Raw genomic sequence first — 120,461 nt, forward strand, 5'->3', positions numbered from 1 at the left:
CAAACTCACAGGGATTCACCTGCCTCTGCCTCCTGAGAGCTGGGATTAAAGGCGTGCGCCACCAACGCCCGGCTTGTTCTATTTTTTGTAATATTAGAAACGTTGATTTTTCAGAGTTGGGGCTTACTAATGTGTGGAAATTATAGCCTTTTATTCTAATTCTGTCACTCCTTTATGGTTTCTGGAAGGCTTCCATAGAAAAACACTTTCCTGTTCTCCAAGGTGGATAGCCAGAGGTCCAGAGTAAATTTGAACTTTGAGCAGCATGTGACAAGAGCATATGGCTTGCCTCTGCTTTCCACAGACTGTTGACTGATAAAGCTTATGGAATGTTTTTGTGGAGTCATGCATACCATTGCTGGGGTTCCTGGCTTTGGAATGATTTCTAGATATAATCATGGTGGGTTTCTGCTTCTTAGGATTTCCTGGCAATCTCTACTAAAGTAGCAGCAGGGACCTGGGGACAAATTTCTAGGTACATTCCTTTCCTAGGGCTATTGTAACCAAGTCACACACTGGGCAATTTCAAAAAGCAGGAATTTCTTTTCCCATAGCTCTGGAGGCTAGAATTTTGCAGTCTATGTTTGAGAAGGGCGGCATGTACTCTAAAGACACTTGAAAGAATATGTTCCATGTCTCTCTCTTAGCTTCTGGGTGGTTACCAAAAATTGTTGGTGTCCTTTTGCTTGTGACTGCATTGTTCTAATTTCTACTTCTATTTCTCATTAATCCCTGGGTGTCTATCCTCCCCTTCCTATAAAGCTACCAGTCATAATGGAGTGAGGTCTGGCCCACCCTACAGTATTATCCCCTCATCTTAATTGATGATATCTCTAAGATTTGATTGCCAAATAAAGCCACACCCTCATGAGCCAGTGAATGGGACCTAAATGCATATTTTTCATCAGCATATATTAAATATATAATTGGTTTTAATTATGACATTTTACACATGTATATAATGTATTTTATCATATTTACACTACTCCTCCATTATCCAGTCTTTTCTCTGTTCGGTACCCATAGTCAATACATCTTTTCTTAAGGGGAGGGATACAATTCCAACTCTAGGGAACACAAGGAATCAAGACCCTAGTAGTGCTTTCGGCCGCTGGAGAGCTTAGTAGGTTGGTAGAGGAAGTTTGAGGGGAAAGGGATTTTATTTGCTGTAATAGGGCTGGTTTCTTCAAAGAATCTCCTCCACTGTTACTGAAAATTACTCTCTTTGTAATTTTGAAGGGATTCAAAAATCAAATCTCAAAGCTGGCTTCATGGTCTGTGTGCTCATCCAGAATCCTGTAATCGGAAACAGTGCTTACTTGATTTCAATTTTGAAATGGGGGTATTGCTATGTAGCCTGAGTAAGACTTGAACTCATGGTCCTCCTGTCTACCTAAATGCTGGGGATACAGGTGTGAACGACTGTACCTGACGATTGTAATGTTCTACTGTTTCTACCATGAATTTTTTTTCAGATTTTCTGAACAAGAGGTTAAATGTGTTTTCATTTTACATTGCAAAATGTAAACCACAAATTACATAGCAGATCCTGGGTAGGGAAGGACATCAGGCCAGGGAGATACACTTGGGGGAAGGCAAAAATCAAGCTGGTTGACCCGCAGCTGACTTTATCCATTTCTACTTCCTGCCTGGGAAGCCAGACTGAATTTCACAGCGACATAACGTAAAGCTGAGTCACAAACAGATCCAGGCTCTTAAACCTGCTCATCAAGCTGAGCAAGTGTGAAAGTGGCTTGTGATTACACTTCGCTTAATGACTGCTGTAGGGCCTGGCACCTCTTAAATGGTAAACAAACCCTTATTGATTACGGGGGGAAGTGAGGAAAACACTACGCAGATGGCTCTTTGAGTCAATATTGTAGTATAAATGTTATCAAGAATTACATGCATTTGTAAGTCTCTCAAACTTTGCAGATTGAAATATTGATCATCACTGTGGCTGTTGCTGTGAGTACTGTGAAATGTGTAGCAGTGTCCCTGGACTTCTACTAGAGGCCAATAGTACCTCCACCAAAGCTGTGACAAGTAAGCCTGTCTTCAGACATAACCTTAAGGGACCCAGTCCCCCTTCTCCTTTGAGCTGAACTGCCTTATAATGACCATTGTTGTCTATTGCTTCAGAATCCCACAGGTTCACAGACTACTCCGTTCATATTGTAAAGGAAACTAATTTGTAACGCTACTGTTATGGATTGAAAAAGCAAAATGTTTGCTTCTTTCTGTGTGGGAGAATTCCCCTTCTTGTATCTGCAGGCAGAAACCTCCGAGCTGTGCTGCTTGGCTCAGAATGCAGAGGTCTGCAGTTTTTCCAGATACTCAGGGGACAAGTTCCGTAATCCTAAACAGAAAGGAATCCATCGAGGAGGAAACCTCTTGTACAAGGCCGGCTCAAGGCAGCTTCATCTTTCTAAAATTATGGATTGTCTGAAATAAATTTTAAGTCAGTCTGCTAGCATTTTGTTAGCGAACCCATGGGCTGAAAAGGAGAAGAAATAAAAATACAGTACTGGAAGGGGAGAGCTGGAGAGAAATGAAGTTGGCTCCCCACCCGCCTCCCCACATCCCTGATGTTTTGACACAGGGCCTTTCTCTATAGCTCAGGTTGGTTTCATAGTTCTCAGTTCTCTTGCCTCAGTTTCTTATATGCTGGCTTTACACATGTGTGCCACCACACTGAGCCCCAGGTTTTCTTAAATTTTGCAGAGAAGTTGGTGTAAATTTTTGTTTTGTTTTGTTTCGTTTTTGTTTTTTTTTCAAGACAGGCTTTCTCTGTGGCTTTGGAGGCTGTCCTGGAGCTAGCTCTTGTAGACCAGGCTGGCCTCGAACTCACAGATATCCGCCTGCCTCTGCCTCTCGAGTGCTGCGATTACAGGTGTGCGCCACCAACGCCGGGCTGGTGTAAATTTTGTAATCGGTCTTTTAGTAACCCAGCTACACACCTACTTTGTGCGATGTAATCTTACTTGGGAAAAACACTCACTCCCCCAGCACCAAATCTAAACTAGGACTTCTCTGATGACTATTTAGACATTTGTAAAGCACGTCTGTTTTTATGGAAAGCCACTAAATAAGCAAAAAGGAACAACTTCATCCCATCTACTTTCCAACTCTTGAGTCTGGGGAGAGGGTTCCTCAAGAATCTTTCCTTTTCCCCTTCCTTCTGACCCCAGAAGTTAAGACTAGAATGAACAAAAGTAACTTTTAATGTACTTCTCAGAGTAGGCTTGGGGGTCTGTATCATTTAAATATATGATAAGCACTCATGATTAATTATTTAAATCTAGAATTTTTTTGTTTTTTTGAGACAGGGTTTCTCTGTGAAAAAGTCCTGACAACTCGTTTTGTAAACCAGGCTGGCCTTGAACTCATAGAGATCTGCCTGCCTCTGCTTCCCAAGTGCTGGGATTAAAGGCATGTGCCACCACTGCCCGATTAAATCTAGCATTTAAAGAATGTCAAGCAACACCACCAATCCAGCACCATTTCCCTTGTTGTGTTAGCACCATGTGTAGAATTACCTGACTTGTTACTTCCTAGAACACTGCCTTGTTTATAAAAGGTAGGAAAGACTTGTCTAGCAATGCTCTATTTCTTTTTCTTACTTTAGATGTGATGATTGCAGCCTTCACGGATGTTGCTTTTCTAGCAGCACCTCAAGTATTGCATGTGCATTGATCCAATTTTGTACCTTCCCTTTTGAAAATAAAGTTTATTCTTTGGAAAAAAAAGTTGAGAGAGAAGGCAGAATCTAACTGAGTAAAAGAAAAAATTCCAATTTCTGTCCATGTTTGATTTACTGGGTAACAACCATTTTCAAGATAACATTTCTTGCAAGTTATAGTCCACTGGGCTTCAGCAACTTCGGAAAGGCAACTTCCCAGAGGGCTTTTGGGTAGGAGAACAAAAGGATTTGTATGTCCTTTACCCAGAGCCAGGATGGATTTTCTTCTGGGCTGTTTTTCCATGTGAAATCTTGGTGGAGGGTGGATCACTACAATGGTCATACTTTTTTGTTGGCATGGCTGTTGGTTTTAATGTAGAGGAAATAAAGAATGCATAATTGTGCATTCAGTTAAGACTAAAGACTCCTTTATGCACAGTATTGTCTATGTTTGTGTGTGTGTGATTTTTAGTTCAACATGGAAAGTCCCACTTAACTTCAAGAAAGGCAGGCCTTATTTTCCCTACACCTCCCTAATTTTGTGGCAAAGCTGCAAAATTAAGAGTTTCTGCACCTCTCTAACAGCTCTTTTCCTTTCTAATTCCATTCATAGGATTTTAGGACTAATCAGCAGATGTCTAGCACAAATGTTGTAAAACTAAAGGACTAATTAATAACATAGGGATCTTGGTGATTTCAATGCTGGCTTCCTCCTCTATAGCTCTGCTTCTTTTAGAAGACAAATATAACACTCTTCCTTCACTTATTTAAGGCAGTGGTCTATAGATGGCACTGGATGAGTTTGTGAATGAAACTTTATCAGGAAGAATTTCTAATTAGTCTTTCTTGGAATGCCACATCACCCTCCCTTTTCTATTAATTTATAGATTAAAAATGAAGAATACCTATAGACACTGTTATGAGGACAATGACTTATGTGCATATTTACTAAATGTTTAGACAAGGGCAAACTCTATAAGACTATCTTACATCAGGGTCCCTTCAAGCAGTGGTCAAGATAGGTTATCATGTGAGTGATGGATCGAAGGCAGATTTAAACAGATATGGTAGGCAAAATAGGGGAAAGGAGGCCATGACAACACTGTGGTTTTGAAGATGACTAGCCCAAGCCCCTGGGAAGCTTGTGGGTGTGTATGGTACTGGAGTTGGTTCCACCAAGGTAGGGTGGATTGGCTGTTATTCTACGTAATCGGGGAGAGGCATAAAACATCTCAAATTTGCCTGTAGAGCTCAGTTTCTTAAAATATATGTGGAGTCATGAAAAACTGGTAAGAATAAAAGATGTCTCAATGTGCAATGACAAAAAAATAATTCAAAGTCAAACAGATACCAGCTGGATGTGGTGGGCATATGCCTGTAACCCTAGCACATGAGAGGATTAAGTTAAGAGGAACAAGAGTTGAAGGCCAACCTTTGCTACATAGTAAGATCCTGACCAGCTTGGGCTATATGACTCCCTGTCTCAAAACAAAAAATCAAATACACAATGAAACTGAGGTATTCCTGCCAGCGATTGCCCTGGCTACATCATGTGACTTCACAGCAGCCTTGGTTCTCAACATATAGCATGCATACTCTGTATTTTGTCACACCACGTTACAGCAACAGATACTGACAGAAACGCTTGGAATCAAATTCAAGATTATTGAATGCTATGACTTGCAATGTTTTTACTGTACACACAATTTTTTTGCTCTTATAGAAATGTCATGGTTGGGACTGGAGAGATAGCTCAGTGGTTAAGAGCTCTGGCTGTTCTTCCAGAGGTCCTGAGTTCAATTCCTAGCAACCACATGGTGGGTCACATCCATCTGTAATGATATCTAGTGCCCTCTTCTGACATGCAGACAGAACACTGGATATGTAATAAATAAATCTTTTTTAAAAAGTCATGGTTTCGTTATGGAAAATAAAGACTTAATGTTTTCTTTTTAAAATTTATTATTTTTTTCAATTTTATGTACATTGGTGTTTTGCCAAGGGTGTCAGGTCCCCTGGAACTGGAATTACAGACAGTTGTTATGTGGGTGCTGGGAATTGAACCCAGGTCCTCTGGAAGAGCAGTCAGTGCTCTTAACCACTGGGCCATCTCTCAAGCTGACTTAATATTTTCTTATCATTATTTCTCAACATAGAAGTGTATACAGTTAGTATCTCCTTGGTTTTTGAATTGCTCTGCAGTGTTTGAGTTTCAAAAATTTCTATTCGTGTTGATGAATTGATACCATGGGGGAACAGGAGAAGGAGACCTAAAGAGAGAGATATTAGGACATAGGTATTTTAATGAGGTAAAAGGGAAAATGGAAGAGGGATTTAACTGGGAGAGGGGAAGAGGGTAATACAGAGGGAGATAGAGGAAGGAGAGATAAAGAGCACTAAGGATGTTTGAAAAAGCCATAAGGAAATGTTATTTTATAAAGTTAGTTAAAACACATGTATAGTATATGTGTGCAAATATATGTATAGTGTGATATTATGCCACATGGGGTGATAATGCTCTCCCCAGAAGCTATAGGTTATCTAATAAGTAACCAAGTGTGCCAGGCAAGGGAAATTTGCAGTTGAGTTGTTGGACAAAGAGGTCTAAGAGACCCCCTAGAACAATATAGGCTATTGCCATTGCCCTTGGTTGCCTCCCAGAACTTGAAAGTACGGTCCTATTACTGAAGACCAGGTACATTTGAAGCACAGGACTTGGAAGAATCAAGTTGGATCTGACCTGAAAGCCTTCTCAGTGATGAGTAGCTCTCAGTGGAAGGAAGCTTCTGTACAAGCTGCCAAGGGAGAAAGTAGTCCATAGTCCTACCTAGGTGTAGATGCAAGCCTTCAAACCACAACAAGAATCTACTTGAAAAAAGATATCCTCAATGGTGAAATAGTGACACTTATATCTTGGGGGTAACCCAAGGCCTTCTCATACCAAGAATTCGTGTCTGGTATTAGAAACCTAGCTAACTGCCCATGGCTGAGGAGGCCACATACCTTATTAGAGAAATTATGACTATCATTTTCCTAAATCGATGCAGCTTCTGACTGTATTCTAAACAATTTTCTTTATACTCACACGTAAGTGTAGCTCTCATAATTCATCAAAAAAGAGTCTTTTTGCAGCAGACAGAGACTACTAGAGAGATCCACAACTGGTCAAATGCAGATAATAAGTGAGCATGGGGTGTCCAGCCCCACTTGGTAAACCTACAACAAAAACTCTACCCCTAAAGCTCACAGAACGCTATAGTAGAGGAGACAGAAATCTCGTAAAAAGTCAGTGGATCAGGACACCTGATATGAAATAGTGTCTTCTAGATATGACAGGTATGCTGCACCTGTGAAATCTCAACAATACTGTTGCCTAAACAAGGCCTGCATAATGACAGCAGTTGACATTCCAGTGGAGACAGGGGACATTTCACAAAACCCTACCCCCAGATGAAGAGCTACAGGTAGTCATTGTCTTCTAATAGACAGATTAGTTTTTCCAGGGACAAGACCCATGAGAGGTTATCCAATCCCACGTAGTCCTAAAAAACTTGTACATACACCCAACACTATATGGACTCTCTGTGTGTGTGTGTGTGTGTGTGTGTGTGTGTGTGTGTGTTTGTGTGTAAAACAATAACAAGATAGAAGAGGTCAGGAATCCAAGAGTGAGTGGAGGGGAAGAGAGGAGTTAGAAAGGGAAGGGTGTAGAAATGATATAAATACAATATATTCATTTATGAAGTTATAAAAAATAACATTTTTGTTGTTTTTGCAAGACAAGATTTCTCTGTGTAATAGCCCTAGCTGTCCTAGAACTCACTCTGTAGACCAGGTTGGACTCGAACTCATAGAGATCTGCCTGGCTCTGCTTCCAAAGTGCTAGGATCAAAGGCATGAACCACCACCACCCAACTCAACATTTTTTAATTAAAAAAAATCATTGAGTGAATTTTGGCTTGGAATTAGGACAGATGTTCCAACAATTTCTAAAATGACTATAAATATACTTCTACCACTTTGCAGTCTTCTGACATTCACAATTATAAATTAAAATACTAACCAACTTTAAAAAGCATTTGAAATGCTCTATGTCCTACAGCATCAAATATTTAGCCAAGGCTTAATTATTTTTATAAAATAAACAAAGCACACCACCCACCTGATTACTGTACAAATTTGCTTTGATTGTTGATAAATTTGTAAAATTGTATGTCTGTCAAAGTATTGTCTTGTGGTTCATTAGCAGTCAATGTTTGGTTTGTTTACCTATTTTATATGTTTACACCCTGGGTTATATAGAAATTACCCATATGAAGAGGTATCACAAGTAGAAAATGTTTAAGAAGCTCTGCTCGTGAGAAGGAACCTACCTCAGCATGACATTCTTCAGAGCTCCTTGTGTTTGTAGCATGTGCTAAACAATCAACAAGGATTTGGTGACTGCAGTTTATGGACCAAATGGCAAGATCTCAAAACTCAGTAATAAAAAGGGCCCATGTGTCAGTTTCCCCATCAAATGTAACTCCCCTTTTAGTTCCATTAAAGCTCCCCTGAGGCTTTAAGTTGAGGGTGTCATCCAGGCTTCCTTAGTAGACAATTCACTATTGTATTATAATTTTCTGTTTAGTAGTTTGATCCCTAAGAAGTTAGGTTGGAGCACAGACCCTAGGCTGTGCAATGCATCATACCCCCTCCCCGCCCCCGCAGCATGTGCCCGTGTGTAATCAGTAGGGCAGTCAGAGAATCTCTTACCACAGGAAGGCCTTTTTGAGCTCCTAATTGGATGCAGCCTAATTCCTCACTTTACTCTTAACTGCTCTGTTCTTCATTCCTTCACCGGGCCTTCTCAGGCTTTTTTACTTTTATCCAGGCTGATTTGACTCCCGTATTCATTTGTATCCAGATTTGTTGGATTCTGAAACAACAATGTGCCTGGGAGGGTGGGAATGAAGCTTGTCAGAACAGTCAGACATGTTGGGTGATAAGCTGCCTGCAAAATGGTCACGAAGAAAGAGGAAAAAAGACCGCGGTAGCCCACTGGTGATGAATGGTAGCAACCAGAAGCAAAAATGTCAGGGTGGGGGCATCCAACATACAGGACATTCTATAACACATGAGACATGACAAAGTAGATGTCTCCGTGTCTCTAAAGAGTCCCTTTCCACAACTCAAATCTTTGGATCGCAGGTCTCTTACATAAAATGTTGTAATATTTGTCAACAAAAGTACATGTTCCTCACTTCTAGGTTACTTACAACGTCAAAAGCTATGCAGACAGTTGTTTTTTTTTTTCATTTTTAGGGATAATTGCAAGAATTCTGTATGTGCTCAGTACAAATGTAACCACTGTAGGCCTGACTACACAGTGCACGTCAGCCACAAAGGGAAATTTTTTTTTGTCTGCTTGGTTGGTCAAATCCACGAATTGGGGCTAGTTGGTGTGTGGGGAAGCCTGAATTTGCTTTTATGGCCCTTCTCCCCTTTCCTTGGACACTCAATAAACATTCGCAGGCCACTAAAATGATAAAACCAGTGAAATTTCCAACACCATTTTCTGGTAGAGATGCATAAAAAACTTGAAGAGCAAATAAATGTTGGTGTTTTGATGGGAAACTCTGTATCTTCACATTCTTTTTAGACCAATTCTTTCTTTTATATAATAATCCCCTTTTACGAGAAAATCAGAAGTTAATTAAAAAACACCAAAGGAATAAAAACTACTGTGAGCATTTGTGAGTTGGGGCACAAGGGAGCACGTTTTCCTCAAGCGACTTCAACTGCGCAGCGTATTTCAACAGATTCTTAAGACTTTTAGTCGTAAATGCTTTTACGTTATTCTGCTTTAAAAATGTGACATTTCCCTGCATTTCTTGCTCTATGGGACTAGTGGATTATGGCCCTGGATCTATCTACAGTTGGGGAATTTAGAGAAATCCAGATTTCACTTTGGGGTCTCTTTCTCCGCTGAGAGATGTGAGCAGAACCGATTAGGTTTCAATGTGTCCGGGCTTCTTAGCCAGTACTAGCTTTCTAGGGTTTCCGCTCAAACTGTGGGATCATAGAGCTGGGTAAAGAGCCCAGAGAGGGTTCTCGAACCCAGTATAAGGACCCCAGGTAGATCTGAAGATCTCCTTGCTGGGCGGTGAGTTTGCCAACAACCTAGATGTCCTCTTATAGTTGTGTCCCCTCCTTCAACCAAGGAGACTGTGGGTGTTCCTCTTCCAGCTCCCGCGGCTTTGCCTACTTTGAGAAGTCAACAGACCAAAGGCTCAGCCTCCACCCCCAGGTGCGCAGAGGGGAGGACCCCAGGCGTCTAGGGTCTGAGGGCGGGTGAAGTGCGGTGACTGCCCTCTCCAGGAGTCAGTCCTGAGCAGGCTGCGTCCGAGTGCAGCACGGTCCTCCAGGCCCTCCTTTCTCTCAGAGGTGGCCCGGGGGTGGATTGACGTGGCGGCGCCCGTCCAGGCCCGGGTGCGGATTCCCGAGGCCGGGGGAGGTGGTGTGAAGAGGGAGGGGAAGAAGGAGGAGCGCCTGGAACCCAAGAAGGCAGGCAGAGGAGGAGCCGCCTGAGGGGACCCGGGGCGGGCCGAGTTGCTGAAGACAGAGGTGGAGCTCCAGAGGGAAATGGAGGAGGAGCTGCTAAGGAAAGGGGGAGAAGGGAGGGGCGGGGGAGGGGGAAGCCTAGGCCTGGGGCAGAGGAGGAGCCTGGGAGAGAGGTTGAAAGAAGAGCAGCGAGAAGGGGCGGGGCGAGGCTGGCAGGGGCGGGGCGTGGGAACACCCCGCCCTCCAGACCCGGCTGCGAGGAGCGAAGATGGCCGGACCGGCCGCTGGAGTGGAGGAGCCGCCGATGTCGGTAGCCGCGGCTCGGGTTTTGGGACTGTGACTCCGCGCGTGGCAGCGACCTGGGCCCTCGTAGCGGAGCGGGCAGCGCAGCTAGCGGCTCACGAAGCCTGTCGGGCGCCGGTGCGCGGGCGCCCAGCGGAGGATGCGCCGGGTGCGGCGGGCGGCTCCCCGCAGCCGCCCCCGCGCCCCGGGCGCCCGGCCTTAGTGCTGGCGGAGGAGGCGGCGCACGCCGGGCGGCCGGGCGGCGGCGGGGCCCGAGCCGTCATGCCTTGGTTGAGCGGCGGCCGGCGGCGACGGCGAGGACAGTCGCGGGAGGCCCAGCGAGAGCCACCGCCTCCTGCTCAGTCCCAGCGGGAGCCGCCACCGCCGGCGCCCCCCGTCGCAGTCCCCGCACCCTCGGTGTCCTCGGTGCCGCCGCAGCCGCGGGCCCGGGAGAGCGCCGAGCTGCCGCTGCCCGCAGGCTGGGAGGAGGCGCGCGACTACGACGGCCGCGTCTTCTACATCGACCATAACACGCGCCAGACGTCGTGGATTGATCCCCGCGACCGGTAAGTGGGCCAGTGCGGGCCGCGGAACTGGGCGAGGGTGCCACCACAGAGGATGTGCTGGCGGTATGGCCAGCCCAGCGTGAAACAGACAGCAACGCTCAGGATGCCCCTGTCTCTGGGTCCCCTGGGTCAGGATCGGTGCTGAGATGGGGACCTGAGTGCCTCCATTCCCAGGTTTGGAGCTTGTCTGTACCCCTCAGTCCTGGCTATGGTTGTAGCAATTCCAACTTTTGGGCCCAGAGACAGGATAGAGCACCGGAGTCCCCTGGGTCTTGGAAAAGCTCCTGCATCCCTGGTGTTGAGATAGGATTTGAGCTTCTCCAGCCGCATATTCCTCCTCTCAGTAAGTACTCTGGCTGAGGATGGAGGTGACCGCTCTGGACTCTCCAGAACGAGAAGTTTCTGTCTCCTCCCGGCCCCTTGTTGCGGAGTGGACACTGAATCGATTCCCTCACGTCTCCTGCTGTCCAGGGCCTGTGAGCTGGGCCCCTGGAATTTCCTCTCTGGAGTCTGATGGATGGCCCTCTTTTCCTTTTTCTGCGGTGTGGCCTCAGCCATCCATACCTCGAGCCTTTGGCGGCCCACCACCCCGGTTTTGGCAGAACAGGGATTCTCAGCTCCTGGCAGATGCGAGATGCGCTGTCACCTTGGATCACAAATGTGTGTGCCAGTTTTGAGAATGAAGGAATGAGTTCCCTGCCTGGAGGGCTAAGCCTGGTTTTCATCCAAAGCCTGGTGCCAGACGGGCATTAAAAGTATTCCTAACCCTTCTGGAGTTAGGAGAGGCTGTTCCTAAACTTTTTGGTGCTCTAGTGCCTTTACAGTCAAGTGAGTTAAAACTCTGTTTGAAATAGCCTTGTGTATTGTGGCCAGAATGGGATATGATTAGTCCCATATGCTTTTGGAATAAGTGAAAAACAAGAGTTGAATTTAAGTTTCCTTTTTGTGCATGGTATGCACAGGGCACAAAGTTGTCCAGTTCATGTAAATAACTCTGATCAAGTAAAAACAGATTCTTCTAAAAGCACTACCAGATTTCACTTAATTAATGTCATGTAATGAAGTTTCTCCTTATTCCATTGGGTCAGCTTCTTTGGAGGTGTGTGTGTGTGTGTGTGTGTGTGTGTGTGTGTGTGTGTGTGTGTGTGTAAGTAAATGGGAATTCTGTTGAAATCAAGTATTTCCACTGGTTATCTGATATCTTGTCCTCTCTGGAGTAAGTTCTCTCCACCCTGGCCTGAATGCCAAAAAGGAAATACTGTACGCTTCCTAGTGATTTCAAGACTTGAAAAGGCCAGTGTGGTGACATTGTGCCTGCTTCCTCCCACCTACACAGGAAAGGCAGCCTGCATGGCACTGTCGTTTGAAAATAAACTTTTGAGGAGGGAAACTGCTAGCTTTTTTTGAAGATTTCTATGGGTTTAGATAGGACAAAACAAATCTAAACAATCGTGGTTCCCGAACATTCACTTTAACCTTTGCAGACCTCTGGACACAGAAATCTAGTCTCGGTTTTGTGGGTTCAAAAATGCTTATTTTGAAAAGTAGATGACATAGAAATTTAATTAAATGTGAGAGCCACATCTGTCTGATCAAACCTTGGATGATTCTGGAATTGGGGAACTGCTTGAAATGTGATTCTCTTTTGTGCTGTATTTCTGTTAAAATCCTTAACAACTGGAAAACGAACCAATTAAAATAGCGTTTAAAACAGGGCATGGTAGTACATGCCTGTAATCTTTTGGGAGGCTGAGGCAGGAGGATCAAGAGTTCGAGGCAAATCTGGGCTGCATAGCAAGACCTGGTCTCAGAAAAAGGTGTTTTGCTTAGAAAAGGCTAAGCCCTACTTTATAAGGATAATATAACAATTGTGACTATTTTGCAAAAGTGTAAACATTTTATTTTAATGGTATAGCCAGCAACATAGGAGTGTAGGTCCTACAGGAATTATCTTCTAGGATCTTCATCTCTGTAGGTTTCTTTCCACAACCCTTTTTTATTCCTGAATAACATTTTTACCCCTTTCAAACATTACTTAGGTTACAGGTTTTTAAAAGGCCCCTTTCTAAGTGCTAAGTGTTGATTGAATGAACAATAGTGGATATTTTACATTTTTTGTAAAGTAAAAACATGTGTGTACTTTTCTGAGACATTGTTTTTATAGTGAGTGAAAATTCAACTGGGGACAGCTTGAACTTCAGCTCCCATAATACCTTGCACGAAATATGTATGGAATGTTCAGCCAGCCACAAACATTTCAGTGGAGCCTGCTGAAGGGTGTGCTAGTCATTCCTCTTTGAAAACACAAGGTAGCCAATTTTTATAGGTGACTAGGAATCCTTTAAGGTTGTAATTAACTTTTATTATATGAACAAGACTGCATATCAGGACACCATGTTTTCTCCATGTACATCTGACAGGTTATGAATCTTGTTTCATGAAGAGGACTAGAAAATGGTGTTCAAAAGATTTTCACCTTATAGCTTCCAAACAGAAATGACAGGAGAGGCAAGGGAAAAACAAGCTTTTTAAAGAAGATAAAATTATGGAGGAATAAATGAATGTGGTAGGTTATGTGAAAATTGTTGTTGACTTTGAACATTATTTCATATGTAATTATTAAAGTTCTTAATAGCTTGAAGTATACTGTTGTGAACTGCGGGACAGAGGATGTAAACAAAATCTCTTCTAGAATGTTTAATTATATTCAGTGTTATGCTTGATAACATTAGATATTTCTAGTTCAGCATATTGGTGAATTATTGGACCTCTAATTTTTTAAAGTAATGAAGAGCGTGCAGTTGTAAGGAAACATCTTTACAGATGTGGCTAAACATGACCATGTAAAAGTGTCTCTATCAATACAACATTTTAGTTCAACTGTGAATCGCCCTTGGATCTAAATTCACTCTTTTCATAGATTGGTACTATTAATATGATTTCCATTAGTCAGCTTAATGTATCCATAAATGTTGTTGTGAAATTATTTTGCTATTTCTATGACTTGATATTCACTTGAATAAGTCATATGTGATTTACATATATTCTGCATATATTGTCTTAGTGCACACTAACCACCTTATAGATAGTTCGTTCTTCCTTCCTTCTTTTCTGTTTTCTTTCCTGTTTTTGAGACAGGATTTCTCTGTGTAGCCCTGGCTGTCCTGTAATTCACTATGTAGACCAGGCTGGCCTTACACTCAGAGATCTGCCTGCCTCGCCTTTGCTTCCAGAGTGCTGGGGTCAAAGGGGTGTGCCACTACTGTCTGACTAGAAAGTTATTTCTTACAGAAAATAATTATAAATTATACTTGGAAAATATAATACGACATTTTTACCTGAAAAGAAAAAACAATTTAGTGCCTTTAACAGTTGTATGTGTATGTGCTTCCTGCGTAGTTCTCTTGAATTACACTGTTCAAGGATCCAGTTGTTGAAACTGAACGTTCTGTTTCTTGTAGCCTAGTGGTAGTTGTACAGTACTGGAAATGAAGAACGGTGGGCAAAAATCACATTTGAGAGCCATAAGATAGCTTAGTGATGACCTCAGCTACCTCCCCAGGACTCATGTGGTAGAAGGAGAGCGCTGACTCCCCAAAGTTCTTCTCTGACCTCCATCCACATGCACACTTTGGCACATTCCCCTCTTCAAATTAAAAATAAAGCACTGTGGAATCATATTTGAGATCAGAGCTGAGTGTAAATAATGGTTGACTGCTACGATTATGTCATGGGATGGGAGTTGAGGGCCATTTGTTCACTAGATGGGGTTTGACCTGGTGCCACATGTAAGAATTCTGTGGTATATTAAAAGTCCCTTGAGCAGGCTGCTGTTGCTGCTGCTATTTCTTCTTTCTTTCTTTCTTTCTTTCTTTCTTTCTTCCTTCCTTCCTTCCTTTCTTCCTTTGCACAGGAAAGGGACAAACAAAATTTATTATATCCCGAAGACATGGGAGTATTTGACTCCAAGCTTTTGTCTTAAGGAGAAAACAGTCTTGGCTCTGGTATTTGCTAAGTTGGAGCCTTCTATAACAGAGCCAGATAACACTGCTACCTTCTTGGAACCACTATTCAGTATTAATTAATAAGAGCTTGACTATATTTATCTCACAGAGTCTATTTCTGGGTTATGTGAACTGTCTAAGTTGAGCTTTCCGATAAACAACTTAATGATTTTTCCATTTTTCTTCTTTAAGATTATAGATAGTGTTTGTGTGAACACAGGGGAGTTTCTGGCTTTAAAAGTCATCAGGGGTCAGCCCCTGGAAAGAATCTTCCTTTTGTATCCATTTAGATGTCAACTACCACTTTTCAGTCTAATATCTTTCTTTTTCTTCCCTTCTCTTTTTTTGTTCCTCCAAGAAAAGTAAATGGAAAAGTCATTGATTTCCAAAAATAGCTCTCGGATGTTTAGAAGTCTCCAAGTTTCCCTCTCTTTCCTTTCACTCTGATTTGGGAAGTGGAAATAATGTGTATCACAGTCTCTGTTAGGTTCATTTCAGGAAACTCTGGGTCAAGTGACATGACAGGGTCACCTGGTAAGCCTGAGATAGGCCTTTTGGCTTCTTGCCTAGGGCCTGTTCAATCTGGTAGAATAAAAGTTAAGTTCTATAGGAATTAGTTGTCTCCATCTAAATATAATAAAACAAAGGCATATTTATGAAGATTCTTGACCTTTCATGCTGGGATTGTATGTGAAGACAAGGATTTTTGGGGATGGGGTGGGGGTAGGTAACATTTAAAACAAGCAAAAGTGATAAAGGTAGTGGGACATGCCATGATTAATTCAGTTACTTAGGTGAAAATAACTTCCAATAAAAGGATGGAGAAGTCTCTTTTTTTAAACTTACACTATTATTTATCTTGTATATTTTCTTGAGAATTTCATACATGTATATAATAAGTTCTGACCAGATATATCCTGGTTCCTTTCCTTCTAATTCCCTGCCTATTTACCTCACCACTTTTCCTTTCCAATTTCATCTGTTCTCACTTTTTAAAAACTCACAGAGTCTATTTAGTGCTGCCTGTATTTGCATGGGTATAGGATCATCCCAGGTTATGGGGAATCTTTTGGGAATTTTTTTTTTGGTTTTTATGAGACAGGGTTTCTCTGTTTTGGAGGCTGTCGGTCCAGCCTGGCCTCGAACTCACAGAGATCCGCCTGCCTCTGCCTCCCGAGTGCTGGGATTAAAGGCATGCGCCACCAACGCCCGGCTCTTTTGGGAATTTTTAATCCCTGAAGAAAACATATTTTTTCTGCAGCAGTCAGTTTCCAACTGGGTGGAACTTCATGAAGCCCTCACTTATCCATGCCAAGATTTTAGCTGTCTTGATCTTGTGCAGGTCTTAAACAGGCAATCACAGCTGCTGTGAGTTCAAGTGTGCAATGACCCTGTGGCCCTGTCATGTCTAGCAGTCTCTTATTCTCTGTATGCTAACCTGTTGTGAGTCTCTGTACTAATTGCCATCTACTGAAAAATCAAGTGTCTCTGAAGTGTGAGAGATCTCTTAATCTATAGGTATACAGATAAGAGCTTAGGGAACAGTATAATGCTATGTCAATTTAGCAGAATAATAAATAGTATTACGTTTTCTCCTAGGGCATATGATCTGGTAAGTCACAGGTTTTTGGTCCAGTTTACAGTACCAGGCATGAGTTCTATCTTTTGGAATGGGCTTTAAATCCAAATAGAAGTTCATTGGTTACTCCCATAATACACCAATGGGCATACTTTGCAGGGTTTACATTTGAAACCAGGAAACTAGTAAGGGGTCATAGAGATTTCAAGGGAAGGGGATTGAACATAGTTGGTGTGAAGGAGGAAGGGAAAAAATAGAACAGAAATGATTAAATGGAGTGGGGGGAATGGCAGTGGGTAGTGCAGGGTAGAGGAGGGAGTATGAGGAGTGATAACAACATGAAAGACTTTTGGAAGCCTACTACTGTAGAAATTTCCTAAAACATATATATATATATATATATATATATATATATATAGAGAGAGAGAGAGAGAGAGAGAGTTTAAATGGAGTTACAATGGCGGTTTCAGTGTGCATAGACTCTCCTACACACTGTAGGATATCAAACAAATAGTCTAGTACCAGGTATGGGTCACCTGTTTTTCAACTGTTGGCCAGTGGGTTTTCATGTCTCCTCTGAAAACAAACAACATTGCAGTCTGATACCATTGTACTTGGTTACCTCAAGAACTTCATGATAAGAAGTTATTGATGCCGGGCGGTGGTGGTACATGCCTTTTATCCCATTACTCCTGAGGCAGAGTCAGGCGGATCTCTCTGAGTTCGAGGCCAGCCTGGTATACAAAGCTACACAGAGAAACCCTGTCTTGAAAATACAACAACAAAAGATGTTATTGATGAAGATGCTTTCCAGAACCATATTAATGATTTATTTGAGTCATAGGACCTGGAGAAATCAAACTGGTACCGAAGGAAAAAAGTATTTAACAGTCTTGCCCTACTAGGAGAGCTCTCTTGAACATGGACTGGCTTTTATCCTTGTCTATCAATATCTTGGGTAAAGATATTAAAGTGCTTAAAGAAATGAGTAAGATAAAGAGGCCCATGAGAAAAATTCTGGAGATGAGGAAGTGCTGAGTGTATTCCAAACAAGTGAAAGAATGAGTTGATATGACTGGGCCACAAGTTGTATCTGAAGGGCTGAAGACTTGGGCCAGACTATTCCTAGCTGAGATTGCCACAGTCTTGGGGCTAGAAAAGCTAGGAACATCTTGTTCAAACTCCTCTCTTCACACTTGAGAGCCCAGCTAAGTGGTGTGTTCTGCCCATAGTTAGAAGACCATGGGCTCTCCCGACCCTTGACCTATTGCTTTTTCTAACATTCACCTCAGCCATCCAGTCCACACCCATTTTAAGTATCCTACCTCTGTTCATTCAGTTGTTCATTTGTTAAACAGGCTATGTTTCACAGCCTCTCTCTCTCTTCAGCGTTTTTTCCAAAGTTTGGGACTCTGGCAAGTGATATCAGAAAGAGTCCTACCTGTCAGGCTAATACTTTCCTTGCTGCACTATTGTTTTTTTTTGTTTTGTTTTGTTTTTTCAGTATCCCATCATGCAGTAAGGCTTCTCTCCATTGGAATTCCATGCCTTTTCGCCCACTGCTTGAGACAGATCTCAGGGTCTTGTCAGTATCAGGCAAGTGCCCTATCATTGAGTCAAACTCCAGCCCCTGACTCTGGATATGGTAGACATATATCTTGTGTCATGTGCCAAGCATTTGCATGTATACTTTCATCAGAAGCCAATCATGGCTGCCTGAAGAATAGATGGACACATGATGAAGATGAGGTTCGTGGGAGGTTAACTCAGAGACCTCTTTCTCACAGCCAATGGGGGACCATGTACTTGACCCTTCCCTGAGCAGGCTAAATTTTATGCCTTTTGTGCTCTTCTGGACCCACTGGTTATTTTATCTTGCATTCATTGTTATTTGATATTTATTCTTCTCTGCAGTATCATGACCCCTTAAAGACTGATTTATTAATGTCTTATTCCTTGTTAATAAGTTACCCTTCATGACAAGATAGATTTTGCATATACGATTAAGTTAAGGATTCTGTGATAGGGAGATGATCCTGCCTTATCTGGGTGGGTCCAATATTACAATGGGGCTTACTGGAGGGATCAGGAAGATGAGCATGAGACAGAGGTGAGATATGACAGTGGAGGCAGAGGTTGAAGTCACATGGCCATGAACCAAGGAATGCAGACAGCCTTTAGAAACTGGAAAAGGCATATAGAAAGATGTTTTCCGGGAGCCTGAAGAAAGGGCTTCAGCCCTGTAGACACCTTGACTAAACTGTGAGATATATTATACTTGCGTTAGTTGAAACACCTTGGTTTCGGGCAGTTTGTCTCAGCATCAGTAGACTACCAGACTCTCACATATTGTGTCCTAGGGAGAAGGGAGGCACCAGGTCAGCTTGCTGTCTTTAGTAACAGCCTCCCATTTGTCACATGCCAATAAAGTAGGTGCTATGCATTTTCCACCACTTTCTTGCAGTTCTGCTCTAGGATCCACCTTTCTTGTATGGAGTCTTATGTTAAGACTTATATCATAGGTACTATATCCTGTCCTCTGCTGAGCTGATCAAGGAGTGGTGGGCAGATTGAATATCTGACAGCAATAGATACTATTAGAGGTTTTCTCAGGCGATTATTGGCCTGCACTAGAGAGATATGGGGTACTAGGGCTAGAAAGGGCAACGTTTATGTTGGAGAATTTGGGAGGAAAACAAAAGTTACAAAGGATTTTGATAATGCCTTAAGGTATGTCCAGTGAAATGATCCGGGATCTCAAACTTCTTGCTACTGCCAGAACTGAGGCACTCTGACCCAATATGAAGGACTTCTTTTAGCTTCTATTGGAAACGTTCACTCTTACCATTTGGTGTATTTAATAATTTAGATAGAAGTGAGAAGCCTGTTAGGTCATTCAAATGACTGTATAGCTCACAGTAGAGTCCTCAAAAGTAGCCAGACCATGAAAGTATTACTAGACCAGGGTTTCTCCTCTGTGGCACTCTTGGTATTTGGGGAAAGATAGTTGTTTGTTGGGAGGTGGTAGCAAAGGATGGTCAGCATTATTCCTGGCCACTATTCACTAGATATAGATGCTGGTAATGATCCTTTCCCAAATTCAAGTTAACATAATCAGAAATATTTCCAGACATTATCACATGCCTTTTGTGGGCAGGCAATATCCCTTGGTTACAGTGCTTTGGTGACTGTATTTTGATTCAAGCAGATTGGTAGCTCCTGTGGTACTATAGTTAAGCAGGTAAGACCATTGAGGACTGATTTCTATATTTCCATGAAGAGCAGAAATTGCCCATAAGCATCTGAGAAGCCTTGAACCAGCACATGAAACTTTGGGAAAATATATTAGTCTGCATATTGCTCCATTCTGAGTGTAATCTCAACTGATGGGTATTTATGGTATATACATATATACAGTGGCATAAAAGAAAATGAATGTATTCACACTACATTGGAGCTACCTGGAGCTGCAATAGTTCCCTGTGTTGCATGTGTGAGGGCATGTACACCTGTGTGTGATATTGGCTGCCTAAGATGCTCTGAGTCATGGAGTACCCGACTTCAGTGCACAGAAAAGCAGTGAGAGGCTCACTTCTGCTTTTGTTCAGGTCTGGAAATGCAGAGCAAGCATACACATTTCGAAAGCCTGCTTATGGGTCTGCGGGATCCCCAGTGTTGTTCATCTGAAAAAATGCTCTAGTCTTTAAATGGAAGGGGCTCAGGGAATGAGTGGGAAGAAGATGAGAGGAATTTTAACACAAAGAACGAGGAGTGCAGCCAGGCTATTGTACCACCCCCGGGTGGCTAGTTGTGCAGTGTTGGTGGGTGGGCTACTGTGTAGTTCCTGAGTACCAACCTCATTCCTATCAGGTGAGAGAACTCCTACCTGGAGCTTGGTCATGTAACATGGGTATTTCTACCTTTTAAAACTGTCTCAGAGTATGGAGTTGACTCAATCTCCCTTTTAATTAGTATGTCTATTGCTTAGTTTTAAATATTTGAGATTTAATTCTCATACTATAAGATAATCAATTTGAAAGGGATATGTATATTCATGAGGCTATCAACTGTCACCACTATCCTTGTACTCCCCCCCCAAAAAGAAAACACATGTTCATTAGCAGCTACTCTCTATCTTCCCCAAAGCCGGTCAGTGTATCATAGATGTCTTATGGGGTAGCTCATGGATAATTCTTTGGAATATTCCTGTGTGTCTTTTTCAAAATGAAAAGTTAGGAAAAGGAAGTTGGAGATTGAAGGAACTAAGCAAAAATCTAGTTTTCTAAAAAAAATCTCCTTTCTTTTAACTCATCCATATTTTGTTTTGATTTGTCTATACAATACCTAACACATAAATGTCCTCCATAAATATTGAATGTAATCATGCATATAGGGACAAGGTTCACTGATGTATAACCATCATTTTACATTTCTGTATTTCATTGAGCTTTTCTCATATGTTCTAACGTACTCGAGGAAATCCTCCTTACAAAGACGTCATTGCCTCTATTTTGTTGGAATGTTAGTCTCTCCTTATCTTGACTGAGGATGAGATCCATCTGTAATCCTTGATAAAATTCTAGTTGCTCTTAGATACTAGGTCTCAAACAGGGAGGCTCTCAACCTCCTCAGTACATCTAAAAGTATTTGGAGACATTTTGATTGCTACAACAGGGGGATGACAAGGAGGTGGAAGCCAAGGAGGGTGCATCTTCATGGCATTCCTGTTGGAGCCATAGTCTGTCACTAAGTACATACACTGACACTTATTTCCCTTATTTCTAACCATTTTGGTTGCCTGTGATACTTATTTTTTTTTTTTGGTTTTACGAGACAGGGTTTCTCTGTTTTGGAGGCTGTCTGTCCAGCCTGGCCTCGAACTCACAGAGATCCGCCTGCCTCTGCCTCCCGAGTGCTGGGATTAAAGGCGTGCGCCACCAACGCCCGGCGCCCGTGATACTTATGATGAAGTACTTTAATTGTTATGCTCCTGCGTGCATTCATTCATTCATTCCTTCCTCCCTCTCTCTCTTTCTTTCTTTGTCTTTCTTTTGTTCTCTCTCCCTTCCACCCCTCTCTATTTCTGTTTCTTTATTTTTCTCTTTTGCTTCATGTTTGCCTTAGAAAGGAGATGCTATTCCTAAATGTAAGGTATAAAATAATGTCTTTTGTTTTATTTATTTGTTTAATACACTTCTATTTGGGAATGTTTTAGAGTTATTGAAGAGTTGTAAAATAGCTCCCCCCATTGTTAAATTCTAATCTTATCATAGTAGCTTTACTGAAATTTGGATTTTGCTAGTATTTCTTTTTTAAATTAAAAAAAATTATTGAGCTATACATTTTCCCCACTTCCCTCCTCCCCTCTCCCTTTCCACACTCTCCCTATACCCCACGTTCCCAATTTACTCAGGAGTTCTTGTCTTTTTCCTTCACCAGTATTTCTACCAATGTTTCTTTTTCTATGCCAATAACGTTTTTAGAAGTTTCATGGATTTTGGAGTCATGGAGCTTGGGAAATCAGATGTGAGGGGCAGTGACTCTGTTCAGATAAAGGTGGCAGCATATGAAAGCTTGCATATACTTTTAAGAAAATCACATATATCTGCAAGCCAAAATGTAGCTCCTAAAATAATGGAGACTTGGTTTGAAATTGGCAGATTGACCTAGAAATTCCTGCCACCTGCTCCATTGCTGAATGAGTGTATGCTCCTGTACTTAACCATCATCAGCCTAGCAATATCTCAAAAGATTCGTTCCTCAGTGAGTCACAGAAAACTTTCCATGCTATTCCAATACAGCTTGAAATAGTGGGGTATGGTTCCAGGTACAGGGTAGTTTTCACATAAAAGGGAAATTATTGGGCAAACGTCAGAAACATGATGCTTAGTGAAACAGTGAAGCGAAGGCAACAGATTGTATGATCTGATTGCTACTGTGTACAGAAAATATAAATTTGTAGAGGTGGCAAATGGATTAGTGATGTCTGGGTCTAGAAGTGAGAAGACATGTATTGGCAAAAGGCAAGAGATATCTTAATTGGATAATGTCCTAAAATTGAAATATGTGTTGTACAACTCACTAGGAAAAGTTTATTGTAGGATGGCCATAGCTAATAGTGTTTTTATAAACAATTTTAAGGGTAAATCACTTTAAAATTTAGACAGCTACCTTGACTTTGTAGTTGGAGAGATCAAACTATGTAGATTAGACTTGGCAACCTCTTACCATGCAAAAGGATTTGGGGGCTTCTCAAAATGTCCATACAATTGTCAGGGCAAGGTGCCAAGAAGCCACATGTTGCTATTGCTTAGGAACTTTGTCAACTGTAAGAGGAGAACAATACTATGCAATAGCCTGGTAATCATTACTGAGACAACTAACTTTTTCACTCAGAGCCATTGATCTTCTAGGATGACTCACTCATATTTCTGTTTGTTTTAGGAAAGTTGAAGTGGATATATGACAGGATAGGGAGAAAAGAAGACTTGTGAATAGAGGGCCAATTTGATATTTGGACCTTTAAATACCAGCATTCTTTTTTAATGCTTTGGGGATGAACCTCTGAACATTGTATTACATGCTTTTTTGGTATTTTTTAAATTAGCATTTGAACCAGTGGCCAGAAGCAGGGTGAACACTAACGTTACATTATATCACTAACTATGTGGACTGATTGCAGACATTGGACAACTTCGACATAACTTCCAGCTCTGCTATTTGCTGTGGGCTTTCTGATACTGCTTTTACTTCTGTAAAATGTAGTAGAAATATTTGCTTTCTAGGTGCTTTTGAGGATTCAGTAGGATAGTATAGACACTGCTGTTGAACAGGTACTACTTTTTATTGCTTTTCATTTGTTTGTGTGGGAGTGTGGGCTTGTTCTCATGTACATGTAAGTGCACAGGTGTGTATATGTGTATGGAAAGTCGGAGAACAATCTCCAGGTGCCATTCCTCAGATACCAGGTACCACCCATCACCCACCCCCCCACACACACACACAGAGTGATAGAGATTTTCACTGGTCTGATGCTCACCAAGTGGGCTAGACTGACTGAATTGTAAGCCCCAGGAATCTGTCTGAATACATGTGTAAGCCACTGTATCTGGCTTTTTAATGTGAATTCTAGGAATTAAAGTCAGGTTTTCTTGCTTGCAAAGTAAGCCTTTCACCAGCTGAGCTATCATTCCAGCCATTTTTTGTTCTGTAGACCAGGCTGGCCTTGAACTCACAGAGATACGTCTGCCTCTTCCCCCTCCCCAGTGCTGGGATTAAAGGCGTGTGCCACTAATGCCCGGCTCCAGCCATGTTTTGTGTGTTTTTTTAATTTTATTTAAATTAGAAAGAAGCTTGCTTGACATGTCAATCCCAGCCCTCTCCCCCTCCCCTTCTTCCCCACCCCTAAACTCCTTACCCCCTATCCCATTCCCTCTCAGCTCCCCAGGGAGGGTAAGGCCCTCCATGGGGAATCTTCAAAGTCTGTCATATCATCAGGAGCAGGCCTAGGCCCTCCCCCATGTGCCCAGACTGAGACAGTATCCCTTCATGTGGAAAGGGCTCCCAAGGTCCATTTGTATGCCAGGAATAAATACTGATCTACTATCCAAGGGCCCATAGATTGCCAAGGTCTCCTCACTGACACCCACGTTCAGGGAGTCTGGATGCTGCCTCACAGTCACCAGTCTGGAGTCCATGAGCTCCCCCTTGCTCAGGTCAGCTGCCTCTGTGAGTTTCATCAGCCAGTTTTGACTCCTTTGCTTATCACTTCTCCCTCTCTGCCACTGGTTTCCAGGAGTTCAGTTTAGTTTTTAGCTGTGGGTGTCGGTCTCTGCTTTCATCAGCCACTGAATGAAGGTTCTAGGATGGCATATAAGGTAATCATCAACCTTATTATCGGGGGAGGGCATTTAAGGTAGCCTCTCCACTATTGGCTACTTTGCCAGTTGCTGTTATTTTTTTAGATCTCTGAAAGTCTCCCTATTGCCAGGTCACTTATCAAACCTATAGTGGTTCCCTGACTCAACCTTCCTTCTCCCCTGTGTCCTCCTCTCCCCTCCTCTTCTTCCCCTCTTTTTCTCCCAGTTCCTCTCCCCTCACCCCATATTCCCAATCCCGTTAGGAGATCCTGTCCCATTGTCCTTCTCTGGGGTACCTTGCATATCTCTCTTATGGTCCTCCCTGTTTCCCAGACTCTCTGGCGGTGGGTTTGTAGGCTGGCAATCCCCTGCTTCATGTCTAAAATCCATATATGAGAGCGCACATGCCATGTTTCTCTTTTTGTGACTGGGTTACCTCACTCAGGATGGTTTCTTCTAGTGCCATCCATTTACCTGTGAATTTCAAGATTCCGTTGTTTTATTCTGCTGAGTAATACTCCATTGTGTAAATGTACCACATTTTCTCTATCCACTCTAGAGTTGAGGGATATCTAGGTTGCTTCCAGGTTCTGCCTATTACAAATAATGCTGCTAAGAACATAGTTGAACAGATGTCTTTATTGTATGAATGGGCATCTTTTGGGTATATGCTTAAGAGTGGAATTGCTGGATCTTGTGGTAGACTGAATTCCATTTTCCTTAGGAATCTCCATACTGATCTCCAAAGTGGGACTCCACCAACAGTGAAGGAGTGTTCTCCCTTCTCCACATCCTCTCTAGCATGAATTGTCATTGGTGCTTTTAATTTTTAGCCATTCCATTCCAGCCATTTTTAAGAATAGGATTTGCTACAAGGTCAAGATCTTTGGCCATATCTACTTCTATCACAAATAATGTCAGTACCTTAGGTATATGCTTAGTTGTACATGCAGTAGACCTTACTTTGGAGGTGAAATAAGTTTTCTAAGTCTTTGCCGTTGGAAGGAAACTGTCAAGAGCATAGACAGAGGAGTTAGAGGTAGCTTGTCCATATCCATCTGGTGCTTATTGTTCTTGGTAAGAGAAGGGAAAGGTAAGTTAAACGGTGTTAGAGAGAAGCAGTGGAAAGCAAGGAAGAGTTAACTTCATTGTAAGCTTAGGTATTCTCCCAGCAGTATGTGCCCAAAGCTGTAAAGTATCTTCACCCTTAGGTTCACAAATTCCATTAAAAGTGGTGGTAAGAGAAGGGAAAGGTAAGTTAAATGGTGTTAGAGAGAAGCAGTGGAAAGCAAGGAAGAGTTAACTTCATTGTAAGCTTAGGTATTCTCCCAGCAGCATGTGCCCAAAGCTGTAAAGTATCTTCACCCTTAGGTTCACAAATTCCACTAAAAGTGGTGGTTCTCAGCCAGGGATAATTTGTGCCTTCCAGGGGACATTTGGTAATGGCTGAAGACATTTTTGGCTGTCACAACATGGTGGTGGGTGGGGGTAGTGTGGGCTAAGGTCATGTAGTGGATTGGAAGCCAGTAACATTGCTCAGCATCCTACCAAGCCTAAGATGGCCTCTCATAACAAAGAATGAGCTATCTCTGGTATTTACAAAGTTGAGACCAAGTGGTCCTCTCTTGTTCATATAGGGCTTACATTGTAGTGATAAAAGAACAATAGTGAATATGTCAGTAGCTTCTAAGGTGAAAATTCTGCTTGAGGGAGGTTGATGGGGAGTGTGATACATATAGGTAGCCATTTTTGTGGAGAATACGTGAAGAAGCCTGTCCACATTCACATAGTGATATTTCACTAATCCCTGCAGAAGATCAGAAGGGATCCTGTCATATGGGTAAAGAGTCTTTTAGGGAGAAAAGAACCATAGAGGCTGAAGTGATGCACAATGAACCAGCTTAAAGGTGATATTTGTAGTGAAACATCTATTAACAGGGACTCTGGATTTGATTCTAAATAGGCTAGTAAGTTATTCTACTTGAAAGAGTTAACATTTACCTTGGGGTGCCCTCACGGTTGTAGGAGACTAGGGCAGTGTAGTAGATGAGGCATAAGAACTAGTTAGGAGATAGTGGTTTTCCTTACAGTCAGTCAGTGATGGCTGAGGGCAAAGAGGAAGTGGGATTCTCTCAGACAAAGAAGTATATGGTTTCTTAAGGCTCTGGATTCTGTGCTTTGGTCATGTGTATAATTCACCCTTTCTGAGACCCTCTCTTAAATTGGACAATAACATATCCTACAAAAAAAAAGATAAATCATTCTGTGATTGACCTGGTCCAGGTTAACCTAAGATTTTCATCTTGTTAATCTCAGTATTAGAAGCCAAGACACCAGAAACCAACCTTCCCTCCTCCCCTGCCCATATCATAAACCTCCAAAATGTCACCATGTACATGGCATATTGACAAAAATGTCAAGGATTACCAAGAATAGCTTCTTGCATTCATATGCAGTTACAAGAGAAGGACAGAGTAGCTTTCGAGTTTCAAGTGCCACTGCAGTGGCCTCAACCAACAATTCTTGTTTGAACAACCTCCAGTGCTAAAACCTTGGGGTTTTAGAAATACATTATACCTTGAATTGTAAAATATGAACACATGTACTTCTTATGCTTCCAGAGTTGTCAACAGAATTATTTCTGTTGTTCCATTTATCACCCAGCTCCCTTTTAAAATATAGATGGCTATAATGTTTTACATAAACTGGTGACTGCTTTTTTTCCTTAGTCATTGTCAGTGTCTCAGTTCACAAGCTCGTGCCAGCTCAGTCAATATTTGATGGAATACAAAGTCTGCATTTTCTTCAGAAGTACTCATTTTCTCTTGTCTCTTAGAGATACATAGTGCTTTCTTCTCATCTGTTTAGGAATGGTTACTGGCAACTGTCGCTATTTGCAGGGGACCTCACCAGTGAAAATAACAACTTAGGGCTTCATTTGAGGGACCAGCATCCCTTTCTGTTTCATTTTTGGAGTTCTGAAACCATGTAGATGAATCCCAACTAGGTGATGGAAAGCAGGAGTTAAGCTTTTTTTTGTCTTCTACCTTCATGTCCCATGAGACCAATTTGGAGAAGTATCCTTGGCAAGTCTGGAGCTTGGATCTTCAGGTCTTTTGTCAATGGTGAGATCTTCACTGATCACTTTACAGAGGCAATGAATGTGCCTCTCTGCATTTTATGTCTTTTCTATGGTCTTTTTAGGGCTCACTGCTGTTGGGTTGCTCTTCCCTTCCACTGAGAGTTAATGAAGGGACCTCATCATAATCCAAACTACTGAAATAAATAGGAATCAGGAAATTTTCCATGAAGCAAACCTATGACATAATGGCACCTCAAGTGTGAGTTACTGAAATTGGTTTTGTTGAAGTTGTTTGCTAGCAATGTTTACAAAAGTTTGTAAGAGAGAGAGAGAGAGAAAGATAGATACAGATAATAGAGAGAATGAATGTGTGTGTGTGTGTGTGTGTATGTGTGTTTTCTCTCCAAAATGGTGGATCCACATTAAATTCTTCTACTAATTAATGGGGATTTTTTTTATGTAACTGGTGCTCCTAAGTTCTTTATTCCTCTCACACCTCTTGTTTTAAAATTATAGACGAAATAGAACAGAAGTACAACATTTGATTCTGTGGCATGCTGTCATCATCTGCAAAGTTCATGCTTAAAAAGTCTCCAGTAACTTTACAAAAACAATTTAAAAATCTAACTGTCGCTAGAGAGATGGCTCAGAGGTAAAGAGCACTGGCTATTGTTCCAGAGGTTCTGAGTTTAGTTCCCAGCAACCACATGGTAGCTCACAATTATCTGTAATGAGATGTGGTACCTTCTTCTGGCATATAGGCATATGTGTAGGCAGGACACTGTATAAATAATTTAAAAAAATGTGTAAAAAATAGCCAGGCGGTAGTGGCGCATGCCTTTAATTCCAGCACTTGGGAGACAGAGGCAGGCAGATCTCTGTGAGTTTCAGGCCAGCCTGGTCTACAGAGCAAGTTCCAGGACAGCTTCCAAAACAATACAGAGAAACCCTGTCTGAAAAAACCAAAAACCAAAAACCAAACAAACAAACAAATAAAAAGCCCATCTACCTGTCCTTAACTTCATGTGGCCTGTGGAATGGACATACCTGGTATTAGACCACAATGCTTTCAGTAATTAGGTCTTATATTTACTGAAATGATGGTCCAAAGGGGCCAATTCTTCAGAAGTAAGGAAAAGAAGATGCTAGAGAAAGTTGTCATTTGTAGCCTGATCAATAAAAGGACAAATGAATAAATCTAGTGATCCTTCGTAGTTACTACTCCAGTGAATTTTTAAATTAAATGGTATCAAATTCATGGATCTCTGATTTAACACCCAATTTTTGAAATACCTGCAGGAACTATCTACAGTGAAGACAATTGCAACATCATAGACTTGAAGCCTATTTTTATGGTGGGCCTTGCTCCACATATTCCCTGCAGGATTCACAAACCCAAATTGCTGGCCCACCAGCAGTCCTGTGGCCCTTCCTATCCAGTGACCTATCTAACCACTGAAGTTTGGTGCAGCTCCTAGTTATATCTATATTTTCCCCCCTGTGGAGGTGGTCCATTACTGTTTTCCCTTGTTTAGCACTTATAACAAGCAAGCTGATTCTTGACAAGGGTTCTCTAGTTAATTTGTTTTACTGTCAGGTTATATGACCATCCGGCATCCTTACTACTACTTTTAAATCCTAGATGCAAGTACAATTAACCTGGGGAGCTTTATAATAATTATATATTTGTACTTAAACACACACACACACACATACACACGTGCACATACAGCCCAATTCCAGAAGTTTCTGATCAGTAGGTCCTAGGACACCCATGATATTCATTACCCCCTCCCACACATAAAAATATCCAGGCTAAAAATTAAAATAAAATTTAAACAAAATTAATCTCTAACATTTGAATCTGTATAATTCAGTAACATCCAGTACATGTACGGTGTTGTGCAACTATCACCTTTATCTTGTTCCAAGACATTTTCATCAGCCTTAAAGAAAACCCTGTACCTATTAAGTGGTCACTCATCATTCCTCCTCACCTCCAGCCCTAAGCAACTACTAATCTACTTCATGTATTTCTGAATTGATCGATTCTGCATTTCTCATGTGAATAGAACAGAGTATGAGTTCTTTTACTTTAGTATTTTTACTTAGCATAGTGATTTCAAGATTCATCTGTGTTATAGCCTGTGTCAGTACATCATTTGCTTTTATAGTTGAGTAATATTCCATTATGTGGATAGGTCATGTTTTATTTATTCATTTATCTATTGATAGACACTGGGGGTATTTACATGTTCTGAATACTGCTGTCATAAATATGTATATGTAAGTGTTCGGATAGGGAAGACTTAACCTTAGAAACTATAAATGTTGGCACATGTAAAGGACAGGGGAACAGTTATAAATACCATTGTGTTATTTCTTTGGAGCAGAGTGGGAAGTAAGGATCAGGATACAGGTTTGATGTTCTGCTGACCACAAAAATATTTATATTTATGTTGAACAGCTAGTTTCCTGCTCCCAGTTTCTTTCATGCTCTGTCTGAGTCCCTCCCACAGGGTGAGTGTGGTGAGTATGTTGGGCAGTAGGGATTTGTTATTTGTTTGTTCCCCGGTAGAGCTGAATTCCTTGAGGTTAACTCCTGGCACTGAAGATCTCAAATAGCTTTTCTTCCGTGAATGTTTAAGCAAATGCATAGCACTTTGCAGTCTTCATGGAGTTTTTGCTAGGGTGTGGTCCTTTAGTGCTCTCATCCTTAGCCAAGGTGACATGCCTGAGGCTTATGAGCATCATTTATCCCAAACTTCCTGCACGCCTCACCTGGCAAATGCTCTTGGTACGTGCTATCTGACTGCCCACGCTGTTCCCCAGGAAGGCTTTCCCATCTGTATGCTCAGCTTGCAGGGGTCATTGCACATTAAGGTACCCACCTGGGTTGGCTCACAACCATTTGGTCAGATGTAATGTGTTACAGAGTGGTAGGGCCTGTAGTAAGAGTGAATGGATGATCCTAGTCACCATGAACCTTTTTTTTTTCTTTAGGGAGTATTATCCATGTGTACCAGCTGCTCATTTTTTTTCGAGACAGAGTTTCTCTGTATTGTTTTTTGGAGGTTGTCCTGGAACTCGCTCTGTAGACCAGACTGGCCTCGAACTCACAGAGATCCGCCTGCCTCTGCCTCCTGAGTGCTGGGATTAAAGGCGTGCGCCACCAGCATCGGGCTCAGCTGCTCATTTTTACGGATTTATTTATTACAGATTTTGAAATGAACTATTCTGATTTTAATGGCTAACAGCCCACTGTAGCAATGGCAGATTATCCCCAGGGCCAACCCAGAAAATCAAACAGAGCAAGTCTATAGGTGGAAGTGGCATGGGCACCTCTGGAGTCATATGATTCCAGCTTTCACCATCTAGCCACATGTGCTCATTGGCAGAGAGAAAGGAGAACTCAGAAAGAATTCATCTGAAGCCCACTTGATCCCAGGGATTCCAAGAAAGGGAGGCCATGTTGGATTCTGGATGAACTTTTCAAACAATTGGTTTCTTTTATTTTCCTATGCATACCACCACCACCACGACCAGTTACAGCTAAATTTGGGGGTCTTTTTCCAACCCCCACCCCCAGAAACAAAAGAACCAAAATGTGATCAGATATCAAGTAATTTCTCCCTAACAATCTCATAAAAGCACTCCTACGTTATTACAGTGTCTTGTTAAACATCCTTTAAAAGTTGTTGCACTGGGGATGTAGAGTACTTGCCTAGCATGCCACTACAGCATAAAACCAGGTGTGGTAATCCCAGTACTAGGGGAATGGACACAAGAAGATCAGAAATTAAAGGACATCATCAACTTAATAATGTATTTGAGACCAGCCTGGGCTACTTGAGACTATCTCCAAAAAAAGACATGAAAAGAAAAGAAAATCTCAGGTAGGTTTCATAAAGATCTGAATTATGTTTTGATTATTCTATGTTCATAGCAAACCCCACATGGAGATGGAGTTATTTTTCAATGAACAACATCTATCTATCTATCTATCTATCTATCTATCTATCTATCTATCTATCTACCTACCTACCTACCTACCTACCTACCTACCTACCTACCTACCTATCTATCTATGTTTCTCTGCTTAGCAGTTCTGTCAGTCCTGGAACTAACTCACTCTGTAGACCATGGTGGCTTGAGCTCACAGAGATCTACCTGCCTCTGTCTCCCAAGTGCTGGGATTAAAGCTACGTGCCACTACTGCCTAGCTATATATTTTAAAATTTATACACATTTTAGCTATTTTTATAGATGGGACCATTGGCATTTGGGGCCATAACATTTTCTTTGATGAGGAACATTCTATGCATTGGGGTTTGTTTAGCAGCCTTTGTTGTCTCCATTCTTAAGATACCAAGAACCCTGCCCAATCTGTTCTTATGGTAACTGAAAATGTGTCTCCAGACATTGTCAAGTGTCCCTTGAGAAGAATAGTGGTCTCTGATTGAAATCACTTAACTACTGTGTTAATAAAGTGAAAGGTACCAATCAGCGTCTTTTAATTTTAGACCTTGACTCACTGCCTCTGTTTACCCCCTATGTTGCCCAGTCTTCTGAAGATTCAGGGTCTTCTATTGCCCTTCGCTACCATTGCAGAATGCCTCTGGATTAGGGCCTCCAACAGCAGGTGTTTCTTTTCTCATACTCTTGGAAGCCAGCATGCCTAGATCATATTCTGGCACAGTTCTGGTTTGGACTCTTTTTATTTCTTTGCAGACAGTCACCTTCTTACTGTGCCCTAACAAAACAAAGAGAACAAATTCTAATTTCTTTTCATCTTCTTATGAGACACTATCTCACTATGCAGCCCAGGCTGGCTTTGAGTTCGACATCTTATTGGGATTGCCTGCAGTCTGGTCATAATCTTATAGGGGCATCTGCCTACAATATTAGGTCCTGTGTCCTTATGAAAATATTTAATTTTTAATCACCTTTTCAGAGGTTCTATTTCCAAATACTGTCATTTTACAGATTATGGCTTTAATATGAACTTTTTGTGGTGCATAATTTAGTTCATAGTATTATACAATTGGCCCTCAAAAAATTCATGTCCTTCTTACATAAAACTACTTTTTTTCCGTTTTAGCAGCCCCTAAAGTCTGAATTCATTCCAGCATCAACTCGAACATCTGATGCCCAAAGTTTCTTCTAAATAGCATCTAAATCAGATTTGGCTGAGATTCCTGTGTGATTCATTCTGAGGCAAAATTCCTTTCCAACTCTGAACCTGTAGAACCAGACAAACTATATGCTTCCTCAATACACTTGTGGAACAGGCATCTGGTAGAGAAAGAAGCAGGAAAGGAAGGAGGTGGCAGGTTCCAGGCAAGTCTCAAACCTGGCAAGGCTAATTCCATAAAAATCTTTTAGATGTCTTTGGCTTGATGCCCTATTTTTGCATTACCCACATGCCTCTACAAAGACCTTGACTCTGAAACCCACTGGGAAACAGGCTAGTCCCTGGGCCTGTGGTAGGAGGGGCTGGCAACTTTGGTAGTTTCTGAGTTACCTTCAGGGTAATTCTTTGCTCTTCTCAAAGATAAATTTGTGTTCATTTTAGAGCATCTCTACAGTTTCATCATTTAGGTTCCAAGAAGCCGGACAGCATTTATTTTGTCCTGATTTCTGTATCCCATGGAGTTCAAACTGGCAGTATTCACTAACTTGATACCATATCTATTCATGACTGCTGCTAAGATGGCTGATTGATTAACATTGTGGGGAAATGTCTGTAGGCACTGCTTGTCCAGCACAACTTAGGCATTCCTTTCATATCCTTTCTATTTCCACACATTTCCTTTGCCCCATTCTATCCATCTTTAGGTCCATCAATCAGTCCACCCATCAGTTTTGCTTCTGTCCTTACAGTCCTCCATCCATCTGGGCATAGAACTCTCTGGAGTCCACACTAGGTCCTGGGAGATAAAACTGTTTCATGATAGTGGGGATGTCTGAAGACTCAGAGCAGAGCACGACTGCCTGGGCAGATGGTAGGGCAGCCTCTCCTAGGAAAAGGTAATATGGGTGCATACAAGAATAGGATATTTTGAGATTGAGTCATCTTTGGAATTAGAGCACTGGGCTATTGTTTGGAAGATACAGAAAGAAAAGGCCTCCCTCCATGTATTCTCATTCTCTGTGCTGGAAATACTAGGTCATCTCTCAAAGCCAGAGAAGCATGAACCTTTGACCTTCTTTGCTTTCTGGATCTCAAGATAACTGCTTAGTTCTTTCATGTTCCCTCTCCCCCCATGAGGCAGACCTTGAGCACACAAGGTTTGTGCCAACAAAGGAACTCAGCATGTAGTTCTGATAAGCATTGTTCCAGTGATACAGGTGGCCAGCCAGTTGAGCTCATTAGCAGGTTCAGTTTACCTGACAGTTCCCTTTGATGATAATGCTGAGCTCTTTTTGGACAAGCTCCAGAACTGTACCCCTGAGGGAAATAGCTTGAATCCTATGTGCACAGTCAGGCTTGGTTGGCTATGGCATGATACCTGCATGCCATGGTGAAGTCTTGCTAAGTAGCCTGGAATTCTGTACATATTTCACTGTAGCTTCTAGAAAGGTTCAGCATGGATGCTTATGGCCTTCCAGATCCCATAGGTTCCAGAAGTTCTGCCAGAGTGCCTGGGGTATAGGGTAATGTGTACTGGCTTGGTTCCACACTGCTACTGAAGTAGTTGGTGTGGTAGAGAGTATTTACTACATTCTTTCCAGTGTAGCATTTCAGTTTCTCTGCAGCTCTAAAGAGTTTGCTATCAGACCGCCTCATAGAGCTGTTCATAGGCCTGGCCTCCAGATGTTTTGAGTCAAATGTTGTTGCCCATTGTCCTGCTCTGAGGATTTAAAAGAGAACACCCCTCCCCCAAAACAAAATACAATTCATATGACTTGATTTTGAACAAAATGACAATCCCTGCATCAGGGGATTACTTGGGAGAATGGAGTCCTTTATTCTAGAGGATGTCTAATTCTAGCCTAGTAACTCCAAGGCTGCTCCATTTATTCATTGTTTTGCACACCTGTGTGTTGGGCCTCTGCTGTGGGTAATGTGAAACAGGTACCAGCAACAATATTCCTGCCTCTTGGGAGAATAGAACACAGAAAAACTCACCTTGCATATCTTTCTGGAACACTTGGAAGGAAAGTCACCAGGGTGGGTGGAATGATGAGAAATGTTCACAGAGGAAGCATAAGTGTCCCCTCCCATTAATTTTGCCACAGAATACATTGGAGATGTTATTCACCCCCTCCTGTGTCAGAGACCTAGTAATTAACTTCACAGTGTCATCAAACACCCTAGCCCCATCATAACTACTCCCGTTCCATATCTAACTCAGGCCTTCAGATTTTCTGTCATCCTTCCGAGATGGCTGTCTCCTGCCCACACCTCACCTCTCTCTGCTGAGGATACATCCTGGTTTCCAGTACCCAGTGTCTTCATGCCTCCTGCAGAGCTCAGCTTGTATTCTCTATCAGGGCATTCCAGACTCTGTTCAGCAGCTTCACTTCTAGAGTAGATCCCCAGTCTACGATGGAACTGGCTTGTCAAGGCTCAAGTGTTCTCTTCCTCTGCACTTTGGAGGCTTTGGAGGCGTTGCCTTGGTACCTGCCTAGGTTGAAACCAGCTCTTCCACCTAGAGCTGAGGCTTGTTTACCCCTATGGCTTTGCCCTAGGCAGTGAGCTTTGAGAATAGGCTTCTTGAAATTAGAGTTCCAAGACTATCAGCATCGTAAGTATCCTGAGTAGGCACATTTTCCTAGGAAAATTAATGCTTATCTCTAATTCTCAAAGAGATCCAGGTCCTAAAAAGAACCACCATCTCTGAGAGCTTATTGTGCTCTACATCCATTCTTGACGTGCAGTTCTTATGTCATAAAAATTTGACATTCCCCACTCCATGCCTTTAAAAGTTCATAGATGCAGCTGGTGACACAGGCAAAGATGCATTTATTTATTTATTTTTGTTTTTTGAGACAGGGTTTCTCTTTAGCAGCCCCGGCTGTCCTGGAACTCACTCTGTAAACCAGCTGGCCTTGATCTCATGGAGATAAATCTGCCTCCATCTCCCAAGTGCTGGGATTAAATGTGTATGCCACCACTGCCCAGCTCAAAGATGCATTTATAAACAGTGATATTCTCATGCCTAAAACAAACAAGCTAAGTGACTGCTGACTATGTGCTTATGAAAGGAAAGGTAATCAGTGCAGAAAAGGGTAAGTGATAAAATCCCTTTAACTTTTCCTCCTAGAAGTCTGATGCAGAATCCAGCCAACACAAATGGGTGAGCTCCTTACAGTGTTTGAAAAGTCTGTAAGAAATCCTAGTGCCCAAGGGACTGTGACACTGCTGCCTTGGGATGTCTGGGGATAGCCAAGAACCATCCTGGGTCGCCTCCCCTGTGATGCCATTTCTAAAGAATGTTATTGTTCAGCCTCTTCCCTCTCCTTTGGCCACTGTGGTTTTCCTTTTCCATTTCGGCTGAATTCACTTCTTCCGTTGATTGTTACTATTTGTTTCTTTTTTCCCTAAATCCTTCCTTAAAACCACCCCTTTTAAATTTTAAACACTTCTTCCTGTCTCTTATCTTCAGGAGTAAATTAAGGGACAAATTATTATAATATTGTATTATATTTTTAAGAGACTGGATCAAAATCCATTGTAGCATTTTGGAAGTAAAAAAAAAATAAAAGAAGCTGGTCGTTTACTTGCCTCATGCTTTCACCAAAGTAATCATAATTATAAATTCTCTCATTATATAAGGAACTTCTCAAGAGAATAATGATGATAAAACAGTCATTGAAAAACAGAGTGTGGGGGCGCATTCTGATTATTCTAAAGTGGTCTTGGAACCCTTCAATTTTGCTTAAAATGTGGCTTGTTCAGCATGCAGTTTTTGATTGGTCTGGTCTATATCTCTTCTTAGTTTTGTGTCCCTGAGCTCAGTTTCTACACAGGTGAAATGGGTATGGAATGCAGGGTTTCTGTGGGCCAGACAAAGCTCTACTACCTCTCAGAATTGGTGTGATAATGAAAGAAAAGTTCTCTTGTTGGCTGAGCACAGTGCTGGCCTCAGCAGTCTGGCTGTAGAGATGACTGCAAACCTGGCAGGGTCATAGCTGTAGGTGATTCCATATGTTGAGTGCTTTAGAATTTATATGATTGGGAACATCTATGAATATATCAGGGGGTTCTGAATCTATTGACTCAGTCAACTTTGGATTCAACACATTTTGACAAATTACATCTGGAGTAAGCATATACAGATCTCCTTCCTTTATGCCTAGTAAACCATACAGGACAACAACTACTTACATAGTATTTACATTGTATTAGATATTATAAGCCACCTAGAGATGATTTAAAGTAGATAGGGAGGTGTGGGTAGGTTGTATATAAATACCACATGTACCATTTTGTTGAGAGGGGCTTGCATACACATTGATTTTGGTACCCACAGGGATCTTGAAACAAATTCTCCATGGATACCAAGAATGATTGTATAAATACATCCTTGAAGCATGGCTTTCCAACTATTGTTTTTACTAAGAGGACTATTTTACATAACTTACACAAATAAATTACAAGTGTACAACATACTATGCACCATAGAACCCTTATGAAATGTTATATGCTCCAATATTTTTAAGAATTTACTCTGAGCCGGGCGTTGGTGGCGCACGCCTTTAATCCCAGCACTCGGGAGGCAGGTGGATCTCTGTGAGTTCAAGGCCAGCCTGATCTACAGAGCGAGTGCCAGGACAGCCTCCAAAACAATACAGAGAAACCCTGTCTCGAAAAATAAAAAAAAAAAAGAATTTACTCTGTGTGTGTGACACACACACACAGAGAGAGAGAGAGAGAGAGAGAGAGAGAGAGAGAGAGAGAGAGAGAGAGAGAGAGAGAGAGAGAGAGAACGCAAGCAGGTAAGCCTGGAGGCTAGAATATGGCATTATATGTCCTGCAATTATAGGCAGGTATGAGCCACCAAACTTGGGTCCTCTCCAAGACCAGTATGTCCTCCTTACTGCTGTGCCGTATCTCTGGGGACCTACTCAGTGTATTTAATTGTTCTTTTGTGAATTGTGACTGTGGTGTGAGGAGCCTGAATAGAGTTAAGATGTTGAATGAAGACACTGGATCAGAAGTCAGGGACTGAGATTTTTACAGTTATTTTGGAGATATTCTGAGACTTGATTAATCAGCGAATTACAGATCAAATAGCTGGAGCATTTAACAGTTTAAAGCAAAGTAGATGACCATGAATGTAGCTTCCTCTGATGTTTCTTTATCCCTCGAGTGTTTCGTTGGAGTTAGAATCCTGAAATTGTTTCTAACCACTGCAAATTAAATACTCAATATGAATCTCAATGTTTGTGTGTGCTGTCAAAACAGCTTTTAGGGAGGGTGTAGGTTTCATTACATTCACCTTTTTTTGCAGTTTGCTGAGTTTTATTAGATTTTTACAGATGTTAACATTGTCAAAACTGCATTTCAGAAAACACACATGCTTCCTGCTGTCTCCATATTGCTTTTCTTGCCTCTGGTTCCTTTTAGGAAAAGGTCTGTTTCAGTAGCATGACATTGCTGAGTGTCATCCTTTCTTCACCTTTACTGATGAATGAAGTGCAATGCCTGGGGATCTCTCTGGGGGCCAACTTCCTTGCTCTGAGGCTCAGGAAAGAGGACTTGCATGTGGCCTCCATAGGGTACCATGGGATCCTCTGATCATTAATAGATAGGCCTGGAGCTTGAGAGGAGCTTCAGAGTGAAGGTGCAGAAATAATCTGGAGACTAACCTGTCATGTTGAAGGCCATTCTTCTGGGCCAGTGTCTAAAGACAACTCTTTATACCTGCTCATGAGTATATTTCCCCGAGACCAGCACAAATGAAACATGATACCAAACCTACTGTAGATGATACCTATTGGGTGCCGACTATATTCAGTGTTGATCAAGTTAAGTCTGACTCATCCTACATATGCAACAGAACACCTGCTAGGCATGCCCTAGAGTTCCACTAGGGTTGAGTCAGAGTTGGAGGAGATGCCAGTCTAGCCCTGAAGGCACCAATACTAGGGGAGATGTGACATGTAAATAGGCACATCATAGAATAGAGCAAATATTGAGGCCAGCCAAAACCTTGCTCAGGTGCTGAGTCTAGACAGGAGGAATCTAGACCACAACTTAGAAGACGCATTATGCATATGAACAGGAGGTGGTGAGTAGGAACTGTGGCAAATAGAAAGAACAATTGGGATTGGGAGACAGTGTTGCTAGGGAAGCAGATAGACAAGGGGCCAAAAGGGAGCCAAGAGTTCCCTGCTTGTCATTTATGATTTATGAAACCTGGTTCTTTTATAATTCCTAGTAGGGGCCTACAGAGTACATTTTTTTCTAGTCAGACAGTTTTTTAGGGGCCATAGCATTAGCTATATGGTTTTCTGCTGCCATCAGTCCTAGAAAAAAGTAATTCTACAAGTTAGGTGACATCCTAGAGCTGAGGTTTTCATAATAGTATATATAAGCCATCAGAACCTAGACAGTTGCTTTTGGTGAGCTCAAGGTGGGAAGAGCTCAATGTGTAAAGCACATGCTTGGTTTTAAAGAGATGATACAAAAAGGAGTGTAAAGCATCCCGGGTATAGTATTATGGTCACTACATTTTAAAATGATGGTATATTTAAGAGTATAAAGAATAAAATGTTTCAGTGGGTTAAATAAAATACATTTTTACAATTAGTTGAACCTGCTTCTTTTTTTTAAGTAAGAGTGTGACTTTCTCTGTCACAGTACTGCCCTAGGGAAATAATTTTACCAACTTGGCTGAATTTTGCCTTTATTCCACCTCAGTTTTTATATCATTACAGCTATGGATGGAGGGGAACAAAAGGTTTTTATGTCATCTGCAGAATGTGAGCTTGATGGGCTTACTGAGAAATTCTTTTCCTTGTTCCTACTGGGTGACTGTGATTGGATTGGTTGGGCCTCCTCTGGGTGGGGTTTCCTTTGGGTGGTATACTGGCAGGTTGGTCTGAGGTCAACTTGCTTTTAAACTATGTTCCACTCATAGAATATTATGCTCCTAAATCAGAATAATAATACAGAAGGAAAATAAATATTAATGAAGTATGGAGTAAGTTCCAGAAGCCTTGATATGGGCTTCTGCCTTTCTGCTTCGTCATTCACCTAGAAAAGAGGAGGAAACTGAGGTAGAATGAGATCAAGTCATTTGTCCAGGCTCAACAACATGATTATATAGATGTTCACCTTTAATGTTTTTAGTTACCATTGTCTATGCCTGTGATTCAATAAAATATTTATTGAGGGACCTTACATTCAACAACTTGTTAGTGGATGACATGTCCTGTATCATCTTACTTCCATCATTTTAGTGCCTGAACATGTTTGAGAACCAGTTGAATAAGATGGCTGTGGGAGCTGAGTCTGGGAAGTTTAGAACTTTTCCTAAATGCATCCTTTACTGATTTGTCTTAGGATAGTTTATTCTTTGCTGGAGGATAGAACATCTTGCCATAATCACCTCTAGATTGTCTTCTCTTGGTACTTCCTTTCTTGTGGACAAGCCTGCATTCAGGAAGCCATATAATGTGTCTGAAGTTGGCTTAGTAAGAGAATCGAAACAAAAGGATATAGGAACTCTTCACTGTTGTTTCATCTGGCTCTGGTAGCCTTGCTTCCCACTGTGGAACACATCAACCTAAAAACAGAGATATCCAAGGAAGAACTGGTCCTGGCCTCTGAAGTCCCACTTTTCTTATCATCTGGGTCTTTCTATCTCAACTGCTAGTTTTGTCTTGCATCTTCTAGTAGGCTGTTTTCTGTCTTACCCCTTACCCCCATGGTTTGGTTTTCTGAAATCAGCCAGGTTAATTGATAAAACACTCTATTGTTTTGCATCCCTTCCTTTAAGAAATGCATGGATTAATAGGGAAGGTAGTGCCTATATTGATAAGCATTGACCATAATAGAAATATAGACACTGGTCTTTCTTAGTTTTTCCTTATATGACTCCAGAGTGTACATGTGTGTGGTGGGTGGTAGGGAGCAGTCCTATCTTCTCCACAAAATGTCTACACTTGCCTACATATCTTGTGAATTACTGAAGACACATCATCAAATGAGATGGAATATTCAGACTTTTCACAGATTCAAATCATCTTCCTCCTTTTGTCTGTCTCTTCAAGTGTGTTAGTATCTAGAAAACAACTCCAGAGTTTTGCTTAACAAAATAGAAGTTTCTTGCTCATGTTAGTCAGTATGAATGGAGAAGGGGTTTCTAAGCCTGTGATCCACAGAGTCACTCATGGGCCCAGGATTCTTCCCCGGTGTGACTCACCTACCTTTTGGGCATTGCTGTCATCTACCTACTCCTTTGCTTTTGGTCAACAGAAATGGGAAGAGAGAAGGAATGGGGATCCTGCCAGAAGCTTAAGGGGCAGGCCCAGAAGCAATATCCATGAATTCACCTCATATTTCTTTGATTTAAGCTCAGTCACATAGCCCTGCCCAAGCAAGAGAAGCTGGGAAGTGTGGCCTTTTTATGGACTCACGAAACATGTTATGGTTTCTTTTCCACTATTTTGAGTAGTAAGTACTCAGATACTCACAGCCTTCAATTATTAGCTCAATTGATGGAGCAGTGCCATTTTATTGACTGTTGAAAAAAGCACTTGACATACTTCCTAATGGGATTTTGTGACATGAGTGATACTGCTGCTGGGCTGTTGGTAACACTGTCCTTCAAACTTCTGTGTGTGGGCTGTGACTAGATTGCTGCACTGGGGAAATTTGTGTCCTACAGAACATGACAGTTTGTAGCTTTGCAGCTATGGGGTACAGCAAAATGTGCATACCTGATAGGAAGTGCCCCTGGGAGGAATATGGTCATTTAGAAGAGTCTCAGTATATCACACCTACTTGAAGGCTTATAGATTAGTGTCACAGCTTCTTGCCACCAAAGCAGCAAAATAGATCTGATGATGTGCCTTTTGTTTGTCAGAAGCCATTTAGGCTGGGGTCTCTTGCAAATGTGCTAGTGAATTGTTTGTGCAGAGGAGCATGCTGTGTCCAATTATCTGTTCTTGTCTGTTTTTACTGGGCTATTGCCATTTATGAAAAGCTGTACACTGCTCTTTGCCCTGAGGGAAGATCCGGGAGCCATTTGCTCTGCAGATTAGTCCGTGAGTTTATCCGTGTATTCAGACAGTTTAGTATTAGTGTCAATGAAAAGATTAGCTGATGTTTACTTTCAAAAATTCTTATTCTCAAGAAGACTTCATCTTTTTATGCAGGAATGACAGTTTTTATTTAGGAATTATTGGTTCTAAGAATCTGTAATTGACTGGGACCCTCACATTTCATTAAGGCATTGCATGTCAGTTGCAATGGCTAGACTGAGTTCTGAGTAATATTACTCCTCACCCTAAATTCTAGAGTTGGAACTTGATAATAAGTGACAATTTCATTTTTATACATATTCTAAATAAACATTTTACGCTAAAACATACATTTAAATGAGTACTACAAATGGTTTTTTAGAACTAACCTAGCAAGTTTGTGACATGGTACCTGCTATTTAAGACTGGTAGATAGGGATGGCAAGATGCCTCAGCAGGTAAGGTTATGTGCCACCAAGTCTGATGGTGGAAGGGGAGAACGCCTATGAACTGTCCTCGAATATCCATGCATTCCCTGTGGCACATGCATGCCCATGTACATATGTGCATAAACACACAATAAATAAATCTAATAAAAAGTTAGCAGATGTTCAAAGAATCTTTCTAAAGAAGCATTGCAGCTTCATTTTGGGGGCAAGCAATGTCCTCAGGAATCCGCTGCTTGCTGCTTGCTGCTTGCTGCTGAGTGAGAACCTTGGCTCTGGAGTATAAACGTTATGCCACCAAAAGCTTGGAGAAACAACTAGAACAGCACACACAGTTGAATTCACCACATAACCACAAACAGACTGTGTCCAAGTTCCGGTGGACTTCGAAATATACTGGGAGCCAGGCATATTAGAAAAGGTGAAGGAAGTTATTATAATTTCTTGAGGATTGGTTTGGCACTGAAATTGAGATTAATGGTGTCCTCTTTGAATAGCGTATTAAAAATAAGCATGCATTGGAAATATAAAGATGACTTTGTTCCAGGAGACTGGAAAATATAGTTCAAGGGCAGGGATTACTCTGGCCTCCTGATAACAAAAATGTGTACAGAACCAGCGCTTTGCTCTCTACCCCCATTTCCTGCTACCGGCCTCTACTTTTCTATAATTTGATATGGTTAGTATTGAATGGGCTAGTCTTGTGAGCCCAGCCTGGCTGGAGAATGTAGGCTTCTAGTCTCACCTCTTCAGGCCCTGCTGCATTCCTAGTTTCTGCCTTGTACTGGGCAGAGCAATGGCTATGAAGACATCTATGTTCTCATACCTGTAACCTGTGAGTATATTGTTTTATGTGGTCAAAGGGACTTTACAAATGTTGGGAAGATTATCCTGGTAGGTCCGATGTCATAATAAAGTTCTTTCTAAATGGAAGAGAGAAGCAGAAAAGGCAGCAGGCCTTCCAAGCAATGTTTCTTTGAAAAATAGGAGTAGGGGGCCACAAGCTACAGCTCCAGGGGCTGGGAAAGGCAAGGCAGCAGCTCCTCTTTACCCCCACCAGGTGTGTCCAATTTGTGGCTTTGTAGACTACATGTGGCTGAAGATGCAGTCAGTCCAAAATGATAAATTTAGGACATGAGACTTTTATGTTTTATTTATTCAGTCTTGCAATTTGATTGCATTGTTTATGAGCTTGAACTTTGTAGATGACAATTGCAGCATCAAAAGGATAGACATGCTGTTAAGACTTCAAAAAGTAAAGCAGGCCTGTGTAACTATGTTAGGTTCTTCAGATCTCTGAGAATGGTCAGAGAACAGTAGGTCAACCAGCTAAGGCTGAGTCCTTCTGAACTGTGAGAGAAGAAACACGACTGTTTGAAATCACCACTTTGGTTGTAGTAAAAAGAAAGCAACCCAGTCTGAAGCAAGTGCTGGTGCAGTGAGATGGCCGGAAGGGGACTAAGTGCCTGCTGGTCTCCAAGCTGCCACCAAAGAGGCCACAGTCAGCCAACATGACCCCATGAGGTTCATCTGGTTATCCTCAGTGTAAATATTAAGAAACATGGGCTAGGGATATAGCTGAGTAGCAAACTGACTCCTATTTGATGTCCTTTGCCTGACAGGTTTTAGGCTGTAGGTTCTGTAGCTCATACTGGGGAAGGGGAAGGGTTAGGAAAGTGAGGCTCAGGGCAAAATGGAGTGACTCACTCAAGGTTTAATTCATGACAGTACAGAGTCCTTTTTGAGCTGGCACTTAGACAGCCCAGCAGGATGTGAGAGACAAAGCAAAAAGAAATCAGAGTCTGGGCTTCCACCAGTCTCGCAGTTCATACTTCCCTGCTCTTTAAGAATGGCCAGAAGAACATAGTCTCTCTCACTTAGCAGAGGCCAAGAAATATGATTTGCTCAGGGGAGAATCTGCAAATCTCTGGGTGGTTGGGTGGTGGCTCAGGACAAAGAACTTGGTTCTTCTGTTTTTAGTTTCTACTATAGTCTTCTCATTTCCCACATTCTGAAAATGCTGCTCAGCTCGTAGCACTCTTTGGCCTTCTTGCCTGTTCCCTCAGGGTAAAGCACACTCGGGCCAGATGGACTTATTCTGAGCTCTGCAGTACATGGATTAAAAATATCTCCAGAGGGTGGTGAAAGACTTTACTTCTTTGGTTGGCGGGAACTAAGGTGATGGCTACGTTCTTCGGCAGTATGTAACAGTGTTTAATTTAAGTGCATGCCCATTATTTATCATAAGCAGCACTCTGCTGGGGCATGCTTTAATAGTTAACTCTAGAAGTCTGGTGAATAAATCGTGGTCTGCTGCTTAGAGTGAAAGATTCCAGATCTCAGAAAGTAATGTTAAGAGGTATACATATCCAGCTTAAAAAATCAGCTTATGAAATGATATGTAGTATTATATTATTTGTGTGAAAGATAGGAAAAATAGGGAAGGGGAACAAGGTAGTATGCGGATCTAGGGTTTTTGTATCATGAGCAATTTTCTTACTCATCTTTAGATTTTACTATCTGGTTTTATGTACTAAATTTAAGATACAGGGCAGGAAAACTTCCCAAAGCCCAATATTACTCCACTATATAGATAGGCCATGTTTTATCTATTCATTAGTTTAGGTCTTTTAGTAATTTCCATCTTTGTTCTACTAAAAATATGTCTGTCCATCTCTCCCCCACCCCCATGTTGGTGCACGCCTTTAATCCCAGGCAGAGGCAGATGGATCTCTGGACTTTGAGGCCAGCCTGGTCTACAAAGTGAGTTCCAGGAAAGCATGGGCTGTTAAATAGAGAAACCCTGTCTCAAAAAAAGACAAGAATTAAAATGTTACATTAAGTAAAAACAGCAAGATAGAAATTTGTATGTAGTGTGTGATTATGACTTTGTCTATGAATAGACTTTAAGTCTGTTTTCTAAACTTTCTATAGTATAAACAAAAGTAACCCCTTGTCTGTTCATGAGAACTGTGGGTGGAGTAGGTGAAAATAATCTAGTATCCTGTTTTGGAGGAGGTGAAAATTGAAGAGACTGGACAGGCTTCTGTGAGTAAAGATGGAACCCTGGGAAATAGTATGCTGTCTGCTAGACTTGATCCCTTCTTCCTCTCCTTCTCAGACAAACTGACTCCTATTTGATGTCCTTTGCCTGTTCGTGGCCTTACCCAGACACCAGCAATTGCCCTGATAGGTAGTTAAATAGGAGCCTTTTAACTTTTTTCAGTGGGAAAAAGGCTCTTCAAAGTTAAAGCCTTAACCATGCTTTTGTAAGAAGACAAAATTGAATTGCTTATTTATTTGCTCAAAGAGTATTATCTAATCTTTTTCCATAGATTAGAAAGGATTCCAAGACCAGAGCTGAGAAACTGCCCAAACCAGCTAATCTACTGGCCTTGCTGATTCCAGAATGTTCTACTTGGGGCCCGCCTGAGTGCCTCTCTTGCTAGCAAGCCCACTTATCTCCATTTTAAACATTCGGATCTGCCTGACCTGGGGAGGTGGGTGGGAGTGGTGAAAAGCACAGAGCCAGCATGATTTTACTGATTTTACTTCTGTTCAAAGGGCAGCCAGAAGTGTCAGTGTGGGGACTCCTACCAGGGTTGGGTGAAACACAGCAGAGAAACCAACCTTAGAACAAAAGTGCCTTTTCTTTTTAGTTTTGCCTTTTTTGTTGTTAGTTTGTTTGTCTAATACTTTTTTTATTTTCTGAGATTATAATCTAATTACATCATTTCCCCCTTCCCTTTCCTCTCTCTGAACTCCCCATTTGCCCCCTCCCTTTGCTGTCTTTCAAATTCACGGCCTCTTTTTATTTAATTGTTATTGGTGTTGTTGCTGTTTGTTGTTTTTGGTGTTAGTGGTGTGGGGGTATGGCTGTGTATGTGTGTGGGTTCATTCTTAAAAATAAAAATGAAACCTGCCCAGTCTATATAATCTTATTTGTATGAACATGTTTTGATATTGGATAATTAACTGGTGTTACTCTTGGTTCATATTTCAGGCAGGGTCTTATTATGTAGCTCAGTCTGGCCTCAAATTCAAGATCTTTCTGCCTCAGTCTCACCAGTGCCACCATGCTTTACTTTGTTCTCCTTCCCTTTATTGACTCATTCAGAGTCAAGCCAATGACTTTTATTAGTTAATGTGTTTCATAGAAAAATGTAGGAAATGGGTCAGGGCTGTATAAAAGTAAATTGCACTTTTCTATACATCATTATTTTATATATTTTTAGTTGTGTACTCAGCATTTGGACTAGTAAAAGTAAATATAATGAAAATTAGTAACATTTTCAAAATAGAAATGTACCTCTTAGAGATATATAGTCACAGCTTTTCTAGTAAAAATTAATTAAATATAAATAAACGAAGCAAAAGACAAATAAAATTAGATATAAATAGACTCATGGAGTCTTCAGGGATGTGCATCTCTGGATAGTACTCTCTTGAATAACTGAGACATTTGAGCCTTTTGTTTGGCTTTTCAAGAAAGGTTTCGTTTGGATCTTTTTTTAATACATTTTACTGAAAGTCTTCAGATTTGGTGGTTTGAATTTTGTTCTTTGTAATTTTTATGTCTCCTTTCTGTTCCTGATAATCCACACTGTTTTTTTTTCTGTTTCTGAGTCTCCTTTTTTCTTTCCTGCTTCTGTATGCTATGTCAGTATGGGAAAGGTAAAAGACTTCAGGGCCTTGGGGGAGGGTGGAAGGAAGGGTCTCCAGTCCAGGAGAAGTGAAAAGGATGTAAACAAGTTAACTTCTGCCTTATCTTTTTCACATAGTCTTTGACATATTTCAGTTCCATTAAATCTGTCCTTTTCTTTTTGGATTCGGCTGAGTCCGGATGCTATTTAAAGGTTTAGCCTTTCCACAGACTGAGCAATTTCCACTTTTCTTTTAACAGCATAAAGTTCATACAAGCCATCTGCTAGCATTAGCAGTTTTATTTTTTCCATCTTTATATTTTGATAAAATAGCAACATATTTAAAAGAAATGCTAGCCAAGTTGTTGTGCCTTCTCTTGGCTCCTCCTGGTTCACATTGCCTTGTGCTGAGAAGAGTTTTTGTGCTTCTTTCTATCCACATTGGCTCGAAAACCATATAGGAAGATGTAAAAAAATTGCACACATGGTGTCAGGCATACCTGAGGATACCTGAATTCTCCAAACCTAGCTTTTCCCATGAGAAGGCATGCATCTCAGGTTCATTGGGAAATACAAGAAAGAATCTGACTGTGAAGGGTGGTTTAGGGTTTGGAGTGATTTAAATTAAAAGGACTGATTTTTCTGTGTTTGGAGACATGGAATTATTGTAGTTGAGACTCTCAGTGAGGATAGGAAGGACTGTCTCAGGAAAACAAATGCACCTTGCGTTGCCTGCTAGATTCAAAGGGCACCTTCCTTTACAAGATATGTTTGACTCTGAGTGAGGAGACTAAACAGTTAACCTCATGCCCGTGGCAGATGTACAGAAATGCAGTAAATATGGCTCAGAGTCCTGTTTCATGCCCACTGGGCCCAATGAGGCAAAAACGGAAGTTGCTTCCAAGGCGGAAAGGGTTTGGGAGTTGGACAAATCTTTGCTGATGATTTATGATGGGGGAAGCTGACCTTTTCAGGGTACTAGAGGAGAGTACCTTTAATCATGGGCCTAGGGAAGACTAAGGGCAAAGTGGTAGACTTAAGTGGGAATGGCTTTTGCAGGGATGGGTGGGTGGGAAGTTGTGTTTGTGTAAAGGTTGAAGTAAAAAGATCTAGATGCTTTGTGTGGACTCGTTTGGGGTAAGACTGTAACAGCAGCCCAGGGTCCTGAAAGTCTCAATGGCGTGTACTTTTTGTTTATTTGTGTGTGTGTGTGTGTGTGTGTGTGTGTGTGTGTGTGTGTGTGTGTGTGTGTGTATTGTTGGGAAAGGAACTCAGGTTTTACACATGTTAGACAAACACTCTATTGCTAAGCTATACCCTGAGCCCAGTGTTGTACATTTTTGTGCAAAGCCATTGCATTTGAAGGAGAGTCTCTGTCTTTATGCCAAATGAGGGCTGATAGCTGGCAAGACAAGGGATCATGACATTTGTCCAGGATGGAAACTAATACCTTGCTTTTGGTGCTGGTTGTTTCCCAATCAAATCTAAGGTCTGTTGTGGGTGGTTCTCAGTCTCACCCTGACAGGTCAGGAAACATGCTTTTTAGCTAACAGCAGCCAAAATAACTCCACTTTTTCAAATCCCAGACAATGCCCAGCAGCAATATCCTCCTCAAACATGTGATCAAACAGATTGTGAAGGTATATAACTCATGTGACATGATATATTTATTCCTCTTGTAGTGTTATCCACAAACACCTTTTTTGGCAGAAAAACATCATTTTGATATTTGTACAGTAAAGACATGATGAAGTAGCTTAAGTATCTTTGGAATGTGGTTCCTGGTTTTTCTCAAAGTCAGTGGTCTGGGAAAATGTGGTGGGCACTATGGCTTCTAAGACTACCTTTAAGAACTTCATCACTTTTCTGTGGTTGTAGAGGCCTTGCTGTTGACATTAACTGAACTCCAAGAGGTGTAACTCCTCCTCGGCTTGCATTGGGGCACTTGTACTATGTATGATTATAACAATTCATGTTTGACATAGAAAGGAAGTAGAATCAGGAAACATGCCAAAATGAAATTCATCAAAATGGCAGAAGTACCTCTCAGTTTCTTCCTGAGGCAAAGATTATTGAATTGATATTAGAACAACTTGATTTTCCTTATAAAAAATAGAAAGTTAGGATCTTATAATTTTAGCAACAATTCTGAAGTGTAAAGTAAGTGGATTAGGCTCAGCCGTGTTGTAAAGATATGTTTCCCACTTGCGTATGTAGATTGAATCATATATGTAAATAAAGTTCAGATTTACCTGTCTTTGTCTATGGTCCTCTAGGCTTAAATATGAATATTTATTATGCTGGGATGGCAGTGATATACTCAGGATTCAGTTTTCATTAAGGTAGAACTATTTTTGCTATGACCTATTCCCATGGTTCACTGCAGGCTTAACATGGAAGTATACCATCACACATTCCCCCTGCTTCTGATATGTGTTGTAGGATGGAGCAGGGGAGTGTGCAATAGGTTAAACTCTTGTGCTTCTTCCTCCTCCTTCTCAATGTTCCATACTTGGGAGGCTGTCCACAGACTACACTACTTTGTCTATTTATTTCTAGTTTTGTATTGACCATAGCTTCTTGAAATCATGTTTAAAATGAAGATTAAATGCAAATTGGAGTCAGTGTTGTTCTGATAGTGTTTTTTTTATCAATTTTTCAACCATCCTAGGAGAGAGAGGTTTGTTGTCCAACCAGTTTGGGGAAAATCTCACGGGGATTGGCTACAGTTTTGATGTCTGTAGTTTTCTGCAGCCAGAGACTTGAACAGAAGAAGTGGGAGGACTGAGCTTGTGAAATTTAGATTGTCAGATTCCCATGCATGCCAGTCAGTGTGCATTTATAGAGACAACCAACGAGATAGCTGCCCAGACTCAGACAATTATAGGTGTGTCCTGTTTTATACAACAGCTGCTGCTCTCAAACTGGCTTGTCAATCAACATGATCATGAGAGTGGGGGAGGAAAGAGGCTCTGATTAAAGAAATCCATGGTACACCCTTTATTTTCTCTGTCTCCTGGTAAGCCCAGGATCCCTTAATCAGATTTCCTTCAAGAAGAGATGTTTGTAGGCATTGTGCTTTGGCTGTTTTTCTCTAGAAAAAGGACCCTTTGAAATCTTTGATCCCTACTGTACAAGGAATGCAGGAAGTATTCAGAAGGCATCTCACTATATTGTTAGGTTTCCTGGCTTTCTGCTTTTGTGCAGTGGTTGATGCTTGATTCACTAGTGGATAGGGTGAAAATATTGCAAGTACCTTGTGCATAGACCTAAGGCTGTGTTCACATGTATTGCGTGGAACTGAAAGTTGTGAGGGAGGATATTTCTCGGGGAGTGAGAACAGAGCCTGGTTCTCTCCTATTCTGGAAGAGTTACATTCCATTGCCATGGCCTCATTAATCACACTGTGTGGAAGAAGACGCTTGTCTTACTTGTTTGGTTGGTCATTGTCAATATCTGTTTTCACTGGTGTTTAAAGTGTGCTTTCAATAGTATGTTTTTAATGGTCTGTGTATTTACATGATTATTGATTGTTACTTAAACGAATCTGGTAAAATAAATTTTCAACCAAGTAATTGGGTCAAAGCTGTCAATTAAAAACTATGAATTATAATTCTGTATGAAACAATAGTTTAGATCATCAAGGTTATTAAAATCTGACCTGACTTTGAAATTTGTTTTCACAATTTTATTTTTCAGGATAACAAAGCCACTAACCTTTGCTGATTGTGTTGGAGATGAACTTCCTTTAGGATGGGAAACTGTATATGATAAACAAATTGGAATTTATTATATGGACCACATAAATAGTAAGTAGAGTGCCACATTTTCATTGTTATATATGAGTTTTTTGTTTGCTTTATTTCATTTTTCAAGTTTTCAAATATAATCTCAAATACTAAACCCTTGTTTTGTAAAGTAAAATGATCATGGTGCCCAATGAAATATTGAGTTTTTGTAATATTGTATACTAAATTTTCTCTAGCTGAATTCTGAATACACAAAGCAGGCATATAGTTATACCTCACTTCTGATTTTTCTGTTTATTCCTAAAAGGAATAAATTCTCCAGGCATCTCGGAAACAGAAAAACTTCTCATGTTGATTCCAAAGTAGAACTTACAAGTTCTTAGAAGCTGCCATGAGTGTCCTCTCCTGTTAGACAATGTCTGGAGATCTGTGTTGTTCTTTACCTTTGTAACTTTGAAGTTCTTTCCCATGCTGGGGCTGTGGGGCTGACTCCAAAGATTTTAGTTACTTGGGTCTGAATCTTTGTATCTTAGAGCTTGGAGCAGTGGAGCTTCCCCTGTGGGACTCTGAAACTGGAGCAGTGCGACTGTTCCAAAGTCTAGTCAGCGATGATTGGAGAAGGGGAATAAGCACTGTTCTGTCCCGTTGCCCTTCTAGGGACAGAAGCTGAAGGTAGCTCTTCCACTGACGTTTAGCATGCCCAACATCTCATGATCATGTGTGTTCCGGAGAAGGTAGCCATCTATCTAGGGTTGTCTTCCCAACTAAGATATCCAGGGGAAGCTTTGAATACATAATACTATCTTGCTCACCAGGTTCCCTGGGCCGTGAGTCTTGGCACTATTGGTGTATCATTAGGCTTTATAATTCTCAGGGCCAGGTGGTATTGATGTTTATCAGATGGCAAAGGCAGTGGGTCTATACAGCTTTTCTGGGAAGCCTGCATCCTGCTGTGGGTCCCAGGACCCTTTCTTTTTCTTTTTTTTAATATTCTATTTATTTATTGTATATACAGCCTTCTGTCTGCAGGCCAGCAGAGGGTACCAGATCTCATTCAAGGTGGTTATGAGCCACCATGTGGTTGCCGGGAATTGAACTCAGGTCCTCTGGAAGAACAATCAGTGCTCTTAACCGCTGAGCCATCTCTCCAGCCTCTCCCCCCCGACCCTTCTTAACAGTCTTGTCTCATAAACTTAGCTGTCTCCTGCTCTGATATCCCTTTATTTGCCATTATTGTTGCTTTCCTGCTCACTAACTATGTCACAACAAACATTTCTAGAGTTCCTCTGTACTTCCTAGCATTGGGAACACAGGAGAGTGAGACAAGTTATCAATTCTTAAGGGTCTCATACTCAGAAAAGTGGACATGAACCTTAAGATAGAGACAGAGGACTTTCTTCCCATGGCCCATCGCATAGGAGACAGTAAGTAAGCATAACAGTTATAGTGTCATACCACCTCCTTCCCTGAAGACCTTCAGAGAATCCAATTTTAAAACTCTTGACATTTGAGGAATCAATATTAAAATGGGAACTGTAAAGGTTGATGGTGAAGTAAGAGACAAAATGACCCTAGACTAGCAGCCTTTAAGGTTCCCAAGACCCTCTGGAGCACTGGAATAGTGTGAATAATGCTGTTCACCTGGGTTGTTGCAGTGGTTCTTAACAGCTGAATAAACATTAGTAACATCTGGGCAGTTATTAAAAAGCCCTGCTCTTGTCCCACATTAGGCCAAATAAATGTGTCTGGAACTCTGGTACTGGGGCAGGACTCTGACTTCTTGTATTTTACATTTTTATTTTCCTATTTGATATAGAGAAGGCTTGGAGAACTTTCTAAGTGTCTGGGGTGACAGTGGTGACTGAATATGGTCAAGTAGGTGGGGAGAGGATTTCCAAGGAGGACTTAGTTTGGAACAGTTATACATTCTCTCTGTCTCTGTCTCTGTCTGTCTCTCTCTCTCTCTTTCTCTCCCCCCTTCCTTCCCTCCCCACTCCCTCCATCCTGCTATCTTCCCTCCGTGTGTGTGTGTGTGTATGTGTATATGTTTGTATATCACAGACAACATATAATTTACCTTTCTAGCCCTGTGAGGTAAAATTCATAGATCATAAAAACATTTTGAAATAAACTGTCTACTATAGCATTTAGTACATTTGTGCACCTACCTCTCTCCAGTTGCAAAACACATTCATTTGAACCGGAGGGAAATCTACCTCCTTAAGCAATTATCCTTCATTCTACCTTACCGCTGTCTCTATCTTCCTCCTACAAATCTACTTTTTGTCCCTGCAGTTTTGCCTGTTGTAGACATTTCATATCAATGGGCTCAAACACTATGGGCCCTGTTGGGTCTGGCACCCTTAAGTTAGCATTGTGCTTCTGAGATTCCTCTATGTTGGAGACTCTGCATACTATTCCAGCATATCTTCATGACCCCTGGCATGTTGTGTGAGAGGGAACTCAGGTGAGAGTTCTTTGAGGATAGGAGTTAGGTTGATTCCCAGTGTGGCTAAGCTGGTGAAGCTAGTTGGTGATGAAGCCTAGGTTGAAGCAATGTGTATTATGTATTGTCTGATTTGCTCTTGCTTTGGATAGTGAAAAGCCCTTGTGTGAGAATGAGTTGTGCTTTGGAGACTAGCTTAGAGTTACTTTAGGTCTGTGTAGGAGTTGAAGTCAGGAAGAAGATGAGAATCACAGGCTGGAATTCAAGAAAAAGATTGCAAGTGGAGATAGGTCTGGGCTCTTCCCAAGCCTGCAGAGTAAGAAAGTAGAAGTGGGAAATGTCACAATTCTGACTGTCAAGAGATAAAGAGGTCAAGATAGAATCAGAAGTGGAGAGGAGCAAGATGAGTTGGGGAGAGTAGTGTGTGTATTACCCCACATTAAAGAAGTCTTGAAGAATATTGCTATTAATACCCTCTAGCTATACATTTCTAAGCTCATTTAGGTTCATCTTCTCCAATGTTTATTTTCTTGTATTGCCTTTCCATTTATCTTGTAGCATTTTCATCTTGTCTGAGCTTTAGATATCATAGTAGAAGGTGGGCCACTCTTCAGAAAGGTTCATGATGTAGTAGAACCTTCCATATTGTGCACCTTGGTAATTAATTAATTGACTAGTTACATAAGCACCTGTTAACCAACTTGCAGACATCACCCTGAACTCACTTGTAATTTTGCCCTTTTCATTTCAGAGCTTACCCAGATTGAAGATCCAAGGGAGCAGTGGAGGCGAGAACAGGAACGGATGCTGAAGGAGTATTTAGTTGTAGCCCAGGAGGCTCTCAATGCGAAGAAAGAAATCTACCAAATCAAGCAACAGCGATTCGAACTAGCTCAGGAAGAGTATCAACAGCTGCACAAATTGTGTGAGGATGATGGCCGCTCATATACCAGCTGTAAGTTGACTTGTCTCCCTCAGTGAATGTGTTTCTTTAAAGCCACTCTCTTGACTGAGTTCTCTGAACCGTGATCACTTTTATTTGATAAGCAGCTTTGTAAACTCTCAGTCACATACTGTTGGGCAATCCATATTTATTAAGTTGTCTATGTTGTACCCAGATTCTGGAGTATGGTGACTAACAAAGATCAGGTGTGAATGGTGTAAAGCAAACACCCATGTACTTTTAGACAGCAATGTGAAACAATCTCCTAATTTATGATTGCTAGGTTTCACTTGGAGGGCTCCACTTAGAGATGGCTGCAGTTTACACTGCTTGTCTGAAATGATCTTTTAAGAAAGCCCACAGTGGCTTCATATGTACTGAATGGGGAGATCCAGGAGTCTGCAGATACATCAGCCTCCTGTCTGTGGAGTAGCTGTTTATGGGCTTTAGACTTCATTACGCTTTAGACTTGTTGGGCAGAACACTGAATGAGGAATAGCCCAGTCTAGTCCAGCTCTTTCTGATCCTTAAATAAGAGGCTGTCCTACGCTAGCCTCAAAAGAAACCTTGCTTAGTATAGAGACAGTCAGAGGTGGGCTTTCATTTGACTAACACTTAGAAGGCACCTAAGTGTGGAAGGAGCCAGGTTCAGTTTCAGAAACCAGGGCCTTTTGTAAACATGATCAGTCATTATTTGAACATGCTTGACCCTTCCCAAAAGAATTGCCTGTACAGATACACTTATCTGGATGCCAGTGATCTTGGAGAGAACATATAAACTTGGTACTACTAGATTTTGTTTTTATCAATAAAATCTAGTTGAGACATGGGGGTGGGGAGCTGACTAGTGACACTGCTTTATTGCTAGGTATTTGATGCTGGTAACAACTTTGACCGCAAAAGATATAATCCTAGCTTTTTTTCTGTTCTATAAGTCAGAATGGAATCAATGCTCTTTTTTATTGCAACTACTGCTGAAGGAACTTAGAAAATATGGACATTGGGGAAGGGTTTGCTTCTGAAACAGGAAGTAAAGATTTTTATTTTTATATTTCTTGAGGGAATGAAGGCAACTCAGGTACAACAATGTGTTGCTTCCAAGTCATTTTATCTCTTATTCATAAGATACTGGTTCATCCTAGTTTATTTTTTAAACTTTCCAGCATAAAGTGATAGGTCAACTCAGCGCTGAGCTATAGAAGCTTTCTTTACTCCACACTTTTCTTTTAAGGCTGTGGTCTTATTTTGGTAGCAAGGTAATACTAGTTTCATAGAATGCATTGACAAGTATTCCATCTCCTCCATGAAATGTGTAGATACCATTCACCAAAAAAGTCCTGGGGTATAAAATTCTTTGTGGAAATGGAAAGATTGTTGGATTGTGATCTGAATGGTCAAGTATACAAGTTATTCTTTTAAGGTTTGTAGGCTGTGAGGTGGTGGTCTCTTTTTTCATGCCTGATATCAATAATTTATGTCTTATTATTTTTCTTCTTTTTTGGGTTTGTGCATGTGTTTGTGCTCATACACATGGAAGCCAGAGGTCAATTATCAGTTGTTTTCCTCAGTTGTTCTCTACATTATTTTTTGAGACAGGGTCCCTCACTGAGCCTAGGGCTCCCTGGTCAGGTTAGACTTGCCAGCTAGTCTACCATGTGAGCCCCAGAAATCCAATTCAAGTTCTTGGGCTTTGCATCAAGTGCCCTTACCCACTAACCCATCTTGCCACCCGTTTTTCTAGTTTTCTTAAATCTGAACTGTAGGTTAGTGATTTAAAACTTTCTTACATCTTTCATACCTTTTAGAAATATAAAATCCACTCCCTCAAAATGTAGTATGCTGGTATTTTTTCATTTTCATGTACTTCAAAATAATTTCTCAATTCTTTTATGAATTACTTTTGATCCATGGGTTCTTTAGAAGTGAATTACTGGGACTAGAAAAAGATGTTCACGTTGCTGCTGATCTATTGCTACTGATCTATTGTTTATTTGCTTTGCTATTTATTGCTATTGATCTATTGCTCCCAGAAACTATACTAAGTAGGATTTCAGTCTTTTGAGATAATTTTTATGGCCCAGCATGTATGGCTATCTTAGTATCAGAAGGTCACAGATTTAGAACCTGTAGGTCACACCAACCTGAAGCATTAGCTTATAACTGGGTCTGTGGTAGGTAGTATGGTTAGCATTTCTTAAAGCTTTCAGAATGCTACTTGGCAGAAACAAGGTTAATCCATACAGGATTATCACTTTTTGTAGCTAAAGAAGAGGCAAATATTGACAAGATTTGTTTTTGTTTGTTTGTTTGTTTGTTTTTATGATTCACCCAAAACTTTTTTTTTCCAGAAACCCTTTTGTGATTGATCTGTTACATATTTTGGTTAGGTCCCCAAGAAAGGATCTCAATTCAGAATTTAGAAAGAGAATAGATTGGATAGAGAGATGGCTCAGCAGTTAAGAACATTTGTTCTTGCAGACCTGGGTTTGATTCCTAGCATCCACATGATGACTCATAACTCCGGTTCCAGGGGATCCCCATGCCCTGTATTAACCTCTATGAACGTAAGGCACATGTAGCACACAGACATACATGTAAGCAGAGCAAACCACTTGTACACATAAAATAAAACCAATAAATTGAAAAACAAATTTTGTTTTAAAAAGAAAGAGAAGGAATACATGTCATAAAAATCTGAACAAAGCAGGATGTTGCTGCCCACACCTTTAATCCCCGCAAGCATATTTCTTCTAGTTTGAGGCCAGCCTGGTCTACAAAGTGAGTTCCATGACCATTGGTGCTGTTACACAGGAAAACTCTGTCTCAGAAAAAAAATGAAGAAAGAAAAGAAAAGAAAAACTTAAACAACCTTTTTTGCCAGTGAATGGAAAAGTAAAATTGAGTCAAGGGAAAGTATGGGCCATGACCTGGAAGCTATCAGTTTAGTTAGGTCTGATTGTAGGAACTCAGCAGTGTATGACCTTGAAAATACATATATCCTTAGAATATTCACTTTGGGGAGGAGAAAGTGGGAGAAGGCACCAGTGTGCTGCTGAGCCTATGGAACAAGATTATTCACTACTTAACATCCCATGGAGCTGAGACACTGACAAGTTTATTTTTTTAATATTTCCATGGACTTTTCATTCCCTTGACATTTGGGCAGATCAGGAATTATATTCAATTACATACCTTCCTCCAATTAGAAAGACTCAAGAGACTATCTTTGAAGGTACCTCTGTGTCTCCAGTAGAGGCAGCTGATGACTTGGTAGTGTAATGAAGTTAGGACATGTCCAACAGGTTCCCTGGCCTGACCTGCCAGAAGTAACCTTCTAGACCCAGTGTCTTCTCTGGGAGTAAGCTATCTTGAAGGCCAGAGTTGGGCCTGCCTGTTTTCAGGAAAGAGCTGAAGATGCCAATGGAGCTTCCTGGGGCCTATCAGCTCACCAGGGAAAAAGTCAGCTATGAATGGAATCTAGGAGTTAATCCAAGTGGTTTATCAAGTGGCTGCTGTCCGTAGGGTTTCCACCAGGCCTTTTCAGAGTTCTGTTTAACCTGAGCTACTGATTACAATGAGGAAAACCCTGCTAGTCATGACTCAACTGAATTCTTTCTAGCCACAGGGTAAAGTTCAGTATAGTGATCCTGTTGGCTTAAATGTCTGTGATCTAACAGATGGTTTATATAGCCACGCCAGAGGGCCTGGGACCATGTTAGGAGATGCTCCTGGCTGGATCCATAGCACACCTGGCTCCAGTCAGTTGCATGGGATGTCTCTGTATGCCAGCTAATCAATTTAAGCAAGGAGGTAGCTAGCTCCTTGTTGTGGTACTGGGAACTGAGTGCTGTCTCTCTAGATTTGCTTTCTATTAATTACTTCCTCCATTGGCAATAACTTGAAGCAAAAGTAAAGCAGTATTCAATAAGCTAATATTTCTTGTATGTTAGTATGATTGCCAGAGATAGTCACATGCTGTGATCTTCTTTGTTCTCTAAAGAAATTGAATATAAGGCTGGGAAGATAGTTCAGCCATTAAAGTACTTACCTTGTAAACATTAGGACCTGAGTTCAATCTCCAGAACCCATGCAAAACTAGCTGGGCATAGTGGTACATCTAATCCTAGCACTGAGGGAGGTAGAGACAGGTGGGTCCCTCAAGCCAGTGAGAGGGCTATCTTTGATCTCCACATGCATGCATGCACAAAATCAGTATACATTTGTGATCTGGCATACATATGAACATGTATACACAGGCACATATTCCCACACAGAGAGAGGAGCAGAGAGAGAGAGAGAGAGAGAGAGAGAGAGAGAGAGAGAGAGAGAGAGAGAGAGAGAGAGAGAGAGAGAGAGAGAGAGAGAGAGAGAGAGAGAGGAGAGAATATTAAATTATTTAAGATTATGTACCCAAGGGATGATAGAGCTTAGATTGGAACCCAGATGTATTTCTGACCTTCAATTCTCTCTACTCTTTCTCAGACAAGAGAAAGGCATCTCAGAAGTACTGGTTGCAATTTTGAAATACACTCAGCCTTCCTCCGTTTTCAAATCATCTGAAAATTATGATTGACTATAAATTAATATGGTGTCTAGAAATTATGCAAAATACATGGGACAACTACAAGGGAGAGTACTTTGTAGTTCTTGACTTTCATGTAGGCCACCCGGGATCAGTACACATCCTGTCATTTTTGCATAGATATTTAGTGCCTGCTGTTGGTATGAACTAAATTCTGGGGACACAATTTATCCTTAATGGCCGATTGTCAGGGAAATGAAGCAACAGTGATAAACAGAAACAAACTAGAATAGCCATTTCCAAGGCTGGGATAGAAGGGTGTTGAGAGGATTGGAGGAGTAGAAGTGCATTTTGCTCACACCCTTCATATATTTGCCCCTGAGTTATAGGATCACTACAGTGAAACTCCATTCACTGAGGAAAAAAATTGTGTCAATGTTGGGCCATCTGGTACCTAAGAATATTCAAGCCTTGACATTTTTTTTGTTCCTGACTAAAACAAATTCAGATGCAGTGCTCTATTAAGGAAAACATGTCTCCAGGAACACAGATCACAACCCTCCTTCATGTCTATGAGCACCCGAGCTCACTGCCTGTTATACCGTCCTATGTTATGCTTTGTAGACCACTCAAGATGAAATACTTCTACAGTGGAAATGCCCCTATCTTTTACAGCTCCATTTTGCAGAAATCTCCTATATTTTTCATTGCAACATGTTCTTCTGTTTGCTTTCCTTTTACTGATTAATGCATTCTGTATCTCAGCATTTTTTCTGTAGTTACTCCCTCATTCTTGTGAAATTCTAGCCTCTGCATGAATTCAGATTAACTATGTGACCATTCGCAGGAGCCTTTGGAAAAACTTCTTGCCTGTGGTAGAATTGTAGTCTAAGCCACAGGTCTACAAACTATGTTAGGCCTGCAGGCTGAATTCTATCCATGCAGGTGTTTGCAAAAAACATTTTCTTGGAACTGAGCCATGACCATTCACTCACTTGTTGTCTATGCCAATTAAAACAGAAGAATCAAGCATTTGAGGCAGACTGTATGACCCAGAGAACCAAGCAAATATAATTAATATTTATTTCTTTTTGGAAACAGTTTCTTACCCTCAGTCTACACTAGCAGTTGTCAACTATGAAGACAAGTCTCGTGGAGGGCCTTTATCTACTGCTACTGCCTGTTAATTAGCTGTGGACGGAGTTGGACATTTTTATTGTTTGTTCCTTTAAAGTCTCTCAGGTAATTCCTGAGTTGAGGTCTGGTGGCCTAGATTGACTGTGACTTGTCCCATCTAGCAGTAGGAATGTGACTTTATTATCATGGTTCCAAGAATGAGCTGAGATGGCCGCAAGTGTCTCTGGGTGCCTGGGAAAGAGGCGGCCTTATCTCCGGTGAGAACATGCTGACTCATCCTGGATTCTTTGGTCAGGTGGTGGCAAAGCTTGACCTTATCAGCCATCAGTGCTGCCAACATTCTTTCTGAGGCTCCAAGCCTATCCCACTCAGACTATCTTCCATCGGCACTCTGCTAAAGGTTTTCTCATCTGCTTGTCTGGCTGAAGATGAGGGCTTTAGGCAACCCTGTCATCCTTTTGTTTCCCTTCCTACGGGCAGGTTGGAGCAGGCCAGAGAAAAATAGATCACACAGCATTTTTCTCACATGTTAGTCAGCAAGCCTCAATTTTGAAGGCTACAGGAGGGCATGTGTGTTTACTGAGAGCTAATCCCCAGGAGCTCAAGTCCTAGCTATGATTCCTCCTGTGAGTGAGGGCTAGTGCAGGTCAAGTCACTACAAACTTCTTGTTTTCCTGTATATAAGAGGGGAAAATACCACTGTTTTCCCTGCTTGACAAAGATTTTGTGAAAATAGGTAAAATATATGTGAAAGGCACTCTATTATAATAAGGTATATACTTTGCATTATTGTCCAGCTAAATCTATATTATTATTATTATTATTATTATTATTATTATTACATCCAAAGCAATATTATATTCTTTAACAGACCCCTTGAGTTATTTAATGTCTTTCTGCATGGAACTGTCAAAGGAGAAGAGGTTCTAGAGGTAAAAGTCTGGTCTTTATTAAAAACCTCAGGGTTGGAGATATGTAGGCAGCTATCTTGTAATAAAAGTGGCATGTGTGCTATGAAAAGGGATCATGATTCCAAGCTATTCCTTGGACTCCAAGAGTGCTTCTGATAGACTTACTGGAACTCAGCATTTTATTTATAAATTGAATTATACTATTAAAAGTTTGCAGTGTTCACAACTATTCTTAGCATCTTGAGATTAAATATATTCACAGTCTTGGATACTTGGATTGCCTCTTCCTTCATCTCAGACTTGGAATTCTTAATTTTAGACTATAACAGAAATGGTTAGTGCAGTAAAAGCTGTCATTTCACATGGTTTTAGCTATAGATAATGGAAGACTTAATCCCATATGCCTGGACAAACAATTCATGAATGATGGAGTCTTCCCAAGATTGGGTTGGGGATTTTCATTGGTGGATTTGCAGTGTCTATAGTGGTAGTCTTGTTTCATTAAGCCCTCCATCTGTATCTTAAGTATGCCGAGTATGGCTACTGGTCAGTGTTATGGTTCTGTTAGGGAGAAGCAAGAGACAGGGGTGGGGAGAGGCTTCTGTACAGATGTATAGTAGAGACCACCTTGGCTCTCATGTGTTTTTCAAGTCGCTATTGAGTTTTTTCCAAAGAAATTTCAGAGGCAGGAACCATTTTGTGGTGATAACTCCCAGTATATGTTACTTAGTCTGTGTGTTTTCAAGTATGCATCTACATGTGTATGTATGGATGAACATGTTTGCATATGCGTGCACATGTATGTGAACGCCAGGCCTCAGGTATTGTTCCTCAAGGGCTATGGTTTGTTCTTACTATTATTTACTTTTTGGAGACAGAGTCTCTCACTGATTAGGCTAGGCTGTCTGGCCAGCTAGCCCCAGGGATTCTGCTATCTCTGTCTTCTCAGCACTGGGATTACAAACACATACCACCGTGCCTAGCTTTTTTTTAACATAGGTCCTGAAGATTGAACTCAGGTCCTTAAGCTTCTGTGGTAGGTTCTTTATATACTGAGCTTTCTCCCAGATTCTGCTGTTTGTTAATGGTTTTTTAACATGGGTTTTGTTGTTTTGTTTTTCAAGACAGAGTTTCTCTGTGTAACAGTTCTAGATGTCCTGGAACTTGCTGAGTTTAATGTTGTTGAATTGTAGTGGTAGGTTTAGTTTCTAGTCTCAGTGGGAAACACAATTGGCATTATCCTCCTGACTTAAGTTGACAAGTTTAATGAGTGTAAGAGAGTAAATGCAACTCTTAGACATTTGTATATTTATTTAACCAGAGGCCTTTAGGCTTAGGTGTGGAGTGTGTGTGTGTGTGTGTGTGTGTGTGTGTGTGTGTGTGTGTGTGTGTGTAAAAGTGGGAACACACAGCATGTGTGGAGGCTAGAAGGCAACCATAGATGTTGGTCTTTATATTCCACCTTGAGACACAACATTTTGTTGTTTCACACCTCTGTATGCCTGATAAGTTGGCCCAAGAGTCTCTGGATTCTCCTGTCTACAACTCTCATCTTGTAGGAATACTGGGATTACAGATATGTATTACTACACATGGCTTTACATGAGTTCTGGGGATATAAATTTAGGTATTGATGCTTGTATAACAAGGAGTTTGCCCACTGAGCCATTTCCCTTGCCCTGATGTGGTGATATTTATAAATTTTTTTTCCTGTTAAGAACAGTGTTTGAGGGCTGGAGAGATGACTCAGTGGTTAAGAACACTAGCTATTCTTCTAGTAGGCCTGAGTTCAATTCCCAGCAACCACATGATGGCTCCCAATAATGAGATCTGGCCTCTTCTTGTGGCCTGCAGGGATACACGCAGACAGAACACTGTACACATAATAAAAAAATAAATCTTTTTCAAAAAGAACATTGTTTGAGGAGCTGGAGAGATGGCTCAGCAATTAAGAGCACTGGCTGCTCTCATGGAAGACTTGGGTTTGATTCCCAGCACCCATATAGTAGCTCATAATCATCTGTAACTTCAGTTCCAGGGAATCCAATGTCTTCCTCTTCTGACTCCATGGGCACCAGGCATTCCATGGTACACAGACATATATGCAAGCAAAACACCCATTCCCATACAGTTTTAAAAATTTAAAAATAACATTGAGTTATAACATTCATTGCTGATCTTAAATGATACCTATGAATCGGGCAACATAAGTTGTAGAATTTGGAAACAGACATTTTTTTTTGGTTTTTCAAGGCAGGGTTTCTCTGTGGCTTTGGAGGCTGTCCTGGAACTAACTAGTTCTTGTAGACCAGGCTGGTCTCAAACTCACGGTGATCCACCTGCCTCTGCCTCCCGAGTGCTGGGATTAAAGGCGTGCGTCATCACCGCCCAGATGGGAATAAACATTCTTATGTAAGACAGAATTCTGGTGTGTACATGGGGTGGGGGGGGGACTGGTGCTGGTTAAATACAGGACTTTTCTCATGCTATGAAATTTTCTATGAATGATCTGTATTCCTAGCCAAAGAATTGTGGATTTTGTTCTTGTTTGTGAAAGAGTCTCACTCTGGAGCCTGTGCTAGCCTTTAGTTTAAAGCAGTCTCCTTGCCTCAGATTCCTAAATCCTGGATTACAGGCATGAGCTGCCACACCCACCTAAGAATTGTGTTATAAAAATGTTTTTCTCCGTGTCCTTGAGAGACCGCAATTCTAAGTATAAGACAATTTGAGATAAAGCTGACAGACATTGCACTCTTCCAGATATTTATTTCCAGTAGATTCAGTTGTTTGAAGTTCTGACTAAATGGGGCTTAAATAGGAGATTTTCCATAGAGCTGTTTTTAAAATAGGAGCTCTAAACTGCTCAAATTAACTTTGGATGTGGTTCTAATTGAAGTTTTAAATAATCTTGCTGTGTAAGCTACTTGATTGTTTTAAGCTGTCCTTTCCAGTAGAAAATGAGGAAAGGATCTTGAATTAAGTTCTGGTTGTGAGCATCTAAGTTAAATTACGAGAGGGTCAGTTATAGGTACTGAAATCACAGGAGACAAAGAAAGCTGATGATACTTGAGTGGGTTGGCTCACAGGTAAAGACCATGGAACTATGGAAGAGAATAGAAAGAAAGTTGCCATAGTACAAACCACCAAGGCTTCAGCTATGTAAACCAAGGTAATAGTAATAGAAGAAAAAACAGTGTAGAGAAGTGAGGGGGGTGGGGACAGTTACTGAGGCTCTCAGCCTCTTAAATGTCAGAAACGGTTTGAAGCTTTTTGTGGACAGAAATGGACAGAAACAGATCTGTGGGGTTTATTCACCCCAGGTATTGACTTGTACTAATGACACTGTTTGAAAAGCATTAAGTTGCGCGCATGACATTGTTTAAGAAACTATAGGTTTATTTAAGCCAAACATCCAAGCAGACTGAGAATCAAAGTGTGAACACCTTACTTCAGTTTCTAGGGAACAGGTAACTTGGGGGCACACTGCCTTTAGTCTGGTTAGACTGACACAGTAACTAGATTTTGACAGAATTGCCTTTTAATATTACATGTTTTCAGTGTTCTTGTTTTCTTTCTCTTGGCAACAATTATCCATTAGGAGATTATAGATGCCAAGATAATAAATATAAAATCCTTTGACATGCAACCATGGAGAATAACAATAGTTATCCTTATGATGCTATCCTTTAATCATGTCTGTGTCTTTGTATGGGAAAGAATGTAACTGAGTAAGAGCAATTTTCATACCATATTCTTTTCTCCCTTGTGTCTATGTGGGCTTTACCCCTCATGGATTTGTAGTAGAAGTATCAAACAGTTTATTTACCTGTAGCTTATATTTTCTTATGTGATCACATAGTAGATTTTAATGCAAAAATCAGACATCAGATTTGAGGTTGTGAAATGTTAATTATTTGGGACCCAGTGCCCATGTGTAAATCCAGACTGAGAATCAGTTATTAACATGATGAATCAGAAGTTCCTTTTGTTCATTTATTTTAAAGACTCTGTTGTAAAATAAAACATTTTCTTTTTCTTTAGCCTTCTCTGGATATTCAACTAACACAAAGTATGATCCACACCAGATTAAAGCAGAAATAGCAAGTCGCCGGGATAGGGTAAGTAAAATCAGGGTTTTCACAGCTGGAAGCACTGTATGTATTTTTATGTAACAATACTTATCATGATTCATTGTGTGGTCAGCAGTACGTCCAATACCAAGATATTGGTAAGATTTTTATTTCCCAAATCATTTTTGCATTTTGTTTTTATTTTATTTTGCAATAGCAGAAAAAAGTATTTTATTTTAAAGCTATTTCCCATCACACAAAAGTACAGTATCCATGACATGTTTTATAGGATAGGCTATCCAACCATTTGGGAAGATGGATGGTGTCAGGACCCAGTGTCACAGGGCTGCTTTTCTGTGCCAATAGGGTACCACTTTTGACCCATGGTAACTGTTGTTCTTCTTGGCTTGCTAGTCACAATGAGCCAGCTCCTTTAGCAGTGCTTCATCCAAAGGATTCTGATCCTTCCCTGGTGACACCTATATTCATTAAGTGATAACTTGTCTCATCCCTTTAGGCCCATATTCACCTGGTTGTCTGAAAGAGGACTCGTGTTGTTTTCTGGCAAAGCTCAGGAAACATCTTGGTAATGAGGCCTCCTCTTTTACTGGTGTGCAATTCCATAAACTAAGCTGTGTGTTTTAGTTCTCAAGTTTAAGCACAGCAAAGAAAACCACCTGGAAAGCTTTCTAAACGGACAAGTTTGTAGGCCCATTCCCATGTGGTTTGATGAAGACATATATTAGGTTCCAGAATCTGTTTAAGGAATCGTATCAAGGAATTGAGGTTCAGGTAGTAGTCAGAGGCTGCATTACGCTTGGTAGTATCTATGAGGGGTAAATATAAGTGAAGATGATAAAGTTTTACAGTTGCTATGTGGTATGTACATTATTGCCATCAGAAAACAAGTACTATTTCACACTTTATAGGACTTGTCTGGATTGGGGATTTAAATAATTATTCATTAGAGAATTTCATACATGTATACAATGAAATATGATCATATCCACCACCCATTTCCTCTAGATTCCTCCATATCCCCCCAACACATTCCTTTCCCAACTTCATGCCTTTTCCTTTTTTTGATAACCTAAGTACAATTAGTGTTTTCCCACATGTGTGTGGGTATGATAGTAGGAGCATGGAAATTCTACTAGTGGTCACATTCTGCAAAGAAGATGACTTTTTTCTTCCCCATCAGCTATTAACTGCTAAGGGCTCCTCAGAAAGGGAGCCACTTCCCCATCGATGCTGGAATGTGGCTGACTTGATTTTGTGCAAGTGTTGTAGTAGGTAACTAGAGCTGCTGTGAGTTCACAAGTGCAATACCATGCTATATCCAGAAGACAGTTCTTCACCACACTCTTCAGGATTGGGGAGTTTTAGCCTAAGCAGGGCAGTTTTCCTAGAGTAGTGGACCATAGATAATCCATGCAGTTGAAATCAAGGAAAAACGTGAATGACTGTTGTATAAATAATTTATCACTGCTTGGATTTGAAAAAAAGTGTTTTTAGCTTTCCAGATTGAAACGAGAGCTGGCCCAGATGAAGCAGGAGCTACAATACAAAGAAAAGGGTGTGGAGACCCTACAAGAGTGAGTTACTTGCATGTGTTCATGGGAGCATTTTCTTGTGATTTCTGACACATTTGGTACCTGGGCAGGTCATGTTCAAAAGCGTCAAGATTTTAACTTTTATGCCATTATTTATTATCATTATTTTCTGATTTCAAACATCAGAATCTTTTGCTTCCTTGAAGATACATTATTCCTTCAAATGGAAATACTTGGGAAACAAAACCCTTCTTTTTATATTATACATACTTTTTATAGTTGTACTGCTTGCTTAAGACACATGTCACTATTTACCTTTAAATTCAGAATTTTATTAGTTTCTCTTAATTTTTAATTCTAAAATTAATTAGTATAAAATTATAGTCTCATTCCCAGTCTCAGTAGTCACATCTGAAGTTCTCAATAGTCACACCTGGGTAGGGCATATTTTCTCTGCAATGACAATAGTGATATTTTGAGATAGATGACTCTTGGTGTGGGCCATCCTGCACACCAAGAGACTGTGCAACATCCTTGACCTCTACCCACTAGCTGCCAGTAGCATCCATCTCCCATTGAGACAACTTGTAAAGTGTCCAGACATTGTCAAATGCCTGCAGTTGAGAAGCACAGGGCTAGTAGCTACACATTGGGCAGCATAGGCTATCGATTCCCATCATCACGAAAAGTACTGCTGGACAGTGTCATCTGCAAGATTATTCCTTTTCATTCCCTTGCAATTAGAACCATATTCCTATATTTTGAAGAGGAATTTTTTATAATTAGCAAGTTGTATTAAATCAGCATATTAAGTGAACAAGAAACAATTTATAGATGGTGATGGTGTTTGTCTGAATTAGTTTTGTTTGTTTGTTTTTAGTTTTTTTATTTTTTGAGACAGGGTTTCTCAGTATAATAGCCTTGAATGTCCTGGAATTCACTCTGTAGACCAGGCTGGCCTTGAACTCAGAGAAATCTGCCTGCTTCTGCCTCCTGAGTGCTGGGATTGAAGGGGTGAGCCACCACTGCCTGGCTAGAATTAATTTTCTTAAGAAATTAGTGTAGACTTATTTATTGCCTGAGAGATCTTTCAGAACCTGGTTCCACTCGCTAAACTTGACATGTGCTTCATACTTTCTGTGCCTGTGTTTCTCCTCTTTACATGCTTGTCTTAGCCATTCTGCCTGCTACAACAAAATTCTATAAGCTGGGTGGCTTGAAGAAGTCTTTCATTTCATAATTCTTCATGAAATCTGGAAGTTTGAGTCTATTCCTAGAAATGACCCAGTTCCAGACTTGTAGATAGTCACCTTTATACTGACAATTTCCTTACATGACTCAGAGAAGTTGTTGTCTAAGTTTTGGTCTCTCTTCCTTTCCTTTCTAGGACATATGTGGGTACACTCATGACCTTATCTAACCCCCAGCCCTATCCAAGTACCTTCATATTAGAGCCTAGGGCTTCAACAGAAGAATGAGGAAGATAGTTGATAGTAGAACAGATAAAATTCAGTTGCCCAGAGTGCAGAATTACCTGGTATATGGTTAACATTCAACAAAGATAGGGGGTCCATCTGCATGGTTACTGTAGTGGGTAAAGATGAGCAACATAGCATGTTTTGTATCCTAGATTCACACTCAGTAACACTGTAACAAATATGAGGACAGTGCTGATCTTATGTGTTTGACAAGTGTAGTGACCTCAGCCTTCTGTGAGGGGTATGATCTGGTCATATCAGACTCTGTTTTTGAACATTAAATTGAGATTGACCGTTTTTTTTTTCCTTTTTTCATGTGTATGTGTTTGTGGTTTGTTTGTATATGCGTGTTTGAGTGTGTGTGAACCTGTATGTCATGCATGTGGAGTCCTGAGGCTGACATCCGGGAGTCTCCATCACTTTCCACCTTATTTGTTAAGGTGGGGTGTCTCAATGGAACCCAGAACTCCTGTCTCCACCTTCTGAGTGCTGGAGTTATAAGCAGGCTGTCACATCTACCTGACAGTTATATGGGCTCTGGGGATCCCAATTCTGGTCTTCATGTTTGCTGCTTATCCAGCAAGTACTTTAATTTGTGAATCACATATCCAGCCAGAGACTGACTTTTGTAGTCAGCCAGGATTGGGTTGTATCAGGGTTGCTTTATGTGTCCCTTTTATATTAAGGTCATCTGGGTACCAGGGAAGACACAAAACAAAGGAATTGTTGCATTTTGCCTGGGGGAACTTGGCGTTCTCTGGCCCTGACTCCCAGGAATGTTAAAAAGATGGCAATTTATTCAGAAACTCAGGCATGCCCCCTGCAGGTGGGTTTTGATAAGCCCATCAGCATAATGCCATCTGAGCCCTTTTAAAGTCATTATCCCTCTTTGTTCTTTACTAGAACTGAGCAGTCTGTTTGTGTGGTCTGCCTGGGTTTTGGTTCTGTAAGCTGAGATTCTTTTAATTAGCGCTAGTCAGTTAACACAGCTGTTTTTGTTCTGCTTTTTAAAAGTTTTGTCTTAAGCAAATCAAGCCTCTTCTCCAATGTTGCTCTGTTGGAAGCTGCATTGTCACTGTGTGCTTCCTGGCTACTGGCTTTGGTGCTCATTTGGTCTGCTTGATGCAGTGCTTCCCAGTGTGTTGGTGCAGGCTCTGTCTCCCTACCTCCTCCCCCATCATCCAGAGAGCCTCCAGATCTCCCCAGCACTTTCTAGGATGCTTCCCTGTGTGTTGTGACTATTCCATTGAAAGGGATGAATAAAGAATAAAAGCAAACTACTAATTGGCTTTGATAGGTTATCAAATTTGCCTGGACTATGTAGTTGATTTCCTGCTTTCAGTACCCTTTGCTACTAGTAACTTTACTCTATGGTGTGAGATAACCTGACATTTTAATAGTGGGATCTTTGTATGCTGGAAGCTGCAGTTCATTTCATTTTTTACTTGCAAATGTTCTGAGGAAGGTGACCAGGGTTCAGAAAAAATCTGAGGGTGTACAACAGACCCAAAGCTCACAGGGGAGCCAATTCCCATGCTTTCCCCTGAAGGCTGTGGCTTTTGCAGATTGCTGAGCTTGGTGCCCAATGCTTCTCCTGGCCCATTGTGGATAGCCTGTTTCCCAGTTTGAATACAAAGTTTGTAATATCCGGTTAAGACTGAATAATCTAGAACATAAAATATTCTGGGAATTGGAAAATGGGCTTCCCTTTGGCCTTGCTAGGAAGTAGTCCATCTGGTATAGTTGTTAGTTGTGACTCAGGGATAGGAGGTAGCCTCTGTTTCTCCTGCCACACAGTATGAACGAGCACAGGGAGAGCTTACCTCATGCCTGCAGCTGACACAGAAATAAGAATTGGGATCCCAGAAGAGACATGATGTTTTTAGTTAGTTTCTGATTGCCTTAGCAAGATGTCATGCTTGGGAGCAGTCATTGAAAACTTGCCTCTTTCCACGAAGAGGCTCATCTTGTCTGCCATAGCTCATGGGGATACCTACCCTTAGCTGTCAAAAAAGGAGATGGAGAGATTCTCGACCTAGCCTTGGTCCTGAGGGTCTTACCTTCATTTCTGTGCCCTACCCGTGGGCCAGACTTCAAAAACCTTTCAGGAAGGAGCGACCCAAAGAGAGTCCTACTTAAATAGCATGTTACTGCTCTCTTAGAAGCTGCATTATCACTGTGTGTTTATTGTATTCTGTAATACAGTCTCAGGAAAAGGGAAACATAGACACTTACATCACTCTTAAGTTTCTTTGCAAGTGAAAAACAAGCTGGTACCTTACCCTGAGTACCACTGTCAGTGAGATATTTACATCCTAATTAATTTTCTGCTACTGAAGATGGGACACTTATGTTTGGATCGAATCAACTGTACATACTTATATTGTTCATTGAGAAATTTTGAGAAAAAATGATCATGGTACTGTCACTGTGAAATCAAGACTCTACGTCTAGATAGCAAATGAGCTGTTGTACATAAATGTGAAGCTTATGGCTTATGCTTTGTTTTTAATTACTAACATGGTTTAATGCAGCAGCCTTAGGTTTTCCTCCAGAAATTGTTTGATGTTCTTGCTTCCCAGAAACTTCAGAGCACCTCAACAGGAGTTTGGCTGCTCATAAGATTTTAAACTTCACTTGTTTTTCTTGGTAAATTTCCTGGCTAGCAAGGAAATCCATCATTATGCTTGAGTCCAAGGGGGGAAAAAGAACCTCTTGTGTTTTTTTTAAATCTATATATGCTGCAAATTTGTGGAGGAAAGCTGGCTTTGATTATAGTCTTTGAATTAATGCTGAGTGTGTGTGGGGGGAGAGAGAGACAAGAGAGAGCGATATGCAAGCTTTCAATGATAGAGGACATATAAAAGTAGAGAGAATATAATGAAAGCCTCCTATTGCCCTCTCCCTATTTTAACCCCACAGTGCTTAGTCTTAGCAAATATGGAACACTATCACATTCCCTAAGTTCTTATTGAAACAAATCCCCAAATCACATTTAATTGATAAATCTTTTTTCCTAAATCTGTAGATCCCTTTTGGAACGTAATTTGAGCCCTAGTATCCCACTTACTAGGCGCCCATCATCAAAGAGCTTTCCTGTTTCCCCATTCTGTTTGACTCCAGATTCCAATGAGGCCCACACAGTGCATTTGTTTGGTGTTTCTGTTAAATATTTTCTTCTGTGATTCTCCTCCTTTTGTTTTCCTAATAACTGATTTGCTGAAGAAAACAATTTGTATGTCCTGTTTCCCTGATTTTGGTTTCAGTTCTTGAATTTCCAGATTTTCAGTGAATTCTGAATTTGGTGGCTTGCTATAGCCATGTGTATTTTCCATAATCTTTCTGCCTCCTTTTGTACATGTGTATCTTTAGGATAAGTACCCAAAAGTTAGTTTCATTGGTCAGAGGATAAATGTATTTGCCATATATTAGACATTGCCAAATTATCCTACAGAAGCTGCACCATTCTTTTCTTCCTACCACTGGACATGGGAACATCTCTGTTTTCCATTGCCTTGCCAACTGAATGTGTTGACAAGCTATGGCATTTCTGCCTCTCTCATTGGTGAATGAGAGTATCTAAGGGTATTATTCCCTTGCTTTTCCCTCAGGGCTGTCTGGAAAAGTCTTCAGAAAATACAAACATCATGTATCCTGAAAAAGTCTTAAGTGAGCTATTTCAGAGAAAGATCACTGGATCTGTTGCCCACAGGGTTTTGAAACCTGACTTGAAAATTACATTAATGTGACTCATTGCTAGTCTAGAGGCAAACAGAAGGATGCAGAAACTAAAGAGTGTTTCTGGAATGAATAAAACAAAAGAATGTTCTGGGCATGCTCACGGGTATGGGCAGAATCCCCTTGGTAGTTTGGAGATCTGAAGTGAACCTTGTCCTAATTATGTGCTGTCCTGCCTGAGAAACCCACTTAACATGGCTTTGCCCTAAGTTTTTCCCATTTATCTGCCTAATACTGTAATGTCCCTGACACTGGTGTCATGGCCGGTATGCTGCCCTGACCCTCTTGTTACCACATCTGTTGTTTATGGTGTGATATTTCCACATGTGGCACCCAATGGCTCTCACAGATTCTATTCAGACCACTCTGAGCTGAGGCACTATTGTGATTCATGATTCCTGTGAGTCACCACAGAGATTCTTTTTAAATGTCTCCTTACCTTTTGACTCCTATGTGGCCTTCTCTTTCCCTGCACCATAAGCCAGATGTTTGATGAGTTAGCCTACTGGACAACTCATTTCCCCCTAGTTTCATTCTCACTCATCAATGCCAGCCCCCCTTGACCACCCTGCCTACCTGGGACTCTGGGGCAGGTGACATCTTACTTAGATCCTTGATGAACTATCCTGTTGAAGAGGTCAAATCTCGATTACATGCTGACCCTAAAGTCACTTCATTTTGTTTAAAACCATGGATACTACATTACTTCATGATTTTTATCTTAATGACTCCCTTCGTGATTCAAGTGACACTTTGCCTTGGTTCCTAATCCATCAGGAGGACTCAGACAATTTCTGGAATAGGGACAGTTCAGGATAATGAATGGACCCTAGTCTGCGTGCTGTAGGAGTGACTTGTTAAGAGAAGCTTTTTCTTTGAGAGAAGCTTTCCCGCCAGCCTGGTTCTAGAGCCACATCAGTCCCAAATCACACAGGAGGCTATATTAATTATGAAACTGTTGTTGGCCTTGCTTGTTTCTTACTGGCTATCTCTGCTTTAAGTAATTACCCCATAATTGTTAATCTAAGTATGTCTCTTACCGGAGAATAGTTCCGGGCTCCTACCTCATGGCGTTACATGTTGACTCTGCTGTGTTTCTCCTTCCCAGAATCCTCCTGGACTCCTAGTCCCTCCTATCTAGATTCCCTATAGGCCAGACAGTGCTTTATTGACAAATGCACAGGACTTCCCCAACAGTGACTGGTACCACAGTCTCTGTTAGCTGTCATGTCATTTGCTTTATCCTTACATACTGGGACACTCTGAGCCTTGAGGGAAGGTTATCCTCAGTCTAAAGGTTTTCCTGGGCTGTCAGGATCTTAGGGAGATCTGTTATTTGGCCTGGTTACCTTTTTATTAACTGCTCAAGTATTTCTTTCTCCTTTACATTTTAGATTATATTTCATTTGAGTCATGTATTTTAAGAAGTCCTGTCACTTATGTATGCTATTCACATTACTGAAAGGGGTGCCCACTAAGTGGTTCAGCAACTCTTTTTTGCTAGGTTTATTCCTACCACTTTGTGAGCTTCTCAGCCCTACAGTTAAGGAACTTCCCAGTTGAGGTAGGATGGATAGAGTTACACCTATTTGTTTCCTTAAATAAGAATGACTACATACTTCTAAGTATTTGATGTCACATGGAGACATTGCTAGATAAAAGAGTTAGCACTTTCTGTCTGAGGATTTAGTGGTTTAAAAAAGAATGGAGTAGTGTACATCTAGAGTAGAGTTCCATGAACAGTACCCCACTAACATGCACATAAGATACAACCTGCCTTCTGGCAGTACACAGCAGTGAGACACATAGAAACTGGGTGGAAACAAAAAGGACATTGTTCCCAATGATAGGATAGACCTGGCGTTCCATACAGGACCTGCTGTTGAAAGCAAGCTGCCAAAAGCTTCCTGATGCACATTCAAGGCTCTTTCTAGAACTGCTCATTAAAATGTAGTGGTTTTTACATAACATTTATTCTTTTGTGTTTTAATCTGTAGTATTAACATGAAATAACTCTAGAGGACTGACAACTCTTTTCTCAAAGGTGAAGGCTTAAGGTGTTAGGCTTTATCCTTCTTCTGCTAGTGAATTCTACCAGCATCTTCAATTTATCACCAAAAATGGAAACCTTAGGCAATGTGATATGAAGTTGATAATAAACATCTCTGAAGTGTCTCCTTTACCTGTATGGGTTTCCTTATCTGAGCTATACTCTTTTCCTCTTTTTTTCCCCTCAATTTACTTCTTTAAAATAACTATAAAACTATGAGGGTTAGTTTGAGGACCACATGTGTCTGGGTATATGCGTAGTCTTCAGATTTCATACAGTAGGCATTTGGAGCCCTTAGCTTTGAGTGTATTGTTAACCTAATGAGGAAGAGGATGAGTACTTACCAGTAGGAGGAGCCTTATCTGGTCTTCTCACTGTATTTCTTACAGGCTCTGGCCTTCAGCAAGTCACTCAACTGTCCTGAAGCTATGTGTAAAATATACATATGGAAAACTAAAGAGTTTTGAATCTTTGTGCTGAAGACTTTTTCTGTACTTTATAAGAACTTATGTCTTTGTTAGTACTACATTTTATTTTTCTTGAGAAGTGATCTCTTTTCTATTATCAGAAATATAGGGCATAAACATGGATTTGCACTCTTGATAATAAAACTAAAAAGTGAGTTCTTTGACAGATATTATGACTTTCTTTATGAAGTAGATACTGATATTTTATAAAAGACAAAATAGATGAGTGGTCATTTGAATTTGACCAGAGTGACTATAAGCATCTCAGAGACAAGGACTCACTCTATATTTCAGGATGACCTGAAACTTACTAACCCTTGAACTTAAGGTGATCCTCCTGCCTTATTTTCCCAGTGGTGAGATTCATATTTGATCCACCATCCTGACAAGGAATTTTTAAAAAGAGATGAAAGTCTTAGATAAGTAAATTTTTCAGAAGTGAAAAAGATATCTCCATCCCTTTGAAGTTTTTGTTAGATAATAATTGGTTGTGATTATAAAATGAAAACAATTTGACTTCTGTGAAATATTGCTTCTTGTAAAAATCTGTCTGGTTGCATCTTGGCCACTGAGGTGGGGTGACGGATACCGCACTGCACAGGAAGGGATATCACTTTAAACTGTGGCCCTGTGAGGGCTTAGTGTATTGAATCCCTGTCCTGCCACATAGTAACTTATCATCTAGACACTTAACTTAGTTAATTGCTCCAAACTCCATCTTCTGCATTATAAAGTCCAAGAGGATTATGTTTATCTTATAAATCTTTTCAGGGCTTAAATAATATTCCCAGTGTAAAGCATGGAGCATGATTCTGCCATCTACTAGGTACTTGATATGCGGGATTGTTTTTAGATACTATTTATATCAGAATACTTTTTCTCTTTTTGGGTTTTAGAGACAGGGCTTCTCTGTGTAGACCTGGCTGTCCTGAAACTCACTATGTAGACCAGGCTGGCCTAGAACTCACAGTGATATGCCTACCTCTGCTTCCTGAGTGCTGGGATTAAAGGCATGCACCACCACCCAGTCAGAATACTTTTATGATATGGTCAATAGCATAGTTTATGTAGCAGTGCCATTTTTAATAATATATATGCAACTATTTTTCCATATCTATACATCTGTTTTATTTTGCAAATTTAAGGTCCATTTACATTTAGTTCTCAACAGCCAAAATGTCATTATATTAAACATATTTTACAATATGTATCATTTAAAAATTACACTCCAAATGTGTTAATAGCAATGACTAGCTAAAGATTGTTGCCAACAGAATAGTTATGAAACTATTTTTATAGTGACTTTTCAGAGGTTTAGTTTTTGAAATCCTGTTATCCAATGACTTTCATTCTTTTTTGAAAAATGATTTATTTATTTTTATTTTATGAATATGAGTGTTTTACCTACTTGTATATGTGTGTACTACATGTTTGCCCATTGCTCAAAGAGTACAGAAGAGGTCATTGGATGTCCTGAAATTAAAGTTACAGACAGTTGTAAGCTGCCATATGAGCATACTGGGAACTGAACACAGGTTCTCTGCAAGACTAGTAAGTGCTTTTAATTGCTGAGCCTTCTCTCCAGATCCTCTCACGTGTTTTACAGCAGACCTTTTCCATTTTCTTCTGGGCAAACAACCTTATCCATAATAGGAAAGCTGTGGAGATGGGGTATTGCAGGGTATTCACTCAGGTATATTATAGTCTCCCTCCCTCCCTCCCTCCCTCCCTCCCTCCCTCCCTCCCTCCCTCCCTCCCTCCCTCCCTCCCTCCTTCTTCCTCTCTCTCTCTCTCTCTCTCTCTCTCTCTCTCTCTCTCTCTCTCTCTCTCTCTCTCTCTCAATAGGGTCTAACCAACTGCTCTTGTATATTATATTCTCCCCCTCCACCGCCTGTCTGTCTCTCTCTGTTTGCCTGTCTATGTGTGTACGTGACACGTGATGTGTGAATTTGTGTATACATGGAGCATAGCACATATTGTGGAGGTCAGAGAACAACATCTGAGAGTCAGTTCTTGCCTCTACATTGTTGAGAAAGGGTTTCTTATTTTTGGGGTGTTGCATATCAAGGTCATCTGACCTGTACGTTTGAGAAACGTATAGGGTATAACTGACCCATTATGGAAGTGCTTGTTCTGTTGCCCTGTTGAAACTCAGTTTCTTGCTTCTGTATTTGCCCTTCTGTTCCAAGGATGCCAATAGATCAGGTCAACTCTGTTGCTGAGCTTCACTTTGCATTGTTACACATATGATGAGGAATTTGTTAATAATAATGAAATAGCAAAGTTGGCAACCTAATGTTTTTTCTCCAGTAAGTAGTTTTATTATCTCAATAATAATCATTATTACAAACACTAAATTCTAGGCCTTCTGCCAGGTGAGTCCTTTCCTTACATATTCTCCTTAAATCTTATGCCTGTCATGTGGGAGTAGTGTTGTTAGTATTCCCTTTTGAGACACAATGAAGTAGATCAAAAGACATGGATGATTTTCCTAGGATCACACAGCTAATGAGTGGTGGAGCTGGAATTCTACTCCTTGTTATAACATGCCAGGTTTGTGTAGTGGAAAACCAGGCTGTTTGGGCTAACAATAACTATCTAGATCATCAGGATAACCTGTGGGAAATTATTAGGCTCAGAACCTATGAAATGGTGGACATGGAACCTGTTGATTAAGGTAGCTGCTTTCCAGGGAAGGGATTCATTTTACATTGGTCCAATTTCTCCACCACCTTAGCCTCGAAGGCTTCCCAAACTTGAGGCTTAGGCATGGGAGATGTGACAGAGGGCATGCTCTCAAGATTGCCTGCTATCAGAAGGTGGAGCCAAGTTTGGTTGTATTGTGTTCTATATCCACTACTCACAGCCAGGTCTATATGTGCATAGGTTGACTGGGTGGATGAACAGACAAAAGGAGAAGAGCGGGGGGGGGGGGAGGGGAAAGGAAGGAAGTTTTGCTGGATGGATGCTTGGACTGAAGCAAAGTATCAAGGAGATAGATAGGATAAGTGATAGTGAATGACAAGTGATAACAAGAATGAAATGAATGAATAGAGAAGGCATACGTTTTCAACTTTTGAGGGCTGAGGATACAGAGCAGTGGTAAAGTGCTTGCTTAGCCTATCCCCAGTACCTCAAAAAGAGGCTCCAGTGTTTGTTCAAGTATATTATTGGAACATACTACTTCTTACTGTTTCCTATTTACTCTCCTGGCATACAAATCTTACCCATAAGCTTATTTAATAAACATATTTGATCACTGGCCTTGATAATGCTGAGAATAAATGAAAAACTTTGGTTGTCCTCCCAGAGAGGGAATATACAATCTCATCTGTTATTCAATCCTGCTACTTAGTAGAGGATAGGGGCCTGCACCTCTACACAGGATCCTTCTGAAGCAAAGGCAGATATCCATCAGTCAGGTTTTTGTATTTGCCACAAAGATGGAAGGTGTCATGGAGTCTTGGCGTACTTTTGAATATTTATTGTTTTAAATATTGGAATGTTTGAATACTTATTGCTTAAAAAGGATGTTATATTCTCATGTGGAATGACTCCAATTTCATATTTTTAAACAGGATTGACCGGAAGATGTCAAGTTCTCACACCAACTACAAACTGGATGAGGCCCAGGCTATAATGAGTGAACTTCGTACTATTAAGAAAGCCATTTGTACAGGCGAGAAGGAACGCAGGGACCTGATGCAGGTAAAGCCAAGTCTGCCTCCTGGAAACTCTGCCTGTTGACCTATCTATCATTTATTTATTGCATTTTATGTTTACTGTATAGATAATTCATGAGTACTATATATGTGTATTTTGAGCACATGCACACCATGTTTAACTAAGTGTATTAATTCTGCCAGACCTCTTCCATCTTAAATAAACTCAGGATTACTAACCCTTCCAAAAATTACTTGTTTCAAGTCTTCGTCAACTACCCAAGTTCTGTTGCACTTGTGTATTTTGGTTTCAGTGTCTTCAACAATGCCAAAATTGAATAGGTATCAAAATCCAAAGAAATAGTAAACAATCCTATTTCTTTTCAATGTCCACACAAATGAGTTACATGTGCCAGAATTCCTACTTACTCTAATTTTTGGCATATTATCATCCATAGATTGGTTTTATCCATGTACCAAAATGGCTGAAAAAAAATCAGGTTATAAAAGTGTGGTCTGGGAGATGTTTTACCTCTGGATTACCTATAAAAAATTTGAAATGCCATGCATCTTTGTTGGACCCAGTTACTATTTGAGCATTTAGATAGGAATGTTTTTTTTAAATTAAGAAACACAAAGGCAGGCTGGAGAGATTGCTCAGAGGTTAAGAGCATTGGCTGCTCTTCCAGAGATCCTGAGTTCAATTCCCAGCAACCACGTGGTGCCTCACAACCATCTGTAATGAGATCTGGTGCCCTCTTCTGGTGTGCAGGAATATATGCAGACAGAACATTGTATACTAAATAAATAAATCATTAAAAAAAAGAAACACAAAGGCTTTAAAAAGTAGGAACAATGGCACCAAAACTATTCTTACCAGAAGTATTCAGCTTATCTTTAATTAAATGACTAACAGTTTCCTTTAAAGGATGTGCATTAAAAAAGATGCTTTGGTAAAGCTGGGTGGTGTTGGTGCACACCTTTAATACCAATACTCGGGAGGCAGAGGCAGGTGGATCGCTGTGAGTTTGAGGCCAGGTCTACAAAGCAGATGCCAGGACAGTCTCCATAGCTACACAGAGAAACCCTGTCTTGAAACACCAAAAAAATTATGTTTTGTAAAAAAAAAATCTAATGATAATGGAGAGTAGGATGGGACATCTCTCTAGTCTTAGACTATAGACCTCCTTGAACCAGAAAGAAACAGCTGCTTCTAAAGGAAGGAATCTATGCAATCTCCACTCACAGAACTTGTCTTACTCTTTTCCAGAGCCTGGCCAAGCTTACTGACAGCTTCAAGAATAGCTGCTCCATTACAGACACCCTACAAGATTTCTCTCACAGCACAGTGGTGCTTGGTGACTCTGGTGTTCCTCAGCAGTTTTGTGATGCTGGCTCTCAGACTGACACTATAGGGGAGGTATGCTCACCCAGGGCAGAGACATGAACATTCCCAAAGAGGAGTAACTGGCTTTGGTGGTGGTGTCCACACACTTGATCTAACTTTTGATTTCTACTCGAAAGATCTTGGCTTTTGTGTCAGTAAACTTGAAAGGAAAATCATATTTCTCACATTTAGTTCTAATGGTGCAGTGGTATAGAATGTATATTGTCTTGCGATTAGGAGTCTTAAAAATGGCAATCACCTTGCCAGCATTAAACTTAAGTGTTTCTTTGAACTATCCATGACATTTTAGAGTGTGGCTTAGCAAATGATTTCTGCAAAAGATCAGATGGTAAATATCTCAGACTTTGAAAACTAGGTAGTCACTTATTTGACTGGTCAGCTGTCATTATAATGCAAAAAGGTGTCTTGCTTGATACCTAAGCGAGTGGGCTTATTGGTTGCCACTAAAACTTTATTTCCCAAACAACAAAAACAAACAAAACCCCAAAAAGGCAGCTTGCTGATCTCTGGTTTAGACTGTGATTTTCAAAGGCTTTGTGGCTCTGTCACTAGGGTTATACTTTGTTGCCATTTCTTGTTCTTTTAAGAGAATGTCAGGAAATTGTTTTTTCTCTGAGACTTGGGACACCTTTAGCATGCTCTCCCTTGATAATCAATAAAGCCTTAAATTAGCCACAAAAACAAATTAGGAGAATCATCATTTGAAATTGGGTAGCTAATAATCAAAGACATACTGTTGTAATATCATTGGATGAAGTTTGAAATGAATTTGCAACTAAATGACAATAGTTTGTAGGACTTCTTTTCCTTAGCGGTTGTTCAGTAAAGGTAAAATATTAGTGGCAGGCGTGATACCCCTCCCATTAAATAAAGGGAAGCTTAAGAGAGAGGGAAAAACAATTTGTGGGAAGGTCTGGAATTTAGTTATTAGTAGTAGTATGAAAGTTTGAAAAATAATGCCTTTCTGGGGGAAATATAATACAAATTATGAACATCTCAGTTGTCCTGAAAATAATGTGTTTTCAATTTATATTTCCATTATTGCTGAAAGTATATTTAGACATTTTGTAAAGGTATCTTCTTTTATTTAAAGAACTTGGTGACCACCTATAATACTCAGAAAAATGTGTATGCCAAAATGTTTGTCATTTTTGCCTAGAGATTTTACAGTGAAGAAAGGAAACAAGCACAAGACTCATTGAATTCTGGAAATGACTTTTTTCTTCTTATCATAAAAATTGATTTAGAATTTATAGCTGTTAATTAGTTTGAGAGAAACAGATAAGATCAAAGCTCTCTAATGTTTTCAATAAGCCATTCTAAAAATGTCAGGTTGGAAGTAGTGGCTGCTTCTGCCATTCCAGTTGTAAATTGTCATGGCTTATAACCCCCTGAAGTTTACTGGGGTCGGCCGTGGGTTGGCAGCTTTACAGCTGTTATCTTGGTTTAACTAGTTTTTCGTTTTGTGGGGATTTTGTTACCTTCAGTATAATTGGCATGAAAATATTTAAGCCTAACTACTGATAGTGTTGCAAACATTTAAAGCATAACTTGTAGGTGATACTCCCAAGTCCAGACCTTGCCTTTTTTCCTTTTATCTTTGGTTTCATTTTTATGCCTTGAGCCTTGGAAGGTATTCTCTAATCCCTTCTTTAGGCAACTAGTCTGTCTAATTTAGATTTTGGGATTTCTAAGTAGAACATTTATTTTTTCTCACTATGTCCATGCAGGATTGGTTCCCAAGCCCCATGGGATACCAGAATCCACAAATGATTATGTCCCGTATGTCAGGTGGCATGCTATTTGCACAGACTCCCACATACTTCCTCCTGTTCACTTCAGAACATCTCTAGGTGGTGTATAATACCTGATGTGATATGGGTAGTATTATACTCTTATAGTTTAAGAGAAAAATGTCTGTTCATATTCACTACAGATGCAACCATTGGGAACTTTATATTTTTTAGCCCATGGTTGGTTAAGTCTACAACGTTGAAGTCACAAATAAGGAGGGCTGGCCATGTTTTGTATTAAATGTGGAATTTGAGAATCTATAGTGCAAAATAGGGGTGAATGTTTTGCCTTTGTGTCAGCTTACAGTAAGTAATTGCCTGTTAACTGAAACATAATACATTGTTATTTGCAATGATACAATAGGTGTGTGTGTGTGTGTGTGTGTGTGTCTTGTTTTAAAAAAAATAATACCAGTTTTAGGAAGCAGAAGTCCTCTCAGCCCTCACCAGCCAGGGGTGGTAGCAGAGTATTACTTCTAGTGTTCCTTCTAGGCCTTTGAAAACTACCTTGTAAATAATATTCTTGGGTTTTTCCCCAAAAGTTTAAGTTAATTTTCTACTTTGAAGACATGTTTTTAATATTCTTTCTATTCCTTTTTTTGTTCCTCGTGTTCTGGAAAGTTTCTCTTTGATGATAAAACAAGACTTGTAGACCGTGTCAGACTTAACTGGCAGTATGAAGAAGCCCGAAAAAGGTAAGCAGGACACTTTTACAGCCTGGCCTTCTGCTTGCTTATTTTCTTCCTCAGAAAAAGGTCGAACATGTTTCTAGTGTCTGAGTGCCCACATTTTATCAAAGAGCAATGCATGAGATAGAGAAGAATGGTCCTTTTTTATTCTTTATATCTTCTTAATACACCTGGTGAACTTTCAAGTGCTCTTAATATGTGAAATTCTCAGTATTTAAAGTTAAGATTATGTGAAGCTACAAGACACTTCTATAACTTTCTCTATCACACCAAATACTTGGGAACTTCCTCCCTGTCCTCACTCTTTTCCAACCTACACAGAGTATCAATCCATCAGACCAGTGGAAGCAAACTGTTTTGTCTTTCACACACATTGGTATTAATCACTTAGATTGATACAGAAAGCTATCCATCTTACCATGAAAAGCAGTTTTGTCCTGATAGGGCAGGAGGTGATAGCAGTATCTGTTAGAGTTCATTTGTTGGAGACAAGTGACATCATTTGTTTTGATCTATATTGTACCTTACTTGTCTTCTGCAAACTTGGCATTTATCAGGATCTGTGCCTTGGGTTTGTCTTTCCTTACTCCACCCCTCCCTCCAGTTTTCTACAGAACATTGTCCATATCTTGCACAGCACAGTATTGTTGCCTAAACCAAAACCTACTTCTCTTTACTGGGAATCATCACACCAGCTCTCCCAGGACTTTTCATGGTGGACTTGTGGTTGGCATTGAATGTCTTAAGTTCATCGGCCAGTGCTGGCTACCTCCCTTGTCATACGCTTCATTTTGCATGCATTCTTTCATGATAACTTTGGGTGCTTGTGGGGGCGATTGTTTCTTCTGACCAGGCCTCTGCTCCTTCGTGCCTGTTTCGAAGTGGGACTGCAAAGTGTGGGTGCTGGAATTTGCTGTGCTGTATTAAACACAGAAAATAGATTATTGCTACACTTATGACCATAATAGTTATGTGTTTTTGTGACATTTACCAAACATAGCAAGTGACTTCTTTGTTCTAGGAGTTCTGTCAGGACATACCAAGTCACCTTTTAGATGTTGAAGTAATACATTTGGGCAAAAAGTTGAGAATTTAAGATTATTTATTGGGTAGACACTGCATTTATTCATTACTTTTGCATCAAAGTATTGTTTCACAGTTGCTAGAACCCTGTTAAGATGTTTACTATAACTGCTTAGAAGAATCCAGGGCCCAGCACTTCTGCCTTAGCAGCACATAAGAGGCTTCTCAGAAATGAAAGGCCAACAGGATTCTGTATGAATGATGAGTTTAAGCATCTCAAGTTGGGCAGGGATGTTCTTAAATGATCCAAAGATGCCTAGGCATACCTTAGCTTAATCAAGTTCACAATACAAAATAACCCTTATACATATCTACTGCAGAATCACTTGTGTTTTGCCAGTTCTAAAAGGGGGAGAAGGTGATGCTTTTACACATTTTGAAGAAGAATTTCCATGAGTGTATAGAATTGAGGTTGTTTTAAATAAATATAAAATTATCAAAAATGCAGAGTTCTGGACAATGAGGGGTTTTATTTGTGCTCAGATTTAAAGGAGGTCCCTAGGAGTGGAACTTACTCCACGTGATAGTGTGAGAATTCTCGAGAATTAGCTGACCAAACTACCACTGTCAAGAGTACCTTTTTGGTATTTCAACCCTGGGTTGAAATGTCCCAAGAGGGCTGCTTTTACCTTTCCTTCCTGTAATGACTCTTTGGATTCCCAAGGCAGGCCTTATGAGAGGAATATTTTCACATGGCTGGCTTAAAATTTTTGGAATTTTTTTGAAATTGGAAGAACAAGTCTTCTTGAAGCAATCCTTATGACGCAGATGGCTCTGTATTTTTAACCTAAGAGGACTTGGTCCAGAAGGGTGCACAAGTTGTAGCCATTTCCATGGGAACATTTGGCTTAGATGGGAACAAAACATGTGGTGCATCCAGGTCCTATGACTTTAGTATTGCTGTCAGGATTGGTTCTGGTGTTTGTTGGTTGTCAGGATTTATTCGTACTATGATTCCGGTTGAATTTGATGAGTCACTTGGATTTACCCCTCCTTTTCTCAAGTAGTTTTGTATATGGATTTGACAAGTAAATAAAAGTATGTTTGCCACTTTAGCTTCATCTTTTTCATTTGAGTGAAGATATTAAGTTAAAGACTTGCTGCTTTTCATTTTGTAAAGTTTCTTTCTGAAGGTTTGTCCTTCTCAAGGGGAGAAAATGTAAGCTAGTGTAGCTAAGCGACATGATAGGACAACTGCCATAAGTTGGCATCGTGGCAGGTTGGATCGATCTGTTATGACTTGTCTCTGTCAAGTGGGGGGACAGGTTTCCGGAAGTTCTGTTTGCTATTCCAGAAAGTCACAGGATCTTAGGAACATGGGAAATTATACAACAGATTGAAAATTTTAGGTATGATTTGGTATTGTTCCTGACGTACTTCAAACATTTTTAATACTAAAAGTACATTATTCCTAGAAAATGCAAACAATTAAAGATTTCCCCACGAACTGTGAAGATCTGAGTAGCTTCTGTATTAGACCTGCTCAGGGAACAGAACTTAGAAATCACGTAATAAATATGAAACCTAAAGTGAGATTTTGCTTTCATTTCTTCACCATCAGGGTATGGGAAAACATGTGTTTTAAAGCGCTTAAAGACATTTGTGAAAGATTATATGTAGACTATAAGATGTTTTACCTATAAAAAAAGATGCACTCAATAAAGCACATAGTGGATCTGTACAAAAAAAAAAAGGAAGAAAATCCTTCTGAATTTTATGTGGCTTTTAGGGCTCTTTAAAACTGCACTTGGAAATTTATTGTTTGTTTGTTGTTTGTTTGTTTATTTTGAAACCTTCATCATGGCCTTGCTTTTCAAGTGATGAATTTCATTGAAATGATTCTTCAAAGAAAAGCCTTTCTGGAAATTGCTTTTCCTTTAATGCTCAGAATTGGAATGATGACCCTCCACGGAATGGGCCTTCGAGTAGTGGATAAGCTATTTAGCACAGATCTAGAAGAAGGTGCACAGACCTTGGCACATCTGTGTTTTGCCTCAGGCAGGAAATCTGCTTCCTCATGGAAACCTCCAGTAGTAAGGATGCTCCCTGCCTGTGGCTCTATTCCAGGGCCTTAGCCCAAGGCGTGCTACTGAAAGGCCAAGTAACTATGCTAGTGGTCATTTGTTGGGGGAATCCTTCCTTCTCATGCTTTCGGCTTCTAGAAGAGACAGACCACAGACAAATGTGCCTCTTTTGACCTGGCTGAAGGGGTCTCAAAAGTCCACATCTAGAGTATGGTCATGAAGAAGGGGATTGCCTTTTCCAACTTGTCACTATTCTAGATTCTGAGGTTGCTTGAAAAGCAACTTACAAGCATCTTCATTGTTGTGAGGCCAGAATTAACAAAGCAATGTGCTTAAGCATGGAAATGCTTGCCTAGTTTTCAGCATGACCCAAACAACTTTTCCAGATGGGTTGCAAGAAATCATCCTCATCCGGATCTTGTTTCTGCTGGAGAGGTTGGCCCTTCCTAGCACATTTTTCCTGTGAGCTATGAAAAGTTATAGTACATGGTTTGACTTTGGCTGCTCTACTGTTTCATTATGCTTGAAGTGAGCACGCTCTTTGAAACTTTCCCTGTGCTTCTCCTCCTTCTTCCAATAGTTAAGCTTTTCTGCTCATTGATTTTTCGAGATAGTGAGACTCCCTTGAGAATTTCCTGAGACGATTAGAATTATCTGGAACTGGGTTTTTTTTGCCACCCTCAGCAAGTTGAATCCTTGTAGATACCAGCTAGTATAGAGCTGCCAGTCTTAATGGAGTCTCGATCAGTTTGTATTGAAACCAGAGGAAATTCAGACTGCTCAGGTGGTGTGGGGTGGGGTGGTATATAGCTTAGTGATAAGAGGTTACTTAACATATATGCTGTCCAGGAGATGGCTGTAGAATCTCTGTCTCTGTCTCTGTCTGTCTGTCTGTCTGTCTGTCTGTCTGTCTGTCTGTCTGTCTGTCTGTCTGTCTCTCTCTCTCTCTCACACACACACACAGACTCATATGACAAAAAGTTCTCTAAGTAGTCAAAAGGAGTGCTTTTGTGAATGTGTCTTTTTGTATCAGAAGTGTGACAGATGTGGTTAGTTTTAGCTTAGCTTAGATAAGCTTTCCTAAGAGGCAGATAAACTGAAATAAAAATCTGCTGTGAGAACATAGCCAGATTTTCTCATTAGTATTCAAGTCTTTTATATTTAGTCTTTTCCTTTCTCTCAGAATGTAGTAGATTGTTCTAGAAATTTTATTTTATGTCTAATTCGCCACTGGAATACTTATGGTCCTGCTCTGTGTGTTTTTCTTGGGATTCAGTTATATATTACTGCCATAAATTTTTAATCCCACTAATTAGACATAGGTGGATACTTAAGCCCTGCTTAGTTGCGTCTGACATTACTTTTTTCAGTGACATGATTTGGCCTCATTTCCCAGTACATTTTTCAGGATATTAGTTTTAAGTTAGAAAACAACTTGTCTAATAAAACTACTTAAGCACAAGTAGGGTTTTTTTTTTACCTTTCTGGAGAACTGGGCTTGAGGAAACTGCATACACTTAAACTTTAGCCTGTAGACTCTTTTCTTCCTGGGATCATGATTTTGGGTTGGTTCTGTATCTGGAGAAGGAGTTCTGTCCAATTCTCCAGCCTTCCTGAGTTCCTGTGCACATATCGAGATCAGACAGCCTCATGTGGCACAGGGCTGGGCCACAGTTTATTTAATGCATGTGGTAACTCCAGTCGATTGGTGACATCTACATAGAGCTCAGGTTTGAGAAATATTGTGAGGGCTGGGCCCAGCAGGCAACAAGCCAGACACAGTTAGTGCCATGTGTCCTGGGCACAGGAGGTAGGCAGTCTCATGCGTGCTCCTGCCCTGCCTCTGCCATTCCCATTTTAGTGAAGAACAACATCCTGTCAGTGCCTGATGTAACTCCCTAAAGGTCAGTTAGCACCTTCCAGTCTGAGCAGAGGTGCAGAGGAGGAAGTGCTGAGAGTCCTGGCTGTTCAACTTGAGTGAGCAGCAGAAGAGCCCAGAGGGCTTGCCAAGACCCCAGCCTCATGGCGTAGGAGTCAGTAGATCTGGGCTTGGGCCTGATGGTTGCCTTTCTAACCGCTCCCAGGTGATCCTGAGGCGCCAGGCCTGAGGCTCCACTTTTATAATCACCGCCTTAAGGCTGTGTGGTGCCTGACAGTTAACGTGTTCTCACAGATTTCTGTCATCTCAATGAAGTCTTTGGATTTCATTTTTAGGCATGCGTGCCAAACTTCGTATTCCACAGCGCTGGGTTCACGTTGGGTCTAGCATTCATTCCTAGTTTTTTTCTTAAAGAACCCTTATCTAAAACATACTGCTCACACTTTTAAGTATGTTTTCAAAACATGAGCCATGTCTATTTTATTTAATCTGAATTCAACACCACTTCAGGGCACAAGAGATGAAATGTGTTTGCCAGGCAAGCACTTGGAAATTTAGGGCCAGGGAAGTGTTCAAGCACTCAGCTTTTGTTGAGTATTTGCCCCTCCTTACGGCACTTTTCAATCCCACCTGGCCAAGGGCTCTGGGGCAGGAAGGAACAGATGTGGAGCCTGGGGCCTCAGAGCTGTTCTTTCTGAAACATTCCTGATGGATGCATTTTCCTTCTGTTATTTTCGCAATGTGTCTGTTAGTGCTTACTCCTGGACGAGGGGGCAGAAAGGCAGAGGCGTCTCTCGGATGAAAGTTTAGATACTGATGGTGGGATAAGGAGACATAAGCAGCTTCCTTCCTCTCTGGATGAGGAGGGAACACAGAGTGTGGACACGTTCAGGACTGCTAGCCTTTTTGTCAATTCTTTGAAACAAGTACAATGTAATTATTGTCACCTCACAGTTCAGACTGCTGCAGTGCTTTCATGATCCCTCATTTCCAAATGCTATTAAGTTGAAAGTCAGAGCAATTATCTCAGCATTCATTTAACCCAGTGAATGTATGGAGTCAGCGATGGTGAAGAAAATGTGCCCATATCAGGTTTTCTGTTCATTCCTATCTCTTCCTGCCCTTCTCTCTGTCTCAGAGTCTCCAGTATTCAGCAGCAGCTGGCTCAGCTGGCTAACGAGTCATGGCCGGGCATGGCTGAAGCCGACAGGGACCGGCTGCAGCTCATCAAAGAAAAGGAGGCCCTGCTTCAGGAGCTGCAGCTCATTATTCAGCAGCGGAGTTCAGCAGAAGACGTGGCCCGTCTGGAAGAGGAAAGGAGGCGCCTGGAGGAGGAGATCCAACGTGCTCGGGCCACATCTGCACAGGGCGCCACGGAAAGGTATGTGGCTTTCCAGGATTTGGGGGGCAACGGGTAACATTTACAGAAATGAGCCAAACTAGAATCACTAAACGGATGACTTGTATATGGTTTGAGGATGTTCTTAATTGATACAGGCTGAACAGTCCTTGAGTAAAATGCTTGAGCCTAGAAATGGTTTCAGTTTTGGCATGTTTTATTTTATTTAAAGACTTTTATGAAATGTTATTTATTTTGTGTATGTGTGTATATGAATGAATGTGAGTGAGTACCACAGTATTAGTATGAAGGTCCCAGGACAATTGGCAGCAGTCAGTTCTTCTTCTCTAATGAGGGTCCTGGGGATCGAACCCAGGTCACCAGGCTTGGCAGCAGATGCCTTTTTACCCACTGAACCATCTCACTGGCCCCAGAGTATGTTATTTTTCTATTTTGTTATTTTTACATGTTTGGTTAACACTTTATTCATCAAACTCCAGCACCTAGAGTCCTTTCTTCTCTCTGTTCTTCCTTTCTTTTTTCTCTCTTTATTCCTTTTCTCCTTTCTTTGTTTATTTCTTCTTTCATTGTTACAGACAAAGCTTGCCTCCAACTTGCTGTGTAGCTAAGTTTAGCCTTGCATTACTGATCATCCTACCTCTACCACTCAGGTCCTGGCAGGCATGATGTTGGTTTTGGGGTGTGTGTGTGTGTGTGTGTGTGTGTGTGTGTGTGTGTGTGTGTGTGTGTGTGTGTGTGTTTTAATGCTTCAGTATTTTTGTAGATTCACTTCTGTGATTTTCTAATCTGAAAATCTAAAATTGGAAATGCTCCAAAATCCTAAATCTTTACATTCTGCATCCATTCAGATTTGGGACTCCCAGATCAGGGGTATTCCACTTTCCCTGAGAACAGTGGCTGTCTGGCATGTTTCCTTACAGAATATGTGGGAAGTGGAATCATGTGCCTTCTGTGCCATGAGAGGTGCCAGCTGCATCCCAAGGTTCCTGGTGCCAACTCAGAACTGGGACATGACAGCCAGGTGTGATGGCTCACACCTGTATTCCCAGCACTTAGAGGTGGGATAATTGTCTTGGTTTTGAGATCTGCTTAGGGACATGGTGAGTTTCAGAGGTGGTTAGTGGGCTACAGAGTAACATGTTATCTCCACAAAAAAGAGAAAGAAACATAAAGAAGTGGTGGAGGGCATGGGTAGAGAGGGAAAAAGGAGAAGCATCATTTACACTGTTCTCCTTCTGGTGTGGGTGCTTGGGGCTTCTGCCTGTGTTTGCAGAGCAGTTCCGGTGTAGGATCGGAGGCAACTTCAGGAAGATGGGGGGGGGGAGCCTCTGTTGCCTGGGGGGAACTGCTCCCTGTAGCATTGTGGGTGTCTCCTTTTTGCTTTTATCTTCAACTTTGATTTCTAGCCAGGGAAGCCAGCTCTTTCTTTTGCAGTAGGAAGTCTGCAGCCTTTTGTGAGTCCGTTTCTGAATGTGCCTCTCCTCGGTTACTCTTGAGACTCTTTCAAGCACAAGACACGTGAAGCCTGTGTCTTTTGTATTCTCTGGTGCCAAGTTGTTCAGCCTTTCATCATGGGCCACGTCTCCTGGTTTCCATTTGCTGCCTGTGATTGGGGAGTGTGCCGAAGGCTTGGTCTGCTTTCCACATTTAACAGCTGTCAGTGGTTTATCTGTGGCTATCTGCCGAGCTTTAGGGACCCCCATTTGTTAATTTACTGGCTTGCTCCAATTCAGTTTATTGACATAACCCTGAATTGTATTGTCCTGAACATTATCTACATAGTGTCATAGAGTTTAAGTAATCAGAATTACTTGACCTGTGCTGATACATATAATGACAATTTCATTGTGACCTTTTTATTTTACTTTTTGTTTGTCTGTCTGTTTGTTTTGAGACAGGGTGTCACTATGTAGCTCTGACTATATATACTCTCCATGTAGATCAGGCTGGTCTCCAACTCAGAGACCCACCTGCCTCTGAATACAGAGGTTAAAGGCGTGCACTGCTACACTCACTTTCACTGTGACTTCTGACTGTTCTTCATATTGCCTAGCAATCTTGATGTTTCGATGCTCGTTGTTAATCTTTAGGATAGATGAATGGCCTGCGGGCACTTGGGGTGCAGAGCTCATTGGCAGCATCGGAAGGAAGAAGTAGGGTTTGGAGAGTTCAGCTTAGCCTACTAATGAGAAGAATGAATTTTAATTGGCCCGAGCGTGCCATACCTTCTCACTCCAAACCTAGAGCTGGGTCTGAATCTCAAAGAAAACAATGCTGCTGAACTTTTCTTTTGTTCTCTTCGGCTTCTGTGCTTTCTTAGTTAAGCATTAACTTTTTTTCAACCTTGGTATTCTCTTTTATATGTTCTGGATTGGAGGACCTAGAGTTCCTGTTGGTGGATTTGGCCTACAAATGGAGCCTGCCTCCTCAGAATCTCTACCTACACACCCTTGACAGTGGCTTCCCTCCCAATGTGAAGTGCAGCATTTGCCAGTCCTGTGGGCACAGGGTACACATCTATAGAACCCTCTGGGAACAATGTTAGCTCCAATGTCTGGGACCAAGGAATAAAACAGCAGCTTGTGGTCTCTTGTGGGACCAGCTTGGGTAGTTAGTTCTAGGACAAAAGCCCTCAATCAGAGCTGAATAGATCCAAGTGAATTTCCTGATCTGATAGAAAATGACCTTAATTCCAGGAGAACATACAGGCTTGTTAAGTACCTATCTCCTTTGCACTTTGTATCAACTGCTGAGTGTAAGATGAGGCCAGATACCCCAAAGGGTTTCTGCAGCTGTTGACAGCTTCTGTAAAGTGGATACTGGGTATATTTCTTAGTGTCACTTCCCACCAGTTTAGCTGTGGGGTCTCATGGTAGGCAGTTTCTTGTAGGACAATCTGTAGTTAGACCCACAGTGGAGGTGGAACAAAGGGACTGACTAAGGCTAGCTTCTTCTGGCTAAGTTGGGGTAGTGAAATGACCAGGACCCAATCTTTGCCTGTCTCAACTCCAAAGCCATTCATGAAGACGGTTATGGATAGAAAGCCCAATGAGAGAACATAATTGACGCTCACTTTCTTTTACTCTTACTCCATTTTCTGGAAAAGAAACTAAAGATGAAGCCGGGCGTTGGTGGCGCACACCTTTAATCCCAGCACTCGGGAGGCAGAGGCAGGAGGATCTCTGTGAGTTCGAGGCCAGCCTGGTCTACAGAGTGAGTTCCAGGACAGCCTCCAAAGCCACAGAGAAACCTTGTCTCGAAAAACCAAAAAAAAAAAAAAAAAAAACTAAAGATGAGAATTTGGTGCCTTTTCCATTGCTAAGCCTTAGGTAGGAAGGACTCCAAATTTTGGAAATGTTTTGTGATAAAAAGATGCCCTCTTTCTTGTCACATATTAACAACAGAATAAGAACGCTGGGAAGTAGAAACACTGGAGCCTGGTAAATTGTCCCACCTTTAGGTTCATGCTGATGACCAAGCTTTGAACTTACATAGCCAAGGCAAGTTACTTTCATTCCATGAGTATTTGTTTTCTCATCTGTTAAGTGGGATAGAATCAAATGACCAACAGGAAATGAAGTGTGGCATGATTCCAAGTGTTAAGGACATTGTCCTTTCTTATGGACTAATACAAGACTTCTAAATATATTAAAACATTTCACCCAAGAGAGCATTGTGTTGCTAATGTTTTCTTTGAACAAATAATAAAATGTTTTCCTTCAAAATTATGGGTAAGTAGAATCTTAAAACTATTGCATTAAAAAGCTCTTCTCAAGTTGTTGGTTCCCAGAATTCCTTCCATTGTTAATATTACTAAGGACTACCAAAGAGCTCATACTGGTTTTTGTCTGTCAATAATTAATGATTTAGCAATGAGTTTGACATTATTGACATTATTACTTGATAACAAGGCCACATTAGAAATAAAAGTTTTATGGCTGATAATGTTTTTGAACTTAAAAAAAGAAAATAGTACTCTAACATTTTTATAATAAACTTTTAAACATCTGGTTTTCTAGAAGGCAGTTGCTAGAGCATTTGGCCTGTTTGTGGTGAACACATGAAGATTTTTCTGCTCACAGATATGTAATAAAGAGGGGGATATTTTAGAATCTCTGACAGTGATTCCCCTAGGGTCTGTAGACCATACTTAGAACATAATTGGGTTTAATGTATGTTATCCAGCTTTAAAATGTGTTGTGCAATGAATGGCTTCAGTTACGAAGATGTTTGAATCGGTGGGAAATGTTATAGGGCATGTTTTACTGTAATGTCAATGGAACTTTACATAGTTTTTGCCTAAGAGGGCCTAGGATGAAGAAGTTGGATTTTCTGTAAGGAATCCCAGCAAATTAATGCATGCTGTGCACTTGAGCCAAATTTGTAGTGTAGTGTCCTTTTATTCTGTCTGTTCTTCTACCCATTTACCCTGTCGTCCATCACTCACCTTAATCACCCATTAATATGCCCATTCACACACTTGCCTGTCCATCGATCTGCCTTTCCACTTGTCTACTTACCTGTTCACGAGTTTATCTCTTCATCCATCCATAGACTAACTTACTATTCCTTTCATTCACTTGCTCCCACCATAAGACAAAATCTTTTATTATGTTGGCATTTATAATGTATGCCTTATAAGTCACTTAATCATTACAACCTGAATTATTTATGGGGCATTTATAACTGAATTTCCCCTCTGTCTTTTTTCTCTCCCCTCTCCCTCACTCCTCTCTTTCCCTTCCTCCCTCCTCTCCTTTGCCTCTACTTCTTCATATAGTGGTGGGGATGGAATCCAGGTCCGTAGGCATGCAGGGAAAATGTATCATTGAACTGCATTCCTAACCTATAACTGAATTTCTTGTAATAATAAGAATTTCCCTGCCTTTTAGACCCAGCAAATGACTATTTTTGTATCTATAGGATTCTACTTCAGGAAAAAAGAAATTGTCTGCTTATGCAGCTGGAAGAAGCTACACGTTTAACATCATATCTCCAGTCCCAGTTAAAGAGGTAAACTAATTTTGAAGGGAAACGTATGCTTAGTAATTTTATTACTACATTTCAGACATGTATTATATTACAGTGACACATGCTAAAACTTCATAGTTTCTTTTAGCTTTGATTTTCTACTGCTAGTAATTGGAACCTGAAGTGGCATTTAACAGAGTAGAAAAGTAGATATGTTTTGTTTTGTACATAACTTGCTAACATACAACTCAGATAAAATAAGGAGAGCCAAATGTGGTTTCAGAATAAGTAAGTGTGGCCTTAGTATGGTTGCACACACCTGTAATTCTATCACGTGAAAGGCTGAGGCAGGAGGGTATGGAGCTCAGTTATGAAGCCAAGTTTATTAAAGGAATGTATAATTTACCATTCAGCTATGCACACTTTTATTATGGGGCTTTCTGTAAAAAGCAACATCTGGATGGCAGCTCCCCTTGTCAAGCCCTTACTGTGTTATGAAACAGGATGAAGGGCTTTGGACGAATGACATTATCAGTTATTTCACCGACTCAGGAAGGAGTCTGCTATTGTGCACTGAGTGTCAATCAAAAGAGATAAGCAAACTCTGCTCAGTTGCTCTCAAGCTAAGGACTGCTTTCTTGTTGCTTCAGTTCTTCCCTGAGGCTCCAGCCCAGGAACCATGTGGTGGGTAGTGGGAGCAGCATGTGTTTTTCTGATACAATGGCTCTTTCGTTTCAGCCTGTCTGCCAGTACCCTGACTGTGTCCTCTGGGAGCAGCCGTGGCTCCCTCGCCTCCAGTAGGGGCTCACTGGCTTCCAGCCGTGGCTCCCTCAGCTCCATCAGCTTCACGGACATCTACGGCCTCCCACAGTATGAGAAGGCTGATGCTGAGTGTGGCCAGCTTCTGCGCTTTGATTTGATCCCCTTTGATTCCTTGGGGCGTGATGTCCCCTTCACAGACCCACAGAGCCACTCGGGCTTCCACAAGCAGAGGAGGTCTCTTGATACACCCCAGTCTCTGGCCTCACTGTCCTCTCGCTCCTCCTTATCCTCTCTGTCACCCCCCAGCTCTCCCTTAGACACACCCTTCCTCCCAGCTTCGAGGGACTCCCCTCTGGCACAGATGACTGACAGCTTTGAGGTGCCAGGCCTGGGAACCCTGGACAGACTGCGGTCACAGGCCTCTACTCTAGGAGATGAAGATTTGCAGGGAACTGTAACACTTCAGCCACATGGAATCTCTGTGGATGGGGAAGGACCCCGAGAGCGGGGATCTCAACTCGTGGCTCCCACTAGTGGAAGTAAGTGGTGATGGGAAGAAAGGCCTGAATTTCTGGCGGTGGGGGAGGGGGGGTAGGGATTTTGTCTGTGGCTTTGAGACTGGTGACTTTTCAGTTGCTGGTCAGCTATTAGTTTTAAAATGTTGATATGGCTAGGAAGAGCCCAGATCTTCATTCATCTTTCCTGTCTGTGTCAGAAAAACTTGACATTGATGAAGTTGTAATGAGCTCATTTATGGAATGTACTTAATTGTTGAAAAGTAACGTTAAGATCTGTGTAGTCTTATCCATAGGCATTCATATTCGAACACAAAGAGTTAGTAGGAGCTCAGTGCACTCAGCAGGGCATGTGCTAAGATTGAGTTTTCTGTGCTAAGATTGAGTTTTCTGTGTATGTAATCGTGCATTTGACTGCATTCTGGTAGAAACATCTACTTCCTCTGTCACAAAGACTTCTCTCTTTAGCCACATACCCTTGTTCCTAAGTATATGATTCTATCAAATGTGGAACTAATTCTGATTGTGCCATTTCAGAAGACATTCCAGTTAGCACCCAATCATTTCTCTGTTGTTCTCTGTATGGAGGACCGCCAGACTATACAGGACTCTTCATTTACTCAGTTGTGTTAGTTCAACCCCCTATTGATACTACAATGCTGTTTGAGAAACTATTGACTACTGTAATGTAACAGCAAGAACAAGGTTTCCTGTACCTGAAGTTCAGCCCATGTAGTCAACCTTCATTTACACAGCAAAAATATTCTAGACATTCACTTAGGCAAGCCCTAGATAATTTAATAGCATGGTGGTTCTTTCTTCCCTGCCCTGAGGGAAATCTGGCAATGTCTGGAGAAACACCTGTCTCTCACAAATTGGCAGAGAGTACACTTTTGGTACATAGTGGATTGAGGCCAGGGAAGTTTCTAAACCTCCCATAATGCATAGCTTAGCCTCTACAACAGGAAAAATGGTTTAGTCCAAATTGTCAGTAGTGGGAGGTTGAGAATCCTGAGAAACATTGTTCTGACTGTGTATCCAACAGATTGTCACAAATAAAACCGGAATACAGAAGTAATGTGGTGTAGTGGAAATGGCTTTAAACAAGCAGTCTGCAGGCCACGTTTCTGTACCCTGTCATGTGACCTCTACTTCTGTGACCTTCCTTGAATTGTCCCATATTTCTTGCCCTCAAGCAAGATAATGTTTATGGTTTCTTCCATTTGCCACCATTTTTGTTATCTTAGAGATAAATGAATTGATAGAAAAAATCTTTTCCTAGTATTTACATGTTTACTTGGAGATCATTATGTTATTGGTTGCCCCTTGGTTTTTGACTTCTGTTACTTTGGTGTGTTCCCCTACATTTGCAAACATACTTGTATGTCCCTAGATACATGTTTCTGTGACTCACACATTCAGGTAACTTATTCTTTTTGTTCTTTACAATTACAGGTTCATCACTCCATGCTTATTCCTCTCAACAGAAATTAAACAATGATAGAATTCTATACACGTCTTGATTAAACTCATCTTTCTTCTATTCTTCCCCCCTTCTTACTAAGTTCTCTTTAAAGGTTGAATTTCAAGAATATTTTGTTATGCAGAAAGTCTACATGAGGACCCTCTGGGCCAGGGCAAAGACAGGTTTGGAGGGAGAAGAGCTGAATTAACTTCTGGTTCTGGTTTCCTTTTTTTTTCTCATTTGATTTCTCATTCTATGTCATTGTTATGTACCAACAATTTAGAATGAAAGGGCTTTGCTCCATTCACATTTAGATACTGCCACCTGGTGGTAGATTCTTGGATGACACTGTCATTTGACTTGTATCATTAGGAATTTGGAAATAATTGACAGAATCAGTTCCTGGGGTCCTGCTAGATACTCCCATGTTCCTGAACGGGTAAACTTATTTCAAGTCTGAACACATAGGAACTCCTTGCCTTCCTGTGTGATTTGGCAACTCTGCATTCTAGAGTTGTCATAGCACTCAAGCAACGCTTATCAGATTCCCCTCATCCTATCATCTGGTGATGCCCAGGGTCATGTACTTTCCTCCAATTTTCAGACTTGCTCTGTAAAATCTAAGTTTGGCTTCAGGCAAGCTTTAGTAAGATAAAATTTTACTAAGATAAAATCTAAATTGTCCAAACTAGAAGGCAGTGATTTTTTCCCCCTTTATACCTTAAGGCAGTCAGATGGGCAGGTGGCAAGAGTAGACTGTAATTTTGAACATTTTTTACATTTTTGCTATAGTTTTGTCCTTCCTGGATTTTTTTAAGTTAAGTGTATCCTGATTTTGAAATGCTTTATTGTTTTTATCTACTGGTTAGGATATGCTGACAAAATCCATAAAGTTCTTTAGAGTTTGCTTGTCTATTCGTTGATGATTATTAGCTGGAATCTTATAGTTTTCACTCTGATTTTTTATCTCTTCTTATGCTGCTCCACAGAAATGTTTACTGTAAGTGGCCTTGGTATGTCTCCTTGTCCCCCTTTGTTGCTCAGGCTGCAGGCACAACTTTTGCAATAACATCATGCTTAGGATGGCTGGGGTTTGTACCTTATTGATTGTCATTATCATTATTTCACAGCTATTATTCATAGCAATCATGTAACAATTTTTCTAAAAGCTTTCAACATTTATTTCCTTATGTAGTTTTTTTTTCCTCCAAAATTTAATAGCATTCATTATTTAAGTATGTCAGCAGGCAGCTTTGGCTATGATGTGATTTTCAGTTTTTTCCCCCTTTTTTATCAAGCAGTGTTTATTATGTTCCTTGGTTTGAGTATCTGTCTAATGTTCCTTGGTTTGAGTATCTGTCTGTCTTCAATAAGGAAAGAACAGTGTGGGTTTTTTGTATGTATGTTTGTTTGTTTTGGTTTTGTTTCTAAATGAGTGGGTAGAAGACTTCTTTCTATCCCCTGCTTCATTGGCTCTACTTCTCTTCTTGAGGTCCTAGAGTTTTGAGTATGCAGTGTGGAAGATGCTCTGTCTTTTTTAACTCAGGGAACCTGGTGAAGTTATTCCCTGTTGCTCTGTAAATTCAGAGCTTTCAGTCACCATCCTCTGAAGGGACTCCCATTGTAATGGGGAGAGAACTACTTTGGTTAGATTTGTACGATGGGGTCGGACTATGGAAGTGGGAGGATTGTTACCTAGCACTGTTTCCTCAAAGGGATTTCAAAGTGTGTGGAGGAAGCATGTCTGGTGGGTGTCAGGTTAGCGAGTGAAAACAGGCATTGGTTTCACTTGTAGAAATCTGTAATATAGAGGCTCAGATACCAGGAGATTCCATATGTAGTCGGGACTGGGGACATTTCATGGGACTGGGACGAAGACAAGAGCAGGGCTTCAGAGATCTGGTCACCATTTGAGAGTTTTATACCTTCAACTCCTACTGGACAGAGCCTGCTTCTGTCCTTAGATGATCAGAGCAGAAGCTGCTTACCCTCATGATTGGTACTACATATAATTAGAAGGCCAGCTTTTGTTTACAGTTGCCATTGAGAGACCAAAGGCTATGCTTATCTGTTGAATGTCCTGGGTTTAGTTGGTATGGGTAATAATTTGGTTAAAAAGACAGGCAGCTGGCTTGTTACTGCACTCATCCTTTCCCTCAGTTCTGAGTGTCAAGTTTTCAGACTATGGAACTTGGTTAGCCAATGAGAAGCATAAAGGCAACAGAGATACTAACATTACTAGCAAGTGTCAGCATAGCAGTGCTTAGCTTGGGGTAGCATATGTCTTCTGTATTTTAACAAAGTATGTCCTGTAAAAAAATAGACCCCTACATATATAACCACATGTAACATTAAAAAAAAGGTTGAGTAAGTTTGTATTGGTTTTGTTTAAAGGAGCCCATTTCAGTGAAATAAAACAGTAAAAAATAGGTAAGAAAATGACAGTAATTATGTTTGGCTCTTAAAAGTAGATACGAAAGATAAAAATCAAAGGCTCAGGAATAGTAGCGTTGTGACCCAGGAACACTATTCCAGAAGCTAGTAGAGCCCATGGTGGCTGAGATAGCTACTGCAGTGAGCTCAACAGACGATGTCCGTCTCTGTGTAAGCCACATAGGTCTCCAAGACAATATTTGCAAGGGATGAATCAGTGTCTTTGTTTAGATCACTAATTCTGTTAGGATATATTTGGATAAGTTTTCAAAAGTGGTCATAAAAGCAATGTCAAATAGGTTTATTGCAGAAAATACCAAATGGCATAAAGAAGAAAAGTGAAAAGTAACAATTCACTGTAGTTGCTGTTCTTGTATCTTTGTTCTTTTTTGAAGTATTTTTATTTTTTAATCAGTCAGAACACAATATATTCTATACCATTATGATATATTTGAACAAAGTGTGTTCTGGGATTCTGATTCTCCCTATCTCCTCCAACCCCCTGCTACCTCTCTTCCCTCTTTGTAGCCTTCCTCTCCCAGACTCTTAGAAGTTTCACACCACTGTCACCTTATGCTCTGTGTGCTCATCATCAAAGGGAAAATACAAAATGTATGAGTCCAAACATATTTCTAGACAGTTAAGATGCCAATGCCAACCATAATGGTGCATATCATAATCCCAGCATGCAGGAGAATAAGAAACATCTTAAGTTCAAAGAGTCAGGATTACATAGAGAGCCTCTGCCCTTTAAAAAAAAAGAAAGAAGTCTGTTGCTTTCATTTTATTTAGCTTTGTTTGTTAGTATTAAAGACAATCGCGCACAGTGTCTATCTGCATGCACATGCCGTGGCTTGTGACTGTCCAGCACTCTACCATAGATGTCCTCTTAGCACCCTGTGCTATCACCTCCTGACCCAGGTGTATCCCTTGTTTGCAGCAGTGACCCTCCGGGAAGATGGTGCCAAGAGGTTGGAGAGGAGAGCACGCCGTGTTTCTGCATGCCTGTCAGATTACTCCCTTGCCAGTGACAGTGGGGTGTTTGAACCTCTAACCAAAAGGTTAGGAGACGACCCCCTTGTTTCCTTTACTACTAAGTACATTTGCTAGAGCATTACTGGTATGTACACAAAAGATCTAAACGGAAATAGATTCTGAACTTTGTTTACAGTCCCATGCACATTTTTCTTCCTCCTTTAGTCTTCCGGAGGCTGGGCCTTAGAACCCTGTGAGGAATCTGCCTCTGGCTTCTGTGTGCCATTTGGAGGCTGGCTCTTATTGTGTTGTTCTGGAATGGCTTTTTTTCTCTGGTCCTGGCCAGTAGAGCTGAGAAAGAGCAAGTATGCACAATGCGTACAAGGGACCTGCATTCTTAGCAGTAAAGTTCCTCCCTATCTTCTTTCTTTAGTTCTTTAGCTACAGGGAGCCCCTTGTGTCAAAACAAAGCAAAAACACAGTAAGAAACAAGACACCTATTGCTGAGGCTCATACCTATAATTTCAGCATTATAGAAGCTGAGACAGGTACAATTGCCACAAGTTTAAGACAACCTTGGGCTATATGGTGAATTCTGGCTCAACCTGGGCTAAAAACAGAGGGATAAGTTGGAGAGATGGCTCAGTGGTTAAGAACACTTGATGCTCTTGTGGGGGATCTGAGTTCAGTACCCAGAACCCACATGGCAGCTCACAAACATCTGTTACTCCATCACCAGGGTTCCAATACTTTCTTCTGGCCTCCATGGCCACTACATGTGCATAGTGCATATACTTATGCTCAGAAAAACACTTGTCACATAAACTAAAAATAAACGATTCCTTTTTTTGAACCAAGGGAGGAAGAAAGAGAGAAAGAAGTTTGTGGTCAGGTACCTGTGGGATAACCCATGATGGATTCTGGGGACTGGCCATGCCTTTTGAGCCCCCTTAATGAACATATATACTTGAATCACGGTTTGATAAAGCTCTTCTCAGTAAAGGACACCCTGAGAATGAGAGAGAATATGTATATCTCTAATGCTCAATTCCTTTGGGATAAAACTGATGGATTTACTGTTATGTTCAGAAATGAAGATGCTGAAGAGTCTGCTTTTGGAGAAGCATATGGAAACAATGAGCCCCAGATCTATGTGGGATTTCTGTGAGTAAAGAAGCCAACTTTCTGTTGTTCTTCAAGATGCCTTGTGGAATGGGGCCCACTTGGGTGGTATCCCATCACCTTTGACATTCCCAGTCACCTTTCAGCTTTAAAGATGCCCTGTAAATGGGGGCCTGCATCATTGTGGTTCTCACTTCCATGGGCAGGTGAAGGGGGTGGCGAGACCCAGGTGCTGCTTCCGCATTCTTGATAGTTGCAGTCTTTAGTTTCAGATGAGTTGATGAGGGTAGACAGAAGAGGGGATAGTGAAAAGTGGCTACATTGCTGTCTTTCATCATTGATACCACAGCTGAGGACTGTTAGCTTAGATATGGGAGACAGAAAGGTAGAATGATCAGAGTTTCATCAAACTCGATATATTGGAGGTATATTTTCCATGTTTATGCTAGAAGTTGATAGTGTTCACCATAGTACAGATAGCAGGGTCCTTCCCTTATGCCCAGGGTACGTCATCCAGTAGCCTGTAACATGACACTTACAGATGCCTAGTTTACAGTTTCAGTAAAAGCAGGAGCCATGATGTTCATGCTAGCATAGCAGGATATTCTGGTCTCTCTAGTTTGGGATTGCCCATTCTTGTTATTCTAGTCCAGGTGTTTTAGTACTGACACTGTTGGCATTTATAATCACATCATTCTTTGCTATGGTGTCTCATCTTGTACACTGTAGGGTATTCAGTTGTGTCCTTGATATCCATCTACTTGACATTCTCTTTCCAGTTTTGGTAATAGGAAATGCTTCCAGATATCACCAATGTCCCTTGAGGGTAGGATAGGGTAAAATGCCCCTCAGTCAGTGGCTGCTGTTGGAATTGAATCACGGTCGTTTCCTCCATGGGGAATTTACAGGCAATGAACATGAGCTTTATTTTCTAGGCATGACAGTATGAATGAATATCTCCTTGTGCATGTGCTACAGCTGAGGAACCTTGCTGGACTGGTGATGAAGGAAGACTGCAAAATGTAAGTTCCTGGAGACTGTGTACAACTAGTGATGACCTTCCTCTGGCATTCTCTGCATGAAACAGCTCATTACCTATTCTGCTTGGCAGACTGGGCAGAGGAAAAGTCGTTTGGAAGCCCAAATTTCAGTAAAACAGTATGAAATATCTAAAGTACAAAGGATTGTATGTATGTATGTATGTATGTAATGAGCTTAGTTAATTAGTTGAGGCATTTGGTACACAGTGTACAGCCAAGGAAGAGCCTGTCACTGGAAATATTGAGGATTACCATGTTCTCAAAGGACTGGGTAATGATGGTGCAAGTTCATTCTACTCTGATCCCATGATATGTATCAAGAGGTCTGAGACTGGCTTCATGGAAACCTTGGCTAAGGAGAGGAACAGGAAATGGGAATTGTTACATTTGGCAGTCTTCTACTGACCTTGCCCTTCAGTGGCAGAATTTCTGCTTCTCTGTGCTCTGTGACCCTAGGTGGGTACTTGTGGAGGGTCTCACTAAGGTGGGTGACTGCCAATAATGGTCCATGCAAACCTAAGATAACTAACCCCATCCATTCTTTGTGAAGTAGCTTTGGAAACATGGAGATCCACATTGGGATTCATGTTACCTGGTGGTACACACAGCAGTGATCACAAATATTTCAGCCTTCTCAACTGTGTGCCAACTTCTAGGCTGGGGGTAGAAAGCACAGGAAACAGGCTCTATGTCTGTGGATGCTAGAACTCGGAGGAAAGGGCAGAAGAGCTCTTGCTGAAACAAAGTATCTAGCACAACCTCACGGCCCCCAGTCTTGTCTTGGTCAGCTAGGCATGCTCCATGTAATCTACAGAGATGCACTAGTCCTTTAGACCTGGAGGATGGGGACCACACCAATGATATCATATCAATAAGCGAGCGTATTAGTCCATGCTGCCTACCAACATGTTTCCTCCCCTCTGTTCCCAGCCACATCCGCGTCTACTTGCCCCCACTCGACTCTGGCACTCCCAACACCTACTGTTCCAAGTCTCTGGAATTCCAAGCTCCACTGGTGTTTAATGAAGTGTTCAGAATTCCTGTGCATTCCAGCATGTTGACATTGAAATCACTGCAGTTATATGTGTGTTCAGTGAATCCTCAGCTACAGGAAGAATTGCTGGTACGAATAACAAGACCTCTGCTGGCCCATATGGTGTTCTCCTTCCCCTCTCTTCTCCCTTTCTCTCTGTTTTATGACTCCATCTTCTTTCTCTCTTTCTCCTTCTATTCTTCATTCCTGATTTCATCTGTCATTTCTTTTTTGTGCTTCCTCATTTATGTTTTCTATATACATTGTGTGGGGTGAGGCAAGTAGGGGTGAGGGTGTGCATGGTATAGTGCATATGTGGGGGTCAAAGGAAAACTTTAATTCTCCTTTAACCTTGTGGGTTCTGCCAGTCAAATTTGACATTTTAAGGGACTACAATTATAGAATAAAATCATTGAAGACTGGTTCTGGCTTCTTTTAACACCCATGCAGGGCATTGCTCAGATAAACTTGGCCGACTGTGACAATTCAAACGACATGCAGCTGCGCTGGTATCCTGTGCAGGTCTTTGCCAGCCCTGAGCCGCCTAGGACAAAAGAACCTGTGCGAGTTATGGAGACTGCCACACAGGACACCATGAATGCCAGCTCCGGAAAGACGGTACATGGTCCTGGCTCAAGGAGCCAGTCTTTCATGGCTGTTTTCTTGACTTTGAGACTGGCTTTGCTCCTGGTACTCATTTCTAAGAATTGCAGACTACACATCAGCATGTGTTACCAGTGAAGGAGTTTCAGTGGAAGGAATCAGATGGGAACACGCTAATACACAGGTCACTGCCTGAAAATGAATTTGTAATGCAAGCATATTCACAATTACTATTTTTTTTTGGTTTTTACGAAACAGGGTTTCTCTGTATTGTTTTAGAGGCTATCGGTCCAGCCCAGCTTCGAACTCACAGAGATCCGCCTGCCTCTGCCTCCCGAGTGCTGGGATTAAAGGCGTGCGCCACCACCGCCCGGCCACAATTACTATTTTTATACAAATTGGTGGACACAGAGCTATAGGCACAGGGTGAACTGGCCTGGGAATGGTGGGGTTTGTTCTCCTGTGTGGCCAAGAGGTAAGCTGGTTCTCAAAAGCATCCTTTCCTCCTTCAGGATGCAGTGACAGTGCTGCTGGCCAGAACCACAGCACAGCTACGAGCTGTGGAGAGAGAGCTGGCAGAGGAGCGTGTAAAGCTGGAATATACTGAGGAGGAGATCCTGGAGATGGAGCGTAAGGAAGAGCAGGGAGAGGCTGTATCTGAGAGGTGAGTGCCTAGTCCCCTGCCCTCCTCAGGCCACAGCAAGAGGCAGGACTTTGTACAGTTCCTTAGGGAGGCGAAGTGAAGTTCTTGTAGACAGGCTAGCACTGCCAGTCAGCATGGCTCTCGGAGGAGTGCTTCTGGATGCAAATTGCTTCCTTTCTGCCTTTCTAGAATGTGCTTGGTAGTGCTACTCTTCCATTGCTCAGGAGCTAGATTCTGGTGGGGAATCTCATGGCGATCTGAATAAGAGAAACAGCCAGAGATTTGTGCCCGATCCTTTTCCTTTAAGTCCAGAATTTCTTTTCAGGACTCCCCTCTGCTGAGACTAATAATAACACAGTCCCCCCTCTTAGTTTTTGGAGATGTGTTATTACTGTTTAGCCCAAGGTGGCTTTGGAGTTCTCTGGCCTTAGCCTTTTGAGTGCTAGGATTATAGACATATACCTGACTCAAAAGTTCTTTAAAGTTTTTTGTTGTGTGTTTCATATCTTTTGAGGTACTGAGAACTAAAGCGATGGCTTTGTACATTCTGGGCAGGTATTATACCACTGAGCTACACTTCCACTGTTGCTATCCTTACAACTCACCTTATTGAGCTTTCATCTATCTGCCATTTACAGTGTGCAGTTCACTAATTTGGGGTATAATTGCAGTATGCCATGTTTTGTTTGTTTGTGTTTTAACCATAGTCGGCTATGGGGAAATTTCATGAAATGAAAATACCACCCACCACCGCCAATGTCAGTCACTCCCATTCCCCCTTCCCTTTGACCCTGTTCTACCACAGATCAGCTTTGTCTTTGTGGACTTTACTCCTCTGGACACACTCCTCGGCAGAAGCATATAATCACATGACCAGGCAGCTTCTCTTTTCTGTTGCTGCTTGAAGTGGCCTATCAGTGACTCTTTGTAAAAGCCCGTGAGAAATGGGTGAATAATTAGGTGACTGAGCCCCTCTGGTGAAATGGCTTGACTGATCCTCTATAGAGGCATTTACATGTTGAATTCCTTCCACGGATTTCCATGAAGAATATTGTCTTTGTGAAGTTCACTGTTTCTTCACATGACTTTCTCTGAATTTAGTTTAGACAGAAATGTGCCTCTGGAGCACCTGGCAGAGGGATAATGTACTCTGTTAATGGTCAAACAGCAAGCTGGTGGGCATTTTCTGGTAAAGGTTTTGGTACCTTAAGTGACTCTAGTTGGGTGATAGAGAAATCTAAGTATTGTCTTCCTTAGAAAACAGAAATATTCCTACTTTATGAGAATAGCAGCTGTCTTTAGTCATTGAGCAGAAAGTTTCTCTTTGCTCTTTCTGCTACTCTACTGTGCAAACAGACGCAAAAGGCATCACCTCTGATGAGCTATTCATAGGCTATTGCAATGTTTATCTTTAGGAGTTGGCAGGCTGACTCGGTTGATAGTGGCTGTAGCAACTGCACCCAGACCAGCCCCCACTACCCAGATTCCTGTTACACTGGTGTGGATGCCATCCATGGGCATGTATTTGCTGGCCAGGTAGATACTTACAACCCTGAGAAACTTCAACCCTTGCCTGTTAAGGTAAGTAGAAAGTGTCAAAGGGATCTTTGAATGTATAGTACCTGGCCAGTCCTAGAAGGAGAGAGGGTATATCCCCATACGTATTCTGGGAAGTGTGAGGGTCAGGGTAGAAAAGGGGGCAGGTGTACTACAGGAAGTTAGACTGACATACTTACATGTAGGAGTAGAACATGTGCTCACTAATAGCCATGCTGTATAGGAGTTGGGGGGTATGGAGACGTGTGGCATTTGAAGGTAATAGCAAAGCAAGGGCTCTGTATTACCAAACACATTGCCTAAGATCTGTAAGGGCTTAATGTGTGCTCACTATGTCCTACAGAAATGTCTATCACCCATATATCACAAGGAAAGGACAGCTGTAACTTAAAAAGAGAGCTTTTTATACCATTCTGTGGTGATCCCTTCCCATTTTCAGGGACAACTATGTTTAGAGCAATTGACACTGAAATGCTATTACCCTAACTATCCAGGTAAACATGCTAAACATATTGTCATCAAGGTCCCTGAAACAGCAAGTATGAACTCTCCCCTTGGGCAGTTTATTAGTCTCAGCTTATGCAGCAGATTAGAGTAGCTGGTTTAAACTAGGCCTACAGGAATAGCTGCTATTTTACTGCTTATAACCTTGAAAAGTAGTCACCAAATGAGTGGCTGTGGAGGCTAGATTAATGTTTGTCCCTTCTTTCCTCCCTTCCTTCTTCCCTTCCTTCCTTCCTACCTTCCTTCCTTCCCATTTACATTTTGGAAAGGGTGGGGTTGTGAGATGGTGTAATTGCTACGGAAAATAGCGTGGCATTTCTTCAGTGCATTCTGGTGGCTCATTTTTCTAATTCCACCGCTTACGGGGATAAGCAGCAAGATTGTCATGTGTTCAAGGTCAGTGGGGACTATGTAATGAGATTCAGGCCAGCCTTGGCTACATAGATTCTGTCCCCCAAAATAGAAAAAAGACAGCTGATGATAGGAGTAAGGAGTGAGGAAGTGAACTACTTCGCTTCTTGGAATGCCATTTCCGCGTGGTGGGTTTAAAAAGTCAGGTATCCCAGCAAGAGAAAACATCGGAGAGGAAGTTGTTCACACTAAATGTGTCACTTGTACTATGGAGTAACAAAAAGCCTACTACCTAGGTTGACAAGGAGACCACCACAGAAGACCTTTACCTGGAGGACATAGTGAATGTTCGCAAGGAACGGCTCAGCCGCCGTGCCCGAGGCTCTCCCTTCGTCCGCAGCAGCACCATTGTGCGCTCGCAGACCTTCTCACCAGGAGCAAGGAGCCAGTATGTTTGCAGGGTGAGTTGAAATTCCTCCACCCTTGTCTTTAGCATTTTCTTCTTCATTCCCTTTGTCATGTGCTCATTTTTACTATTTCTGCTCAAAGACATGCATATTCTCCCAAGCCGTGCCAGGGAATGAATGAACACTATATATGAGTGGAGAAGAAGTTGAATGGTAGGCACTCAGCTTGCCACCTGATCCTGAGCCTGTTGATTTCTGGATTTCCTCTGAATTTTGCCTTCCACAGATTTTCACTACTCTGTGTGTTCCATCTCATAGAGGCAGGATAAATGTTACGACATCAGTCTTAGAAACAGCAAGTTAAAATGGGGGCAGTCTTGACTTGGATAGAGGTTTGTAGGTTGCACTAGCATGTTCCTTAGAAGTCCATGAAGCATGATTGAGTGGCTGAGCAGCAAGATACCAGCCAATTTGAAGCCTGTAGTCTCTAATGAGTGCATTCCAATTCACCCACATGGAAATTCATACCCGTTGGGGAATGATGAATATACACAGTCAAATCACATTGGAAGGTTTCACTAAATACCGACACCCAGGTCCCACTCCTAGAGACAGGTCACAGGTAGGACATGAGAATTAGAACTTTTGGAAGTTATGATGTGTGCATGGGACTGAGAACCTGCAGGTAGGTGAACAGGAGATCCAAGCCACTGTCGTCAGTGAAGGGAGTTCAGTGTGTTTGAGCTGATTAGGCAGTGCCAGGATAACAATAACACCACTGACCTGGACAGTGAAAGGGTTTTTAAGGGAAAATGGTGATGATGCTCATATGGGTCATTGCACATACTCATCTGAATACCATCCTCATGGACCCTCTGTAGCCTATGCTCTGCCACAACCACCAGGCAGCAGATTCAGATGTGTTTTGACAATAGGGTGGTAGTGGGGCAGAGTTTACTTCTAGGAGGAAGACTGGCAGCTGCTTCGTTGAGTTCTGTGCCCTGCATAAAAGACTGCATTTATTGGTGATGGTGTTAGAAGCCTTGCTGTTTATATGCATGCTGGGTATGACCACAGGGCAAGTAAGCTTCCATGCCACTGTGTTTCCTGAATATCTCCTGTAAACTGGTACAGAAAATAAAGCTAGGAAGGCAAGACTTGGGCACTCACACAGACATCCATTGATCCACCACCACATGAAATCCGTAGGGGCTCCCATAAAGAAGTGTTTTTTATTTTCCTCTTCAAAAACCACACCTTTCCCTTGACTGACACAGCAGGGTTGGGTGAATGTTGGCTTGTCCTTCTACCAGGAATGAATCCCTTTTTCCAGAAAGTCATTTTACTAAAACCAGAAATTAATAGCAAATGTGAATGATTGCTGAAGACAGTACCTTTTATAAGCATCTTGCCTAATAGCAAATTTAGTTGGTATGGATAGCACAGAAGTTAGATTGATTTGATCAATGTAGACAGTCCACCTGGTTAAGTTGATGAGCATGAAAAAAAGACCAGGTTGGCAATTCTCTTTGCTTCATTTTGGTTTTTGATTTTGTTTTTGTTTTCCCTTAAAACTCTTCTGTAGGTCCAGACACCTGGTGAAAAAAAAAGCATCAACAAAAGGTTTAAATGTGTTTTAAATGTCTAGGAGAAATTAAAAAAGAATACCATTCAGAATACACAGTGACTTAATTAATAAAAATGTTTCATAACTTGTTTCTGAATATCATTCTTTTTGGTGCAGCTTTATCGTAGTGACAGTGACAGTTCAACACTGCCCAGAAAGTCCTCCTTTGTCCGAAATACTTTGGAAAGACGAACCCTTCGCTACAAACAGGTATGTGCCATAGAAACTAATAGGAATCTATATCGGCTCTGTATTTTATTTGTATAATTCTATTAATAGAGATATTATTTTAGGAAATGATTAAATCCTCAATAATTAAAAGATGATCTTTATTTCTTTGTAATTTCTTAATAAAGCATAATAGTGTCATATTTGCATTTCTTGAGATGATTTTATATCATTTGCGATCATTATTTTCTTAGTTCTATTAAAGGAATAACTGTTTCTACATGATATTTTTTCCTTTTTGTCAGTAAAGTAAACTTGACAAATTTGGGCTTCTTTTATGATTTATTTTTACTTTTAATTATGTGTATATTGTATGGGAGTATGTGTACATGTGAATGCAGGTGCCTGTGCAATCCTGAACAGGGTGCCTGATTCCCTGGAGACTGGGTTACAATTGTAAGCCACCTGGCATGGCTACTAGGAACCCATTTCAGGATTCTTTACAAGAGTAGTACATGGTGCTAAATACTTAGCATCTCTCTAGCCTCTACATATGAGTTTTTCAACATAAAACATGCATCTACAAAAACTGTTCTAGCTGGACAGTGGTGGCACACCTTTAATCTCAACCCTCAAGAGGCAGAGACAGGCAGATCTCTACGAGTTCAAGGCTAGCTTGGTCTAGGAAGCTAGTTCCAGAACAGCCAGAGCTGTTACACAGAGAAACCCTGTCTTGAAAAACCAACCCACCACCTGAAAAAAGAACTGTTCTATAGCTTTCATTGCCTTTACTAGCCAAGTTTTTTTTTCTTCTCTTTATCATATGCCATCTTTAAAAGCTGTAGTTTGTAAGGTACTAGGTAAGTCCCTGTCTTTTCTGGACAAGCACCCTTTGGAATAGCTATTTTTAAAATCCAAGATTTCCATGCATTGTTGGTATGCAGAATACTTGCAGACTGGGAAATCTAGAAAGCATATGATGGGACTGCACAAGTTGTGTCTGAACCACATCAGTATGAACTTTGTGAACTGAGTCATTCTTTATTACTTCCTGTGCTCTCCTGTTGAGCACCATCCTTGACCTTGACCATTGGATGCCAGAAACACCCGTGTTTCCTGCTTTCATATAGTTTTTTCTCTCTGTTTTAAACTTTACTCAATTGGGTCACTTTTGTGTGTTGCCAGTTGTACTTTTCAGATGTAAGTCAAAATGAAATCTAAAAGCCAAAGAAAATGCACATTTGCTACTTTAGACATACATTATCAAATGGCATTTCTAAAAATATGTTCACTTTTTATTCTGTCAGCTGCATGTATAAGGGTCTGTGGCTCTATACTTTTACAAACACAGTTGTAGGCCATTATTAAAGACAAAAGTTTGTTGTTCCTAATTTTTATATGGAAGTAGAGATTTAATCTTGCCAGAATCTGGCTCTTTAAAATGTGAATATGGAATTTGTTGCACTTAGAGAAATTCTTGTACCACAGCCATCTACTGTTAATGGTGGAAGATCCTTCTAGAAGGTGAAGCCTACACCATCCCAAGATGGTATACATGCTCACTGGTGTGCCCTCTGCCTGCTTTCCATAGCCCTGCAGGTCGTCTCTAGCTGAGCTCATGGCTCGCACCTCTCTGGACCTGGAGCTGGACCTCCAGGCCTCGAGGACTCGGCAGCGGCAGCTGAATGAGGAGATTGGAACCCTCCGGGAGCTGAGGCAGCGTCTTGAAGATGCCCAGCTGCGGGGCCAGACTGACCTCCCACACTGGGTGCTCCGAGATGAACGGTTCCGTAGCTTACTGAAGGAAGCAGAGCGGCAGGTAACAGGGCTGTGGGCCTGTTCTGGACTCCCACTAGAACTTCCCAGCTGTTACTTAGCGGTGGTTACCACCTTGAGCTCTAGTTGTGAGTGTTCCTATAATGATGTAGTAATTGAAAGGTCTCTGGTACTTGTTTTGTGATATTCTCCCCTACTATGCACATGTTCGGTGGCAATAGTGGACATCTAGAGGTTCTCTGAGGAGAGTGAAGGGCAGTCAGGTCCTCCTTGCCTTGCATGGAGAATGTCCTGGGGCCACTTTCAGTTAGGCCTGGTTCCAACCACCTCTACCACCCCCAGGCTCTTCTGTGGAAATTTCCTCTGTGGATGCAGAGGGGACTGGCCTAGCATCTTCTGGACTCCAGGAATGGGAGTGAACTCATTCATGTTGTTTGTTTGTTTTCTAGTCAGGGTTTCTCTGTGTAACAGCCCTGGCTGTCCTGGAACTCACTCTGTAGACCAGGCTGACCTTGAACTCACAGAAATCCACCTGCCTCTGCCTCCCGAGTGCTGGGATTAAAGGCGTGCGCCACCACCGCCCAGCAATTCTTGTTTTTTTTTAAAATAGCATTAGAGAGTCTTGCTCATCAAATGTTTTTGTTGCAGACAAGACAGACCAAACTTGACTACCATCAAGAACAAGTGGCTGAGAAGATGCTGAAGAAGGCTTCCAAGGAGATCTACCAACTTCGAGGGCAGAACCACAAGGAGCCTATCCAAGTGCAGACCTTTAGGTAGGGGGGGAGAGTGGACCCTGTGGCCAGCATTATGACTCACTGCTTTCCTATCACCTAGCTTAATACAAAAAGCACAGTCACCAGGAATCGATAAGCAGCATGTCCTGCCACTAGTACCATTTTGGTGTTTTCTTCTGATGTTTGTACTTTTTTTCATGCAGCCTGTAATCAGTGTGGAAACCTATTGCTTAAAAGTGCTACACACTTTGATAGCTTATTAGAACATAATGTTTTATCTATAAGTCACCCAATTGCTCTATTTTATTAACTGGCTGCTGCTTTCTGAACACTTGCCACTGTAGGTAACTAATTTACATACATCCTTGTCACCTTTCCTTTTTAATTAACTTTTAAAGGAAATAAAATCTACAAACTGCAAAGCACGTACGTTGTATAGGTTAGCAATCAAAGACTTGTTGTCATGGCAATCAAGTATTTGTCAGCATCTTCTACTTCCACATTAGAATCACTATTGCCTTGGAATTTAATTGTATAGACTGGGTTTACCTACAAAAGCAGGTAAAGTATTTTTTGGGGGGTGAATTAATTGCATCATTATATCTGTATTCTCTGTGGTTGTGAAAGTACAGTGAAGTTCAGGAAGTATAAAAGTAACACATTTAAAACAAACAAATCATAGCATTTGCTGAATCAGTGATGCCATACTGCTGCACCCTCCTTTTGGTTTTCAAACACTGTCATTATCCCCAAAGGAAAGCGCCTCAAACCAACTTGGGGATCAAGCCCATCCCCATCTCTGAGCCGTGCCAAAAAACAGTGTGCTCTCTGTCTCTCTGCATTTGCATCCTCTGCTGGTTTTCTGTGTCTTACTCATGGCATTTAGCATCAGGCTTCTGAAGGTCATCCATATGGTAGCATATGCCTGTGTCAGTCCGTTTTATTGGTAAATGCAACAATGTTTATCTTTTAGCCTTCATGTTTTGAAATCTTTAAAATATTCATATCCTTGTCATAACTAGCATTAAATAGTATAACTTTCTGCCTTCAATTATGATTTAGAACTCATCCATACAATTTTCATCTTCTTATTCATTTCTTAATAGAACAAGTATTTTCCTGTGCACCTATCATGTACAAATTAGTATTTTAGCCACTAAAGATAAGCACACCATAGGGCTTTATACATACCATTGTCACTGGAGATTTAGGTTCAGCCCTCCCCTCTCCACCTTTGTTACTGGGGATTGGTTCTAGGGCCTTGCATAAATTAGGCATGCACTCTGCCACTGAGGTACAGCCATAACCTTTTAAGAATCACTTCTAATGTATAATTCTTTCCGATCCTAGGGAGAAGATAGCATTTTTTACAAGACCAAGGATTAACATACCTCCTCTCCCAGCCGACGACGTTTGATGTAGTGCATTGTGCACATGAAGTATTTATCTGCCTGTTTTATTTTCATGAAGTTCTTAGATTAGCTAAATTTGTCTTTAAAATATTTGTGCAAAGCTATTAATATACACATTTTGTAAAAAACATATATCTATACATATATATTTTATAATAGTGACGGCAACAGGGCTTGGTTTTTCCTTGTTGTGAAATTGACATCTCTGAAGACAGGTTATTTTATAAAAGATCAACTATCATGTTAAGAGTGTACAGTTTTTATGCTGTTTTATTTGACTTAAAGGCTGGAAGACAGAAACGAAGTGAGTTCAGGCAAATTCACTGTATTGTAATTTATTTATAGTACTTTTTTCCTTGAAGGAAAATACTGACTTTAAGGTGTATTTTAAGACTGAAATTTTGTTCTTCAGTATTTGTCATGCAGTAGAATGAAACTTGGGGCCGGTTTTGTTTCTGACACCTGAAACGCAAACACTATGTGCTGAATTTGTCACATGTATCAGTTTCTCATAGGTGCATTAACCATGTATACTGTACACTTTCACTCTCTGTGTGTTACGTTAAAATATCAACTGCAGTGACTCAGTCATACTCTGCAAAGCTGTGTATGCGTTGTAGGGCTCAGTGTGCTGGGCACTGATAGCTCTTCATTGCTGTGTTGTCATCTAATGCATCTTTCTGTGCTTCCCACAATTCTGAAGCTGGCAACAGAGCCTCCGGCATCCCAGGTTTCAGCCTGCCTGTCCACTGGTGACTGGTGGCTGTTCACATTGCTTCCATTTGTCAAAGCATGTGCAGCTGTCTTTACCACCTCTGGCTGCTCTGACAGACAGGAGGGTGAGAAAGCTTTCCCGCTACCCTACTGTTTTGTGAAGGAAAGTGAAAAGAATGAATACAGCAGACCCTAAAGGCAGAGAGGTAACCTTTGAAGGTGCTTTGTGTGTGTGTGTGTGTGAGTGTGTGTGTGTGGAGAGAAGGGCATGTGGGTAACATGGGTTACCCAGCAAGTCATTGTAGGAGAATGTTTGAGTTACATCAGAATGCTTCTCTCATGTTGGAGCGAACAAATATTCCTCATGGAATCCTAGAACTAACTCATGAGGAAAAAATGAATGGAATAAAAATATGCCAAGATTCTTTTAAATGCCAAACAAATTAGTTTGACTAGCCCACATTTATCCTATGGAAACGTGTTTTCTTTCTGAGGCCTTCAATAAATAAATGAAGTAATCACAGGAAATGTCAAGGAAAACAGAACTCTCTTCCTAGATCTTCCTTCCCCTCCTTGGAAATGCCCCCTTTTAATCAGGTCTCCTTTCTCATCACTGTATAACCTCTTCCCTTGTATAGCCCACTTCCATTTTTCAACTTATTACAAATGAATTGTAAAAGCATTTCATTGGCATGCGACCAATCACAGACAGTGGAATTTGTCCGTGGTGGTAAGACTGAAAACCTTGTTTTTTACAGTTGTCATCTCTTGCTATGCATTCCTGTCTCTAGCCTTGCTTTTTGGCGCCCCCTTCCCCCAATTTCCTTTTTGTACGAACCTACAATAGAGGTAGAGACCCAAGGCACAAATCTGAGAGCACTGCCAGTAGCAAGCAACATTGCTCAGCAGGCTTGTCTCCTTTGCCTGCAGAATATTGGAACCTTAACCTATAGCTGACACTGCCTTACAGAGACAGCTCTTCCCAGGCCACTCTCTACCTGGAATGATGTAGCTTTTCTGCCAATGCAAATTAGTTGAGGAGAACCTGCTATGCTAATACAAAAATAACAACAACAAAAACCCCAGATGAACTTTTCAGAAACATCACTGCCTATCTATACCAATTTCTGTGGGAAGCATTGTCTCCCTTCTCATGCCCCACAGAAAACACATGCAGCCCCTACTTTGGGATCAGTCCAAGGAGGAGCACCCGGGTTTGACACCTTTCCATCATCTCTTCCTGCCATCTGGCTTTGCAAAGGTGAATTGTGTGCAGGTGTATTACATGGACTGTTTGCTGCTGTAGCAGACATGGTACCCAACACCCTCACTTGCTTCCCTTTGGCAGCTGCCAACCTGTTAAAACTACCATGCTCAAAATATATTGCCTACTTCATATAAATGAAGGACTATGGGCTTTAGGGGGCCAGAGGAAGTTTACATCTGCTTTGTGAGTTTGTATGTATGCTTAAGCCTGGTGAGAAAGAAAACTAAAGTCTCTGGGCAGCTCTGGTCATGCAACAACCTGAATTCTGCCATCAGGGTCTCTGAAACAGCATTGAGTATAAAAGGGAATTTGGTTTTTCTGCTTTATCTAATCATTGCATTGTCAGACTTTGTTGATTATTGCTGAAATAAGTAACCTGTTGTGGGAATAAGTTAGAATCAGTATTCATCTCTTTGTTTTGTCGCTGTTTTCTATGATTGTGTCATTTGTATCGTTTGAAAGTATTTCTTCTATAAAATTAAACTAACCTGCCTTAAGAACAAATGGAAACATGTGGTTTGTTTTTTAAAGAATATATAATTTGGGGCTGGAGAGATGGCTCAGAGGTTAAGAGCACTGACTGCTCTTCCAGAGATCCTGAGTTCAATTCCCAACAACCGCTTGGTGGCTCACAACCATCTGTAATAAGATCTAGTGCCCTCTTCTGGCCTGTGGACATACATGCAGACAGAACACTGTATACATAATAAATAAATAAATCTTTAAAAAAGAATATATAATTTAATGGAGCCTTTTAAATAAATGAAAATTTGTGCTGGGAATTTAGAGTACATATTTCACACCTATAAGGACTTTGGTTCAGTCTCAACACTGACAAAGATATATTAATAAGGGTACTCAAGAGAAACACAAAACACACACACACAGAGAGAGAGAGAGAGAGAGAGAGAGAGAGAGAGAGAGAGAGAGAGAGAGAGAGAGAGAGAGAGAGAGAGAGAGAATTTATTAGAATGTCTTACAGGCTGCGGTCCAGCTAGTCCAACAATGTCTTTTGGCCAACAGAATGTCCAAGAATCCATTAATTGTTCAGTCCACAAGACTGGCTGTCTTACCCAGGTCTTCAATATACTCTGGGATCCTGAAGAAGTAGGCTCTAATGTCAGTGAAGGAATAGACTTGCAAGTGGGTAGACTCAGTTTCCTTCTTCCATGCTTATGTCTGGGTAGAGGGTGTGGCCCAGATTAAAGGTGAATCTTCCCACCTGAAAGATCTGGATTAAAAGTTGTTCTTAGCTCACAGACTCCAGACTGACAGCCGGAGAACCTGCATAAGACAGAATGTGGGTGTCAGTTGGGGGGCTTGGGCAGTCTATGGGGCCGCTGGCAGTGGAACCAGCATTTATCCCTAGTGCACGAATGAACTTTGGGGTCCCATTCCTATGGTGGAATACTCTGTCAGCCCAGATACAGGAGGGAAGGCCTCCGTCCTGCCCCAAATGATGTCCCATGGGGGACCTCACTCTCCCTCTCTCTCTGAGTGGATGGGGGGAGTGGGAGGGCAGAGGGAGAGAGAACTGGAATTGATATATAAACTAAGATTGTTTTAAATAAAAAATTAATTTTAAAAAAGTGGTTCTTCCCACTTCAAAGGTTTTAATTAAGAAAAAATCCCTCGGGACTTGACAGATGGCACAAAAGTAACTCCCAGAGGACCTGTGTTCAATTCCCAGCACCCACATGGCAGCTCACAACTGTCTGTAACTCCAGTTCTGAGGGATATAACACCCACACACAGATTATATACAGGCAAAACACCAGTGCACATTAAATAAGTAAGTGTGATAGTATTCCTAGGAAGATGTGAATTAATGTCTACTCATCCCAAATAGGTAACCAAAAGCAGACCAAACTAAGGTACCACCATATATTACTTGGTGGGCCAACGAATTTACTGGGGTTACTTATAGAATTAAGGATAATTTTAAAAAATCTGACCACAGCATGGGTGGCATCTCATGAAAACTGGACCCTGGAACTCTGCACAACTTTCAGGGAGCTCTACAGGTTGGAGAGTAACTTCTGTTCAGCACAGTGCTTACTGCTTATATAACCTTGGGGAGAGGGGGAGACTTGGTACAGCTGGTAGGCTTCAGGAATTTACTGAGACTTTTGAGTTATTCACTTCTTGAGTCTTTTTTATTTTTAAAGTATTCTTTACTTTCATTTTTGTATATGTGTATTTCCATGCAGAAGTTACAAGTATCTGGGTGCTGAGAATAGTACCAGGGTCCTCTGGGAAGGTACCCAATACTCTTAACCGCTGAGCCATCTTTCCAGATCCTCTTTTTCATTTGATTTTAGATTTCTTTATTCTTTTTTTTTTTTTTGGTTTTACGAGACAGGGTTTCTCTGTATTGTTTTGGAGGCTGTCGGTCCAGCCCGGCCTCGAACTCACAGAGATCCACCTGCCTCTGCCTCCCGATTGTTGGGATTAAAGGCGTGCGCCACCAACGCCAGGCGATTTCTTTATTCTTAAGGGAGAGGGAGAGCAAGAGAGCTTTCAGAAAACATAAGAGGATGTTGGATTCCCTGTGATTTGGGATACACAGGCAGATGCGAACCACATAACATGGGGGGTTTGGAACTGAACTTGGGTCCTTTGCAAGAATAGTGGTTAAAGTTCCCCTGTTTTTGTTGTTTGTTTTTTCTTCCTTAGAATGAAAACAGGTTCCTCTTTTAAAATGCTCTCAGTCTTTTTTTTTTTTTTTTTTGAGGCAATATTTTCTGTGTAACAGCTCTGGCTGTTCGGAATTCACTTTATAGACCAGGCTGTCTTTGAACTCACAGAGACCCACCTACCTCTGCCTCCTGAGTGCTGGGATTAAAGGTGTTCATCTCCACTGCCAATCAAAAGCTTTCTCAATCTTATGAGCTTTCATCCAGGACAGACTGTTTCAACTCACAGGAAACCACTCCCCAGCAGCTGTCAAATCTGGAAACTTGATCATACCAAAGTTCATTTTCTTTTCTTTCTTTTTTTTTCTTTGAGAGGGATGACTGGTAAGATTTCCATATGGTCATTGTCTGGTGACTTACAGTATCTTGTGCCTTTTTGTAATGTCAGCTACTGTTGATAAGACCTACAGCCAGTGGTTCCGTAAGGATTAGTTAATGGTTATCTTCTGAGTCTACCATTTTTTCCACTCATGAATTGAAATACTTAAAAGAGAAGCTATCTATTTGGTTACCCTGTGATAACAGTTTTTGTGGGAAAGCCATGATAAATGCTTGATTTTTTTAACACTGGTTTTCAGAAGAGCAAATCATACTGCCATTGTACAGTGGGGGGCAATTTGTTTTTATTGCTTTATTTTTGAGAGCTTTGCCATCATCATTACTAACACATGAATGTGAAACTTTTCCCGGTGTTTCAGAGCACTTTTCCTTAATGCCCAAATTCACCCATCCTTCACTAGAGGAATCTTCCCAGCTCCTGTGCCCCTCTGTTCTGAGCCTAGTAGACTAGAATGGCCTCATCACCAGCATCCTGCACAACTCAGTGCCCCAGGACTGGAATTGGCCGTTTTCTCAGGGCAACATATTTTGTTGCTTGAGGTCATTATTACTACGGGGTTGAACATTATTTTTAGATTGTTTTAATGGATAGAGATTTTCTACCTAGGCAAAAATGGATGGTAGTAGTAGAATATCACACCACCACTCATTTACTCTAACCATAAATATATATGCAACAGTTTGAGAATAAGACCAACAATATTACTGATGATAGAATTACTGGAAACCATTTGGGAAACTTTTTCTGCAGTCTCCTCAACTTAAAGGTATTTCTTATTAGTAATATAGTGAATTAAGTTTAACTTTTTTGTAATTATCTAAAATATTGACATAGCTCCAAAGATAAATATACAATGAAGAAGTGTAATTTTTATTTTTGCCCTTCTGCCTTCTTTCTTTTCTTTCTTTATAGATGGCCATTTTAAAAATATTGTTTTTATTTGCAGTTTGTTGATAAAAGCATATCTACACACAAGTAAATATATACAGATAAGTACACATGAATATAAATACCCAAATATGTACACAATTTCATTTGAGTTTATTCCCTTTCTCAGTAATAGTCTTTACTTGAATTTTTTCATATAAAAATATGTCTGAGGGGCCCTAAGTGTAGCTCAGCAGAAAAGCAGCTTGTTACATGCACATGCACAAGGCTGATATTTGATCCCCAGCTCTGAAGACAGTGTGCGCATGTTCGCGCACGCACACACACACAGTGGTTGTTACAACTGCTTCCCTCTACCTCTAGTCACTATTGTCACTATTCCCATCCCCACATCTCTTAGGCAGTGTTTCTGTCTCCAGTGAGAACATGTGTCATTGTATTTCAGGCCACAAGGCTAATCCATGATGATCCCAGCTTGGGGTTTTTAATTAGTTTTCCAAAGACTCTTTCTAAGTAAGGTCGCATTCTCGGGTTCTAACGTGAGATAACTTTGGATCACCAAAACAACTACCATTTAAACGAGTATACAGCCAGGTGTAGTGGTGGAGGCCTGTAATCCTAGCACTTGGGAGGCTGAGGAAGGAGGAGCCTGAACTTAATTAAAACCAACCAAATCTGAGTCTGATCTGAGCTACATAAACTGTGTCTCTAAAAAGAAAATCACAGTACGGTCTGCTTTCTGGCTCTGCCAAATTTAAATCTGTCCTATAAGCAAAATACCTTCTTTTTTTTTTAGTTTTTCAAGACAAGGTTTCTCTGTGGCTTTGGAGGCTGTCCTGGAACTAGCTCCTTTAGACCAGGCTGGCCTCGAACTCACAGAGATCTGCCTGCCTCTGCCTCCCAAGTGCTGGGATTAAAAGCGTGCCCCACCAACACCCGGCCAAAATACCTTCTTTCAACTCCCATTTCTGTCACAGTGGTATACAGAATTTCATTCATCCCCCCTCCATTTCTTAGCTTGTGCACACGGCATTCGTGGGTGTGAGTTTAACCATCTTCCAATTGTTTCATTCTAATTGCATCAAAAAATAAACTCATTGATCAATTTCTTTTATAAGCACCTTTTCATATTTTGGGGGTCAAGATTTCTGGGGTAAGGGACACTAGAAGTGCAATCTTTGTGTCAAAGGGCAACCGCATATGGAATTTTGTGAGGTATCACTGTTTCCCTACTCCAGGCACCCTGTTTTACATTTCCATTGTAATGTAAGTCAGTTTCCCCACAGCCTCACTGGTAGTAAGTCAATTATGTGAGTTCTTGCCTTCCTGTGAGAAAACACTGCAGACTCTGTGTCTGTCCCACTGGGAGGGCTGTTAATAGTGTTTCCTGACTTCAGCCCTAGTCCCCCTTCCTTTCTCCTTTTAATACTTTCTAAGCTATTTTTACTTGTCAGTTCCAAAAGAACTTTATAATCAACTTATCTGGCTCCAAGAAAAAAAATGAAGTTTTGTGGTATTTCTTGTCTTTCCTACTTTGTTTTTGGTCTTGAAGGCAGAAAATAAAGATAAGATAAATACACATAGCCAGGCGTATGCCTTTGATCCCAGCACTCTAGAGGCAGAGGCAAGTGGATCTCTGTGAGTTCAAGGGCAGCCTGGTCTACATAGCTAGTTCCAGGAAAGCTAGGGGTGTTACACAGAGAAACCCTATATGGAAAAAAATAACTAAGTAAATATAAAAATAAATACATATGCACTAAAGGCAGTATTTTCAGTTTGGCTTTGGAGCATGGGGCACCTATAAGCCCAGCATTTCAAAGACTGAAACCAGACAGGAATTTATTATGTAACCCACACTTATCTTAAACTCGCATCAATTTTTCTTACTCAGCCTCCCAAGTGTTGGTATTAGAGACCTGCATCACCTCACCCAGCTTGAAGCAAGTGTTTTTGCTTGCTTTCTGATGGTGTAACAAAATACCTGATATTAGGTGACTTATAAAGAACATAGGTTTACTCAGAAAGACAAATATAGTATGTACTCACTCATAAGTGGTTACCAGACATAAAGCAAAAGACACCCAGCCTACAATCCATAACCCCAGAGAAGACTGAACCCTCTTCCAGAAACAGGTGGAAGCAGATGCAGAAATCCACAACTAACCAATGGGCCAAGCTCCTGGAGTACAATTAAAGTGAGGGAGGAACGAAAATATGAACAAAGGAGTCAAGACCATGATGGGGAAACCCACAGAATCAGCTGACCCGAGTTAATTAGAGATCACTGACTCAGGTGTGACAAATGGGGAACCTGCATAAGACCAAACCAGACTCCCTTAATATTAGGTGACATTGGTGTGACTAAGACAATATATGTGGTCACTGGCAGTGGGCCCAAGACCTAACACGATTGTACAAACTGACTTAGTGGAGCCCATTCTATATGGAGAGATACCTTTCCCAACCTAGACACAGGGGTGTGGGGGTGTGGAGAGGTGCCTTGGTTCTGCCTCAACGAGATGATGGGACAGACTTAATAGACTTCCTATGGGAGGCCTTACCCTCTCCATGGAGCAGATGAGGGGAGGGGGGAGTGGAGGGAGTGGGA

General features: G+C 41.1%; 1 protein-coding gene across 2 annotated transcripts; it reads left to right on the plus strand.

The window, feature by feature from the left end:
- The first annotated feature begins 10,464 nt into the window (after positions 1 to 10,464).
- Positions 10,465 to 114,433, plus strand: Wwc3 (WWC family member 3). Of its 2 annotated transcripts, none has more exons than XM_005074154.4 (23): positions 10,465 to 11,073; positions 50,585 to 50,694; positions 53,832 to 54,035; positions 64,635 to 64,711; positions 66,179 to 66,258; positions 77,528 to 77,657; positions 78,882 to 79,031; positions 81,434 to 81,507; positions 87,626 to 87,868; positions 92,771 to 92,860; positions 93,557 to 94,119; positions 98,934 to 99,054; positions 100,058 to 100,132; positions 101,026 to 101,112; positions 102,061 to 102,253; positions 102,614 to 102,781; positions 103,279 to 103,430; positions 104,825 to 104,990; positions 106,118 to 106,282; positions 107,973 to 108,065; positions 109,615 to 109,842; positions 110,448 to 110,575; positions 111,887 to 114,433. In XM_005074154.4, the coding sequence occupies exons 1-23, from the start codon at positions 10,790 to 10,792 to the stop codon at positions 111,951 to 111,953; spliced, it is 3,648 nt and encodes a 1,215-aa protein (XP_005074211.2). In that variant the 5' UTR covers positions 10,465 to 10,789; the 3' UTR covers positions 111,954 to 114,433. The 2 variants fall into 2 exon arrangements, with proteins under 2 accessions (XP_005074211.2, XP_021085211.1); XM_021229552.2 differs by having other exon boundaries at positions 98,937 to 99,054.
- Positions 114,434 to 120,461: the final 6,028 nt, after the last annotated feature.

Source organism: Mesocricetus auratus, unplaced genomic scaffold (assembly GCF_017639785.1).
Source record: "Mesocricetus auratus isolate SY011 unplaced genomic scaffold, BCM_Maur_2.0 Super-Scaffold_100003, whole genome shotgun sequence".
In the NCBI taxonomy this organism is placed as follows: Eukaryota; Metazoa; Chordata; class Mammalia; order Rodentia; family Cricetidae; genus Mesocricetus; species Mesocricetus auratus.

What these genes read in the sequence shown, in the direction of transcription:
- Wwc3 (XM_005074154.4), top strand. Translation starts at nt 10,790, where the DNA reads ATGCCTTGGTTGAGCGGCGGCCGGCGGCGACGGCGAGGACAGTCGCGG. An exon ending in AGCTACAGGAAGAATTGCTG is followed by an intron (nt 102,254 to 102,613) that starts GTACGAATAACA and finishes ACACCCATGCAG; the next exon opens with GGCATTGCTCAGATAAACTT. An exon ending in GGAGCCAGTATGTTTGCAGG is followed by an intron (nt 106,283 to 107,972) that starts GTGAGTTGAAAT and finishes TTTTTGGTGCAG; the next exon opens with CTTTATCGTAGTGACAGTGA.